The sequence below is a fragment of the Mus musculus genome, chromosome 13, assembly GCF_000001635.26.
Source record: "Mus musculus strain C57BL/6J chromosome 13, GRCm38.p6 C57BL/6J".
Classification (NCBI taxonomy): Eukaryota; Metazoa; Chordata; class Mammalia; order Rodentia; family Muridae; genus Mus; species Mus musculus.
In genome coordinates, this window is record NC_000079.6 from 111,735,415 (window position 1) to 111,879,593 (window position 144,179).

Below are 144,179 nucleotides of genomic sequence, written 5' to 3' on the forward strand. Positions count from 1 at the left end.
TCACCGAGAAAGGGAAACAGCACCGTCTGAGTTGGCTTAAAGGAAATAGGTGGGGTTGGCGAGTATACATTCCACTAAGAGATCCTGGGTTCATTTTCACGATCAGACTGACAGTGAGAGACCCGGCGGTGACACTCGTAGGGCCCAACAAGGTCCTTATAGAACAGAGCCCCCCAGTCGTACTGGCTCCCCCAAAGGTCCCGGCCGTACCAGCTCCACCAACTCCACAGCCCAACACGGTGGTACCCTTCCTAGGGACTAATACTCCCCTCATAAAGCCTACCTTGGCTTCCCCACCGCCCCTAGATACAGAGAGCCGTCTGGTCAGTCTAGTCCAGGGAGCTTTTTTAGCTTTAAATAGGACTAACCCTAATATGACTCAATCATGCTGGTTATGCTATGCCTCTAGCCCCCCTTATTATGAAGGAATAGCTCAGATCAGGACTTATAATATTACTTCAGATCATTCTCAATGCCTTTGGGGAGAAAACAGAAAGTTGACTCTAGCAGCAGTTTCAGGAAGAGGGCTTTGTTTGGGCTGGGTACCTCAGGATAAAGGGCACCTCTGTAATCAGACCCAGAACATCCAGTCTAGCAAAAGTGGTCAGTATCTAGTGCCCCCCCTAGACACAGTGTGGGCTTGCAATACCGGTCTCACTCCTTGTGTGTCTATGTCTGTTTTTAATAGTTCCAAAGATTTCTGCATTTTGGTTCAGCTTATTCCTAGACTCCTGTATCATGATGATAGCTCCTTTTTAGACAAATTTGAGCATCGGGTCCGCTGGAGAAGAGAACCCGTTACCTTAACTTTGGCAGTTCTATTAGGATTGGGAGTAGCGGCTGGAGTAGGTACAGGAACCGCTGCCTTAATTAAGACCCCCCAATACTATGAAGAACTACGTGCAGCTATGGATGTTGATCTTAGAACTATAGAACAGTCTATAACCAAATTAGAAGAATCTTTAACTTCCCTGTCCGAAGTGGTGCTACAGAATAGAAGGGGATTAGACTTATTATTCCTTAAAGAAGGAGGACTCTGTGCTGCCCTAAAAGAAGAATGTTGTTTTTATGTTGACCATTCAGGAGTAATCAAAGATTCTATGGCCAAACTTAGAGAACGCCTAGATATACGTAAAAGAGAAAGAGAAAGCCAACAAGGATGGTTCGAAAGCTGGTTTAATAAGTCCCCTTGGCTCACCACTCTCCTCTCCACCATAGCAGGACCTTTAATTACACTTATGCTTTTGCTTACTTTTGGCCCCTGCATCCTTAATAAGTTGGTAGCTTTTATTAGAGAAAGGATAAATGCAGTACAGGTTATGGTACTAAGGCAACAATATCGGGTCCTCCAAGAGGTTGAAAACTCGCTCTAAGATTAGAGCTATTTTCTAAAAGGAGTGGGGAATGAAGAATAAAGATAAAAAATTACTGAACTCTTCCTCACCCCAGAGCCCGACCCCTCCCATCTAGAGATTGTTCCCAGAACACTCCTGAACTCTTCACCCCAGAATGCATTCCTGAACTCCTCACCCTAGAGTTCGAACCCTCCCAACTAAAGACTGTTCCAAGAACATTTTTGAGATAAGGGCCTCCTGGAACAACCTCAGAATGAACCGGGTACATTGCCAAATAATAGGACATGACCCCTTAGTTACGTAGAATTCCCTTGGCAGAACCCCTTGTCCCTTGGCAGAACCCCTTAGTTATGCAAACTTGTACTTTCCCTGCCCCGCTCTCCCCCCTTGAGTTTTTCCTATATAAGCCTGTGAAAAATTTGGCTCGAGGTCGATTCTCCTCTACACCATACTAGGTGCATGAGTTTCGACCCCAGAGCTCTGGTCTATGTGCTTTCTTGCTGTTACTTTATTAAATCTTGCCCTCTACATTTTGAGTACGGTCTCAGTGTCTTCTTGGGTCCGCGGCCGTCCCGAGGCTTGAGTGAGGGTCTCCCTTCGGGGGTCTTTCAGATGGTGTCCTGTAAAAATGAAAGACTTAAGGCATCTTAAAGAGGTCATGGTTTCAGATGGTGTGCACTTCTGCCTTATGTGAAACAAATTCTAAATACCTGGGCTATTTAAAATACAATCAGTCCACAAGACTGGGAGGGATTGATGGCAGCTGTACTGGAGGCTGGTCCACAGTGCAATGATTAACATGGAGGAGGAAATAAGCAGTAAATACTGAGTGAGGGGAATGAGTAGAGTCAAAGTTCAGTTGCTAGGCAAAGGACTCTGATAGACAGGAGCAGATTCGGTTTGATGATGCTACAATAGAACAGTGTTGATTAATTGCTTTAAGAGCTTGGGGCAGCTGGGCAGTGGTGGGGCAAACCTTTAATCCTAGCACTTGGGAGGCAGAGGCAGGCGAATTTCTTAGTTGGAGGCCAGCCTGGTCTACAGAGTGAGTTCCAGGACAGCCAGGACTACACAGATAAACCCTGTCTCAAAAACAAACAAACAAACAAACAAACAAACAAAACCCAAAAACCAAAAAAGAACTTGGGACAGGACTAGAGAGATGGCTCAGTGGTTAAGAGCACTGACTGCTCTTCCGAAGGTCCTGAGTTCAAATCTCAGCAACCACATGGTGGCTCACAACCATCCTTAATGAGATCTGATGCCCTCTTCTCGTGTGTGTGAAGACAGCTACAGTGTACTTACGTATAATAATAAACCTTTGGGCTAGGCCAGCAGAGGTTCTGAGTTCAATTCCAAGCAACTACATGATGGCTCACAACCATCTGTACAGCTACAGTGTACTCATATACATAAAATAAATACATTTCTTTTTTTTTTTTTTTAAAAAAAAAGAGCTTGGGCCGGGCGTGGTGGCGCACACCTTTAATCCCAGCACTCAGGAGGCAAAGGCAGGCGGATTTCTGAGTTTGAGGCCAGCCTTGTCTACAGAGTGAGTTCCAGGACAGCCAGGGCTATACAGAGAAACCCTGTCTCGAAAAACCAAAAAAAAAAAAAAAAAAAAAAAAAAAAGAGCTTGGAACAAAGTTGAGGAGTCTGGGAGGGGGAAATCCACTTTTTTTTTTTTTTTTTTTAATACAAAGCTTATACAAGGCTCTGGAGAAGCCTTCACTGAAGTTTTACAAAGATTAGTCTTAGGTGTAAGCAAGCAGTATTAAACCCTGATGAAAGGCAGGTGCTGACAGACACCTTAGCGTTTGAAAACGTGAAGACCACAGCAAAACGTTACAAGGTCCGTAAAGACTTTAGCAGCAGGTATGAGCGAATGGGTAAGGGAGACAACCGATATTGGTTCTAACATATACCATGCTAATATAATATGTCCAACAATAGAGGTCTCTGATATCAAAATGCCTGGTGCTTCAATTGTGGGAAATATGGTTATCTGCAAGAGACTGTGATCAAACCAAAAGCCTCAAATCTCAAAACACCCAGTGCCTTAACTGTGAGAAATACGGTATTTTGTGCCCAGAAAAGTGAATGAGCCATTTCTAGGGGCAATGTTTCTTCTTTTCTTTTTTCTTTTCTTCTCTTTTTTTTTTTTCTTTTCTCTTCTTTTCTCTCCTCCTCTTTTTTCTCTCTTTCTTTCTTTAATTATTTTATTATTTTATGGATATGATTACACTGTAGCTGTCTTCAGACTCAGGGACAGTAGGAATGATCTTGGGAAGAAGCGGATTGAGTTCCCAGGCATTCACTGTGCATCTAGGAATTATAGATGAAGCAGTCTAAGGGGAAATTAAAATGATGGCCTATGTAAAAAAGAGATGCAATTTAATACAGGTGACAGGCTTGCTCAGCTGCTGCTGTTTCCCTACATCACAGGCAAAGCCACTCCAGTAGAAAGGACAGGAGGGTCTGGAAGTACTGGAAAACATGTGTTCTGGCTAATGTGATCATTAAAACTGCAAGTAAATGGTATTGAAATAGAAGGTTTGATAGATACAGGAGCTGATGTAACTATCATTTTACAAAAATCTTGGAATTTAGAATGACCACTTCAAAAAGTTTATGCCCCGTTCCTAGGAATTGGAAAGGTATCCTAAAAAAACAAAGTGTGTGATGAATTAAACGTGTGGGACTTGTGCTGGAGAGATGGCTCAGTGGTTACGAGCTCTTCCAGAGGTCCTGAGTTCAATTCCCAGCAACCACATAGGGGCTCACAACCATCTGTAATGGGAGCTGATGCCCTTTTCTGGTGTGTCTGAAGGCAACTACAGTGTACTTATATACATAAAATAAATAAATAAGTAAATAATAAATACTGTGTGGCACCTAAAGGCCAAAAATCAAAGTTAAGGCTTTATGTGACTGATATATCCATAAATTTATGGGGAAGGGACCTTTTACAACAGTGGGATACTCTGATTAATATTCCTGCAACCCCAGGTAAGAAGGGGTGAAATGGTACATCTACCATTCTGGGGGAAGGCATAGATACAGGTCATCAAAAACAATTCTAGGTCAGCCAGGCGTGGTGGCACACACCTTTAATCCCAGCACTCAGGAGGCAAAGGCAGGCGGGTTTCTGAGTTTGAGGCCAGCCTGGTCTACAGAGTGAGTTCCAGGACAGCCAGGGCTACACAGAGAAACCCTGTCTCGGAAAAAACAAAAACAAAACAAACAAACAAACAAAAAACAATTCTAGGCTGTGCCAATTGTCCAAATCCAGGACAAGTGGTTGTAGAAAGATTTAATTAGGACTGACAGGATGGCTCAGCAGGTAAGAGCACTGACTGCTCTTCCAAAGGTCCTGAGTTCAAATCCCACAACCACATGGTGGCTCACAACCACCCATAATGAGATCTGATGCCCCCTTCTGGTGCATCTGAAGTCAGATACAGTGTACTTATGTATAATAATAAATAAATCTTTAATTAAAAAAAGAAAGATTTAATTACACCTTAAAGGAAATGCTATAAAGCAGATAGGAAAAATAAAAACCTCAGAGATAGAATAGTGCTCTACTAACTTTAAGTTTTCTGGATGTTGAGCCGGGCAGTGGTGGTGCACGCTTGTAATCCCAGCACTTGGGAGGCAGAAGCAGGTCGATTTCTGAGTTCGAGGCCAGCCTGGTCTACAAAGTGAGTTCCAGGACAGCCAGGGCTACACAGAGAAACCCTGTCTCGAAAAACAAAACAAAACAAAACAAAACAAATCAAAACAAAACAAAACAAATGGATGTTAATGAGAAAAAGAGACTGGGTTATAGAAAACACCCTGGAATTAGATCGCCATACATACTATGAGGATGTGTTAACGTCAGAGTAGAAGCCAGCAAACATTCTGTGTTGGGGATGCAGATTTGTTTATATTTCCACAGGAAATAAAAGGTTTTAAATATTATAATTGAGCAGGAGATGTCTCCTGAAAACCTTGGCCACTGACTTGAAAAACACTTGGTTCTTTGAAAATGTCTCTTTATAATTTTTCACTACACACAGCACAATTAGTGACTTCTCTCTTAGTTAGGGTTTCCATTGCTGTGAAGAGACACCATGACCAAGGCAACATTTAATTGGGTCTGGCTTACAGATTCAGAAGTTCAGTCCATTATCATCAAGGCAGGAGCATGGCAGCATCCAGGCAGGCATGTGATGCAGGAGGAGATGGGGGCTCTACATCTTCATCTGAAGGCCACTAGGAGAAAACTGGCTCCCACGTGGTAAGGAGGAGGTTCACATCGCCCACCCCTTGCAGTGACACACTTTCTCCAACAAGGCCACATCTCCTAACAGTGCCACTGGGCATATTCAAACCACCACAGCTTAAAACAGAAGGAGGGAACTGTGATATTTCCGAGAACTGAGGAATTTCGGTTTCTTTAAAAGCAGAGAAATACAAGAACGTGCTTTTGTTTTAATCCCAGAGGTAGGGATGTGGGGCTGCCTGGACTATCCACAGCAGCTTCTATGATTTGCCTCATGCAGAAACCTGGCTTTGCCAGCTGCAGATTATTTCTGTAATTGTGTCAAGTGTGGAATTCTGGGAACTTTTCAGAGGCCCTGAGAGGCGTGGTGTATGGACATCAGTGGCTTAGGGAAGTTGGTTGTGGTTAGTAGCTGTGGTCAAAGAAGAAATAATAGGAAGACATTAAATTCAGGGGTCTCTCTGTCCTTCTGTCTCTTTTCCCTCTATCTTTGTTTCTCTCCGATCTAGTCTTAGGTGGTGAAACTGGGGTTTGAGGGAGGGGTAAAGAGTAGGAAAAAGGAGAACCCACAAAGAAGCCAAGACCAGCTACAAAAATGAGAAAAGTGGTTTCTTGCTAGTTTTCATGCAAATTAGCAAAAGCCACTTTGTCCTTCGGCGACATTACTGCCCTCTGCCAGGACAAAATTATAACAACCACACACATCTAGTAAAACTGTAGCATGCATGGTGCTCATAGAACTGTGTAGAACACAGGAGGTGTAGCAGCCTTAATTGTCCACTGAAGGGTGGCAGTAGTTCTTAGATACTCTGAGGGGGAACGAGGTGGAGAGTCACTGTCTTCAGCAAGGTGCAGGGGTGGGACTAGAGCACAGAGGGTTCACAGAGTGAGAGGAAGGGGAGAAAAGCAGACTTTTGTTTTTGGCAATAGTGGAGAATAAAGTTTTAGGTGGAGTGAGCCCATTGCACTAAAGCGGTGGGCAGACATCAGGGTTTGTAAGCAGAGCTGAGGTGAGGAGGAATCTCCAGAACTCAAAGGACAATGATTGGCGGCTGGCACGGATGGATGGATGGGTGGGTGATTGGCAGCCAGGAGTAAAGTGGGTTTGAGACCCGGTGCCCCTGCAGGAAGGCAGCAAGTGTCTGGACTTGGCTTTTCCTCGGCAGCAGGTTACCATGTAGGCATGTCATTTTAGGAAGAAGGTAAATACCAAATCTAGATTCTCGTTTGTAAAAATGGGACTATTGGTGATTTTGTTGTGTGTATTTTTTCCAGCTTTCTGAGGAAATCACCAGGGTTTATGCTGTAGTTTTGAGTGGAGAATAACAAACTAAGATTTCTCAGCAAAGTTAACACACCAAGAAACCCTTTAAATCAGTTTTACTCTGCTGCCCTCTGCTGGACATGGATTATGGTCAAAGGATTTTTTTTTTTTTTTTCTTTCTAAGTACAGGGGAATGCAGGCCCTCAGCAGCAAGGGAAGATAAAGATTTATTTATCTATTTAAAGTAAAAAAATGAAAGTACTTAAAAAAAAAGTCTAGTCAAACCAAAGACTCTTTAGACTTCAAAATATTTTTCTAATTTTTTTTTTTTTTACTTTGAAAATTTCTCATTGTATTCACACCCGCAGTATATAAAGTTTACTCCTCATCTGGCATCCTCCCCCACCCCTCCCCTTACCCCCTGCGTGTGTGTACAATTGTAGGGTTCAGAGGACAGCCTCGAGTATCAGTCCTCACCGTTAGTTTTGTTTGAGACAGCCTCTCACTATTTGCTGCTGTGTTCACCAGCGGTCCTGTAGCTCTGGGGCTGCTCTTCCTCCCATTCTCCGTAAGATTGCTGGATTTACAGACCTGTGCTGCTGTGTCTGGCTTTGAGTTCTAAGGATTAAAACTCGTATCCCCACGCCTTGTACAGCAAGTGCCTTACCCAGTGCATCATCGCCTACGTTTGCTCGCTTGCTTGCTTGCTTGCTTCCTTCCTTCCTTCCTTCCTTCCTTCCTTCCTTCCTTCCTTCCTTCCTTCTCTCTCTCTCTTTCTCTCCCTTCCTTCCTTTTAGTATAATTGTTTTATTAATACTTCGTTCCCCTCATTTCTCTTTATTCCTCTAACCCAGTTGTTTTCAATCTGTGGGTTACACCCCTTTGGTACGTGTCAAAAGACCCTTTCACAGGGGTTACCTGTGATCTTTGGAAAACAGATATTTACGCTATGATTTATAACAGTAGCAAAATTACAGTTATGAAGTAGCCACAAAAAATAATTCCATGGTTGGGGCTCACCACAACATGAGGAACTGGATTAAAGGGTCACAGCATTAGGGAGGTTGAGAACCGCTGCTCTATCCTTCCTGTGTGCTTCCTTCGTGTTCTCTCTCTCTCTCTCTCTCTCTCTCTCTCTCTCTCTCTCTCTCTCTCTCTCTCTCTCTCTCTCTCTCTCTGTGTGTGTGTTGGGTCAAGTGTGGGTGAAATATTCCATTGGATGTTCAGAATTGTCCAAATGCTTGATGTATCTACTGACCTCAGCGTCAAGGTGGTCAGATGGTGCAGCTGTCCTCAGGTGATGGGCTCCGCTCCTCAGAAGCTGAAGCCACAATCACTGTACCCTTCATGGCCTGAATTGAGCCTCATGACACTTTTTTTTTAATATATATATATTTTGGAGTTTAACTCTTTCTCTGTCCATGGTTGCTTCCCGTTGTCTGTCTTCCACCTTGGGCTGTATCAAGTTGTTCCCAGGTTCCTTGACTTATGGTAGTTCCTGGTTGTTGTTCCCTCAGTCCTAAACAATAGTTGTTCTCTCAAATAGTACCCTACACAGCCTTTGGAGACACTGATATGACAGTGCCCCTCTTCTCCACTGCTGACCAGTTCAACTGACTTGAGTCTGTTTTAGCCATAGAAACTAGGGTGATACTGTCTCTACAGTGACAACCCCACAGCCCTATAGAATAAGAGACTGGTGACTCATACATGGGATACTAAGACATTAACAGAAGAGGATTATTTGGCCTGGGTAGACATGATTTCCCAGGTAAATTAAGAGTCTATGGGTTGGGGGCTAGAGAGATGGCTGAGTGGTTAAGAGCACTGACTGCTCTTCCAGAGGTCCCGAGTTCAATTTCCAGCAACCACATGGTGGCTCACAACCATCTGTAATGGGATCTGATGCCTTCTTCTGGTGTGTCTGAAGACAGTGACAGTATACTCATATGTATAAAATAAATAAATCTTTTTTTTAAAAGTAGTTTATGGGCTGAAGAGGTGACTCAGCAGTTAAGAGTACTAGTTGTTCTTGCAGAAAACTGGGGTTCAGTTCCTAGTACCCACATGGAAGCTTACAACTTATCTACAACTGCAGTTATAGATATGCCTTCTTCTGGCCTCCACAGGCACACACATACACATAGGAAAGCAATCATAACATAGAAAGTGAGCAGCTTTAAACAGTAAGTAGGATGAGTCCAGAGTATGAGCGAGGCAGGATGTCCTGGTCCGTGTGTCTGATGGCAAGAGATCTTTCTGATGCTGCCAAACAGCAGTGCCTGGATGCACTCACTGGGAAGCACCCTTCCATGAGCGGCAAACCAGATGTAAGGAGGACCAGAGGAACAACTGTTGTTTGCTTGCTTGCCTTCACTTGTTGCTGGTGACCTGAGATGGTGCTATCAGAACCCAGGCTCTTCAGCTTTCCTACATAGTTAAAAGATACACATCTTCCCAGAAATCTTCCAGCCCTTCAGTGCCAGCCGGTGCTGCTGAGGTGTCCAGGCTCCTGGGCTGAGCAGTTTACCAGTGACTCAGCGTCTGGAATGCAGACAGCTCTTGTTGATCACCTAGTGTTGTAATGGTAAGCCAATCTACTAAACACCCTTGTAATACGTATTCACTCTATTGGCTGTTATACAGAACCTTTGCTAGAATGAGAGTCAGGACAGATGCTAAGCCTCAGAAACTGACCTTCCATCACGGATCTTCAGCAAATAAAGGACATTATATGATAAATAAATGGCTTGCCTGTCACAGCAAGCCACTGTTATTCTTTGAATATGTCATACATTTAGCTCCATCTTGTGTATCTGTCTTGCGTGATCCTTGGAGCAGCCATTTTTCCCAAAGAGCACGGATTCCTTTAATGGACTGTAGCATTTAAAGTTAAGTGTACGCATGTATCAAAAGTCACATGGTATCCCATTAATTTAACCTCCCTAATAGCAAAGTACCAGTTGACACATGCTAAGGAAAAAAAAATCATCATTTGGTAAGTATGAGGATAACGCAGAGCTAAGAGCACACAGCTAAACCGGATGACAGATGGGATTTATGTGGTCTGTTGCCTATCAGGGGCCCCTCGTCTCGGCAGCACAGGAACACACGGGTGGTGCACATCCCTTCTACCATCATGTGCCAAAAGCAGGGCACTGCCTGGAGCATTTGGCCCACCTGCATGTTCCCAGCCTGCCGAGGAAGCACCACTCTCAGACTGAGAGGCTCCCATAATCCACCTGTGGGTATGAAGGGTGTGAGCAGGCAGCCGAGGAGTCACCAGGGTGAAAGGCAGTGCTTTCAGAACCTTTATTTTATTTTATTTTATTTTTTTTATTAGGCATTTTCCTCATTTACATTTCCAATGCTATCCCAAAAGTCCCCCATACCCTCCTCCCCATTCCCCTACCCCCCCACCCCCCCTTTTTGGCCCTGGCGTTCCCCTGTACTGGGGCATATAAAGTTTGCAAGTCCAATGGGCTTCTCTTTCCAGTGATGGCCGACTAGGCCATCTTCTGATACATATGTAGCTAGAGTCAAGAGCTCCGGGGTACTGGTTAGTTCATAATGTTGTTCCACCTATAGGGTTGCAGATCCCTTTAGCTCCTTGGGTACTTTCTCTAGCTCCTCCATTGGGGGCCCTGTGATCCATCCAATAGCTGACTGTGAAAGTGGATACTTCTGTGTTTGCTAGGCCCCGGCATAGTCTCACAAGAGACAGCTATATCTGGGTCCTTTCAGCAAAATCTTGCTAGTATATGCAATGGTGTCAGCGTTTGGAAGCTGATTATGGGATGGATCCCCGGATATGGCAGTCTCTAGATGGTCCATCCTTTTGTCTCAGCTCCAAACTTTGTCTCTGTAACTCCTTCCATGGGCGTTTTGTTCCCAATTCTAAGAAGGGAACAATTCCCAATTCTAAGAAGGGAAAGTGTTCACACTTTGGTCTTCTTCTTGAGTTTCCTGCGGTTAGCAAATTGTATCTTATATCTTGGGTATCCCAAGTTTCTGGGCTAATATCCACTTATCAGTGAGTACATATTGTGTGAGTTCTTTTGTGATTGGAACCTTTCTATTAGTATGAGATTCCATTAAAAAAAAAAAAAAAGCCAAAATACCAGTTAACTTTTGTTCAAAAACTTTTATTTACTATAAAGACAAAACACCAAAATAGGTACAAATACTATAAAATTGGTTCAAAGGGGTAAAAATTTTAATTAAAATATCTTGATATATTTAAAATAACAAAGGATACATTTAAGCCAAATTTTTTTAACCCAGAGTTTTTTTTTTTTTTGTAGCATTTGCTTACATAGTAAGGTGCTAATAGGAGTTAGCCCTTAAGCCCTGGAAGTCTTAGGAGTCATAGTCACACAGCACGTAGAATTTCATTCTGAGAGTGAACTTTGGTAGAAGAAAAATCTATAGGACACCTGAGGTAGTAGAAACTGGAATAAACAGCAGTAGACGTTATTTACAATTCGAGTACCAAATAACATTAAAAACACAAAAATAATTACACAGTACAATTTTCAGTCCAGCTTTGATCCAAAGAAAATAAGAATATTACATCACATTTGCATCGAAAACAAAACACCACAATTACCAGCAAGCTGAGGGAACTGCAAACAAACTCAAACACAGTGGATCTTGACATCTGGGGACAGTCTGAGTTTGAAATGTGGCGGGCATGTTGATCTACATGGTAATACTGATTAGCTGAGGTCCCTCAGTTTCTACAGTTTATATCTCTGTCAGACACAGTGCTAATCTGACCGAATGATCTTCCAGTACGGTAAATGGCAAGAGTGCGTCCTTTAAAGCTTGCACATGAGAGACTTGGAAACAATCTTATTAGAATTGTGAAAATTCTAAGTAGTCAAAAAGTAAAAAGTAAAAAGAAAAAAGTCAAGTACAATACATTTAGCATTACCAAACTTCACATTTCTGTATTATTTTTAACTCTTCAAATATTGCCAATCTTTCAAAACAAAGGAATGTAAAATTTCACTAAGAAGCACATTCACATAAAACTGCCTTTGAAAATTATTTGCAATATATCCCTGTAAACTTATCTTGGAACTTATTTTACTTCCAATTTGTGTTGTACATTCCAAATGTACTTCATATATATATATATATATATATAGCTTATTTAGTTTATCCTGAGTCTTTGAGAATAACCAATTCTATTTCACACTGGCTTCTGAAGAGTTAAAACTTAACATCTCAAAGTTACATTTAATAGCTAACCAGTACTTGATTTAGAAGACACACATACAAAGGGCTACCGTTTTTTTCCTTCCTGATTCCATGCATCTGAATTCAACTTGAGGCCAGGACAAATAGCTGTGCAAATGCCAGGAATTCGTGTGTAAATGAAACTCAACCTCACTTTTCTTTCTGAGCAGTTTCTAAATGCAGAGCAAATTTAGTATTTGTTTAAAAACGCTACTGATCGATCGGTAGATGAGTGAGTTTATCAGCCCAGTCTCGTATAAAGATATCGTGCACGGCAGAAGGAAAACAGTAGTTATGTAATGATCAGCGGGGTGAGTGATGGGTCGTGACAGAGAGAAAGATTTCAATGGTGTGAACTGCCTATAGGCTAGCAAAATAATATGAAATAATTCACCCAACCTTCAGGCAATCTTGCCCTGCCTTGTAAGCTGCATCCGAGAACAGCAGACTCCTAAGTGAGTTTCTGCTTAACCCGCACAGTGAGGGCAGAGACTGAGTCGATGTAGCGAGTTCTTTACAGCATGCCGAGAGAAGAAAGCAGAGCTCTTGCGATAGACACAGACTTAATGAACTACTTCACACCTATTTCTATTTCTTTTTTTCTGGTTTGAAGAGATCACCTTTCCCTGAATATTCAACACGAATGAAGGTGAAGTGAAAATACAGAACCATATTTTCCAAAAAAAAAAAAACCGAAATGAACGGGCCGACAGTAAAATGCACAGTGAACCACAATAAACCAGGAGCTAAAAAAAGGGGGGGGGGGGTCAGCTGTGGGTTATAAAGAAGTTATTAACTTTAAAAACGCATGTATTTACTGCTTCTCATACACACTCTGACCAGGCAATGATTTTTTTTTTTTACAGCCAGTGACAAAAAAACCAAAAAAACCAAAAAAAAAAAAAAAAAAAAAAAAAAAAAAACCCAAAAACCTAACCCAAAGGGAATTGCAGAGCCCCTGCTGTGACCACTAGGTGAAATGGAAGAAGTGACACATCAAAATAGATCCTGAGCCCTCAGCTGCTAATATTGCTGAAAAAGTGCTCCAAAAATAAATTTATGCTTCTGTTCTTTAGTCATGCAAACTCCATCGCCTTCCTGGTCCCCCAGAGCCAGTCCTGTGAAAGGCACGGTGTGCAGTTCCTGCACGAGCTGTAGATGTCTGCATATCGAGCTTAGGTACAGGTCATGATTTGTCAATCACATGCTTAGGTACGGTTCCCCGCTGGCCCCGTTTCTGGCTGTTCAGTGGCGTGAGGGCCTGCGGGTTAGCGGCATGGTCGCCCACAAGTTCTCTTTTCTCTCTCCGCGTTGCATATCCTGTCTCCATTAGAGCTGATCTGAACAATTAACTACCACGTGGTACGGAAGACCGGATGTTTCAGCAGCTCTCTGGACGGAGGCCGGTCCTGAGGCTGAAGTTCTAAGCAGCGCAGCGCCACGTCGCGCAGACCCGGGGACAGGTGTGACGGGATGGACGGTGCAGTAGTTGCGCTAGCAATCTGCAGGAGAGCAAACCAGAGCCCTGAGTTTCCACAGTGGCTTCCCACGCGACACAGGTGTGAACCTCATAGCCTCCCAGTCACCTACATGGTGTGGTGTGCAGTGAGTTTTTCTCCAGTGTTGGACAGATCTTAATTCTCAGCAGCAAACAATATAAACTGCTAATTTTTACCTTTTCCCCCCTTTCTTTTGATAAAGACTTAGGACAGGCTGATGGCTTGGATCTATCTCTCTGCCTCCACTTCGGGAGTACTTCAATTACAGTTGTGTGCCACCAAGCCAGATAAGAGCTATTATCCCATAAACAGGTAAAGGATGAATCTAAATCATTTAAATCTACCTACTTTCTCATCATAGTAAAAGTCTCCCTTTCCCTCACCTTAGCAAATTCATGAATGATTATTAAAAAAATGCAAATTGATAGAAAAAAAAAGAAATCCTAAAAATCTCTGACACTGAGTGAATGCACACACCCATGATCCCTTTCTGTCTAGAGACAATGAGTGGACGCACTCACATCTTACAAAAGTGACACCCTTTTTCACCTTCTCAAGTGTAATCACTCACTGTTTTTGTTTTTCCTTTACAGGGAGAGGGGGAAAAAAAAAGCCAAACATTTCTGTTAAATACAGTTAGTTCAGGCTTTAAGTATTTTACCCACGGTGCAATGCCTGGTCCTGAGTTTGACCACACAGAATAAATTCCTTATAAGGAGCACAGAGAAGTCAAAAGGAGTGCACTTAAAAATGTGGGGAGTGGAGCAGGGCTTGGTGGGGCACGCCTGTGATTCCAGCACTCAGGAGGCAGACATAGGCAGATCTCTGTGTTTAAGGCCAGCCAGGACGATATAGAGACCCAGTCACCCCTCTCTCCCAAACGAAACAAATTAGGGAGTCAGCTCAGTGGCTGAGACCGCTTGCTGTGCAAGCCTGATGGTGGGCCTGAGCTGGGGTCCCAGACCCCGTGATCCCCACGTAGAAAGCCAGTAGTTCTACAGAGGGACCAGGTGCAGGAGAATGCCCTGGAGTAGAAGTCCTGGAGCAGTGTGGTGCAGTTCCACAAGATGAAGAGTGAGGACTGGCACCTCAGGCTGTCCTCTTATCTCCATGTGTCATGGCATGCACATACCCTCACATGCACACACACACACACACACACACACACACACACACACACACACACACACACACTTACTTGGTTCCAGGGAATCTGACCCCCTCTTCTGGCTTCTGCAGGCACCAGACATGCATGTGGTGCAGAGACAAACATGCAGGCTAAACATCCATGCACGTAACATGACATAAAAACAGACAAAGACTGGTAGGGACAACGCCTGAGAATCCAACTTCTGCCAATTTTACTACTAAACAGTAGTTGTCATATCATAATCACCTTAAATATCAAGGCGAGATGATTGGAGTGTTTTTCTGCATTCCAAGGTGGTTTTGCACAAGCCATTTCTATAATGGCGCAGCCAACACTCCATACATCACAGCTCCTACCATACTGCTGACCTCTTAGGACCTAAAAGAAAGCAGAGTTAATTTGGAAATGTGACTTACTGAAAAGAGGTCCATTTTTGATGTGTAAGTTCAGGGCAAACAGTGGTACAAACAACAATTACATGGATGGCTTGGCATCTCATTAACCAGCTTAATGTCCATGTGGCACTAAGATAAACATCCCAGGATTCAAAAGCAAACCCTCTTCTTAAACAATGGGGCGCGAGAGCAAATCCCCACTACACTGAACACGAAGAGCCACGAGCTCAGGCCGGGCCCTATTCAGAAGCGCATCCTGTGCTAAGATGTTGACAGACAGGGCCATCTCTGTGGCTTACCTCCCTTGGGAAGCAAGAGGTAACTTCTGTATATTTCTACCACAGGCACTAACAAGCTAACCCCACAATTCTGTGTTCAAGTAGCCTTTAAGCAATCTATAAAAACCTGTCTTTTATAATTTTGTTAAAAGACAGAAATGGGAGGGTTGGGAATAAGGGTCTGAAATGGGGGTGGGGTGGGGGGAGGTACTGTTAAAAACTAGTCTATAAGGTCATGAGCTTCCAATTACTAAGTGCACACTGGATCCTACTGTGAAATAGCCTGGCACAATGCTGCCATACGGACTCCACGACACTGTCCTTCTTTACACTCAAAGCCACTCCTCACCTCAGGCGCCATGAATGCAATTGTCCCCAGTAACTGTCCCTGGAACTCTCCTGCACCGGTTCCTTTTGATGCCAACCTGGCAGCAGCTCCAAAGTCTGCAATTCTCAGCCTCTGACCGGTGCTGTCAATGAGCAGGTTGGCACCTGTCAACAGAGACAGCAAATGACCCTGCGTGTTAGATCAATGAGGACATGCGAGAGTCCCAGTGAAGTGCTGCTAATGAACTAAGACAAAGTAGGTACAGCCATTGCCTCCCAGAAAGCTGCCCCCGCCTTCCTCTGCTCCATCTATGCAAGGGCACACTAGTCTCTCTAGTGTGGGTCTAACCTAAAGCCTCAGAAGGAAAGTCTGGAGATCAAAATCATCAGGCCATGGAGATAGAGGAATAAGCTTAAAGACCCCGGAAAGCCAGGATTCAAAACCCTTTAAGCAATGATTTCAGCTAAATCTAAGACTTCAAATTTTGGCTCAGTTTACATTTTAAGGCAAAGGCTTGTTGACTGATACTAACATAGGCCAATTCAAAAATATATGCTTATTTTATAATCACAGTTTAATTAAAGTTTGTATCACAACAGCACTTCAAAAACATTGTTAAATACTCAAGATATCCACAAAAGAAAATCCAGCCGGGCAGTGGTGGCGCACACCTTTAGTCCCAGCACTTAGGAGGCAGAGACAGGCGGATTTCTGAGTTCGAGGCTAGCCTGGTCTACAGAGTGAGTTCCAGGACAGTCAGGGCTACTCAGAGAGACCCTGTCTCCAACCCCCCCTCCCAAAAATCCAGGTTGCCTTTAATAAATAAAAATCAAAGCTGCAAGATCTGGCAGGATTTTCGTAAGTTTATGATACACAAATTATCTAAGAAAAAACCAAAAACAGGGGTCTTCTGTGGATACACTGTAAGCCAAGATGGGGGACGAGGAGGCCTCAGTCTTACACGTCCTGCCAAGTCACAGCCTTGTGGTACGGAACACGCTGTGCTAATGAGGACAGTAGAGCGACTCGTAAGGGTCCTTTTGGCTCTAATAATCATAGGGTTATTTAGTCCTAGACTTAGAAACCTGTGTTAGAAACCACCAAGGGTCAAGTTTTAAAATGACACTCGTTTTCTTGCCATCACTAGAAGACGGTTAGGATCCGTACCTTTGACGTCTCTGTGAATGATCTGGTTCTCGTGGAGATAGGAAAGGCCACGGAGTAACTGCTCAGTGTAGTTAATGACGACTGACTCCTTGAAAGCTCCGTATTTACTCAAGAGGTGAGCCACAGATCCTCCTGGAAGACAGGCAGAACCGTGAGCCCGGCTTCTTAACGCTCTAACTCCTCAGGCCTCGTATCAAATGGTACGCTCATAGCCCACGTCCGAAGTCCAACTGATTTCCTCTATCAAAACTGTACACTGTGGCCTCAGCATGGGACCGCTATCTTAGCCCAACTGATGAGCTTCGGGGTCAGAGAGAGACCGTATCCCAACAAAGGTGGAGAGTGACCGAGGTACACACTGTCTCAGACCTCTGACATCTGCACGCACACGGGCACACATTCATACTAGTAAGCACAAACATGATGCAAACATGAACTAGAGATGCACTCTCAAATCATACAAGCACTTAACAACTGGCTGGATAACCTAGGTGTCATAGCTGGAGTCACTGTTACATATATTAGTGAAGTGAATTCCATCTATGTTCAAGAAAATGAGGTTTAACTTTGTGTCCCAGTGCTGTTTTATCTTTAGTTACGTTTTCAAATTAAACATGAATGTATTTAGGTTTGCTTATTTATTTGAGACAGATTCTCACCTACTATGGCTCAGGCTGGGCTTGGACCAACCACCCTTCTGCCTCGGCCTCTCGAGTACACTGCCTGCAGGCCCAGGTCCTGCTTAGTAACTTTATTTTATATTGTTAGGAACATTTCTTACAGAAACATAATCTAGACAATTAGTGATGACTATTAAAGAGAAATATGGAACTTAAACAAGCCAGATTTTTTGGGGAAAAAAAATTCTACACGAAGCCCTAAAATCACTCTTTTTTTTTTTTTTTTAAAGACTTATTTATTATTATACATAAGTACACCGCAGCTGTCTTCAGATGTGCCAGAAGAGGGCATCAGATCTCATTATGGGTGGTTGTGAGCCACCATGTGGTTGCTGGGATTTGAACTCAGGACTTTCGGAAGAGCGGTCAAGTGCTCCTATCCACTGAGCCATCTCACCAGCCTCTAAAATCAGTCTTAAGAAGGGTTGCTGAGCTGGGGACCACAGCTCGGTGCCAGAGTACTTGCCTAGCATGGACAAGGTCTGGGCTCGATTCCAAGTACAACAAAACAAAACAGCAAGATGAAAAAATTTTAATATTTACTAGATTTAAAATACAGTATTTTTCGTGGGTAGCTTTATATTAGGAGTGGTTTGTTTTTAGAGACCTAAAGTATTCATAAGTGAAGCATCTAGTCACTTGTGTGTAAGCAGGAGAAAGTGGGCACGCAGCCCTCTTCAGAGAGTGCACATACCCGCCATCCACTCAATGAAGAGGTTGTAGTTGCTCTTCTCGCACGTGGCCCCCAGCATCCGGATGATGTTTGGATGGTTGAGGTGACCCATCATCCGGATCTCTTCCCTCAACGCTTCCACCACCTCCTCCTGCTCGGAGGATGTGTTTCTGACGTACGTCACCTGTTTCCACAGACACATTAACGGGGTTTGAGTTTTACCGCTCTAAGTTTTCAAACCGATCTGATGTAAAATGAACAAATCCAAACCATCTCCCACGTGGGCAGCAAATGGCATTTACCCTCCCGGATGCCGTGTGCTTTATAAAAACAGCAACTCAACATGGAAGACGAGTCAGATAACGCTACACAAGAAGAATATAGCTTAGTGAGCCGTAGATCAGAAAAATGACGTAAGGGGAGTGTGCTGTAGCCAAGACTCTGACTGTACAGAACAGCAAAGAACGAGAAAAGCCAACGACAGAGGGACAAGCAGCATGACTTTAAACTGGGAAGTCGTCATTTCTGCACCCTGGTGAGTATGCGAGATCCTTAGAGAGGGGAAAGCACAGACATTGTCACACAGGATCTTACAGTGACCAGCTTCAACTTTTAAAAAGAGTTCATGTTTGTGCCACTTCTGGCAACATCTACCTTGAGTCTGAAGCTTTTCCAAACTGTCAAGTGTGGTGGCAAAACCCTGTAATTCTACCACTAGGAAAGCAGAGGCAAGAGGGTCCCAAGCTCCAGGCCAGCCTGGGCTACATGATGCTTCCAAAACCAAACCAAACCAAACCAAACCAAACCAAACCCACACCTCTAACACCGAAGCCCTAGGATACCGGCATTTCACCCTTTGAGTTCACAGTTGTACACGCATCATTTCATAATTTGAACAATGTCACCCTGTGCTCCCAATACCAACCTGTTTCACAGCCATTAAAGTCCCAGTCCCCACATCCTGTGCTTGGTAACAGGAAGAAAATGCTCCGAGGCCTATCTGCTGGCCTTTCAGCCACTCAGCGTCTTCTCTGTAAGGCTGTTTCGCTTTGGTATGTCCTGGAAGAGTTTCTGGTGTCTGAACAGTAAACAAAGAATCATTTCACTGTTAAAAAGAACGAGACTGTATGCGAGAAGACTGAGAAAATACTGTTGTAATTCCCACGCCATGCATGAATTTGACCTCTGAACGGACATTGTTAACAACCAGTTATCCAGTGCGTAAGTGACAATCATTTCAGAACCGGCCAGAAGTATCTCAGTTAGGCTGAGTGCTGCTACTGCAGAGACTCAAAATCATTGCCACATACTTATGCAGAAAACCCGCTCACGTCCGTCTTCCCAGTAGACGTTAACGTGAGCTTTCCCAGGGCCGTGAAGGTTTTATACTCACGTCCTGCTGAATGATGATAATATCTTCTCCATTTTCCACCTGCAGCTGAGGGACGATGGGGAGGGCATCCTGAGACGCTGACATCGCCATGGCGATCGCTAAAGCCTCCTCCTCTTCAGCTTCCATCTTTTCTTTGCACTTTTGATTATGATTGACGTCGTCTTTGTAGGTGTCGTCATTTTCGGCCTTTTCCGGAGAGAGGACGGCGACTTCGGACTTGAAAGTGACTGTCGTGTCACTTGAAGGCATGGATGCTTCAAGAAGGTCCTCGATGCTGGAGTTGAGCTCGGTGTTCACATCTAACCTGCACTTGTCCTCCACCGGCGTGAACACTGTCTCTTCGCTGGGTATGACGGCGTTGCCACTGTTGCCGCCGCCGCCAAAGCTGTCGTCACACCTGGAAGCACTGCCCAGATCAAGTGTCATGCTACTTTTTGTGGCGTCCCCTAGTTTGCTTGTACTGCCCGGAACGGGTCGGGATGGCTTTGGCCTGTGTATGTTACTGGAGGGTGGGGGCCTTGACTGAGTGAAGACTGGGGAGAGCTGGTCTGAGTCTCGGTGTTCAGAGCAGTTCCTCTGGAATTGTAGAGAGAACTTGCGCTGTGTCTGAGGAGATGCGGAAGGTATTTTGCAGGGAACAAATGCCTGGGGTCTGTGCTTAGAAATATCTGGGACAGACGGGGCAGAGGAACAAGGGGCTGATGGTGCTGGGAACATTAATTGAGCATGAGACAAAGGGGAGGAGTTCAAACACTGACTGTGGGGTCTGCCTTTTGTTTGAACCGCTGGCTTTGGTTGTTCTGTTGTTGTTGAGCTGGGAAGTCCTACAGAGACGCCGGCCAGTCTGTCAGAAATGTCCTCCGAGCTGGCACTCAGTCTCGTAGCACTTAGTCCTTTTCCAGTTTTCTCTCTATGGACTGTGTGCTCAAGGGAGCTGTTTTCTAGACAGCTGGCGGGGGCCAGCACCTGTAAGCTGTCCTGATGCCCATCCACAGTGTCCTCCACACCCAGCTGGATGACCTCGGCAATTTCTACCTCATCCGCGATAGCCATCAGACGCCGGCGCATCCTGGTGAAGTGGGTGGAGCCAGAAGCATTAAGCATGGTTACCAGCTTGGAAAACACAGCGGGCACTGCGGTCACCATCCTGGCAGAGCTCAGATATATCCTCCGAGAGAGCTTGCCAACCATCGAGTGGGAATTGTCAATGGATTGCAAGGCAAAGGTTAAGAGGGAGAGCAGCTTCTTGTACCTGAAGGAAAAACGAGGCAGGACACCTTCAACGACTGGAAAAGCTCAAATGAACAGAAAAATAACGCAGTTTTAAAAAGGCAATGTATAGCCTGCCCTCGTACACAAAAACCACTTTGGTATGAAGGATTTGTAAATGTTTAGCCCAGTCTTCAGGCTTCTATGCTACTCAAATATGAAGGTATTAGTCTACCACTGCGGGATATGTGAGCAAGAAGGAAGAGACAGGTTCTGATTTCTACAAGAATTACCTGATTTCAACAGGCTCAGCTTGTGAGACATCAGTACTGACAATATGAGGATAGAATTCAGCAGGAAATTCCAACAGCAACCTGTCTATAAGACAGAGGCGACCCAGCAGTTCTTGCCAGTTGTTTGATTCAGCTTGGTTTCCAAGGATACAACTTAAGACGTAATCGACACCACCAACCCCGATGGACCCTACAGAAGGAGAAATAAATGGTGGAACAATAGTACTGTAAAACTCTAAGACGAAACACGAGCATGTAACGGGAAGGCTCATGTAAACCTTGCGGATTATATTAGTCTCAGGACTTCTCTTAGATTCATTCCGGATTATATTAATCTCAAGGACTTCTCTTAGATTCATTCCTACTTTTAACACAGCTGATTGAATCAATTTACTAAATTACTTCAACAACAGTCTTATGAGACACATTAGGTCAAGAAAACAATAAATTGTGCTCTTTATTTTAAAGTGGAAGTTATTACCAGCTTTAAGTATTTCTCTCCCAACCGCCAGCTCTCCTGCTTGGCCCTTGCAGAGTTCCAGCACTGTAGATATGGACAGCTGACTCGTGCGGCTACAAAGCAACGAAAGCAACCTTAGTCTCAGATCCTGGGTCAACAACTCCCTGGTGAGCTGCAAACGTCATGGAATCTCTCTACAGTGTTTCTTATGTTCTCAATTGTTCAAGCAACTACCTAGGGTAAGCAACCCAGAGTTCCAGAAAATGGGCTATGTAAGACACGCCATCTAAACCATCCTCAGATTGAAAACCACGATTTCCCCTGCGCATTTACAAACTCTCTACAAGATTAACTTATAACTCAGAAAGGCAGAATAGGCACGAGAAGGTGAACGGGGCGGCCGCAGAAGCAAGCAAGGGAGACTGAGCCGCTCTGCCGCTCGAACCGCGCTGATGGAGAGAAGCAATGGCTCGACCCTAGCTCCCAGGGCTTATTAAATGAAAGGGAGCTTTGCTGCCCATGGATGTAAGCGTCATGGCCATCGCTCACGCTCACTGCTACTGCTCTGCGTTTCTCTCAGCTTCGAAGACTACTATGTGAAGATGCGAAACTTGAAAACCAGTTAAAACCTCTCATTACAATAAACTTCCATTAAATTAAAAGTACTGGAAGAGGATCCTCTTCTGGCGGTCCCTATGAGGCGGAGGCAGGTATGATGGCATGAGTGTACTCCTGGTGGTTCTATGCCAGCTAGTGTTCTTGTCACTGGGCCTTTGCGTTAAGAATGCTTTAGTCACAGTACTTCTGATGAACAGGTCCACGCAGTTTGCTAGCCTGGCTGTTACTTGCCATTGGGGTTTCTTTCCTTAGCCCTTAGAAGCTTGAGGTCCTATGTTGTCATTTCAGAGTTCGTATTACAAAGCGGTGTTCAAAGACTTGCTAACGCGGATGTACCAAGGACTGAGTGTGAGGTATTTTGAAGTGGGGCCATACCTGTTGGCATCTGCACACTTGACAAGGATAGTGTCTACAACTGGCCGGAGGAGTCTCTGAAGTTTGATTCTTTCTGCCAGACTGTGGCAAGGAGTGTATACCAGCATGGCTCTCAATGTTTTCTGGGGAGAAAAAAACCCCGAAGGTCAGTTTAACCACATTCGAAATGCATCAAAGAAAATGGCCTAAGCTGAGCCAAGCTGGGAAAACAAGTAATAACAGGAATGGATAACTGGGGCTGTTCAAACCAAAGCAGCAGCGAGTGACTTAAACCAGAGTTGGAATCTCTGACATCTCCGCGGCCAGACTTCCTTGGCTCCTCCCAGTTCAACCGGCACAGTGAGTGTTCTAGATGTGAGGGCTTTTGAAGTCACTGAATTCTGACCTAAACTTATACTCGTGGCCATTCATGCGTCTTAAAAGGGAGAGTCACTAGATCTGACTGTTAAATTGTGAGTTAGAAAAAAAGATTGCAAGAGGTAGCTTAAACAGATTAGGTGAGAAATCATGCCAGTGAGACGGTGCAGCGACCATTGGCACTTGTCACTAAACGTGACAGACTTGGGTTTGACCTCCAGAACACACACAGACGGAACTACATGGCTTCTGCAAGTGGTCCTCTGATTTTCACATGGGCACCCCATCCCTCTTCCTCTTTTTCTTTCTTCCTCCCCATCTATCTGTCTGTCTGTATATCTATCTATCCATCTATCATTGTCTGTCTGTCTAATTTATAGGAATTACTCCTAAGGCAAGGATTCTAAGTGAGGATGGCTTTGAGCTCCGGGGGTCACTGGCAGTGCCTGAAGACATGCTTCGTGTTTCCCGTCTCATGACGGACGGGCAGCAATGAGGGTTTAACGCTGCTAGCCGTCTAGTGCTTAGAAGCTGAGCACGTGCTCAACATCGTACAGCGACAGCAGCTCTGGTGTCCCAGCCCCAGGTCTGCCCAACCACAACACTGCTGAGATGGAGAAACAAGGCTCCAAGATGGGGGTCTCCAAATGGCAAAGGTCAAACTAGCCTGCGAATCACCTTTCTATCATGCTACCCTGCTCCTGGAAGACAAGTCGTTGCGGTCAACTGAGAAAGTCTACATCTCCTGCATGTGCCACAGATAGCGCCAACTGTCAATTTGACAGACTCTGGGATTACACATGGCCTGGGCCTCTGCACCCATGTTGGGGACTGTCCTGATTTTCCTAACTTATGTGGTGAGCATCTGAACTGTGGCCAGGATTTGGTCATGTAAGTAGAAGACGCAGAGCTATGTATTAGTGTGGACACACTTGTCTTTCCCTGCTTCTTGACAGGATGCAATGTGGCCAGCTTCCAGAAATTTCTGAGACAGCGGACTATATTTTGGAATTGTGACCCAGAACAAACCTCTCTTTTCTCTGTAAGTTTCTTCTGCTGGGGTGTTTTATCAGTGACAGGGAGGAACTGAGGCATCATGGGGGCCATTTTCCATAAAAAGCCTCTGAATTTTCTCACAATATGAAGACCAACTTAACCCCCGATGCTCCCCTTTCTCCTTTCAAGGGCTGGATTCCTGGCTTAGCATTACCATACACGCCATCAAGAAGTCTTAACTTGGCCATATGTGATGCAGTCATATATTCAAGAAATTATATGAACAGCAAGACATTACCACCAGATGGTAGAAAAGCAAACAGTGCATAAGAAATCATGAGTACATCAAGATCAGTAAAGTTATATGAACAGACAAAATGAAATACTGCAATTTCTTAGGAGTATGGGATAAAAAAATTTGGATTTTTCTAAAGTTAAGGTAAAGAAGATTTGTTTTTTTATAACTGATATCTACAAAAGACCAAAGAAAGAAAACTCATAAATAAAATATGGTTATGGAATAAAATACTTACTAAAGCAGCAACGTACACTTTGTAGACAGGGTCAGCGCAGACTATAGACAGGACACTGCAGCACGCCTCCACCACATCCCCTGAGATGCTGGGCTGGGAGGACCCGCTGGCCGCTCCCGCGCTTAAGCTGCCCCCACTGCCGCCTCCAGAGTTTCCAGTGCTCTCCCCGTTTGCCAACAACAGGGCCCCACTAACGTCGTGGGAAAGACGCCTAAGGGCCATTTCCCTTACGTTCCAGTTTCTAGAGAATAAGCAGCCAACGAGTTCCATTCCAAACACCTGAATCAAGCAAACACAACGGGATGAGAAATAAGTGAACCCAATGCTATATTAACAAGTTTCTGATGATTAAAGAAAACATGGCCACCTCTCAAGTCTTTACTGTATCTGACAGATACTTGTAATTGTCAATGTTTTTCTAGTGAGGAATTACTATATACAAATTCTGTGTGCACACATGGATGCACATGTATATGTGTGGAGGGCAGGGGTCAGTTTCATGAGTTGTTCTCGGGAGGTGTCCACTTCTCTCTCTCTCTCTTTTTCTCTTTGGAGATGGGCTCTTCTATCAGGCTAACTAGGCCATGTTGGCTGGCCACTGAGCTGGGATTGCAAGTACATCAACACACCCAGCTTTCTATAGCATGCTGGACATTATACTCAGACTCCCGTTCTTAAATGGCAAACACTTAAGTGTAAACATCAGAACTTAGTGTGGACATCTGATCGGTAGAGCGCACTATAGCCTAGAACTCCTGTACTCAAGCAATCCTCCTGTCTCAGCCTCCCAAGTAGCAGACTCTGGAGGTCATTTCGTCCATACTCACAGCCGTCCAAACTCTGCTCTCTCTCTGCCTCTGCTCCCTTTTCTCCCTTCACGTCGATGGCCAATAGCATCCAGGGAGAAATGGGCGTCACACCCTAGTTCCCTGACCGTCAAATTCATGGGACTTAGAAACTTGCGGGAATAGCTGTTGAGACCTTTCCAGATTATGTTAATTGAGGCGGGGGACCTAGCGTAAATGTGCTAAGCACCAGCTCGTGGGCTGAGTGAGGAGAAATAAGCTCTTCTCTTCTGCTTCCTGTCTGTGGATGCAGTGAGACTCTAGCTCCTCCTGTCATGCCTCCCCCCAAGGTTAGCTGCTCCCTTCAGTTGTTGAAACACATTCTTCCCTCTAGGGTTACTTCTTCCAGGCAATTGGTCACAAAAACAATAGAAATCACTAAAGCACAGCAGCACTTAGTCTGAAACGCTCGTTACTCTAACACTTAGAGCACGGCATACCTTTACTCAAGTTTGATTGGTAACCATGGGAACTAACACTGGAGAGCTTCGAGTAAGTTCTAATAACTGGGTAGCTTCATTTTCATAGTTTGCTTTATGCTTAAAAATACTAAAACCTTGCCTGGAGAGATGACTCTGCGGTTAAGAGCACTGACCGCTCTTCCAGGGGTCCCGAGTTCAAATCCCAGCAACCACATGGTGGCTCACAACCATCTGTAATGGGACCCGATGCCCTCTTCTGGTGTGTCTGAGGATAGCTACAGTGTACTCACATATATAAAACAAATACATCTTAAAACAAAACACTAAAACTGAGAGAGAGAAAAAAAAGAAAAAACTATAAAGAACTCCATATTTATTCTTGATTAAAATACTTTATAGAGAAGGAAGCAAAGTTTTATTTAAAAAAGGCAGGAAAAGCAGGAATATCAGTGGTGTGGAGACTTCAAGTCAGAATATTTTTCTTAAGAGATAAAAGCCACAGAAATTTATGTTACTTTTGGCCTGTAGGAAAAGATGAAGCAGGTGGGACCAGAAGAGAAAGGTGAGACTAGAGAATGCTTTGTTTATACTAACGAAGGGCAATGATGTAACAGAGTTGATGTTTGTGTGGCTACAGCACCAGGCCCCAAACCTCCTCTACAGGAGGACCGTAAATGGTATTGACCTCATGACCAATTAGCAAAAAGTAAGCTTAATGTCTAAGACGACGTATATACGTGAAAGCTTCTAAATATGAGAGATAAGTTTAACCCAATTCTGGGGTGGGGAACAGGTTCTGATGTATTTACATGTGTTCTGTTACAAAGAAACTCTAAGGAGAATGAGCCAGCCAGAGCCTCGAGCTTTCTGCGCTGCTTCAGCTTTAATCAACCTTCCATGATGTCCTAAGGTAAAGCCGGTGACACAGCCGGTGACAGCCTCAAAACCGTGCCATCGCATAGCTGAGAATAAACAAGGAGATGTGCCTCCGCAGGACACTGCTCACAAACCAGATGGGAGAATTAAGCTGTGCCTATAAATTCTGTGGATTTTATCAGATTGGTAAGGAGCGGGTGGCTAACAGGAAGAGTACATTTCAAGACCGCAGAAGAAGGGGCCGCGAAGCCGAAAGGCAGCCCTTTTCTATCAGAGCCATTGGATGAGTTAAGGTGCCTCACAAACAGCCCAGCACCCAGAGCCTGCCAACTAGCCACACGGTGCTATCTGACCTCACTCCTATCTCACTATACTATCTACTGGAAGCACTGGCTATAGATCCTACGTTTGAAAATAGTACAGTAAGCATTCAAGTGACCACGAAAATAATTTATAAGTTGGCCAACCAAAACCCAAGTTCACGGAGGATGAAAAACCATTCCGAGGAGGAAAAGGCAACCAAAACACCCAAGCCTGAGAAACCCGAGTCCTCGTGCGTCCTCTCAGCAAGTGCCTGCTGTGTACCAGGGTGACACACAAGGGGGAAACTGGGTTTGCACAGCAGGAAACAGGTGCACAGCAGACACACTTGCCAGGAACGGGGACTACACGGGGGAAGTCAGCTCTGAAAGGCTGCAACTCCCCCCTTGCACGGCCTCTTACGTACGTTAGGTTAGGAAGAGACACAGGAGATAGGTGAAACTACAAAGGAACATTAAAATGTAGGCTGTGCAACGTGAATATAGAAAATAATAACCCAGGAGCCAGATTTAAGGTTTTAGCATGCTAGGAGTCACACAAGCCAAGTGCTTCCCTAAATCAGAAACAGCTGAGGGACGGGGACAAACACGGGACATGGCCAACAGGACTCTCTGGGAATTACATAAAGGGATACCTACCTGAATCCATGGCTCGGCCAAATCTTTGTAAGCGGAAGGAATCTGCTGGGTTCCAAAATGAGTAAGGTTAAAACTGCTCTCCTGATTCCTTCGCTGTGATCCGGCCACGGGCTGCTGTGGGGAGGATGGCTGCTGGACAGCTCGCAGGGAGGTGGGGGACTCCACGGGGCTTGATAACTCATGGCTAAAATGAAAAATAACAAAACTTAGCCACAAGATATTAACAGATATAAGTCCCCCCATTTATTTATTTATGTTTGTTTGTTTATTTATTTATTTATTGGGACCAGGTTTGCTGTAGCTCAGGCTAGCCTTGAACCCACCATCCTCCTGCCTGAGCTCCACCAAGAGCTGGGATTACAGGTGTGTACTACCATGAAGGCCTAGAGGACATCATTTTAATTTTTTGTTGAACATATACAAATCAGATATTCAAAATTACTACCTGTAGAAGTCATGGGATCTCCACTTAGATCTACAAAGGGGACATATTAAAGGCTCTCTATTTCTTCTACACTCTTCCGCCCCTGAAAAATATAAAGGAAAAATATCATGAAAATGTCAACGTTTAAGCATAAAGTCCTAAGCATTCATGATGGTTAGTGTAAGACGGATATAGAAGGAGCCTCATACACCGCAGTGGAGTCAATCCTGATGCTTGTACAAATGCTACCATCACTCGTGATAACACTGCTGTGCTGAGCATCCCTCACAGCATCTTCCCCACTCCATTCTGTGGCTAGCCTTGCAGACTCACCCTCTGGAAAGCCTGTCCAGGTCTTCCACCCTTTCTGTCCTCACAGCTTCTGGGCTGGGAGCTTTTCAGCCTATGTTCCTTCCATTTCTACCTGCAATCCTGGATATACACTCCTTTCCTCAATCTACACAGACCCTATAGCCCAGTCTGTAGAAACTCTACATGGAGCTTAAACAGGACTCCCTTCTGCTCCAGACAATGTCCCCACAACCCCGAGTAAAGCAGCCAAGCAGAGCCCAGCCAGGTTGAGTGTCGGGGAGGGGACACCTACAGATGGACATGCAATGGTGGTGCAGCTTGTTCCTGCAGCCATCTTCACACACAGTCAGGCTCTCCTCATCCAGCATGCCCAGCAAGCAGATGGGACACATCTGCTCCTCTTCATCCTTGATGCTGTGAGGGAAAGAAGCAAAACACTAAGCGCCCAACTCCGGAAGATGTCTCTGGAATAAGCACCCATTAGCCACAGATTCCCGTTGGACGACACCATGTGATCATGTAACAACTGCAGGGCAGTCAGTCCTTCCTTCCTTCAGAGATCCGTCTGCCTCTGCCTACCGAGTGGTGGGATTAAAGATGTACACCACCTCCTGCCTGTTAACACATAGGAATTCAGGAGCAGAACCACGGAACTGGATTCACAGATTGTATGTGAGTTAGACTGTCCCTACTGTGAATGGAGGAACTACAACCCACGAAAGGAGGTTCGTATCCCTGAAATGATCCCTCTGACCAGCCATGGACACATCATGGTGGTATAATGTTCACTGATTTGATAGATTCTAACTATATATGTATCTGTGTACCACTGACACTCTAAATGTATTCCTAGTTTTACAGTTTAAGAAATCATAATAAACATTTTTTAGTCTAGTTTTTGATGTTTTTGAAGTCACAGGAATACGTAACAATGAGTATCAAAGGGAAAGTTATCCAGTCAACGTGTGGCCTATTTTATAAATAAAGTTTTATGGACAATGACCACATCCACTTACTTTTTTTCGAGACAGGGTTTCTCTGTGTAGCCCTGGCTGTCCTGGAACTCACTTTGTAGACCAGGCTGGCCTCGAACTCAGATAGCTGCCTGCCTCTGCCTCCCAAGTGCTGGGATTAAAGGTGTGTGCCACCACGCCCGGCTTCCACTCACTTTCATATTATCAATGAAAACTACTTGAGCTTACTAGGGCATGACTGACATAAGCACTTAAAGAAAATGACATAACTGTAATAGTAAATAGTATATGTCATAGCTGTAATAACAGACACTATTAGTGACCATTATAACTCTGCCCTAATTTTTATACACCTATAATTTCATATTATATAATCAGTATAAGTAAGCAATAGAACTCAAATAAGGTTTCACTTATCAATATTTCCCATAGTACTCAGTAGTCTCCAGGGGTGTCATTTTAATGGCTACATGGCATATTCATAACATGGACATGTTTGGGGGGCAGTGCAGTGTACAGGGCCCTTCTGTGTACCCCAAGTTGGCCTGGAACTCCCTACTCAGCCCAAATGGCCTCAGACTCACTGTAGCTCTCTCTCAGCCTCCGGCACGCGTGGATCATATGCGCGTCACCACATCTGGCTATGGTGTGGGTATGCTTTAATCATTCATTCGTCGCTGGCTATTTAAACCTTTTTCTATATTTTCACTACACTATGCCACACATAACAAACAGGCCACATAAAACCTACTGAAGATGGTACATTTCTTCAATGCACCAGGTCTGGGTAGTGCCTGCTCTAGCGCAGGAGATGAAAATGTTTCAGGAAACCACCCTCCTTCTGCCCCCCCCTCCCCCCCCAGGTTGAACTACTTTCATACAGTGGAGTGCCTTTCAAGAACAGGCCTGCTGCATTACGAAAGTCCCCTTAATTACCTAAGTAAAATGTGCCATTTCCCCACATATATGTATATTCACTTATATGGAGAAATAAAAAATTTTATATAAATATTTGTTTTTAAATAAAAATTCATAAATGTTATTTTTATGATGTAGAAAGCACAATGTCCTGGACTCGCCATGCATCCCCACCCACAGACGCCTTCCTACTGTGCTCGGACTCACCCTTTCCTTCCTCCCTCGTCTCTCTGCTGTGCTTTTTATTAAGCATTTTTCAGAATGTTATTGGGCTCACTGACATGCTTACTAGCCTCTTCAAAATTTTCTTTTATGAGCCGGGTGGTGGTGGTGCACACCTTTAATCCCAGCGCTCAGGAGGCAGAGGCGGGCGGGTCTCTGAGTTTGAGGCCAGCCTGAGTTCCAGGACAGCCAGGGACTACACTGAGAAACTCTGTCTCGAAAAACAAAATAAAACAAAAACAACAAAAAAAATTTATTTCATGACTATGTTCTTTCTAGGGTCACCTTTGCGCTTTCAGTTTTTAGAAGGGTTTTGTATATTTTCAGTATGCTTTAATCTTGTTTATTTTGAATTTTTATTGCATGCATGTGAGTGTTTTGCCTGTATGTACGTATGTATATGTGCCACATGCATACCTGGTGCCTGTGGAGGCCAGAACAGGGTGTCAGATGCCCTGGAACTGGAGTTATTATGGACAGCTGTTAGCTACCATGCGGTGCTGGGAATTGAACCTGGGTCCTCTGGAATAGCAGTTGGTGCTCTTAACTGCTGGGCCACCTCTAGAGCCTCCTTCTCTATTTTCTACTTTTTTGAGATATCATTTGCAATTTTTATAAAATTAGACCCCAGATGACTCTCCCTTTAGGTGTCCTTTTTATTACTTATTTTTTCTATAAAAATATGTGATTATGTGGAACAAATTACACAACATGACAAACTCTGTGCCCACACTGCTGATATACCAATGCACCTGGACACTTCGGCTCCTGTCCCATATCAATGTGTCCTTGCTCACCTTAGGAACTTCTGATCTAAGCTTTAGCTATCTAGGTTTAAACATTATTTTCTTTCTTCAACAGAAAAGAGAAAATAAGTGTGGTTTCTGAAGCTTGATAAAGAAGAGACCTCCCTAAGTCTCCCCATTTGTTCAGAAACAGAAAGAAACCTGGGGTAGGAGTCAAGATACCCACACTCTGGCCATGCTATGACTTAAACGAGTTATGCCGCCTCTTCTGGCTTCATCCACACCTAAGGAAGCCAGGAGATCTTTCATTTCACAAATCTTTGTGTTTTCCACAGATGAACATCTGCTCAGTGGGCCTCAGCACCACTTCCCTCCGCTCAGTTAACTCCGAGGCAGTTATGAACTTGAGGGTCTGTGGTGGGATGCAGATGAGACCTCCCACAGCCAGTGCTTCTCAAACAGGGAGCCAAGGACACAGATGCCTGCTCTCCTTTCTGCAGTAACCGAATCATCTCATTTTTACACCAAGGAGGTGGTGCCACAGAACAGAAAGTTCTGTTACGGAGCAGATAACAGTCTCCACAGAATACCAGAGACTTAAAACACCCACATCTATTCGTTTAGGCTGCGTTTTGCATCCCTCGGAGCTTGTCTTGGTCATCTTTCCAGCCACCGTGCCTTGGAGCGTTTGTGAAGCACTGTAGACTGTATGCAGTAACCGTGAGTGATGGTGACCTCCTATCCTACGGCTGCCCTGCCTACTGACCGAGTACAAGCTCACCTTCTCCCAGGTACAGACTCTCCAGAAACAGATACGACCGGAGTACTGATGGTATAGATATAAAAATCCCATACTTAAAAGTGATTTTGGAAAACCGCTTTGCCTTGTAGACAGTTTATTTATAAAAGAGTTACCGATGTTTCCTTCTACCTTACAGTTGCCTCAGCTTCATTACCTGTGGAACAGTGACAAAATCTACCCAACATAAGAACGGGAGGGAACAGCGCTGTCGGGGGCTTGGCTACAGTAATGTCTGACAGAGCAGCCTCTCATTCGTTTACACCTGCCGCCTGCTTTCTCACAAGAGTGGACATTATGTTAATTTCTGATACGTCATTTCCAGTGCTGTAGTGTGGAGAGCAAAGCGTCTTCACGTGACCTTTAATAGCCTTTACCTATGATTTGAACATGAAAAGCCAAGACTCAATAACTACATCATTGTCTAGCAATTCAGTAAGTTAAAAAAATAAAAAAACCCTAGAATTATGGTGTGGCCAGTACATCAGTGCTCCACCCTGTGACCAGTACAAACCTGTTTTCTGAACTAGATGTGGATGTGCTAGACGATGACAGTGTGTGACAATTTGACATGCGTGACACAAACTTCTGGATGGTGTTCCGGGATGGAGCTTTGATTCTCGAGCTACGCCTACTGTGGTATTTCTGGAACAAACTCTCAACCTAACATTGGAAAAAGACAGCGTCAATGATATGGATGCCACAATTATGCACATGAAGAGGTGAATTATTCGTCCTTATTTGCATAAAGTTTGCATAGAGCTGATTTAAGAGCTTCCAACGTAAGAACGCGACTTTAACCGCAGCACAGTGCTTCCTGCCTTTTACAGTTTAGGAGAAGGAAAACCAAACCATCTGTCACTCAGGAAATCACCAAGGAACCTTTAAAGGCATCAGATAGTTCTTTTGTAGCTTCACATGCCCAACATGGTCACCGTCTATTTCATTCAGTGCTCTTGGTAAAATTCACGATGTACCATACAAGTCTGTTGCCAATTTTACCCCAGAGTTGTATGTTGAAAAATTACCTCGAAATTTTTTAAAGTTTTTCTCCATAACATGGGGTCAGAGGGTTCTAGCTGAAACACCCGGAGCATGACAAACAAGAGGTGAATACAGAATGCTCCACGCCCACAGCTGCAGTTCTGCAGAAGAGAAGGAAAACTGCCGTGAATACATTGGTGAGAATGGTTCTAGTTATCATGCTCTGAAGTTTCAAGTCGATTTTATTGACGTTTCTACTAACATTCTTCATCATTCTCACATAAAGACACAGATACATCCCCATGCATTAATCTGCCTTCAATGAATGTATTTGATAGATTAAATTTATTTTATTCAAGATACTAAGCTACAGTCAAAACATCATGCACAGCCTAGATGCATTTTAAACTCACTTTAACTTACTAAACAGAGCGCATCTCAGGTAAGGACCTTATAAAACTGAGAGCCAGGCAGAGACACGCCTGTAATTCTAGTGGCTGCAAAGCTGACACAGGAGGATCACTGTGAATTTAGGGCAAGCCTAGGCTACAAACCGAATCTGAAATAAGCTAGATGCACAGTTAAGACTCTGTTGCAAAATGAAAACAATAACAAAACAAACACCACCAACAGAACGAAGAATCCAAAGAAACCTCCGGGATGAAGTGACACTTGTACAGTTTCTAACCACACACACACACACACACACACACACACACACGCACGCACGCACGCACGCACGCACGCACGCACGCACACACACACATGCAAGAAGAAGAAAAACCATTTCCTAGTACGCAGGCTAAAAAACGGTACCACATACCAGTGAAATATAAAATAGTGTTGGACACTACCTGTGGCCCAATAAACACCCGGTATTTATTGTCTGGACTGTCTCCTCCAATCAGGAAAGAGTTGGGTCCTATCTGCTGCAGCAGGTACAGCCTGGCTCTCATCACTTTGTTCACGCGGCGGCTCGTCTCCTCTGGGCTGTACGGGGAGAAGCCATCCGGTGACGGGGCTCTTCGGGGTGGTGTGATTCTGCCACTCTGGAACTTCACAAAATTGTTTTTTATTAGGTAAATTTCTCACTTCTTGATAAGAAATTAACCGGTCATACCAGAAAGCCATGCAGCAGATTATATTCCCAGATTAAAAAAAAAAAACCAGCTTCCCGGAGGAAGAAAATGCTGAAACCTGACACAACTCATTTTAGAATCTCAGCCATTCCTAGAAGAGATGATAACTCTTTGCCTGGGAGACAACCATATGGTCATTTTATAAACTACTCCATAACCCTGGGTCTTTTAAAGTACCGTGCGAGCTCAAAGCATATGCTAAAGGCATAAAGTGACCGTTTCTTGCAGTGACTGTAAACACGCAATCTCTGGGCTTTTAGCTCCCCATGACTGCATTCACAACTGCTACCATGGGCCCCCTCCCCCACAGGCCCCCTCCCCCATGGACCCCCCTCCCCTGAACCCTGCAGGCGCTTTCTCCTTTACAACGCCCCCTCAAGGCTGACCAAGACCAAGACCGGAACTTGGTCTTGTCATCAACGCCCAGTAGAGATTATGGTCGGTGGAGATGCCTGGCCTGACCGTTGCAACAACGGCATAAATAGCATCAAACCGTAAAGCTTCCCAGAACCCTCTGGTGGTGGGACAGGGCCGGTGTAACGGTTTCTGAAAATGTCACATTTCCACCTAGGAATCCCACCCCTAGGTATGAACTGAGGAGAAGTGAAAACATGTCCACACAACAAACTTGTATGTGAATGTTCCCACCAGTATCCCTGGGGCTAACGCAAAGCCTGGGGCTAACAGAGAAACCGCAGGTCATGGATTACTTGAGCAAAGAAGCACCCCATGGATTGGGCAGACTCAAAACCTGGAGTCATCAGAGAGACGACTTAGCAATGTCCAGCCAGCCTGTGCAGGCCGAACACAAAGCAAGGTGAAGCAATTGCTGGACTGGCTGCAAGGAGCCTTGGCCGTGTGTGTGTGTGTGTGTGTGTGTGTGTGTGTGTGTGTGTGTGTGTGTGTGTGTGTGTGATAGGCACACCTCAGCTATGCAACAAATTGGCTGTCTGTCTGTCTGTCTGCAGTCCATGAAAGCTCAGTCTGATTTCCAAGTATAGAAACAACTTCAGGCTAATGGTGCCTAGCTCGTCCTTACTGTGGTTTGGGGCAAGGGGCACAGAGAGGCACGATTCTGTCTCTCCATAGCCAGGGTCCTCCTTCCCTTTGGTGCCTCATGGAATCAAGATGCACATGGATTTGAGAATGGATCCCGCACACAGCAGCTTCTGCTCTGGTCCCGCAGCCATTCCAGGAGGCAGCCACCAACAGCACCCCCCACCCCACCCACCCCCACCTTGGTGATCAGAGAAGTCCCCCTCAGCTTGAGCAGAGGCCATCAGGAGCAGAGAAGAAGCTCCTGTCCCCAGTTCTCAAATGTCTGAGCCGGTCCCAGTTACAGAGTCGTCACCGGTGTTAGTTAGTGATCAAAGTCTACTTTGGGCGGATCTATGTGCTTTAAATAGTCGGGGAAACGTAAGGTTTTCCTTGTGCACAGCGTCATTCGCTCACTCTTCAAACGCAGAAGTGCATTTCCACCACTAGGGTCTCTACTGCCCTGTGCTATCTTATCTCTCTGATGTCTGATTTAACTTGAAAAGCTCTCTGGTCTGCTGTGATATGTGTTGATTAAATCACACATACAAAAAAAAAAAAAAAAAAAAAAAGAATCTGACTTCCAAAGGAAGGGATATTTTGAGAGCCTTTTCAGAGAAAGCAAGCCTCTTCTCTATGACACTATAGCTGCCCATCACACCCACCCCAAGCTCCAACAGCAGTCTCTGATTTCTTTACATCCTTTTACTTTTATTTTTTGTGTACAGGAAGTTTACCCACATGCACGATGAACACTGTACTGTGTATGTGTAGTGCCCACAAAACCAGAAGAGGGCATGAGATTCCCCAACGGTGGATTACACGTAGCTGGAGCCACCTTGTGGGAGCAGGAAGAGTGGCAAGTGCCCTCAGCTACTGAGCCCTCTCTCCAGCAATGGAGGCAGCTGCGATGGGAATAGCAAAGAACTGTCTCTGCCTTTTCTTACTAGCGCGTTAACTCCACAGGGTACACTGTATGTCCTGAATGGGTCCTACGAATCATTTCCCTTCAGTATACACTTAGTTATCTGGGAAATGCCAGTTTACTAAGTAACAAAGACATACTTAATCATGCAGTATTAAAAAAAATTTTTTTTTTCATATCATCTGTCTCAGAAAGGTTTAAATACTGAGAAATGGTCAAACACGGTGGGAACTGTCTTGTAAAATTAAAATTTTTGCTTAGGAACCTCAAATCTTATCAGTGGTTAAAAATACTTTATTTTCTTTGAAGAGACAGTTTCATTTAGTTTGCTTTAGAGAAAAGCGTCTGCTAAATACACGTCCACGCCACCGTACTTCGTTGGCCGTTTTTTTTTCAATGAATGATTCTGTTCCGCGAGAACAGGACGATTACAGCTCCAGCAGCTGCATAAATGCTTCTCCTTGAGATGGTGACCACATTTTAGGGTACGGCAGAAGTGCTTTATGCAAGCATCCCATTTTATAAATATTTAATACACACTGAGATTCAAGAAACATAATTTCTATTTCATTCACAAAGGCATTCTTGAATCAAAGTAGCCCTTTCCGTTCATAGGCCATACATAGCAATGAAGAGCATGAATTCTGAGGGGTTAGTGTAAGGCAGGTGGACAGGAGATATGAAAACAGGTATCAAGGCCGATGACTCACACAATGCGTAGGTGCTAATAAAGGGGAAGCCCCGAATCTGATGTCGTAGTCTACTGTCACTGGGGCGGGGCACTAGCGACTTTATTAGTTACTCATGCACTGAAAAGGCAGACAAAGCACTGGTTTTTGTATAAAACTAGTTTTGACCTGACCAGTGTCCACAGAGCATCTCAGGGGCCTAGTTTTGACCTGACAGAAGAGCATCTTGGGACCTAGGGCCCGTGCTCCTTGTGAATCACTTCAGATCACACTTTGAAAGCTGCTGCTCTCTGGCACAGCTGGGCTACCCTCTGTGTGTCGTGAACGAGCCAAAGACGACAGCCATGAACAGACTGGGCTTGAATCTTAACTTACAGGCACCGGGGACACTCGTTTCCGTCTCACTCCTGGGGATTCCGGCTTCACCGAGCGCCCTGACGGAGAGCTGCCAGGAGATGGGCTTCGTCGGCCCTTGGGGGCTGGTGCAGCGGAACCTGCCTGGCCCTCTCCTTGGGGCTCAGCTGCCAAGTTATTCATTTCAGATCCATCTCCTTTAATAGGGATTGGCTTCACCACCTGAATTGAAAGTAGTTCATTATTTTACGTAACAATATACGAGAAGCACATCTGACCATCACAGGGTGGAAAATGAACTGAGTTTTTAATACAATATTAACACAGATATTCCAGGTAACAGGTCACACTTTATTTGGTATGACTTTATGTCACTGGTGTGGGACACTCTTTTACTTACACAGATGTCATGTGTAAACTAATTAAGGTTACCATACAAAATTACGGAAGAACTAACTGCTACTTACTGCATTCTCTAGCTCATTTGATAGTCACAATCAACTTAAATTAGGAATCAAATGCAGAAAAATTACACTTCAAGGATTATTCAGTGAAACTGAAGAACTATTCCTCTACATTTGGAAAAAGTGTAGGCAATACAAACAACAATGGGCATTAACTCGTTAAATACAGTTTGATCGTCTTATACTATCATAAAAATTGTTATTTTACAATATTTTTAAAGTGTAGCTCAAGAAGGCAGGAAAGGGCTGGCAGCACAGCCTGGTGGTACAGACGTTTCTCAGCATGCATGGAGCCTTAGGTTCAAATCTCAGGGCCAAAGGGAAAAAGAGAGATTAAGGGGCTAGAAAAAGCCAGGGCAGTTTCAAGCTTAAAGACCAATTTCTTAAATTGGAAACATGCAATTTACACAACCTGCTGCTGTTACTGCCATGTTTAAATATAGGCCTCTCCGACCAGATCTGGGCTGTGCAGCCTGAGGACAGTAGAAGTCTACACTGTGCACTCCCGCACCTCCCGCTATGTGCGGCACAATTCCATCTGAGGGCTGCTCACTCATCCCTCACGTTTCGTTCCAATCCTACCGTTCATTAACACAACCTACGTTCTGATAACACAACCTACGTTCTTTAAAGCTTTCTGTAGTTTTAAAAGGTTTATCTTCATTATTTTTATTTATGGGGGAGCATGCACATGGGTGCAGGGACCTGAGGATGACAGAGACAGGGACTCCCATGGAGCTACCGTTACAGGTGTGAGCCACCAGATGTGGGGTCAGGGGCCACTCAGTCCCTTAGCAAGAACAGCATCTTATAGTCTTTTATCGCTGAGCCATCTCTCCAGCCCGAAACTGCATTTCTTTCTTTACTTGTGTGTGAAGTCAGAGTGTAACTGGTATGAACTGGTTCTCTCCTCCCACTGTGTGGAGCAAACCCTGACTGTCTGGGCTGGCGAGCCCTTTAGCCATGGAGCCATCTTGCTGGCCCAAGCCTACATTCTTCATCTGTCCTAAGTCTTTACTGCCCGCCTGCCCACCTCATCCATCTGGTACCTGCTCGTCAGGGGATTTGTGTTATTTTACACATTGCTTTTACTTATGGGTGTAAGCCTCAATTTCCTGTTTGGAGATTTTTTTTTATTATTTAGTGTTTTAAGAAGGTTTTAAAGGCAACTGAATAAAAATAAATAAATAAACAAAAATAATTAGACCTTCCAAGTACAAAGTAAACTTCCTAAGGATAGTTTGAAATCTGTAAGCCACAGAATTCGAGATGGGCAATTATGCTCAAGGATTATAGGTTATGTCACTTACTCTACACATCTCTTCTCTCTTTCCTCCTGCCCCACATACAAGGTATTTAAGCATTTGCCAGAAAGTAGACAGTGAGAGAAAATTAGTTTTAAATAATATAGCATTAATGTGGTTGGATTTGCCATATAGCACTGTAGAATAACTCCAGCTCCTGGAGCTTAAAGAGAAGCACGCCCTAAGCTCTGATGGAGCACGCCCTAAGCTCTGATGGAGCACGCCCTAAGGTCTGATGGAGCACGCCCTAAGCTCTGATGGAGCACACCCTAAGGTCTGATGGAGCACGCCCTAAGCTCTGATGGAGCACGCCCTAAGCTCTGATGGAGCAGGCCCTAAGGTCTGATGGAGTACGCCCTAAGCTCTGATGGAGCAGGTCCTAAGCTCTGATGGAGCAGGCCCTAAGGTCTGATGGAGCACGCCCTAAGCTCTGATGGAGCACGCCCTAAGCTCTGAAGGAGCACACCCTAAGGTCTGATGGAGCACGCCCTAAGCTCTGATGGAGTACGCCCTAAGCTCTGATGGAGCAGGTCCTAAGCTCTGATGGAGCAGGCCCTAAGGTCTGATGGAGCACGCCCTAAGCTCTGATGGAGCAGGCCCTAAGCTCTGATGGAGCAGGCCCTAAGCTCTGATGGAGCACGCTCTAACCTTTAATGGTGTTCACTGCTTAGTTCTCTACTGCTTAGTTTTGACGGAGCAGAACTGAGCCCCTCTCCACTCTCTCTCACATCTAAAAGTGTTTCAGCAGATCTTTCTAAGCTTAGTCCTTTATTTCTCTCTCTCCTCTCCAAAGAACGAAATGATGAAGGATCCCATTACTTGTGGGCACCACATATGATACACAGACAACATGCAGGCAGGACACTAAGACATGGAGTACAATTTCAAAGCTGAGATTTTTATTTTGTGTTTAGTTGATTTAATGTTGAATATGCCTGTGGGATGAGGAAGGAGCAGAAGGCTATGTGGCAGGGTTTAGTCAGGGGCTGGCTGGAGTGTAATGCATTGCTGTTTCTGTTTCAAAAGAAAAATATAAGCCAAGCGTTTTCCAGAGACTGGCGGCCTCTCCCTCTCCCTCTGTCTGGACAGAGGTGCATTTTACCACAGCATCTTCAACTGTCTGAGCGGAAATCACAGCTCAGGATGCAGGGTCCTTTCCCTTCTTAACCTGGCTACTCTTGTGACTCCATAAATTTTATCTTTAGCCCCAAGTCTATTTAATCTGATTTTTTTTTCCCCCTGCTTTCCTGAAAGATTTCTGGAAGCACAATTCTTAGGCCTGATCAGACATAAAGCGTCTGAAATCAATTAGAATTTTTATTCAGAGAATCCAGTACAAAACCTACTCAGAGTACAGACCCTGCCGTCAGAGGGTTCCTTTATGCGCTCCACCAAACGCAGTCCTGTGACGGCTTAAGTGGCTTACTGGGCAGAGTTTTAGTTATGCCTTATTTCAAGGCGACAGGAAGTTGAGCTCCTCACTTCCTGCGCCGCCTTCCCCAGAGCCGGAGCCCACAGCACTCACCACAGGGCCTCTCCTGTTCCTCCTCTCCAACCACTCGTGCTTCCAGGCGGGCATACAGGTCGCCTTGAGCTTCTCCCGGATCATTCTCTCCTCCGGGCGATCCTCCATCTTGTGCAGTCCTTTGAGGGTTTCTTTATTCTCCATCTCTCGACTAAAGTTACGGGAGAAATAAGGACAAGAAAAGCGTCAGGTGCGAGACATGATTCCTAAGCACAAGTAAACAGCTGGTTGTTTTGCCCTGGTGACAGGTGCCTGAAAGGACAGAGTTACAAACCCCCAGAAAAACAGCGGTAAGGGACAAAACCACCACGCATCATGAATTCTGTGTTTAGCGTGCACACCGCTCAGCACTGTCTGCTACCACCAACTTTAACGGTATCTCTAACAAGAGGAGGTTCTACCTAGAAGTTGTAGGCTTCCTAATAATATACAAATGCAGCTCCTTTCTTAGTAGATGCCAGAACAAATCCAAAACATCAGCTATTGCTTTAGCAAAGCCCGCCCACCACACCGATATTACGATATACCAGAAACAGGTATTTGGAAAGCTCCCGACTACCCTTATTTTAGATTTTCTAAGGACTCATGCCGATATCCTGAGACAACACGATCAAGTCTGCGTGTTCCTGGAACAAGATCACTATGACGAAGCTCTTGGTGTATACTTCATAACTAGAGTGGAAAGGACCTGCTACGAACATTTTGACCTTCACTTTATAATAGTGAGTTACCAGAATGAAGATAATCTTTAAGCGAGGGACTTCAGGGAACTAATTACACAAAGTCTAGTAGTTAAAAGCACCATTCTCTGCAAGACCGCTAATTGCAAAGTGCACCCATCCCCACTGGTGTGCGTGCACAAATATGCGTGCGCGCGCAGGCTTCAAAGCCTGGCTCCCGGGGACGGCTAAGCACCTGTATTCTGGGAGAAGGACCCATTTTTTAGAATTCTAGGCTAACTTCAGTAGCTATTTTTGGAAAGCCCGGTAAGGCTAGAGAATAATGATTTTTGTACGCTGACAGGAAGGGGAAACGCTCGTAGAAACACCAGAAACGATGACCTTGAACTCACTCCTGAAGGCTAACTTCGAACTTGTCAGGGAATTTTCCAGTTAATCACAACTCAGAAGCAGCAGCTTGAGTGAAACAAACAAACAGAAACAAAACAAAACAAAAACAAAACAAAAGAAACCCAAGGTACACAGGAGCGGCGAGGGTGTGCTCACCAGACACCAATGAAACACCGAGACTGTGGCCCAAGCAGCACACAGCAAGGACACAGTCGGAAACGACTAGGTGCCCGTGGGAAGAAAAGGACACTCTACATCTGACCTGACACTCTACATCTGACCTGAATCCTGCAAAAGACAGGGCAGGCTACAAAGCAGACATCCTGCTACTCAAAAAAAAAAAAAGGTTCCTAAGCAAGAGGGAACGCCGGGTGGAAAGGCTGCTTAAATGACGGTTCATTTACTTAGCAGGATTTGTTTCCATTGCTGATTCCGTACTGTGATGTTGTTACCATGACGATGGTGATGACAGAGTAAAAGAGGATGTAAGAAAGTCAGACAGGAGGTAAAGGGAGAAGACAGGAGAAAGTGGGTACCTATTTCCTCCTGAAGGAAGCTTCCTTAAAACTCTAAGCAAGGCATGCTTATCAAGGCTCTGGAAGGAAACCAACGGAGGACCCTCGGGCAACCCCTCAGCCATGAAGAGTCACAAGGTTCCAGGCTGCAGTAACAACTGCTGGGGAGACGGGGCGCGCAGGTCTGGCAGGGTCTCTGGAGCTGGCTTATTCTCACTGCCACCCCAGTCTCCCAGGCTCACCCTCCTGCCTTTTCTCCAGCCCCAGGACACAAGGCTCTGGGGTGTCCTGGACAGGCTATGTCCCACCTGACTTCTCACTGAATTCACTTCTACACAGCCACTCAGAGACTGCGTCAGTTCACCCTTTCCCAGCTCAGCTCTTTCTCCTTCAAAGTGATCACTGCAACTTACAAACATGTCTCCTCCTCCCTCCAACTGCAAACTCTACTGGAGACAACTGTCTCCTCCTGGAGCCTTGATAAGTGAGGGTCCCTTGCTGGGCGTTTTCAGGGAGCCTCCTTCAGGCTGGGAGCAGCTCAGAGGAGATAGGTGCTCACACTCCTGCTTCTCTCCCGTCTCCTCACGCGGAGGCACACGCTTCATCGATCCACTGTGCATCAGAGCACAGGCAGTACCGAGTGACCGTTGCCTCAGATGAAACGAGTTATCTTTTACTAACAGCTTCAGCAGTCCTAAGGGCTTCCCTACCACTTCTAGCCCTGAATGACTTCCATGTTAGTATTTTTATCACTCTGCACTTGTGATTACGTCTGGAACTCTGATGTTATTTATTGAGAGAATTCATCATTCCTAAATCAATCTATAAACATAAACAAAGAGTTTTAGCCTTCTCATAAGTATTTTGTATAGTTAATTCTAAAATGCACATTTTTTACACTCTGTCATCTGAAATCTGAATGGCTCTGAGCAATGACATGTAAATTTTTAGGTGACCGTTTTTTCCTTCATAGATTGTAAAATGGTATAATTTGCAAACGCTGAGATCTCAGAAAAACAAAACAAAACATGCAGTACATCCCATTTTTCATGCCACAAAAAAACCAAAACAAACACCCCCCCCCCCCCCCCCACACACACACTGCTTCCGTTGTCCTTGAAGTGGAAAGCAGGAACCAAATCTTCCTCCCGTGCTTACACTGTGGTTTATTCATAGCCTCGCCTGTGCTCCATCCACAGACAGCAGGCTCCTAGCTTGTCGTCCATCCACGGACAGACAGACAGCAGGGTCTCCAGTGGTCAGGCATTTGTGTGTGCACATGTACACAGCAACGACTTGCCAGCCAAGGAACACTACAGCTACAGTAGAATGCGAGCTTCCTTTTTTAACCAAAGCTACTATAGTCAGGAAGCCTTGAAGCTACTAGGAACTTCTGATGGCTGGTTAACCACACTGTGTGGGGTGGGGGGTAGTGTACCATGGCTGTTATTACCTAGAAACATACGGGCTTTTAGCTAAAATAGTTTATACATGTCTGACCTTTTAAGTTAGCTGATTCTAGTAAAGCCAAAATACTTCTGGGGAGAACTACTGGAAGACTTAGAGCAAGAACAAGGCTGCAGTGACATGAGTTTGAAAGGCAAACACTAGCCGACAGGACTGTTCCTGTTGATCCGGGTGCATGGAGCCCAGGCCATTTTATGCTGGATCTAGAACTTTAAAACCCCTCAGCCTGATGTTAGGTTTCCCTAGCTTTTTCTACACGTATGGAGTACGGCTGTGAAACTCTAGGTGCTTCAAGAGTCCCCTTCTGTCTTGGAAGAGGTCGTTTTTATATTATTTATTATGATTATATTAATGTCTGGGTCTAAGCAGCTTACTATGGGTTCATCAGTTCCATAAGCCAGGCCCCTTTCCTGGAGTGCCTTACACGCCAGGCACGCCCCGTTCTTACAGCACTAAGAACACTGACAATTTATACATGTCTTTGCAGATAGTCTGCACACACACACACACACACACACACACACACACGCAATCTGCAAAGTTTCCTATCCTCACGTCTTTAATACAAAATTCCCTACAGTATTCTGTAGTCACTAGCTATTCTATCCTAGCAGGCTACATATCCATTGCAACGCGATCTAAATTCCTGGTTTCCTCACAGCACTGGGAGATCTTACAGGACGGACTGCATTTTCAGCACTTTCCTATGGGAGGAGCCAAGTGTGCTGGGACTGATATACTGTATCAGAGGTGTGTATGTGTGTAGGGGTGGGGGGCAGTCCCCAGGGGCTTTCTCCCTGTTGAGTTCATAGTTGGCTGGTCCAAGAGTGTGCCTTGGTTCAAAGACACTCTATACCGAGATGGTATTGGACATCTTGCAGTTTGAAAGTAGGATGCTTGAAAAGTGTCACTGCATAAAGAGTGGGATCAGAGTAACAAAGAAAAAACTAAGTAAAACAAAACTGTAGGCGCAGATAGAATAAAGAAGTCAGGACTCCGGGAGGACTTAGCTACCGAGGGAGGAACAATAAAAGTAGGCAGGAGGGTTGCACTGGGTCCCTCTGCAGCTACTAGACAATTAGTGCTAGCCTAATACTGCCCCAAGTGACAGGCTGTAACTCCCAAGGGCCACAGGCATGTCTCAGTGAGGGAAGCATTTTCACGATTCTTTAACCAGCTAAGCCAAGATCTCAATGGTATTTATTAAGAGGGTTTTTTCATTATTCCTAAATTAATCTACAAATATAAACCACCTAGTCTGGAATGAAACACCCTAATACACTCTAGTCTCTGGGAAAATCCCAAAAACGGGCTCAGATTTCAGCTTTGCACAACGAAGTCACATAGACATGGCGCTCAATGACGCTCAGAACCCTACCATTTTTTAAAAAGTTGATAGGCTACGTAGTAGTACAAAGGGTTAACTGTGTCCTAGAGGATGGCTCAGCAGGCAACCTGATTTTATAAACCAGGCTTGGGGCACAACTGCACCTGGGAGGCTGAAGCAGGAGGATTGCAAGCTTCACGCCCAGCCTGGGCTATATTAATAATATCTCTCTCTCTCTCCCTCTCTCTCTCTCTGTCTCTGTCTCTCTCTCTCTTAGTGGCATCCATTTTACTACCAGAATTTGAGAAGTACACAAATTCTACTTGTGATTAGGGTGCTCCTGTGTGGCAGGAGCAGCTACTACTAGTGTCCCAACACAATCTTACTGCTTAGCACAGGTCATTCATTAGCACAGATAGGAACTACTTTAATAGTGTAGACTCTGGGTGGCTGTACTAAGGAGACTCTTCATGCCTGTGGTGTCCAGAAGAGAAATTGTGGGAAAGACCCGGGTTCCGTGAGACACAGACTGCTCCCAGACGGGTCTAAGAGCTTACTCTAGCAGGAAATCACACACCAAGGAGCAAGGAGAACAAGGGAACAGCCTAGGACCCTCGGAAAGGGCCAAGAGAGAGCCAGGGAAGTATGCAGTGAGTGGTGGATATGTGAGGACGCCTCACTCAGTACAGGGCGCCGCACGAGCTGTGTTCCTATGATAAAATAAAACCAAACCAAACCTGCTTAGCCGCGACGTCAGTTATTTCTACCGGTGACAAAAAAGAAATGAGTACTGACAGGTCTACTAAACTAGAGGGGAACGTGTGCAGATAGAGACACAAAAACAAAACAAAATCCAAAAATCTGCATTTCAGTATTGGGACAGCTGTGTTTTAGCTAAGTGGACTGTTGCTGGCGACAGCCGGCCTCCTGAGCAGGAAGGTGAAGGGCAGCCCTTCCACCTCTGCCCACTGCAGCGCTCAAGTCTACACAGGCTGTTGGTATATGTAACGGCTAGCACTTCCAAAGCAAGGTCACAGGAGATTTTTTTTTTTTTTCTGAGACAGGGTTTCTCTGTGTAGCCCTGGCTGTCCTGGAACTCACTCTGTAAACCAGGCTGGTCTCGAACTCAGAAATCCGCCTGCCTCTGCCTCCCAAGTGCTGGGATTAAAGGCATGTGTCACCACTGCCCGGCAGACTCAGGTTTCTTCAAGTCCTTTTATTCCACAGCTGCAAAGTGGGAGAGAAACACCAGTGAGCGTGGGGATCATAAGTCATGGTGTTTACCCACAGTGCCGGCCTCCCTTTGATAATGTTAATTGTTTTCTCATCAGTGACTTCTCTTCTATGGCTCGCTTACTTAGAAACTATTGGCCAATTGTACTATTTTGACTTGCTCCAGAATGAAGAGTTCTAGCTCAGGGTGAAACAGACTCAAGGTTAATCATGGCTAAGAAGCAATAATGTCAGCACACAAAGAAAAGTCAGAAAGCCGTGGATTGTGTTTCTGTTTAACCTTCTGTTCTGTGTCTCGGGGCATGAAGGTTTTGGCCTTAACTAATTGACTTGCTCTTGCATTTCCCAAATGCATTTAAATTTTATCTCAAGAAAACAGGCTGGACCCCATGCCCCCATTTCCTGAGCCAGGGTTAGCGATGTCTTTCAAAAACACTCGTGGAGCCAGGTGTGGCAGCATATGCTTTTAGTCTCAGCACTTGGGAGGCAGAGGCAGGCAGAGCTCTGTGAGCTCAAGGCCAGTTTAGTCTACATAGCGAATGAATTCTAGGCCAGCTGGGGCTACATAGTAAGACTTGGTGACAAGACAAACATACAAATGAATAAAACAGAACACTCTTGGGGCTTAGGAGATGGTGGGTAAAGCATTTTCTACACATGCATGAGCACCAAGCACTTACAGTTAGAGAAGTTGGTCATAGAAGCCTCCATAGTAAGCCCAGGGCTGTGAGGCGGAGACAGGAGGATGCTGAAGGTAGCTGGCCCAACCAACCTAGCTAGGGGGCCATGTGAACAATTTCAAAGGGAACCAGAGGATACCCAAAGGTCTTCCTGCTTCTTAACGAGTACTCTTGGTAAGACTGGGTGAAAAGCCACCGTGCACAGTTAATAACAGGGATTATAAAATGTCAGAGAGCAGTTATTCAGCATAAACCACTTTTCAAATTAACCGTGTACAACTGCCAGCATGTACACGTGTGTGCATGCGTGCATGACTGCCAGCATGTACGTGTGTGTATATAAGCGCCAGAGGGTACATGTATGTATTTGTATTTGCATGTGCATGCGTGTACCAGTGGCAGCATGTGCGTACCCTGGTCCACATGTGGAAGCTGCAGTCAACTTCTCAGGAGTCAGGTTTTCCACCTCGGATGTGGGTTGTGAGGCAGGGCTCTCTTGCTCTGCCACTTTCCTCTCCTCCAGCTGGCTGGCCGGCCTACAGCCCCTCGCTGCTTCTCCTGTCCCCACCTCCCATCTTGCCACAGGACTTCTGGGATTAGAGATTCAGACAGCTTTATCTGGCTTTTCCGAGAAGGCCAGGAATTGAAGTCGGGTGGTCAAAGCTTCTATGGCAAGCATCTTAAAGTGCTGATCCATTTCTCTTATATTAGTTTTTAAAGAGTGAATAGTTCTATACGGGTTCCCCTCTCCCCTCCGTACTTGTCAATCACCTGTGACTTCTGAAGTCTATGACGTTTACGACATGCCCAAGTCTTTCTAGACTCTTTTTACACTCACATGTGCACAGAGGTGGGAGTTGGCTCTGTCCACGCGTGGGTCCAGGGACTGGACTGAGGTGGTCGCGGTTCTCACTGAGCTCTGCTCGCTGAGCTTTGGCTGGGCCCAAGCCTCTAGACAGACAACCGCATCCAATCACACATTTATTAAAGTCAAGTCCAATCCATTCTCATACGGTACTTCTAAACGATTTTCTGCAGGAATTCAGAAAGGCCGTTGGGTTTAACGCAGACACCTTCCCGAGTGCCCATTCTAAGAGAGCTCGGGCCAACAGTCCTGTGCCCCATTTGTTCCGTCCCCACAAACACCCACGAACGCTTGTATTCCTTTGATATTCACTGCTAGAAATTCCAGTGTTTATATTTCTCCTGGCTGTGTCCTTGATTCTTGATAAAGGACCGTCCGTTAGAAGCCTTGGGGAGGGGGGAGAGTGGGATGCTGTGCGCATCCTTTTCCTTAGTGAGCAGGGAAAAGGATGCTTTTTTTTTTTTTTTTTTTAAAGTGTTTGCCTGTCTATTTCCTCTCAAGAATTCCGCCCCTTTGTGCTACTTGACTCATCCAGGCCTGGGACCAGTCCACCAGACAATGGTGGCCAAGCCTAATGAGATCTCACACTTCAGTAGAGAAGCAGGCTGGGTCTCCACCACTTGTGTGGTGCAGATCTTAGCAAGGCAGCCTGCTACCTCCTGCCAGTGCTCCACCTGGGAGCACTGCCCAGAGCCCGTGTCACGAGGCAGGGAACTGGCAGGGATGGTGGCTGCTCTTTCGCTGCTCTGCTTTCCATCAAGACGACCCCAAGTCCGTGGATGTCCTTTGACACTTGGTCCAAACGTGTGTCGTCTTTCTAAGAGCTTCAACGAACAAGGCTAGTTCCGAGGGAAGCCATCTGTTAGTACAGATTTCCAGCTCAGATTTTAGGAAGAGTGGTTAAAAGTTAAATTACATGGCACTTTGAACAACTATTTTCTATATAAAACCCATTAGCGTGGTTTAAATGTTTGGAAATTTTAATACTGAAGTAGAATGCAAAACTCTTTTGCAGTCTCTGCTAAAAGAATTTCTTTGCACCCTGAGGGACAGCAAGGGCTACCGTCTTTCCTTCTGGTGGGTGGGAAGGCATGCTAGCTAGGATGCTTGAAATAGAAGACTAACGGTTTCCTGGAAAGCTAGCAGACCATTCTACTTGGGAGTGGCACACCTGCCCATGTGGGCAGTGGCTCAGGCAGGAGGATAAAAATAAATGCACAGAAGGTACACAGAACAGCACCTCTGCGGCCCCAGAAGTACGAAAGTACACAACGCTGCAGTAGAATCAACTCGATGCTAACTACCTATAGAAAGCTCTAGAAAGGTCTACTGAGGAGGTGGTGCCTGAACAACTATCAATAGCGGGATGGGCAGACATGGACCCTCTGAAGGATGATGGTGTAGACGTGTACAAACTACACAGGGGCCACACCATTTGAAGAGATAATGCTTTTATGATTCCCAGACACCACATCTGTGTGCAGACCAGGAGATACCAGCGCAACAGACAGCCGAGCCCGCTCGCTGCAGCCTGTCTCGGAGCCTTTAGTGAAAACCTAGGTGCACTGCAGGAAAGAAGGCCCACAAGGGCCATCTCGACTGCTCAGCGTGGCAACTCTTGCGAGAGGAACGTGCCCGACGGGGAGGTGCTGCTCTAACGGAACACACTGCATGAAGTGTGCTCTGGCTTTCGCTTACAGACCCCGTTTCAGCAGCCAATATTCCTAAGACGCGAATCCAGACAAGAACCCGACACCAACTGTCTTAGATGTTAACATAGGGCTTCAGTGATCATAAAGCTCTGCCTTCAGGAGCTCAAATAGGGAGGGAGATTTTTTAGTGTGTGTGTCAGCAAAGGCTCCAAATCCGAATCTCCCAGTGAAGGGAGTGGTCCTCGGACAATGGGAGCTGACTCCATCCAAAGGCTGGCAGAGCCCGAGTTCAGCTACACCTGTCTGGTCCGTTGATTCTCAGCCGAAGCGTGAGTTCTGGAGTAAGTTCAAAGAAGTTAAGAAGGTTTTTCTCTAAAAACCGCTTTACTGCCTCAAGAAAGCCCCACTATTCAGATCTTTGGAAGGGGCCTGTAGAGTGTTCTCTTTTCCTGGTAACAGACCCTGGGGGTCTGAAAGACAGCACCGGTGAGCCTTTAGCCTTCAGCATGGACAGCCTAGCGCAGGCAGGGGCTGACTTATAACCCAATCATGTCAGAGAACACTGGACATCAGGCCCTGGAGGAGGATGAAAGGCCATCACGGCCGATGGACGGGGCTGATCTGACAGCTAGAGGAGTCTCAATCTCCAGAAAAGACAGAAAGAAAGCAACAGACCACAGTCGCCCACTCAGCTGCGCTGAGGAGGAGAAGGAAGCCTCCCTTCTGGGGTGCAGGTGTGCATGTGCGCAGGGAAGAGAGGCACCAAAGCCCGGAGAAACACAGGGAGTTTCCATCCAAGAGACAACAACACTTAACAGGTTGGACTTGGCAGGAAAATGTATATACACGTTACTCATATATGCAACAGCAGAGATCGCATTTCTTGTAATGCGTGTTCCGAGGATGGGGGAGACAAGGTCAGATGCGAACTCACTGACCACGGGGTGTGAGCCCTGGAGCCAGGCCGCCTAGGGTCAAATCTTACTCGCCATGTAACTGAGGTCCAAGTTGTTCAACACGCCTCACCGTCAAGCGGGGTTACTGTTCCGTAAGGCGGTTCCAGAGCATGGTCTGTATACAGGGTACTTTGGAGGGAGCTAACTTTCACGCCTCCCCCTGCTGACCTCTTGTGTAAGTAAAATGGGGAGACAGGGACTACTAGAACTATGAACACTGCTGCTGTTACACTGTGCTGTGGAGACTGCCTCAGGTCCAGGTGCTGCTCCAGGTCTGAGCACAGCCAAGACTCACGGTCATGGCTGAGGATAGACTCTTACAAAAAGGTTAAGTAGTCTATGAGCTCTCAGTTACGAGAGAATTTGGGGGCTTTAAAACCAGGTCTTTCTGTCCTCAAAGCTTTCTCCCCTTCCACCTAAACCATGATGCTTCATATATATGTGAATGTATATGTATACATACATATATACTATTGCATACTATTTCATGTATGCAATACTTACTATTGCATACATGAAAGCACCAAATAGAACCATTACCCACCCCACTGCCGCCTTTTCCCATCGGGTTCGGAAGGTAATACTTGGCTAGAAACATGAAGAACATGAAGACTATGGTGGAGGCTCTTCTGGGCTCAGGAGTCAGGGATTGGGTCTGTTCAGTGTGGGTACTAGGATCATATAATTTCTGTCAAATGACAGGTGCAATTTCCCTACGGCACGAGGACACGGCATCAGAAACAAAGCTTCCTAGAGCAACCTTGGTGACCAGCATATTTAAACGTGGGACTCTTACATGATCTCCATCTGGTCAGAAGCTATGTGGATCACACACGCTCTGTGATAACACGGCCCGGGAAGACACTCAATGCTTGATGATTTTAAGAACAGTACTAACTTAGTTACTAGGCATGGGCATCGTTTCAAAGCTCTCTTAGAGACATCTAAAGCTGTTAAGAACATTCAAGCTGTTAAGTAGCGAGTGCAAAGCATGGGTTTCCAGGCTGTTTTACACGAAAACATTACTGTTGCGGTCTCATAGAAGATTAACTGCATCATCAATGTCATCCCTTAAAAGACACAGAGCCACTCTCCATATTGGCGTGCAGGGAACTGGAGAGCATCAGGGGCTGGAGGGGGGCTAGGAGCGCCTGCCCAGGCTTGGTGGCAGTGCAGCCACAGTGACATCCTACACTGAGGTCCAACTCTCTAGCACAGGCCTCTTTGTGGGCACCTGGCCTACTTTGCCAAGAACCGGGGATAACATTACCAGAAATGCTTAATTTGTATCAACTCATGAAATTATGGCTTATTTCTCACTTTTGGACAGGGTCGCATATATCAGTTAAAACCCACTGTGACCAAGGATGGCCTCGAGCTGCCTGCCTGCCCAGCTTTCCCTTCCAAGTGCTGGGATCATCGCTACCCCTGGCTCACATTAGCTTCTGAGGGCTAATCTGAAAGTATAACTTTTGCCATAACCGAGTATTTTATAATTTTAAAACCATCTTCTCATGACTATTAGCTATTCGGTCAGTTAATATTCATTATTTAGGCATCTGTCATTTCAAGATATATCTTAAGCTCAAACAACAACAAAACAAATGACTGGACTCCTGTGAATTACACTTGGTGCTTCTGACTTCACACACACACAACACACACACACACACACACACACACACATTCTATACCACGTTCTAACTCCTTAAAGTTGTGGGTTTAAAAGATTTATTTGTGTGTGTGTATGTGCGTGCGTGTGTGTGTGTGTGTGTGTGTGTGTCTGCATGTGTCTGAGTACTGCCCATGGAGGCCAGAAGAGAGTGTCAGATCTCTCAGAACCCAAGTTACAGATGGCTGTGAGCTGCCATCTTGGTGTTGGGACCCAAACCCAGGTCCTCTGCAAGAGCAAAAATGCTTGTCACAGCTGAGCCATCTCGCCAGCCCCTGTAGTTGTATTAATTAGTTCATGATCTTGATATAAATCCTTTTACAGGCTGTATAATACAGAGGAACATGTCGCAAGTACGGATCAATTCAGCCCGTAGGTTACATATCCCTTAAAAATTACCAGATGCTTGTATAGTTCAGCAAAGTGGAAAATCTAAGATACATGCCAAGTAATTAATTAAGCCATGTTACCAAAAGTGTATCAACCCTCTAAAAATCATGACTACAAAATTATGAAATAGCATTCCTTAGCTAAGACGCTGGCATGTTTGCTAAGCGTCCATGTCTCAGCTTCTCAGCAGAGAGCACACTATTTATTATTAAAACCCTGAGACTGAAAAGGCCCAGGTGGATCGCACTCCTCCGTAGGTCTGGATTTGCAGGTGGATCCCAGGAATCCCTGCAGTGACAGGATCATCTCAGTAACAGGATCATCTCAGTAGCAGCCCCACCCCTGAGAGTGCAGCTCCCAGTAGATCATGGCCCCAGCCACATGCCATATGTCACTCTCCCTAGTCACTCTTTAGAATAGTTCTCTTCTTCTCTGCCAATGTGTCCATCATGAGACGAGCCAGTTGGTTGGGACACTGAAACGTGCAAAGTGCTGTTTAGATGGTGTTAGGAGCATCCTGGCTGCCGGCTGCCCCTTTACTGCAAGATGAACCAACTAGAGCTGACTGCCTTGTCTGGAAAACCCGAAGGTCACAGGAAGGGAAGGGGATCAGGAAAAACGACGCTTTGCTCGGTAGGGGGCGCTCTTTCCTTAAAAATGTAATTTAGACGATTATTAATAGCAAAGGTAGCCTGCCCACAAATCACTTCGAACAGAAGCAGCACTCACTCTGACATCCTGCCCCAAATATAGCTGGAGTCAAGGTCTTCCTAAGTATGCCTTCCTCACCTCAGGGGCACCCTGAAGCCGTCCTAAGTGCCAGTGTCTTTTCACTTTTGATGACTCAGCAGGATCACACTTCTATGGCTTTACGCTGGCAGGGCTTGACTCATGACTGTCGGGTGCGTGCTTCTAAACCTCCCGTCGGAACCACTTTCCAGTTTTAACAACAACCGTGTACTGGGCGAGAGTGTGACAGAAACTATTATTCCCACTAAACCAACAGCGACTCCTTCGTGAGCACGCGGGTCAGCCAATGCTCTCTGTCAGGAACAGCAATCTCACTTAACTCTCAGTCAGGCTGATAACGGACGACACAGTTCTAAGCCTCAAGACTTTCAAACTGAAACATGAAAACCACTTGGCAGTGTTCTGATAGAACCTGAGTTTTCCTAGCACGAGGGAAGGGAGAACAAAAGCTAACCCTACCATGCTCTCCCGAGGTGTGTCCCCCCAGGACTGGTGCCCGTGCTCCCTTCATGCAGTGCTCCCTGGGGCACGGCGGACTTTTTTTTTTAATTGGAATTATTCCTTTGAAGGGAGAGTGTTTTGCCTGCATGTCCATAGGCGCATCCGGAGTGTGCTTAAGTACCGGAGGAGGTCAGAAGAGGGTACTGGAGTTACAGTTAACTGGGACCGGAGTGAATCAACAGTGCTCTTAACTGATGAGCGGCCCATCTAGACCCCCTCAGCCCCACCCCTTTTATCAGCCTATGGGCTCACATTTCCAAGGCCCTATGGTCAGTCACCCCATACTGCCCTAGACACTAACTGAGCTCCCCTCAGGCTACAGCCCCTGTAACAGTGCAGAGAACCTTCCTCCAGCCTCCTCAGCACACAGCTCCTCACTCGTCTGTCTGTCCCTACCACCAGACTGGGAATGAAGACAGAAGTGGGTTTCAAGTCTACTATCACTGTCTTACTAGAAAGGTTGGCACAAGGGATGGACTAGGCAAGTACATGCTGAGTAGGGTGGACTGTCCTCCTCGGACTGGGTCTACCTGAGGGCAAGATTTGTCTTACTCAGCTTTCAGTTTACAAGCAGTGCTAACGGATGCCCCTGGTATTTGCAGATGCTTGTGAAGGAAAAAAAAATGCCCTTCCTTCCTGTAGGAGCCTCCGAACCAAAAAGATCCTTCTCTGGTAGAAACATCTGCTGTGCCCTGAGGGGCGCTGCATGGAGAAGGGAGGTCAGATGCTAGGCAAGAGGTTTAAAGAGACAGAATTTGGCCCCAGGAAAACACCAAGGCAGGATTAGCAAGAAACCACCCTGAGTCCAGATCATTTGTCCTTAGTCAGGGGGCTTTCCCATTGCTTGAAACTTGCCCATGTGATCTAGTTAATTTGATTTTCCTGAAGTTAGTGACAAAACACAGCCCCGAGGAAGATCCAAGAGTCTGTGTCGGGGAGGCGGACAGCTGTGCCGTCTCAGCCAAGCAACCTGGGAGGCAGTGGAGAACTAAGGCAGTCAGGGGGGTGGTGTCCAGGGATGGCAAGTGCAGGAACTGCGAACCCAGACACAGGGTAAGATAGAGCTGGCAGGAAGCAAGCAATGCTGTCTGCACATAGTAACTGTATGGGTGGTGGGCTTTCTTATGACATTTCATACATGTGTGTAATATACTCTGATGTCCACCACTACCCTCCCGATACCTCATCCCACTGGCCCCCTTCCTATCAAATAGTCCTCTTTCTACTTTGGGGCCCGTGTGTGTATGTCACTCACACACACACACACACACACACACACACACACACACACACAATTCCACAGAAGAGAGAAAATATGCCGTATTTATCTGAGTCCTGCTTACTTTAACATCTGTGCATTTTCCTGCAGACAGCATGGCTCCGTTTTTCTGTGTCCGAATAGAATTGCCTTGCGTATGCTGACAGCACGCTTTCTTTACCTCGTCATCCACGGATGGGCGCCTAAACTGGCTGTCTACCTTGCAGAGAGTGTAGATAACTCTGCTGTATTCTGACTTAAGACTCTTTAGGAATCTGCTGGGGGTGGGACAGCTGGATCACACAGGAATTCTGCTTGTGTTTGTCTAAGGAACCTCCACGCTGGCTTCCACAGTGGTTAAACTAGTTAACATTCCTACCGGCAGGCCACAGCCCCCAACTCAGCTGCAGGTGCTGGTTTCCCAGAGGCAGGAATCTCAAAACAGCCTTTCCTTTTGGGTTTTTAAGACAGTGTCGTCTTACGTAGCTAAGGCTGGTCTTGAACTCACTATGTAAGTGAGGATGACCTAACCTTCCTCCTCCTATACTCCCCTCTGCTGGGGTCACACCCATACACTACCATACCCAGCTCCGTGGAGTTTTGGTTTGCACTTCTCCAATGGTTATGGATACTGACATTTTTCCATGTTCAGCATGTTCACCTGCTGGTCATTTGTATTTCTTTTGAGAGCCGCCTACTCATTTGTGTAACTATTGACCGGGTTATTTTTATGAGTCTTAGTTCTTTATATATACTAGGTATTCACTCTGTCAATGAGCAGCGGGGGAAACATGTTGTGGGAGCTTTTCTAATTCTTGTAGTTATCTTCTGAGCCACTGCAGACCATTCAGGAAGTCTTGTCTACGTTATATCTTAAAGCAATTAGGTCCACGTTAAGGCCTCTGATTCACTCTGGAGTGGTTTGGTACAAGGTGAAAGGCCTAGTTTCAGTCTGAGTGTGGATATACGGTTTTCCAGCACCATTCTGGAAAAGCCTCTGTAAATTAAGAGAAAACAAGGCAGACACTCAGGTGGCTGCACCAGCGGCTTTGTCTCCCAGTCCCGTCTTTTGTCCTTAAGCACACAGGCTTCTCTTTACTGCAGTAGCGGCGCTTTGAGTTCCGCAGCTTCCAAGTTTATCCCAAGACTTGCGGGACAGGCAAAGATACACAGCCAAGGTGTAGGTAAAAAAAAGCACGTGACTAAAAGACACAAATGAATTAAACCAAGCCACAAGACTTGGTCCGTTCTGTTCATTATTCCCGACTGCACTTTGGAGCTGGGGTATATAGCTCAGTGGTGTGATACTTGCTTACCCAGCACCACAAGAGAAACCAAGACAAAAGCCAAAGGAGTAAACTGGGTGATTGGGCAGGCTTGTACTGTAGGCCCAGGAGAGGGAGGGGACAAGCCGGGACTATTTACCGGTGTTCTGTCCCAAAACAGAACAATCAAATAAAACTCCCCTATCTTATAGATACGTTTTTACACTGTCCATCCGAGAAAGCTACCCATGGGCAAGAGAGAAAGCTACAGAAAGTGTTTCTGTATGTCTCATACTGTTTTGTCTAAACAATTACTGAGACTTTGGTATGCTCTACTCATTTCTGGAGTACTCAGAGATCACACACTAGGTGTTGCCACCCTCTGCTTCTCCAATAGCCCAGTTTAACTGTTACCAGGCACACGCATGCTGCGAAAGCCGCAAAAACGGATAGACGGTACCCGCACAAGCTCATTTGAAAGGACAGTTAGGATCACAGAACAACGGACTGAAGTGTTAAAGCAGGCATTTACAACATTCTAACACAAGTCCAAGAAAACAGGAAAAAACCCCAAACAGCACAGAGCCACGTGACTAGAGCCCAGTGATGGGTCAGGGCGCACGCAGAACCCAACGTTTTCATTAAGATGCGAGGCCTGAGAGGGCTGGGAGTTTGTGTTGTCACTGCTGTGTTCCTAGAGTCTGGCATAGCCCATTCTTAATGAATCTGCTGAGCCTGTGTCGTGTTACACCTCGAACCGAGACAGAAAAACTCCTATGCACATACTTCATGTCTTTATTATGGCAAACATTTCACCATAAACGGCTTCCTACTAACTCCCAATCAAGCCCCGCCTAAACTTCCTCCAGGAGAAATGTGTCAGAAAAGCACGCCCACTACTTAACAAACAAAACTCTACTTCAAAAACCTGTGAAAATCCGTCTTAAGACATAAGCCAACCTACCAGCCCCCAGATGCGTAGCCTTTGCAAGCCATCTGGCTTCATCTCTCTGCAGCCTCCCTCCTCCTCAGGCTTGCCTAGAGCTAGCCTGTGCTCACCTGCCTTCTGTCCCACACTGAAGTCCAGCAGTTACCACTCCATCACTCCATAAGCTGCCCTGTCTTGGGGACAGTCCCTGTCATCCCCTGTGACCCTCATTTGCTACCAACCATCTGCTCTCTGGGAAAGTCCTCTTCTCGGCCTCTCCTGTGTCCCTCACTTGGCAACGTCCCAGGTCCCCTCGGCTCTCGTCCAGGAGGTACTGGCTTTTAGGAAGCAGCCAGATGGGTTCCCTGCTGCCCTTTCAGAGATGCTGACCTGAGTCTGGTCTACCTATCAAGGAATCCCATTTGTCATTAGGGACCATCCATTCATCTCTCCACCCGGCAGCATGTCTGTCAGTCACGTTCTTAGGAAAGTGACATCAGAGGAAACAGTCCTGAAGGCAAATTACTATGAGTGTAGCGGGACGTGAGATCAACTTTACACAAGTTCTTTTTCTCCAAGGAGTATCGTATGCAGCACAGGCAGGAGACTGTCATCCCCGAGGGGACCACATGCCTCGGCTTTCTCCAAGAGTTCAATGTGAGACTAGCTCTGGGCGATCAAGAAGCAGCCGGAGAGCCAGGCATCGCACCGGGTGGACCTCCAGAGCTCCAGCTTGGACGTGGGGAATGTCTGAGTCTCTGGCACGGTGGCATCCACATAGCCAACCATGCCAGTCACGCACTGAGTTAAGGCAGCCAATGTATAAAATTTAGGGTGTGACAAACACATGATCCGCACCGAAGGAAATAAGACAACGCAACACGAGGAACACAGGCTGAAAACGTGCACCTTCCCTTAAGACTTGGTCTTGTCTGGGTACCCTCTCCATAGTTAGAAACTCAAAGATCATCTCCTTTGCAGGGATGGCAGAGGACTGAGTTCAGAGACACTAAGGGCTTTTAATGATCAAAGATGCCCCCTGAACACTCGGCAGACAGGCAGGCGCAGGCATAAACTTACTTCAGTAGTGGAACAAGTATCAATAAGAGAATAAATGACCTGAGCTCTATTTAGGCAGAACTTTACACGGGCTGCTGGTCTTAGATATTATCTTCAGGTCAACAAGTTAAGAGGCTTGACCAACAACTCAAACATACCAAAAGGGGAAATACTGGTCTGAAATGAATTTAAAATGAAAACTGCTGGAAGAGAAAACTAGCTCTCTTGGGGTAGCCTAAGCTATGCTGGGGCTAGTTCATTAAGTGACTTTCCAAACGCCTGAGGGAGCAGGACGCTCCTTGTGTGTGTGTGTGTGTGTGTGTGTGTGTGTGTGTGTGTGTATGTGTGTGTGTGTATGTATGTGTGTGTGTGTGTGTGTATGTGTGTGTGTATGCGTGTGTGTGTGTGTGTCTCTCTGTGTGTGTATGTATGTGTGTGTGTGTATGTATGTGTGTGTGTGTGTATGTATGTGTGTGTGTGTGTGTGTATGTGTGTGTATGTGTGTCTCTCTGTGTGTGTGTATGTGTGTGTGTGTATGTGTGTGTGTGTGTGTGTGTGCGCGCGCGCGCACAGGTCACTGGGTTATGGGCAGAGGGACGGTTCAGGCTCGGAGCTACCGCTCTTTCCTTTCCCACCCAGCCTCCTGAATTATTCCCATCTGTGACACCAGAGTGAGCCGCATGAGAGTCAGAGTTTGGACAAGCTCTCAGAGCAAGGTAAAGCGCTCCACAGGTGCTAACAATTACCTTTAATGACTGCATACACCCACACATCTCTCATTCTGCTGGCGAAAAACCCCAAAACCAACCAACCAACAAACCAACCAAAAAAAAAACCAAAACAATTCCACAAAACCTTGAGTGTGTAATAAGGAAATTTAACCACATTTGGAGTCTAGTTTCTTGCACATCACAGTAGACACATTTAAATCTAAAACTGTGTTTAGTTTTTACAGGTCTGAGCGAGTCGCCCACGTGTAGGTGTGGGAACATCTGTGGCCTGTGCACATTCGGAAGCTCGGGGGCCTCCTGGGTTGGTCCTCACCTTCTACCTCACTTGAGACTGGGTCTGATCTTTTTGTCACAAGCAGAAAACAGATTTGGAGGCCCAAGGGCTTCTGGGGAGAGTTCTTCCTCTCTTCTCTCAAGGTCTAATTCCCTGGAAAGAGGGTTCCGAGTTGAAGTTCACTGGCTCTGGGGACTGCTCTCCATCTCCCAGCTCTCTCTCCTGCTCCAGCCTGAAAGGAGTGCCTATGGCTGCTTCCACACCCAGGGCTGCGGCTGCTCAATGCCCTCCTGAGCATGGCTTGTTTATGGGGACCGTTGTGAGGGATCTGAACCCCCGGGCATGTGCTTCAGCCTGGGCTACGCAGGTACCACGCAACCTCACTTTCCCTATTTTGATCCCAGCACTTGGGAGGCAGAGGCAGGCGGATTTCTGAGTTCGAGGCCAGCCTGCTCTACAGGGTGAGTTCCAGGACAGCCAGGGCTATACAGAGAAATCCTGTCTCGAAAAACAAAAACAAAAACAAAAACGAAAAAAAAAAAGAGAGAGAGAAAACCTCCAAAATAGTCCTGTGTGTTTGGAGCCAATGAAAGCCACAGGGCTAGAAGGCCTATCCCTCAGGTCCAGGTAGAGATCCCAGGTGACAGAAGCCTGTGAGAGAGGCCAGCCTCTGCAGTGATCGCATTCTCTGAACTCAGTTCACAGTGAATCAAAGAAACTCAAGAAGAGACAAGAAGGCGAGACTCAAGAAGGCACAAATTAAGAGTGGCAAGTGATGAGATTTCTGAAACAATTTTAATTATTTAAAGAAAGAGCATTTTATATGTATAAAAAGATTTGGACTTAATGACTACCTAAGTATTGGTGAAAGAATGAATCAATATTTAAAGCAGATTCCTAAGCTGAGACCCTTTAAAAATCATGCAAATCTGAGCATCGATGCTTCTTATTAATACACTTAAACAAACAAAAAAACCAAACAGCAAACAAACAGAAGATTAGCATTACATTAGCATCAAAATCAGAAAAAAAATCAGCAGCCAACAGTGCAAAATTTTCTGGCTTTGGGCTAGTTTTGTGATTTAAAACATTTCTGATTATTATAAAATTAACTCATGTGCTCTAAATACACACAAAAAGAAATAGCTGGGGCAGAGGGAACCCAATGAACAAGGACAGAGAGTTTAAGGTAGGTAATCACAAGCATTAAAAGACAGAACCAACCAGCCGGGCAGGGGTGCTGCAGGCCTGTAACACAGCTCCTCAGGTTGTGGGACCCCAGCCATAAACTTGTATTTTGCTGTTACTTCACACCTGTAATCTTGCTACTGTTATGAACTGTAAATATCTGATATACAGATGGTATTAGTTGACCCCTGTAAAAGGATCTCTAGAGGGTTTCAGGCACCTCAGGGTGGCCTTGAACTTCTGGTCCTTAGGCCTCCACCTCCTGAACAGCCAGGGTGCAGGCTAGGCCCCTAGGTGTCCAGGTGTGGTGCTAGGGATGGAACCAGAGCTTCAGGAAGACTAGAACAGTACCAACTGAACTACATCCCCAGCCCTGGATACGAGGTTTCTGCTAACTCACTTGCATGGATTAAGATCTGGGACATCTAGCATTTTTGGGGGGACAGGGGGACCCATCAACATGTATACAGTATTATACTGTACAATAAAATGCCAGATGCATTTCTTACCAAGTTGCTGGATTCAGAGAGAAGCTGACTTCAGATGCTAATGACTTTGTATCAACAAAACTTGGCCCAGGAAGGAGGTAGAATAGAAAGTAACAAGTTCTTCAGCTTAGCCTTTTCTCTCCGACGCCAAATCTTTTGGGCCTATGCCCACGAGGGGAGGTTCTCTTCCCAGGTCTTTGGCGCTGTTGTCAGAGGTCTCCTAGCAAACCCTCTCGGGATGGAGGAGGAGTGGCTCACTCTCCACTTTGGAGACTGCAGGAGAGGCCCAAGTGTGCGCTGTGCAGATTGACAGTCCAGCTGCCTCATCCCCTAGCGACAGAACCTACAGCCAGTCATCACAGTCTGACACAAAGGTTCAGAATGGTGCCTCGGGAATCAATCTGTAACAAATGTTCTGCCCTTCACCCAGCCTGGTCTGGAAATCACGTGCTGGGAACGTACAGTGAGGCCCCAGCCACCTATCTCTATATCTGATGGCAACATTGCAACACTGAGGGGCGGGCTTGCAGAAGCAGGAAGTCTCAAGTGTTCTTCACCACCAATCTGAGACAAACAGCAATTCCTGCTAAGGTCCCACTGCTCAGCAGTGGGTTATGAGCAGCCTCAATGTCTCTGTGTGTGTGTGTGTGTGTGTGTGTGTGTGTACACAGGATCTCTCACTATGTCCCTCAGGCTAGCCTGGAACACTCTCTCCCCTTCAGCCTCCTGAGCACTGAGATTACAGGTGTATGTGGCCATGTGTTACCTTCCACTGCTTCTCTTTATAGTACTTTAAGCTTCTCTTCACGGGTGATAAACAGTTTGAAACCGCAAGAGTTTATTAAAAAACAAACAAACAAACAAACTTTCAATAAATTTAGCCACAAAAAATAACTTTCAAAATTAAATTTCAGAAAGGAACAAGAATTTGAAGGACGACCTGGGGTCAGGAAAACAAACACTAAACTTCACAGAGCTGAGAGCGCTGGTCAGCTACAGTGCCTGCAGCGCACCAGGAAGTGGGTCAGGACTCTCAGAGGAGGAGGAGTCTTGCCTGAGCTGGGCGGGGACAGTCTGAGTCTGAAAGCTGTGGCTCAGAGTGGCCTCAGGGGCTCCCTGCCACTCCTTCCTGGGTCTGTTGCACGTGAGCAGCACAGAGCAGGGGTTTCCAGGACCTCAGCCTGCCACCAGACTAACAGCTATTTCACCCCACATTGCAGAATCGAAAAGCTACACTTTTCCATTCCCCCCCCCCGCCCCGTGGAAAAAAAACTTACAAAATAGTAAGGAGAAATGAATTTCTAACAAGATGATCACTATGTGCACAGATGGCCTTTGCTAAAAACAAGAGCGGCTAAGTACAAGCCTTTGCAGTTATGGGCAGTGGCTGGCATCAAAGTTAATGAGAGACGTTTAAAAGGGATCTTGTCTCACGATCACCCACTCCATTTTGGAGCTCAGAGATATGAAGCGGAGACTCCAGAGTGGTATTCATTCCCAGGGGCCTGATGGCAATAGGTGGCTGGCAGGTCTGGCTCCCAGCTCAGAAACTCCTCCTTTGAGCCTGCTGACCCACTTCCTGGTGCAGCGTGGTTACCCGTCCAGCTACAAAGGCTTTTTATTTAGTTCTAAGCACTGAGACCTAAGGATCGGTCCGTGGAACAAAACCCAGGTGGAGATCTCTGTCTAGCTCTCCAGCTGGCCAGAGCCAGGGACCTTATCCTAGGTGTCTGAGCCTCATCTGCACCCTCTCTCCATTCAGGTGGGGCTGCCTGAGCTACCCAGGACAGATTTCTAATCACGCTGACATTGACTTCTGGGCCTCTGTACTTTCCACCCTCTTAGCCAATGGATTCTCTTGAGAGCCTCTTGTGAGTGTCCCACTCTTAAGAATGCTTCAGGGCTTAGTGGCATGTCCCCGAGCCAGGCAGATATTCGCAGCACACTCTCAGGGACACACTATAGGACAGCTGACACTCAAGGTTACTGAAGGGATGGTGTCCCGTACTCAAGAGTGGTGACTCACACGGGTCACTCATGCTATCACACTCACTACACTGCCCTTCCTTCTGTTCCTCTAAGACCGCTGCCCCAGGCTCATGGAGAGGGGCTGTGGGGGCCTGGCAGCTGACACAAGCCTGCCACAGACGTGCTCATGCCCAGCCAGGCTCTCTGCTTGAAGCATTTGAACCTCTTGGTCTGACCCGTGATGGCCTTGGATTAGTCTCAAGGGCAGTCTCGGCTTGGTACCAACATTTTCCCCTGCCAGCGCACGTCTGAAACGTTAACACCGGTGAGTTAGAACACTTGATTCATTTTACAGCGTGTGCTTCAGACACCGCTCTGTCTGTTGGTGCTGCTGCGCTGAAAGGCATGAGCACACACTCAGCGAGCACACACTCAGCGAGCACACACTCAGCGAGCGACAAAGAGAAGACGAAGACGCTTTAAGAGCAGTGACTATAGAGAACTTCTAAACCAAGGAGTTGGGCAGTGTTTACAGCTCAGGGCTGACTTCCACAAATAGACACATGTATTTTTAGTAGAATACCAATAATTCTTTATTTCAAAGAATAAAAACATACAAAAAATAGTTCACTGAGGAGTCAGAGTGAGCCCTTCAGACAGGAGCGTTAAACAGTGGCCATGGAAGGGTTCAGGTGTTCTGTTTCTGTGTCTATGGGGGAGGTGGCATTTGGGGATGACAGGAGGCTGCATCCCAGAGCATCTAAACTGCATTAGGGAGACTGCACTTCATGTTAAGGATGGAGAAAAGTCTGAGAGGGCAAGGACCCTTGGGGGAGAAGGGCAGGCCAGCTCAGGGTGAGTGAGGCTGACAGGGTGGAAGAGAGAGAGCAGAGCCCATAGGGAGATGGTGCCAGCATATATACCCAGGAAGGCATCCTGAAGGCCATGGAGGCTCTCCTGTGAGGGCAGAGCACAAGGAGTAATGACAGCCACCTTCTGCCCTGCCTGGGAGACCTCCTCAGGTGACAGCTGGATATAGAGAGCCATCACTGGAGGAGGGCACTCTCACGGCTGAGTCAGCAGAGACTCTTGTTTCTGGGCGCCCATTGGCTTTCTTTTTCTCCAGCACAGAGCTTGAAATGTGGTGAATTGGGGATGTAGGATTCTCACCCCCGCCTCAAGAACGAAAAGATCAAGCTAAAGACATGCAAGTTCAAGTGGGAAATTTTCTTTTACCCACCAGCTTGACAAAAATGGAAGATGAAACACAACTGTGGCAATATACCATGTTAGTAAGGCTGGCAAAATGGTCACTGTCCCCTACTATGGCATGGATGTAAACTGACACGAGGTTTCACAGGACAATCTGGCTGTGTTATTATATTTTAAAATACACATTCCCTTTCATACAACAATTTATGCCAGCATATTTATTTTACGAAGCCAAGAGCATAAGTGTATGTATATATATGTATATATGTGTATGTATGTATATACACATATAGGTGTCTATCTTTAGATATTTATATTGTTTTGAATTGTCAAATTAAGCTTTAGTGACATATATATGTATATATGTCATTTATTATTTTATTGATGAAGTTTACTTCATCACTGTAATATAAACGGCAGAGAGGTGTATACTTAGTATACTAAATAATAAAATGTATAATTTCAGAGTAAGCCAGGTGTGGTGGCACTTGTCCTGGCACTGGGAAGCAGACGCAGAGGGACACAGTTGGGCAGCCAGGCGGTTTACGGAGTTTAAAGCCAACCTATAAGATCTATGTTCATGCCTTCCCCCCAAGACACAACCCTCCCTTTCAAGAATACTAATACAGGCGGGGATCTGGCTCCTGGGAGAGCCCTTGCCTAGCATGTGGGACACTCTGGGTTGTCATCAGCACCGTAAAGAAGGAGATAGTACCCACACTTCCTGGCCCACCTTTTCTGTCTGTCTGTCTGTCTGTCTGCCTGCTTTTCTTTTTGCAGCCTCTGCAGAGGTGAAGCGTCCTTTATGACTGAGCTACCTCCCCAACTTGTCACATCTTTTTAAAAAAAAAAATCTAAGGTCCAATAAAAAAAGCACCAACTAAAATCCTGAAAATCAGTAACAAATAGAATCAATTAAAATGCTTCTCAGAGGAAAAGCAGTAGAAACGGCCATGCTGTGCTGTCCTAGAGCACACACACACACAATTAACGCTTTGCAAGCGACTCTCGTTAACCCCAAACCTTCAGTAATTTACAGTTTGGGCGATGCTGGGTGGGAAGCTAGAACTGAGTGCCCGACCCTCGGAAATCGAGGGAAAAAGCTGAGAATATACTGGGGGCAGCTTTATGCTTATTGTTATTTCAAAGAAACTGCAGACCAACAAATAAGCAGGTTTCCCACACAGAGGATTCACAAGATGTTTATATATCATTAGAAAAAAAATACTAGAAATAATCAGCAATATCCACTCTATGTAATTCAAAGAAAACTTCATTTATTCACTGTCTGGACTGCAGAGCTGTAGACACTTAGAAAGGCTCACCACCTTAAGCATTAAAATCTGAGAAAATTTCCTTAACACATGCTACAACCTCTAAGATGACCAAAAAATGACTTTAAATAAGAAACCATACTTGTTAGAAAGCAAAGTGATTTTATGTCTTGAATCCATTCATTCACTCTGCAGCTTAGGAAAAACTGACACCCAAACCATGATGCTCAAAGGGGTTATGCTCTAACAAGCAAGCCTGTCTACCCAGGCGGAGCTAACTGTCCCAACACCAGGTGACCCTGAATGTACATTCTAATTTTCCTCTTGCACTGCCTGGGGTCAGCCTGCTGATACCTCTTGCCAGAAAGCAACCTGCTTGCCTCCTGCAATGCCCACACTTTGTTCCTCTAACTTCTGTGGGGCAGGAACACCAAATGACCAAGACTGCAACTCCCTAAATAAGTGCCAGTCCTGCACAAATGCCCTGAGACGCTTGTAAAATCAAAGGACTTCACAGATCCACTCTCCCCTGCCCCGCCCCCTTTGGCTGCCTGCGGCCTTCTCTCTTAGTTACTAAACTGTGCTCTAGGTAAGGGACCTGCTGGCTTCAGTTACCTCCTGTCTGGTTCCTGTTACATGAGTCTGAGGCGCCTGAAATCTCATACAGTGCTTGCCTAGCAAATCTTTTCTTCAATGGGAATATGGACGTCTCCTCATCCCCAAGTGACTCGCCAAGACTATCGATCTCAGAAGCCAGTTTTCAAAGACAAAAATCCTAGAAGTATATTTTAACATTAAACACCATCCTGAGAACTTGGTAAAAGAGCTATGCATTAAGGCCCAACAGCCTTATGCACGTACTTATTCCTATGTGTGTGTTTTCAACCACCCAGTCAGTACAGAAAAGTCTTAGGCACTGAGCAAACTCCTTATACCTGAAGGCAACCGGGGAGTACAGCCACACATGCTCCAGACACACTGGCTGTCCTACTTACTGGAGGCACCGGGTACTGCTTACAAGTCCAGCGACTTTCCAGCCAGCCTATGGAGAACCTGTAGGTTGAGTCTATACTTTATGGCCTGAGCCCCTCTCAGCTAGGTCATCAACTACATCTGACCAGAGGGAAGAACACAGGATCTACTTGTCTGAACACGCATGGCGCTGTCCCTCATGTTCGGTTTCCGCAGACAGCTGTGAAACTGTTGAGCGAGCATCCACTGGTGTTAGGTTCCTACCCAGCCACAGCTCTGTCCCCTGAGGCCAGTCTTCTGGGGCCAGCAGTCAGTCAACAAAGGAGTTAACTTTAAAACCTCAACCACGTCAACAGGGGCACCACACCACAAAGTCAGACTGGGCAAGTGGAAAAGTTTCCCTACGGAAGGGACAAGGGACTAAGATTTCAACAGTGAGGCTGCCTTAAGTACTGAGGGACAGAGACTCAAGCAAGGCAGAGGAACATGGGAAGCACAGACTGCCAGCAGGAGGCAGGGTTTGGAGTTTGAGGAGATGAGGGGCGTGAGCCAGGGACTAGGGCGAGCCAGGATGGAGCCAAGAGGCAGAGGTAGAGGTAGCGAACCCACCCAGCCAGGGACTGCTGAGGGAACACTGCAGATTCAGTTGGTCTGTAATTCAATGAAAACCTTAGCAAGTTTTTGGACTTAATAGAATTCCTTCCTTTTTTTCTGGTGGTAGGAAGCTAAGGTGAGGTTTGCATTTAAGGTGAGGTTTGCATGGCTCTCAGGCATATAACATGTCTGGGAAGGCAAAAGTGAGGACACAAGGATGCAAAAGGCTGCTCTCCAGTCCACAGGGTGGCTGCCTGGACTAGGCAGGTGGCAAATGACGGGAGAGTGAACAAGGCTGAGGGAGAGGTGGGCAGGTGCCCAGGAGGAGTCCTAGGTCCTGTTTCTGCACTTAGTGAGCAGGAACAGGCTGGCACTGGTTTAGGGAAGAATAGCAGCTTGATTCTGGTGCAGTCTGCAGTCCTGGGGAGGTCATGACCAGGAAAACAAACTCCAGAGTTATTCTGAATGGCCAGCGCAAGGAGACAGAATAGGGAAAGCTTGGAGCCATTCTGAAGACTTAATTCTAATGTCCCAAAGGCTGGAGATAATCTCCAAGGAAGAACTGCTAATGTGTGCAGAAAGCTGTACCATCTTCCCAAGTCACCAGGCACGTTAGAGTCACCAGGCACGTTAGACGCCAGAGCTCACTTTCTCAGTACCTGACACTTTGCATATGGCTCCAGTTATAACTACCTGTAAGTTACTGAAATATGCTAATTATCATAGCTTTTAAATCCTATGTCAGAATTTTCAATGACTACTTACTAAATACCAACACACTTCTGCTCAATACCAAGCGATGTACAAAACACGAAGAGTCAACGCTGGGAATTACAATTCCCAATCTGGTACTAGTGTTCAGGATGTTGTGCGACCTGTTTAAAGGTGACATCATAACCTATCAGTTAATGATTTCTTGGGCCAACCAGGAAGCAAAGCGCCCACCTATACAGTCTAGCCTCTACCCCCTCCTACTCCACACATACCCGGGACAGATAGGCACGCAGGTGACAAACTGACTTCTTATCCTAACTACAGGACAGTATATTTGGTACCGTGTGGCTCCAGGGGTTTCCTCGAGCCTTCAAGAGGTCCAACGGCCACAGTAGGAACTCCCAGCTGACAGCCATGCACTTTAAACCGTGCACCCGGTTAAGACTTAAAAATTCTGCCAAGCAACGCATCACATCTAAGTTTATAATACCAAATGGCTATAGTATCAAGCCAACAACTCAAATGCTGCTGGAGCTGAGTACCCTTTCCACGGCACGCACCTGCATTAACTGGGGTGCAGAGAAAAACAGCCTAACCGGACCACTCCACGCCCTGGAACACGTCCTGCGCTCCCTCGAGTTGTTTTCCTATCAGGAGCTGCTTTGACAAATAATAAGGGCCCAGGTTTAAAACCAGTGTTGGCAGGTATTGAGTTTCCGGATCCCATACCCTTGTTTTAATTTTCTCTTAGAACAAGAGAATAAAAAAAGCCATGCCTGAACTTGCAGCTCTGTCTCCATCTCTCTTAATAAGAGCAGGCAGGCAGGCGGGCGGGCAGAGTGTGAACCAGATCTGTATCTGTTTACTATGGCTGAGGCTGCCCAAACCCAGCGTGCCTCTCTTCTCAGAGAAGGGCAAACAACCAGAGGAAAGGAGCAGGAATACCAAGCAGGGGGCAAAGCCAGCTTTCCTAGCTACTGACTTAAAACTGGCCTCAGGGGCTAGGAAGGTACGGATGTATTCACCTAAGGCTGTAGGTGAGGTTCAGAGGACTGATTTTGCGCGCGCTCTCTCTCTCTCTCTCCCCCCCCCCCCCATTTCTCTCACTATCTCTCTCGATCTCTCACTCTGCACTTAACATAGGATCACAAAACACGGTCACTCTACCATCCTCCAACTGAAACCCAGGCTCTGTACCAGTGACCTTTTTTGATCAGCCAGACCACTGTCTCGCAAAGTTCATCTACACTGAATGAATGAAATCTAAGACAGTGGGAACACTATTCGGGCTTCTTTGTCTCCTTTCACTTATGATTTAATATGGCACAAATCTAAGAAACTTTCAACACTAATCATTTATCCTCTTTGCCAGAGCAGGGGGTTTGGGGTGTGTGTGTGTGTGTGTGGCATACATAGTATTTACTTGTAAAATGCCTGTGCCCACGCAAGGCTGTTAGAGAATGTGTCAGATCTGTACAGGCAGGGCAGAGTCCGCGCCCGTCCTCTCACGACTCCTACAGAGCAACTTCCTTCTTAAAGTTCATAAATTAATTTAATAATTAACTTGAAAACAAAAATAGAAACAGCAAAAACTAATGAGAGGCGCTGGCAACAGAGGCAGGCTGACTTGGGTCGAGTCCTAACTCCTCTCTGTGGCTGAGTGTTCATGGGGGGCGGGGGGGGGGGGGGCTCTACATCCAAATAATTTTTACCTCCCCAAACAAGTTACCATGCCTGAGAGGGCGGCAGTGGCGATTAAACAAGGTGATCTATGTAATCTGTCAGCCGCACAGAAGGCAAGGAAGCTAACTGTATTAAAAGCATACACCCGCCAAGTGTGTTTTAAGCCATAGGTAAAATTCCTACGTTTAGTGGTCTAGAGGGTACCAGACTAACGCCCCCGCTTCTGGTGAGTCATTTGCCTGAATTCTGGTCCTGACTCTTTTTCATGACTAAAAATACTCTCAAGATATGCCTGAAAGACATTGTTATGTTTTGAATATTGCATATATGTTAGCAATCAAACCCAAGGCCTTGCTCATGCTAGGGTCTGTCTGTCTACCTCCTCCTGGCTTTACCAGTTCCCTTGACATTTTTCAGCAACTGTAACTTTTCACTAAAGATACAGAAAGGCCAGGGCCAAGGAAGACGGCCAGTCTAAAGGATGCATGTGACACCCGTGATACAAACAAATCATCCTACGTTGAAAAGTGCAGGCACGGGGTCAGCAGTGCCCGCCATGGACCAAGACCTTCCCATTCACGCTTTCCCACTTCCTTTAACACAGCTTTCCCCTCAGCTCAGGGAAGCGCCCCGAGTGCAGAATGCAGAGGCAATACTAACTGCATTTTGGAACATCCCTCAGATTTCCTCAGAATAATCCATTCTCCCTGACGACTTCTTCCTTTGGAATTGGCCAGCAGGGTCAAGGACAGGGTAGCAGACTCCTCCTAGGCAAACTGTAGCCTCTCTCTCTCTCTCTCTCTCTCTCTCTCTCTCTCTCCCCCTTCCTCTGCACATTTTGCAAGCTTCAGGCCCACACGTCAGTGACCATTTCCACAACATGCAACACTTGGAGAGGAACAGAAGCATCAATCAATGGGGCTCCTTCCTGTTTGCCTATCTCACAAAATGGAGTCATTATAGTGTATTGGAAATCACATATTAAGGAATGTTGGTTAACCAGTCACTCTTGCCAAGATCAGATATGAAGAGAAAACAAAAGCTGGCAACCACTCTAGCTCTGATATTTCTCTTCCAGAATCCTATTTAATAAGGTTAATCTTTTAAAAATACAGTAGTTTCCTTACCCAGTTTAAAACAAAACCTGGAGAGAAACCCTAAGTCCCAGAGCTCAGGAATTCACTCAGGGCTAACTTCCGGGGCTACATCTATGATGTTAGAGAATCACCAACTCACAGTTTGAAAGGACTTATTTTTAGGTTTATTATTAATGTTTTTATGCCTTCCCTCTAGCAAATGATCAGTGAGTGGTATTTTTAGCTTAACAGCTTCTAAAAGGAAGTGAAACTGAGGCCCGAGCAGCAGAGGTGGCTTATGAAATATCGCTAGTTTTAAACGAGGCTAACACTAACAGGCCCAGCATAGCTTGCTCTTTCACGGGGCAGCAAAGTGATTGATAGTTTGGTTGAAACTACAAAAATAGGACAGAGTAATTATATCTGCCAACCTCACAACAGCCTGTTCAATGCAGAGCAGCACTGTAATTTTTCTTCAAAGACAGTCACTAGGAAGGAAAAGCCCCCTATTCTGTGGCATAAGGGAAAAAAAAAAATCCCAAACCCTTGGGCGCCACTTACAGGACAAACTTTCACTGGCTTGAGTTATTTTACTGAAGGAGAGAGGGCAGACATACATGCAATCTTTGACTTTAATGAATTTCCCATAGCTTATCTTTTTATAAATGTGTATTTTCTAAACATTCAATTTCTACATCCAACGTTTAGAAACTGGATTAAAAAAAACAAAAAACAAACAAACAAAAAAAAAAAACAAAAGAAAAATACGTTAGGTCTTTAGACATGCAGAGGGGTCTTTGGCTCTCTACTACTACTGAAAACAAACCGAAAATATCAGCATTAGATCTTCCTCTTCAAAGCATGAACGTGCGCTACTTGAAAAGGGAACCACATTGTTCAACTGAGATTCTACATGCCGTATAATCATTTCCCCGAGATTTTAAATGAGAAAATAATAAAACATCACAACAGGAAACCCAAAACACAACAACATTTCTGGATAACCCCTTCTTCATGATATAAGTTTTAGACCCGCAGATTTGAAATGAATTTCAAACCAGTTACAAAAACTGGAGGCGGGGTGTGTGTGTGTGTGGGGGGGGGGGGTGTTAGTATTATTTCAAAAGGATTGACAATCGATATTTTACAGCAAATGAAACTATCACATATAACATTTGAGGTGCACCAACAGAATTCTAGCTAGCAGTATTTATTTTAAAGACAGCTTTTACAATTATAAGCCACTGCTTAAAGAGATAAAGAGAGAGAGAGAAGAATGCGCAAAAATCAAGCAGATTACTCAGGTATTCAATTCTACCTGCCCTCACCTTGGTCCTCTGATTTCTAGAGGCAACACTAAAGTTCTATATGTCATTTTTGCAGTTGCTGCTCATGGTATATTCATAGGTGGTTATATTGACTTTATAAATGCTTAAGTGTGGCCAACTGTATTATCATATAGAAAAAAAAATCAGGTCTCACAGGACTAGATAAAATTAATTCCTCAAAGTTTGAGTTACTGTTTTTTCTTTCATCTGTAGTTGATCTGTAGTAAGAGTTGCCACCTAAGAATTATTCTGGTTAGTTTTAATCTAATCTGCACAGAAACAGGAAACCCTAGAGGAAGATACGTGTACAAGTGCACACAGGGCACACACACAGAAAAGCTGCATCGGGGCTGCTTACTGCCTACCTTCCTCCCAATCCTGCCACAGCCAGGGGTCAACACACTTTTTACTACTGGGCTTGGGGGTTGGGAGGAGGGAAAACGACCTCCAAGTAATAAACGGACCGTGATTTTAAACAATCCAGAGCACAAAAGGGGGTCAAATTACTTAGATAACTAACCGAAACCAAGGATTCCTACTGTCAGATTCGACACACAATAAAACACTCTCCACCCACAGTAAACGTCAAGAAATTCTACGGGGGGCCACAGGGTGACGATGACGAAAACATATCCAGCAACTTCACACATCCATCAAGATTTTATGCTTTTGTGTATTTTCATCAGATTTTTTTTTTAAGTATCATATACTTAAAAGAATTTCCTCTAACAGAAAACTTTCCAGTAGCCAAAACAGGGCGAGGCCAAAGAGCCGTTGGTGTAAACTATCTTACGCACATCCTACTTCTGGTGCACCGGAAGACCCCTGCGAGCAAAGCGGCAGCCCCGCACCGTCCCTGTCCCCGCCACGCAGCGGGGCTGCGGGGCGCAGTCCCCACAGCTTTGAAGCTGAATGGCTGACACATCCGGTCCTGGATCCCACAGCATTCCGCCAAAAGCTAACTTCAAAGCCGGATTCAAACTCCCAGCACCGGGCGCTCTAGCCCCCGAGGTGCGGGAGGAATTCCCAAGGACACGCAGCGAGGGCAGCCACGGAGTCCCCGCAGACCCGGCCGCCCCGCGAGCCCGCAGCGTCCGCCTGCGTCGCTTTGACAGGCGCCCCCCCCCCCCGCAGTCCCCGGAATCCCCCGGCCGCCCGGGGCGCGCCGCCGGAGCCCGGCCCGGTACCTGCCCGCGGGCGCGCGTCCCCGTGGGGCCGAGGGGCTCTAGGCTGTCACAGCGCGCAGACCCACCGCCGTCACCTTCGCGCTCCGAGCCCCCCAAACTCACTTCGCGCCGCGGGGGCTCTCAGGACCCGGCCCGGGGAGCCCCGCACCTTCGCGGCTTCCACGCCTGTCACATGTCCGCAAACAATAACAAACTCTCCCGCACGTTCCCGTCCCGTCCCCACGCCGTCCCGGGCGCCGCCCGACCTTCAGGGCTCGGGGACGCGGGCTCCCCCCCCACCCCCAACGAGCGGAGCCCCGGGAGCAGCGCGCCCCGCTCGCTTCATTCATTGCCCGCCCGGCCCCGGCCCGCCGCTCACCCGGAGGGGGCCGCTGCAGAGGGCGGCTCGGCCCCCGCGGGGCTCCGGGCGCCGCTGTCCCGCGCGGCCGCCAGCTCGGCAGAGTGGGAGCCGCAGCGACTCGCCGCTCCCGGGGGTGGCGGTCCCGCCGCGGGCTGGAAGCGACTCGCTCCTGCAGCCGCGTCCGCGGGCTCCGGCGACGGGGAAGTAGATGGGCAGGGCGGCGAGGCGGCGGCGAGGAAGAGCGGCTGCTCCGGCAGCTGGTCCAGCTCCACACTCCGCACTTTGCGCAGCTGCCGCCGCCGCCAGTCCGCGCGCTCGCGGCCCGCGCTGCCAGGCTCCCGCAGCAGCCCCGCCGCGCCCGCTGCGGGCGCGCCGCTTCCCTGGAGAGCTCCTCCTCCTCCGCCGCCGCCGCCCGCCTCGGGACTCGCCGCCGCGGCGCCCGGGAATCCCGACGACGAGGCGCGATCGCCCGCCGCCGCCGCCATTTTCTCTCGCGGGCTACATTCGCTCGTGCCTGCGGGGGAGGGAGGGGGCGGGGAGAGCGCGGGGGGCGGGCGGAGCGGCGGGCGGGTGGGCGGGCGCGCGCTGCTGCCGAGGGCGCGGGCGCGGGCGCGAGCGGGGCCGCGCCTCCCGGCCGGGGCCCGGGAGCGCGGAGCGGCGGGCGGGCGCGCGGCGCAGGTGGGAGGGCAGGGGCAATGCGGGGAACCGGGCGCCGGGCGTTGTGCGCTGCAACCAGGCCGCCGCCAGGTAGTGCGAGACCGGGCGGGGCAGCGGCTCGGCGGGAGCTCGCCCACCCTTGAGCAAGCAGTAATCCGAGCGTGAGTCCCTGGTTCTGGAAGGGGACGCAAGCCGGAGGACTCACGGTCTGTCACTTCACGCGTTTAGTAGCGGTTGCTGGGGGGGCCCCCGCGCGCACCGGCCCGGCCCGCGCCCGAAGCGCAGGTGGCGCCCCGGGACTGTCGCCTGCCGCAGACGGGCGGACGCGAAGCCTTCTCTTAGGAAAGCAGACCTCTTGTCCCGCCCTCGTGTCACAAATAACACTACTTAAGATTTCTTGCGCTACCTTGTGCACCTCTGAAGCTGCTGGTTTGGGACACCCTCCCCCCCACTCCCCCGGCTACGCAGAGGGACCAACCCGGGTACTCTGCCAGAGGTTACTCCCCCGTCTTGGAAAGGCAGGCTCCAACCGAAAGCGGGAGAGCACGTCTGGGGAAGGAGCCAGCGCTATGCCAGGAAGCGCTGGATCATGCCATCTTCTACCAGGTCTCTCCCCACCCCCAACAGATGCTCCCAGCTGCACGTCCCTCTTCCTGGCAGTCAGGTGACAGGCCGGTTCCCGGGTCCCCCACCTCCCTCCCGCCGCCGCTCCCTGGTTGCCCTGTGCGGCGTCCCTCGCCTTTCTCCTGCCCCAGAGTCTAGAAAATGTGCTGGAGATAGAAAAGCAGTATACGTATATGGGATTTCCCCCCTTCGACCCTTTTTCAACGGGATAAAGCTGCCTTGTCGTCCCTATCTCACCCGCCTCTGCCACTTTTTTTTCCCCTAGCCACTTTGTCTAGAATAGACAATCTCTCAGAACCCAGGATTTCTAGATTTATTTTGTGAAACATTAAGACATGAGGCGTGGGGGGAGGGGTAAGAAGGGTTTTCATCTTACAGAGAAAGGAAAGATCTCTCCAGCATTTAGACAAAAGCCTGAACTAGCTCAAAATAATTCATTTAACCTCTCCAAAGTAGATCAAATGAAGCCCTCCTTAGGTGTGTAATGTCAGCCAGAGAGCAAGGTGAGGCAAAAGGGATTTTTAAAAAGGGATCCTGACTTCAGCTTGAGCTCGGTGTTATACTTACTGCTATAACATCTGGCACGCTACAGTTCTCAATGGTTACATTAAAAGGTACACGTTTTGAAAGTTTAGATTAGTCTGTTCAAGATTTAGGTCTACATTTAGGCTATAATTATATGCTCTTTTAATGGTAGACAAGCATAACATCCAAACCAAACAGTAGTTATTTCCCAGGTCTTCCTAGATTGCCACACCCACCAAATCCTAAATTGAAAAGGATTAGCTTTTCTGGTTTCTACTGAGATCTAAAATAAACTTTAAATTGGCGCACTCGTACTTAGGTACCTGTGAGAAAAGCCACTGCGGACCCTCAGCCTTTGTTTCCATCTTTGGACCAGGTTTGGAAGTTTGGCCTGAATAGCAAAGTAAAAAAGAAAAAGAAAAAGAAAAAGAAAAAAGAAAAAAGAAAAAAGGAACTCCGGCAAAAGGTGACTTTTGTCTCTTTATTTGTACAGTGTTTGAACTGTTTGAAGATGAGGGTGGGCATCAAATGAAGCACAAATTGACTAACTGCAGTTCTCTGGCCTCCATAGGCCACATCAGTCTATGAAGACTATGAAGACTAAGTGCTATCTCTCCCCAGTAGTTTCTCCTGATTTGAATCCCATTCCCTTTCATCTTTTATGGACATAGTCTGCTGTCATTATGCACCTATACCTGGACACACGTTTTTCTTTCAGAGATAAGTAATAAAAGGACCAGATTGGCTAAGGAAGTCTGCTCTCTATGTTAATATAACGTCTCCTTTGAATGCAGTTACCTGGGTAGGTCCCTCCCCAACTTTGTGAGCCATAAGTATGATTAAGTGTGGCCCTCCTCACCACACACCCAACCCAACCCCACGCCACCTTGATCTTTGGAGCTGTTTGAATACTGTGATGTATTTCTGCGGAAGCACGTGTCAGATGGCAGACTGCTATAGGCTCTCCATTGCCTTAATTTGATTCCGTTTCCCCTCTTTTCTCCACAGCTATGATTTTCATCTTCGCTCAGACTTAAACATAGCCGTGATTTCCAGTACACACTTGCAGTTTCAGGAGCTTTTTACCAGAAAGTACTTTTACCAGAGCTTTCCAGGTCACGGCTCCCACAGAGGGCTGCCGGGAATGGCCTAAGTCACACTTGAGCTGCTACACCAAGTTCATTTGGAGGATAAACACAGGGCATTTCCTCATTGGGCAAAAATATCACGATGTTAAAATGAAAAAGCCGTATGTGCTGGCAGGGTATTTCAGCTTATAAGGCATTCCGTTCGCAGCTACTGAGCAATTCCTTTGCACACACAAGATGTTTTATTCCTCTCAAATTGTTTAAATAATTTTAATATTTGTTATTAATTAATAACGGTTATTAATTATTAATATCAGTATATAATGAATATTCTTAATAATTATCTTAACCACATTGACTACTTTAACGGAATAGAATGCTTTCACCTGCAAATACTTTTACCAGTGGGTATTTTATTGGGCTGGCTGACATATTTTCAGACCCATGGGTATTAAATTTAATAAATTTCCCGCCTAACATGGTGGCGCATGCCTTTAGTCCCAGCGCTCCAGAGGCATAGGCAAGTGGATCTCTGGTTATTAGATTAATACAGTATGAGTATGAGTGAAAATTGGAAGTTTTTCCAACGAGAACTGAACTAAGGCTTCAAAGGATGAAAGAGGACAAGACATGGAAAGTGTTCTCTGTCAGATCAGGCATGGCTATGATCATTAAATAAGGTGAGGAAGAGGGTGTCCCTCTTTAGACAATTAGACAAATTTACTTTGAAAGTATCTATGTTTGCTAGCTTGGGTGACAATGCCACTTTCAGGCAGGGTCAGTGAGAAGGACACATGGAAGTATAAGTGGAAGTCCTACATGCAAAGAAACAAGGCCCTATCACCAAATCCCAACCCCAACCCTGCATTTTTGATTCCGGTTCTCCTCTTTTCTCCACAGCTACGATTTCCATCCTCAATTGGACTTAAACATAGCAGTGATTTCCTGTACACGCTTGCAGTTTCAGGAGCTTTTTACCAGAAAGTAACTTTTATCAGAGCTTTCCAGGTCATGGAAAGGAGGTTTTAAATTTAAGGGTAAAGTGGAAATTTATTAATTTTCCCCCCAAGGTCTAGGGTCTCATTGGGTAGGTAGTTCAGGCTATCCTGAAATTCACTATTCAGATCAGACTTGCCTCAAACTCAGAGATCTACCTGCCTCTGCCTCTGCCTCTGCCTCTGCCTTTGCCTCTGCCTCTGCCTCTGCCTCTGCCTCTGCAGCACTGGAACTAAAGGCATGGGCCACTGTGTTAGGCTGGAAATTTATTAAATTTAATCATTCCTCTTAGCAAAATTTTATTCTTTCTAACCTGCCTTGAATCTTCAAATCATTTGAATGAGCAACATTGGTGATTTGTTTGTTGGTTTTGTGAGACGGGGCCTTGATTGATAACCCAGGGTGGGTTCAAATTTCTCAACCTTCTATCCTCCTCCTTCTATGTGCTGGAATCACAGGCATGCGTCATCATGCCTTGTGGTTACCTTTTTTTTTTCTTGCACAACTTGAGGTCAAAAATATGAATAAGATATGCAATATTGGTATCCACTGGAAGAATAATATTTAGTAAAATATAATGTAAAACACATTCAAGCAACATAGACAATTTTAGTTTTCTATTACATTTAGGAGTAAGTAAAATGGTAAAATTAATAACAATGTATTTTATACTCTAAATATTTAAAAGCATACTTACATAATAAAATATTGCAAATGACATGTGTTATCTTCTTAATCAAACCTGGTGTGTTTTATATTTATAGAGCATCTCAAACATCTTAACTTGGACTCCAAGCGTTCAGCCCTCCAGATCAGTGATTCTCAACCTGAGGGGTTGAGACCCTCTTGTGGGTTACATATCAAATATTCTGCATACCAGATATCCGCATTCATAGCAGTAGAACAGAAGCAAAATTACTGTTATGGAGTACCAATAAAATAATTTTATGGCCGGGGGTCACCACAACATGAGGAACTAACTGTATTAAATGGTCGCAACACCTGGAAGTTTGAGAGGCACTGCAGATGTATGTGTAGCCTGTAGCTACTGTAAGTTCTAGAACGGTCATATCTAAGACATTTTATGGACGGTAGGATGTCTGGTTAGAGCATGTTGGTGTACGAGAAAAATACCTATCTGAATGTGTTCAGAAAACTGAAAAGAAACAACAGATATGTACCAGAATATCTTTCCTGAGTATGTTCTCTTTCCTCAAACGCTTTCATGGTTCCACTCATTACAGAATATAGAATCTGTTCTTTCATAATTGATAGAGGAATACACAGAGATCATAGATCATGGCGTCTACCCTTATGGAACTCTGAGCACCCACATCTCTCTACCTTCCCAACAACTGTTTAGTTCTCACCATGGCTCCTGTTGCACATCAGGTTCCCTGCTCTTCCATGGTTTCTCCTATGGAACTCTGTTCTCTGAAAATGCTTCCCAAAAACAAACCCTTTTCACCCCCAAACCTTCGCCTTCCTGATACTGTGAAGGACAGAGCAGCGGTAGGATAATACACCTTAAATTACCTTGGAGTTAATAGGTGAATCAGCAGTAAATGGATCCTAAACGAGCAGAATATTTCTATAACAAGTTGAAGTGTGTGTGCAACTTTAGGCTTTTATAGACCTGAGATGACAAAGTACCAGTTACGAATGTATTTAGCTGCATATGTCTGTGTGTTCCAATGAGGAATAAAGTCACACATAATTTTAAAACTTCTAAAATGAAAATTGTTAAGCTTTCCGAGGCAGAGTTTTGTCATATATCCCTGACTGGCCTCTAACTCACTACTATGTAGGCCAGCATATCCTCAAACTTGTGGCACTCTTTCCGGCACCCTAGTGCTCAGAGCCACTACAGGTGAATGCTGCCCTGCTCCACTCTATGAAATGATGTTAAAGCTTTTATTTTTTAAAGTTCTAATTACAGTTCACATAATTTATGTTAAATCTATTAAAACAATCCAATACGGTATTAGTTTTATTTTTCAATTTAAATTAACTTCATCTTTTTGTTTTGTTTTGTTTTTTTTTGTTTTTTGTTTTTTGTTTTTCAAGACAGGGTTTCTCTGTGTAGCCCTGGCTGTCCTGGAACTCACTTTGTAGACCAGGCTGGCCTCGAACTCAGAAATCCACCTGCTGCTGCCTCCTGAGTGCTGGGATTAAAGGCGTGCGCCACCACGCCCAGCTAACTTCATCTTTTATATTATATTTTATGCTATTATATATTACATTATGTGTAACATAATTTTATTATATAACATTATAATATATTATTCTAAAAGGCAAAAAATAAGTTCAAAATACAAAGTTTGTGACTAGTAAAAATTTGAATGCTAATTGTCTAAATGAGCTGGTACTAAAACTTCTTGAAAGTGAATGTTATTAAATATGTTATTAAAATGCAACTATAATTCCAGTAATTCACAGCCACATAGTTACCACTGCATACAATAGCAATGCACTTCATATGTTTTGTTTTGTTTGGTTTTATGAGACAGGGTTTCTCTGTGTAGCCCTGGCTGTCCTGGAACTTACTCTGTAGACTAGGCTGTCCTGGAACTTACTCTGTAGACTAGGCTGTCCTTGAACTCAGAGATCCGCCTGCCTCTGCCTCCCAAGTGCTGGGATTAAAGGCGCGTGCTACCATGCCCGGCCATATGTTTTGTTTTAATCTACAGAAATATACATATAAATATACATATATCTCAAAATTCTAAAATGATCCTTAGCACTTTTTAAATAAGATTTATTTGTATTTTATGTGTTTGGATTTTTTTTTTTTTTTTTTTGCCTGTGTGTATATGCCCCACATGCGTGCAGTGCTTGTGGAAGCCAGAAGAGGGCAGTAGATATGCTAGATTTGGAGTTTAAAGATGGTTGTGAGCTGCCTCATGCCTCGTGGGTACTGAGAATCAAACCCAGGTATTTTACAAGAGTATCAAGTGCTCCCAACTGCTGAGCCATCTCTCCAATCTCATTCCTTAGCATTCGTATACAGATGTGAATAGTTTTGGGAACTCACGTAATGGGCCACAAAGAAAAGAATTTGTAATGGGCCACAAAGAAAAGAATTTGGACCACTGAGTGACTGGAGGGTCCTGTCCTATTGTTCCAGAATCCACCAGCTTCTCTTATTTTAAGAGATGGATTTAGCAAGTTAAAAACTATTCATTTATTTTCATACTAAACACTTCAACCAGTGCCACCCCCGAGCTGATTACAAGCTGATACTCTCTAACACTGGCAGCAGCACCTCTGTGAACCTTAGTCCTTTCAGTTTATAGGCAAGCATATAAAATAACACTTCCCTGGGGGGTCGGGGGCATAGGCTTGAAGTGGCAGGTTACGCTGGCCACTACTGTGTGCCAACACCAGTGACCAGGTGACCTTTCATAAACACACTTTCCCAAATATGTGACAAATAGCACACTCTGAAGCGAAGGCCAAGCATAGAGTTTCCCTCTGCCCAGGTCTGAGGGAGGCACTGCTGGGCACAAGCTAAGGACCAGGCCCTGTGCTAGGCTCTTGGAATAGAGAAGGTGAGATAGTGCTTGTCACATAGGGCAACTTACAAAGTCTTTTTGTGTTAAGACCACTTGTTCACAGGTCCACATTTCCAAGTGCTGGCTGGGGAGGTATTTCCTCTTCACCATCTTTACTTGCCTCCCCAGAGTCGCTAGCTAGCAGATACTCAGTAAACAGGAGCTAATCTAGGGGGGTTACAAAACACCATCTACAAGTTCTTAGGGTCTGCCTTTCAATTACACCTCTCTTTGGACATCTCCCCCTCAAGAAACAGGAAATTTCCCTGTGATATTGCTTCATTTGCAAACGTGTGAATTCAGTTTATAAAAAAACGGGATTTATTTATGCACAATCTAACTGTCTCCTCTGTGTGTGTGATGCATACGGGTAGGTGTGTATGTGTGTAGGTGTGTAGGTGTGTACGTGTGTACGTGTGTATGTGTGTGTATTTGTGTAGGTGTGTATGTGTGTATGTGTGTGTATGTGTGTATGTGGGTGTGTGTGTAATGTGTGTATGTGTGTATGTGTGTGTATGTGTGTAGGTGTGTATGTGTGTAGGTGTGTATGTGTGTGTATGTGTGTAGGTGTGTATGTGTGTATGTGGGTGTGTGTGTATGTGGGTGTGTGGAGAGTATGCGTAGAGGTCAGAAGTGGGTGTCAGTTGTTTTCCTCTGTTGCTTGCCATCTTATTTATTGAGACAGGGTCACTGACCCTGGAGGTTATTGATCTGGCCTGGCCAGTGAGCTCCAGGGATACCCAGCCTCCACCCCCGCCCCCACCCTCCCACCCTGTGAGTTACACTCCTGCCTGGATTGTACTTGAGCCCTAGGGATCAAGTGAGGTCCTTCGGCTGGTGTGGCAGGCATTTTACTGACCAGAGCAACCTCCCCAGCCCTTCTAATTGCCTCTTTTGAGGATAATTGGTGTTGAGGTAGATGGAATCAACAGGAGAGGAACAGAAAGTGAGGAAAGCTTAAGGAAGATAAAGGGTGGAGAACTTGACCAGAAAGCTACACTTCAGGAGCCCCTGGGACTGTTGGTGCAGGGAGGTGAGAGGCAGATGCCACCAATACCCATGAAATTCATTCTGTACAAAGACGGGAGAGAGGCCTCTAAGGCCCAGAACTGGGAGGGGTGGCCGTGGGGGGAGGGGTGGTGGTGTCCCTGCCCAAGGAAAATGGGGATTGCTATAGGAAGGAGAACCTTGAAAAGTGGCTTGGGGTTCAGGTGATACTATAGTTCATAAAGACAAAAGGCACTGGACATTTAGAATAGAAACCTAGAAAAGAAAATAATCTCTATAAAACAAACATACTTTGAAGGATAAAGGACCAAGATTCTAGAAGTTTCTAGAGAGCAGGTGCTAAATATTATTAAATATAATTATGTTTATTGAGTACTTACTGTGTGCCAGAGCTAAGTGCATCATATTATTAACATTTAATCTCCATAATAGCCCTATGACATCGGCACTGTAATCACCTCCATTTTGCAGGCAGAGATGAAACAGAGAGAGTAGGCAACTGAGCCAAGGATATTCAGCTAGCAACTAGAAGATGTAAGATTTGAACTTAGATAGCCTGTTTCTACAACACATTTCTTTTAAGCTCAAAGCTGTTTTGATGTCTTTCTGAAGTTGACATAAGTTTTCTTAGTAGACATAAGCAGGTTCATGAGCCCTTTCCGAGGCCTTTGCTCAGTGTAGATATAATTTCTTAATGGCTCCTTAAACTTCTCAAATGAAAGTTATAGCAAGAGGCTCTTTATCAAATAAATAAATAAATAAACCCTTTGAATGGGGAATAGGATACTACACTTTATGTTTTTTATTTTTAACCTAAATTTAAAGTTGAATCAAACCTCTTATTGGAAACTTCAAAGATAAAACTTTCAAATTACTATGGATTTTAAAATTCACTTAAAAAGAAATAGAAAATAATATCTTAGCATGAATGGTCTGTGAAAAAGTATGGTAGAGACAGATGCTCATAAAAATTCCCTCTCTGTCCAGGACTTGGCACATGAAACTACGAACCATCTAATCGCCTTGCCAAGGACTGTGTATCCCAGAATGCCTTGCAGTGAAGTGTGTGAGCTGTGGTTTAGAGAAACTGCACGTCTAGATACAGATAAGTACAGTGGCCCAGAGGGTACAGAATCGCAGAACAAAGGGATCGCTGAACGGATAGATGGATGACAGCTCCCTCGACAACTTGAATTTATCCCCAGAAATATATAGATCTATTTGATATGGTAATCTTCCTGAAATAATTCGATATAGTTTTCTTTGTCCATTCTCATGTTATGAATGAGACTTACCTGTCTTCTGGCGGAAGGAGCATGACACAGTGACAAGTGCACTGTGGTACCCATTAGGCCTGTGTCTGCATCAGCTCTCCCATGGCTATCAGTGGGCCTTCGTATCAATGGGAAACATGATTCATCAGCCACTACGATGGGGCAATCACCCTGGGAGGACCATCTGCTTCCTCTCACCCGTACACCACTCTGGTGTACACGAAGCTGCTTCCACGACGGTGCCTGCGTCTCTCTGGCCTCTGAGGGTTGCACTTGGGACTGCGTGGCAGATCAGAGGTGGCCTCATACACTGCACAGTCCTCGGCTAGCGACGACAGGAACTGTGGTGGTTCCTGGAGGAGGCTGGTACCAAGTTATGAGATCCCAGAGTGCGTGCTTCTTCCTAATTCCACAATATGCATACAGCAGAGATGAGCAGATGCTGTGAATCAGAGCTCTCCACCCTCTCTCAGGCCTGGCTGTTAAATATTGACCATTGACCGGTGTGTGCTTGCTCTGTTATCCCGCTGGTGAGATAATTCAAGGGTGTGTTCTACAAGGCCTTCCAGCTCTCTCTCTCTCTCTCTCTCTCTCTCTCTCTCTCTCTCTCTCTCTCTCTCTGTCTCTCTCCACCCATGGGTGGTGGCCATCTTGGACAGCCAGCTTTTCTTGGCTCTTCTCTACCCCTGTTTCTCTACTTTGCTGTCACTTCCTGTCACTTTCCAAGTTGACAAGAATCTTGCATCCCAGTGTGCATTTGGGGGAGCTCACTGTAGGAGAGGAGACGGTAATCTGTAAAGTTACAGTCATATATGTATACATATACATATACATATACATATACATATACATATACATATACATATACATACACAAAGCCCTCTACAAATACAAGCTCTTCCGATGACCAGACAGGTACCTGACCAACACCACAGTATGATTGCTAATTAGCCCGATATTAGATTACTGCACTTAAAACTCAGTTGCTCTCAATATGTGAATTGCCTTCAACGGCTTTTAATCTTTATTATTTTGAATAGTTCCATGATACATTAAAATGGAAGTCTCTAGTCTCTGCCCCCATCCAAACAGATAACGCACACTCTGGCAAGGTGCCAACTTCCATGTGTCATTTGGCTGGAAGATGGGGGCCTCTAAAGGCCTTGAGGTCTCTGGTGTGCTCAGCTCATTGGTCCTGGCCTGTGTTAGCAACTCTGTTTGTTATTTATTTTAAATACAGTGTTGATCTTGTATTTTTGTCATGTGTATAAAGTGACATGCTCCAGGATCTCCCTGAGGCTGTAATAAGACAGGTTCCTTAGAAAGGGTTGCCACAAACCCAACACTGCAAAAATACAAAGAGTGTGGTGGGATTTTCCCTATTAAAAAAAAAGGTTCTTTATGATACCTTTATGGTGAAATTATAATAATTTTGCTTTCTTGTATTAAATAGTAAATGACCTATACTATCATTTGGATCTTCACAGTCTCATATGTTAAAGGCTTGGTTCCCTAGCCTGTTTGAAGTGCTGCTGAGAGAGGGAGGACCCTTTAAGAGGTGGGTCCACCAGAAGGAAGTTAGGTCATTGTGAGATGCTGCGGACATTGCCTTTGTAGGGGACATTGGGATCCTTGTGCTTTCTCTGCGATGGCTTCCTGTCACTCTCAGGTGAGAAGGTCTCTCCTACCATATGCTCCTCATGCCATGAGGTACCACAGTTGTTTGTGCTAAAGGCCCAAAACAACAGGGTGGCAGCCATGAGTAGAACCTTCTGAAAGTGCAAGTCAAAACAGATCCTATCCAGTATTAATTAACCTGAATCTGTGGAGTGTTTTGTCATAGCAGTGGAGAGGCGACTGATACAAAGTTTTATCAGGTGCCAGCAGTGGAGATGTTGAGGAAAAACAGAACATCGGTTGCAGAAAAAGGGCAACAGGATTTAGCGAGGAGAGCATCAAGCAAGACCCAGTCTCAGCAGCTGGGGCCCCAGGGCGGTGATGCATGAAGCATTCAGGCCTCCGTGTTCTCGCTACACCTTCCAAAGTGTGGGCACTGAGCTAGACAAACGCTCACTTAATGCTGTCATTTTAGGGAAGTCTGTTGATGTGGACAAAGGCCCACATTTGAACTACAAACCAATTTGCTCATCTTGTCTGAATCTTTTAGGGGCTGGAAGACGACGCCTGGTCCCCCTGTTTCCCCTGCTAGCTTAACTCTGAGTGAAACCTAGAAAAGAAAAGAAGCCTTTCATTTGGGAACCAAAAGGGGTGACAAGGTGTTCGCAAGTTTTCATTATCAGAGAAATTCCTAATCTGATTGGATTTGGGGACAGTCTCATGTAACCCAGGCTGGCCTCAAACTTGGAACATAGCCCAAAGCCAACCTTGAATTTCTAATCCTCTTGGCTTGACAGGAGTGACCCAGTACACTTTTTTTTCTTACAATTACATTTAACTAGTGTGTGTATGTACATGCTCGTGTGTGTTTGAGTGCCTATGTGACACAGTGCATGTGTGGAGCTGAGAAGACAGCATGTAGGATTCAGGTTTCGCTTACTAAGTGTTTCCAAGGCCTGAGCCGAAGTGCTTAGGCTAGCTGACTAGCTCCACCGGGCCATATAGCTAGTCCCACACCCAGCTTTTCAAAAAACAATTATTTATTTTGTTTGTGTGTATGTATGTGTGGTCTATGCGTATGGGACTTAGGTGTATGTGTGTGTGTGTGTGTGTGTGTGTGTGTTAATGTGTACCACTGCACTCAGGAGCCCATGGAAGCCAGAGATGGTGTCAGATACACTGGGAATGTAGATACAGATGGTTGTGAGTAGCCGTGTGGATGCTGGGAACCAGACCTGGGTCTTCTGCAAGAGCACTAAGAGCCTTACCAGCTGAGCCATCTCTCCAGCCCCATTTCAGATAGTATTTTTTTTAACTATCATCTTCTTCTAAAGTGACTTTCATCTGTGGTAGACTATCAATTATGAGGTCCTTGGGCTCATTCTGCATGATGACAGAGGAGCCCCAGGACATCTACAAGTTTGACGACCCAACTTCTTTGCAGCCCCTTGAACAGATGAGAGCTCTTTGGTGTGGTTTTAGGCATAGCCCCAGTCACCCTGGCAGGACAGAGGGGCTGCCTTCAAATGGTCTGCTAGTCCAATCTGGAGCGGATAGACTCCTGCAGCTGAGCACCTGCTTAGAGCGAGCATTTCAGCTTGCCTTCAGGCCTCTTCTCTCTTCCTTGGGTGCTGTCTCCATTTGACTTGAAGAGGCTCAGTCTTGGTCATAACTTTTCATAGCTCTCTAAAGAGGAGGAGGGAGACAAGGAGGAGTATGGGGATGCTAGCGTTGGGAGGTAGCTGTCAAGGCTGTTCTTTGTGAGAGAACGGGGCAACCCACAGTCCACTGGGTCCTCAGTGAGAGCCCAGCACGGCCCTTCCCTGGGAGTCTCTGTTGGATTTGCTCCCTGCATTTCCGGATAGAAGCCTGAGCTACTCTGTATGGCAGCACTGATATCCCAAAGAAGATTTTAACCCTTTTTTGTGATTGCTGCGATTTTTAATGTCCTCTTCATTTTTTTGTCTTGCTTCTATAATTTGTCAAAAATAGATCGCTTCAAAGAGAGAACTACTCAAAAATTGAGAGAACAAGACACACATACGGTAATTATTCATGGAAAGACTAAGGGGCACCCTCTCCTGACAATGAGGAAGTGTTTATTGAGCAGATGCTGTGGGGTGGCTGTTTTGCATAGCATTTCTTTTAATTTCCCACAACTTCTCTCTGAGATAGACCTAGATCTTCCTGTTTTATAGTCTTGAAAATGGAACCTTAGAGAAATTAACAACAACAACAACAACAACAACAGGCTCTTAAGTCTAATTTCAGCATTCTCCCCAGTACCCATCCTTTTGGGAAGGATAGATATAGTCTTTGCATGGCGATCAGGTGTATCTTAGTCAACAAAAACTTATCAAGTGCCTGCACAGTACCACGCAGCTTTTGTGCAGTCACGGTGTAGTAATCTCTCAGGCCTTACCAGACCTATTTTGAGCAGCCACGTAAAATTTGCCAGCAGTTTGCTGGGTTAGTAATTCAGTCAGTGCCCAAAGCAGCAGATTGTCTTTGAATGATACTGACTAACCCTGTCCATCTTCTCTGCCCTGAGCATCATGCCCTCACATGGAGGTCAACAGAGGCTTGCACTCAATGCACTGGCTTTCTCCAGTCCACAAGGGCAGACGTTACAGCCCTGGTGTTCTGGTGTGATACTTGCATTCATATATTTTCCTTTCTTTGCAAACTGAATAATCCACATTCATCTTTTTAGCAAATCAGTTTCAGAAATTTAACCCTTCCTTCCTCTAAAGAGGTTCACATGTTTAAGGAAGAAAGGAATGGAGCAAAGATGCCAAGAAACTCTTTGCTTTCTAAAGCCCTCGATACCCAGTTTTAGGCTAACGAACATGAACAGCTTCAACTGCAAAGGATGTAATCCTGGAGGTTGTCCACTCCTGAGAATAGAGGGCACCTTACTTATTCTTCATGTTCAGTGCTACACTCTGCTGTTAGCATCCAGTAGGACTCATGCAAGTCTATTGGAGAGGGAAGAACGGAAGCATTCAAAACTCAACGGTGAAGGAACAAAGTGAATTCAAAACAGTGTTTCTTTTCCTGGGTGACCTGTCACACGTGCGAAGGCCATGGGTAAAAGCCATTACCAATTCATTTCTTCTTATTAATTAAAATGTAACTTAAGTCAAAATGGGAACATAGCCCCCGGCATTGGGCTCCAAGTAGAGACAGGCTCCAGTCCATATGGTGGAGTAAAGAGACTTTACACTACAGCTCTGGACATTGGCTTTTAATCCCTCCCTTATATGCATGTCACTGAGACAGAAATAATATCATAAAATAGTCACTTAACCAAATGACCTGAAGGACCAACTAGTCCAACCCAAGTCTGGTTTTACTCGAAACAGTGATAAGCCAACTTCACTGTGCTTGAAAATCTGCCCTAAGTATCCATGTCCCACTTTTGTCTTCTGCCAACCACGAGCAGATTACTCAACTGGTCTGTACACTGACTTCCTTGTGTATGAAATATACAGCTGAAAGGTTCTGATAGCACCTGCCTATAGGGTTAATGAGAGGAGTGAATGCTTGAAATACACAGAGATTTAATGAGACATGAAAGACACTACAAGGTCTGAGCCATTACACTCCTCAATGAAGTCGTATCTACAGGCTCTTGCGATATCACTTTAGAAACAAAAGATTGGTATTTCTTTTTACTCTTTGGCTATCAGTATTAAAGTCTGCATTGTCTACAAAGGCATCCATTTGCCCTAGACTATTTACAGAGTATCTGCTATTATCCCCAGATAGATGGGACTAGAGGCTCTTCATCCAGTAGAGTTAAAATAACAATAGGGACTCAGTAGGTCATAGAAATGACAGCCCCATCATTTGTCATTTGCAAAGCAGAGTCTGTGGCAGAGGTTCTCTCCTTCCTGATGCTGCTGTCCCTTTAACACAGATCCTCAGGTTGTGGGGACCCCCAACAAGAAAATTATTTTTCTTGCTACTTCAAAGCTGTGGATTTGCTACTGTTAGGAACTGTAATGTAAATATCTGTGTTTTCTGATGGTTTTAGGTGACTCTGTCAAAGGGTTGTTTGACGACAAAAGGATGGAGACCCACAGGTTGAGAACCACTAATCTATAGGTATCCATTCACTGTATGCGGTGGGTAATAGGATCTCATTTATTTTCTTGAGGAGATTCTATTTACCCTGTGGACTGGATTGAGATTTGAGCCCTCTCGGGATCTCTTCTGCCGATGCAGGCACTGAGTTTTCGTTCTCAGTTGCCTTCCCTTGTCCATAGTTGAAGCCCATGAGTGCTCTGTAGTTGGGGCTTATCGATGAACCTGCCATCAGGAACCCTTGGAACCTGCTCATGTTGGTCCCTAAATCCACTTCTGCTTGCTAACAAACAAGTTTCTTTGGTCAGCTTTCCATTGGCTGTTTAAAACAATACATGTCCTAATTAGCTTTTAAAGAGGAAAGGTTTGCTGTGGGGACACATTGCTTTCGCACTTGGGGAAGTGTGCCTGATGGCAGCCAGAGGTAGGGGAAGAAAGCTGGGCAGAGGAAACTGCAGGCCTCGTGACCAGGAAGCAAAAGAGGAGGGAGGGACCAGGATGTGTGGGCCTTTGAGGATATTCAGCATCCAAGCTCTGACCTACTACCTTCCCGGAGTTGCCTTCTCACAGCCTCACAGTGTTGAGAAGCGATTTAAAACCAGGCTTGCTGCCCACATAAACAGTATACTGCCTATTTTTTTAAATCATTTTTTCTTGTTTACTGTTAACTTATGGGAAAGCCCTTCTTTTTTGTTTGTTTGTTTTGGTTTGGTTCGGTTTTTTTTGTTTTGTTTTGTTTTTTAAGAACCATTTCTTCTTTCTTTCTCTTTCTCTTCCCTTTCCTCTCTCTCTCTCTCTCTCTCTCTCTCTCTCTCTCTCTCTCTCTCTCTCTCTCTCTCTCTCTCTCTTTCTTCCTTTTTTCGAGACAGGGTTTCTCTGTATAGCCCTGGCTGTCCTGGAACTCACTCTGTAGACCAGGCTGGCCTCGAACTCAGAAACCCACCTTCCTCTGCCTCCCGAGTGCTGGGATTAAAGGCGTGCGCCACATATGGGATGGCTTACACGTTTGGAAAAATAACAAGTTTCTCATGCCAGGATGCCTTCCTCGCTACCTGTGAAGACTTGATAGAATTTTAACTAAATGTTGCTAGTCTCAGAGTTCCTTAAATGCCAGTGTGATGGTACTGAGGGACTTGTGTCCTTTGGGACACAAAAAACTGACATAGATACTACCTTAATGCCTGAGGAGGGACAGGTTCTTCTGTTTGTTTGTTTTTTGTTTTTGTATTAAAATTTTACTCTATGGGGGGGACTGAAACTGACTTTACATTTAATCAATTAGAGAAGAAGTTACATATAGAAGTTTACAAGTAAAAATATATATCTATGTATGTATGGGCTCCATAGGCCCCATAACTGTCTAAAACTGTATGTATATGCCTATATCACTATAAATTATGCTTGTCTCATTACGTATACTTTGTATACACACATGGAAAATATTCCAAAGAGGCTGTTACTAAGGAATGCACTCAGTTCAAGCTTGAACAATCAACTGGAATAATCATAGATAGAATAATTATCTTAAAGGTCTCAAGAGTTTAAAACAACAATACTACGAAGAGAAACCTGGCCCAGGAACATATTTGAGGAAGAAGGAACAATCCACAACCATTACAGAGAGCCTTTTGTTCACCAGGTTGACTCAGACAGTTCCAGAAAGGGGCACCTTGCTGATTAAGGCAGTTCCAGCAGGATGCAGCCAGGGCATCTCCAAAAGGAAGAAAAGACACCGCTCATGGAGAACCAAAATGAAGGGCTTTGCTTGTGGAGTCAACTGTAAAAAGGATACCTATAAAATGAAATAGGTTAGAAAGAACACACACACATACACACACACACACACATACACACACACATACATACACACACATACATACACACACACACACAGACACACATAAACATACATACATATACACACATACACACAGACACAGACATACACACAGACACACACACAGACACACACACAGACACACACACAGACACATACACACACACACACACACATACATACACACACAGACACACACACACAGACACACACACATACACACACATACATACACACACACAGACACACACATACATACACACACAGACACACACATATGCATCAAACAGTCATGAAAAAGAAAGTTGGAAGACTCACACTTCTTGATATCAAATCCAACTCCTGAGTGACAGTAATCAAGACAGTGTGGTATATAAATACAGCAAATAGATCTGTGGAAGGGACAGAGACTCTAGAAACCAAGCTTCACATTAGAATTAAGTCACTTTTAACAAGGATCCTTTAGAAAATTAAATGGAGAGAGACATTATTTTTTTATAAACGATTCTAGAATAACTGGATAGTAACATGCAAAAAAAAAAAAAAAAAAAAAATGAAGCCAGACCTCTGGCTGCAGCGACAGAAATTGACTCCAGTGGATCAAAGACCTAAGCATAAGAGAAAAAACAAACAACCCCCAGAAGAAGACACAGCAGGGCTACAACTTGATTAGATGTGGTGATGATTTCTTAGATATGACACCAAAAAACACCGGCAATAAAGGAAAAAAATAGTAAGCTGGACTGCACTATAAATCTAAAAGCCTGTGTTTCCAAGGATGCCATCTGGAAAGAAAAGAAACCCCAATAAAGAACTTGTATGTAGAGCACAGAGCGTTCGTATAGTCTAATAATAGAGAAACAGAAGCTCAACTTAAAAATGAGCAAAGGATTAAAATGGACATTTCTCCAAAGACGATATACCTGTGGCCGATGATCGCACGAAAAGGTGACTCACATCATCACTAACCATTAACGTGGTGGTTCTCAGCCTTCCTAACACTGCTACCCTTTAATATAGTTCCTCACATTGTGGTGATCCCCCAACCACAAAAGTGTCATTGCTACTTCATAACTGCAATCTTGCTGCTGTTATGAATCATAATGTAAATATGTGTGTTTTCCGATGGTCTTGGGTGACCCCTGTGAAAGCATCATTTGACCCACGAAAAGGTCACAGCCCACAGCTTAAGAAATACGTCACTAAGGAAATGTAAGTGAGCAGAACTCTATACCTACTATAATACATATATAGTGAACAAAAAACAGCAGAGGGATGTATATGGAATATGTGCCATAGTCATGCAATCTGGTTTTATTCATCCATAAAAAGGAAAGAAATCATATGTTTTTGCAGACAAACACCATTTCAAGTGAATTAAGTCAAACTAAGAAAGAGCAATATTGTTTTTTCTCATTTTTGGATCTTAGATTGTATACAGATAAATACAACCATAAAACACACAGAATAAGTGAAGCTGCTTAGAGAAACAAGGCACTGGCAAGCAAGGGAGGCAACAGAAAAGGGAGAGTAGAGTATTGTGGCAAAGGGGCTTACTTCATGTTATACACTTGTATAAAAATGGCTTTATGGAGCCTAAAATGGTCACAACAAATATACACCAATAAAACAGGTAATAAGAAATGTTTGTGATAGACAAAAAATTGCTGGTCATAAATGTAAAAGCATGGTCTGGGGAGAGGGCTCAGAGGGTAAAGTGCTTGGCACGTCTGTGTGAGGACATGAGTTTGAGTTCCCAGAACCTGTGGAAAGCTGAACATACCCTGATCATGGTCCATCTCTGAGGGCTGAAACTCGAGCTGGAGCACCGGAAGGAACTGAGTAGAGACCAGACAGGAGCCCTCCTTACTGGCTTGCTCTCAGGACTTGCTAGTCTGCTTTTTTTACACTCTCCAGGAGTGCCTGCCTAGGAGCAGCACCGCCCACAGTGGACTGAGTCCTTCCACATCAATTATTAACCAGACTTTTATGGAAGCATTGCCTCAATTGAGATTCCCTCTTCCCAGATGACCCTAGCTTGTGTCAAGTTGATAAAACAAAAAAGAAAAGAAAAGAAAGGGAAGGGAAGGGAAGGGAAGGGAAGGGAAGGGAAGGGAAGGGAAGGGAAGGGAAGGGAAGGGAAGGGAAGGGAAGAGAAGAGAAGAGAAGAGAAGAGAAGAGAAGAGAAGAGAAGAGAAGAGAAGAGAAGAGAAGAGAAGAGAAGAGAAGAGAAGAGAAGAGAAGAGAAGAGAAACAAAACCAATCACAGAAAACCATCACAATGTTCATCCTACTTTCTGAGCAACTAAAAGTTTAGTTTGTGTAATTTTTAAGTGCCTTCAGTTTCCTTACAATTTTATAGATTTTTATTTTTGAGGTAGGGTCTTATGTAGCTGAAGCTGGCCTTCAACTCCTGATCCTTTGTCCCCTTTGACATAAGCCACCATACCTGGCAAACTTTATAGGTATATCATAATGACAGCCAAGACAGGTTTTTAAAAAAATATTTTTTCCTAGTTTTTAAAGAACAATCCCCTCATATTTACTTAATGAGATATACATTTAGCTGGTGACTTTACTTAAACATAATTTTTCTTGTTTTTTCCTTTCCTTTTGTGGGGGCGGCAGAGTCTTCTATGTAACCTACCCAGGCTGTCCTTAGTAACCCAAGTTGCTCTCACAGCTGCAATCGTTATGCTTCAGCCTTCTGAGTTCTATCAAATTGCCTCTGTCTCTTTGTGTCCGTGTCTCTGTCTGTCTGCCTCAGCCTCTGTGTGTGTGTGTGTGTATTTGTGTATGTTTGTATATGTGTGTATGTGAATAGATGTATGTGTGTGTTTATGTGTGTATGTGTGTGTCCATAGATGTATGTGTGTGTGTGTATTTGTGTATGTTTGTGTATGTGTGTATGTGAATAGATGTATGTGTGTGTTTATGTGTGTATGTGTGTGTCCATAGATGTATGTGTGTGTGTGTATTTGTGTATGTTTGTGTATGTGTGTATGTGAATAGATGTGTGTGTGTGTGTGTGTGTGTGTGTGTATCTGCATTTTTATCAGTTGATGGATAACAATCAGAGTTCTTTCGCCTCTGGGTTATTACATTTAACACTGCTGTGAGCATCTATGGTAAGTTTTCCTGTGAAGAGGCGTTGCAACTTCTTGCAGGTGTGTACTTAGAGGAGAAATTGCTGGGTCACACACCGACTCTGTGGTTAATGTTTCTAAACTCTGCCAATAGAATTTCCAAAATGGCCCCAGCATTTTACATCCACAAAGGCAATGTGTGAGAGTTTCAAATGCTGCCCAACATGACTGTTAGTCATTTTGATTACTCTCTTCATGAGTGTGAGATTTTTTTAAATTGTGATATGAGGTTTTTGTTGTTGTTGTTGTTGTTTTGTTTTTTTGAGACAGGGTTTCTCTGTGTAGCTCTGGCTGTCCTGGAACTCACTTTGTAGACCAGGCTGGCCTCAAACTCAGAAATCCACCTGCCTCTGCCTCCTGAGTACTGGGATTAAAGGCATGTGCCACCATGCCCGGCTGAGTTTCTATTTTTCTAATGACTAATGATACCGAGTACTTTTCCATATACCAATGCCATCCGCGTATCTTCTTTGAAGAAGTAGCTCTTGCCACCCCCACCCCCCACCACCCCCGTTCAATGTAGTTCTGCACATTGGTACAGTGAAGCTGTAAAAACGTTCTTCCAGGGTACAATATCCGTGGGCTTCCATCCGTCCTCCAGTGTCATGCTTGAAGTTTTCTTTTGGCTCCAGTATTATGCAGAAATTTGGCCCCCCTTCTTTCTAGCTCCCTGGTGCAATGGACTGCAGCCTTGGTTGTGCAAACATCCCCACATGGCAGTGTCTTGCTGGCCTCTGCTGTGCCCAGGGGCTTCAGGATTTCTTGCCCCTCCTCCCACCCCCTGAGGTGAACCTGATTGCACATTCCTGTGGGGCTCAGCTAGTGGCTTGCATTTAGCTCCTTGGCTGAGAAAAGAGCAGCTCCCCAGAGACTCCCTAGCTCTTCTCTTTCTTTGGGCCCTAGATTTACAGACCAGGCTAACTTGAGTTCACACCTCATTTGCACAGACCACACCTCTTGGTCCCCATGAGAGGATTAAGCTCCACCCCTGGGATTTACACCCTGGTGTCCACCCTGCTCACTCTAATTGTTTTTCCCGTGGCATTCTGAATTTGAAATTCCTTCTTATTTTTTGAAACTAGGTTTTCTTCTCCCTCTTCCTTTCTTTTTTCCTTCCTTCCTCCCTCCCTCCCTCCCTCCCTCCCTCCCTCCCTCCCTCCCTCCCTCCCTCCCTCCCTCCCTCCCTCCCTTCCTTCCTTCCTTCCTTCTCTTTCCTTCCACTCTCCCTCCCTTCCTGTCTTCTTTGCTTTTTCACTTTCTTTTTGAGACAGGGTCTCACTCTGTAGCTCAGACTGGCCCAGGACTTGGGGTTATCCTCCTGCCTCAACTTTCTGTGTGCTGAGATTACAGTTGTGCATCATCATGGCTGGGTTAGCATTGTTTTATCCTATTAAAAAAAATTCCGAGGCTGGGGAGATGGCTCAGCCAGCAAAGTCACTATCACACAAGGATGAGGACCTCAGTCTGCACCCCTCCCCCCCCCCCACAAGCTTCTGAAACCCAGGCATGGTAGCACACACCTGTGGGGTCTGGGGGGCAGGGGACAAAGGCAAGAGAAACTCTGGGACTTGCTGTTCAACCAGCCTGGAGTGTCGATGAGGTCCAGGTTCAGTGAGAGCATTTGTCTTTTAAAATAAGGTGAAGAAACAATTGAGGGAGACATCAGATGCCAACTTGGGTCTCCACACAGGTGCACAGATGCACCTACATACATACTCGCCCCTCCTTTGCACCCCTGTACACACAGAGATGCAAATTCTTGCAACCTTCACCCGAAAAGCCCCTTAATTTTTGAGGGAAAATGATCTGATGATTCTAGAGACTTATAGAGAAGGCAGTAGTTTTCTCATTTTAGCATATATCAGAGTCAACTGAGGACTTCTTGAAAAACAGACTTGTTGGCTCTTCTTAAAGCTTTTGATCTCTAGATGATACAGGGTGAGATCTGAGAACATGTTTCTTTGAGACATTCCAGGGGTGGTACTGTTTATCCCGAGACCATACTTTGAGAACATTTATATAGAACACCACTTCTCAACCCGAGTCACAACCCCTTTGACAAACCTCTATCGCCAAAAATATTTACATTGTGATTCATAACGTTAGCAAAAGTACAGTTATGAAGTAGCAACAAAAAATAATTTTATGGTTGGGGGTCACTATAACATGAGGAACTGTGTTAAAGGGTCACAGCATTAGGGAGGTTGAGGACCACTGATACAGAGAAACCAGTAGATTTTTGGGGTGTTAGGTCCCCCTATTTAGCTAACAAGTCTTTGTTTGCTTTTAACCTTTTTAGCTAGCACATCAAATGGTAGGCTTCATTTCGGCATTTAATATAAAATATGTTGATCTTCATCTTCCTTCCTGGCGTCTACACCCTTCAGGAGTCCCCTGTCTGCTTTGAAGTCACTCATGGAATCCATCCAATATGGTAGCACCTTTTGTAACCTGTCCTCTCAAGAAATTTATTTTGTGCTTAAATCGTTGGCGAGGAAGCTGATGAGGCTATCACTTTGTTCATTGCTAAGGCTTGTGGAGAGCTCTGAAATCTCGTTGGTTTTGGTAACATTTAACTGATACTCGATCATAACGCTGGCAAGCCCTATTGTTCTACTTAGGAGTTACATTTTTTACTTTATCCCTCCAAAAAATAACCATCTCAAAAATAACCATCTCAAATGGTAGTTGGCTGGTCTTTGTGGTATCAATTATAGAATGTGATAGCTCGATAGAAGGGTCAAATGCCAGCATTATCAGAAAACTAGTGGAAGTACTACCTGTATTCAACAAGGAGTTATAACCAACAGAGATGCAGCATGGGCTAGTTAAGTCAAATATTCAGCCATAGATGGGTTATTGCTGGTGATAAGCTAAGCAAATCCTTGTACTCCCAGGACTGACTTTTCCTGGTAAATTCCTTTCCTGAAGGCAGAAGACCATGGAGGCCTGGATTCATTACTGGCTGCTCTCTTGTTCCAGACTGTCCTGAGGAATAAGTATTTAGAAGAGTGTGAGGAACTGCAGAGTCTTAGCCCCACTGTGTCAGAATCGGCTTTTTAACTTACTTGGGTCAATCATGCGAGAGCCCCAGAGTGGCAGGATTCTGTATTTGAAGTTGGGTGAGACAGGTGACCATTTGAGGGGGTCACTCAGCAGCGCTCTTCTGTCTTTCTTCTCTGCTCCTTAGGATGAGTGTCTTAGAGCTGGAGAGATGGTTTAGAGCCGTGGCTCTCACGCTTCCTAATGCTGTGACCCTTTAACACAGTCCCTCCCGTTGTGGTGGCCCCAACCATAAAATGAATTTCCTAACTACTTCAGAACTGTACCTTTGCTGCCATTAAGAATAGATCATAACTTAAATACAATATTTCTGGTGGTTTTAGGTGACCCCTGTGAAAGGGTTGTTTGATCCCCAATGGGGTTGCAACCCACAGGTTGAGAAACACTGACTTAGAGGTCAAGAGCACTGAAGGCTCTTCCAAGGGACCTAGGCTTGATTCCCTTGTGGCAGGTTACAACTGTAACTCCAGTCCTAAGGGTTCCAGGGTTCTCCCCTAGCCTTCATGAACACTGCATGAATATGATACACAGACACACATGCAGACAAGACACCAGTACACGTAAATCAAAAATAAGTGAAAAAGAGAGATGAATATTGGAACACATTTTTCAAGGTTTGGATATCATATCTCAGTACCAAACGACGCCATTCAAAAGGATGGAAACGCCCTGACTCTACTGGTTTGGGCTAAATGTTAAATCATCGTGCAGCCTGGGTAGCTTGACAAACCATAGCAATCATGGAGGAGAAACCCTACACCCTGTGTAAACACCATATTAACCCAGGTCTATGCAAAGGAAACCCTCATTTGGTTTATTCACCCATATTTCTTACTTTTTTGTTGTCAATTATTTTTTTTTTTTTTTTGCAGTGAAATACAGTTGTCTCCAGAGTGTGAATACAGGTTCTCCTTGTGTTTTACTCTTTCATGAGAGGAAACACGGACGGGGGCCCACACGCCATGCCTTTTCTCTCTCTTCTTTCATCTCCTCCTTTGTTCTCTAACTTTAAGGGTCTGGAGAACCTGAATGAGCAGAATCGTCACCCGGAGCCTGACGCTGTTCACGGCCATTCTCCCCTGTGCTGGCTTTAACAGCGGACCGATTTCTTAGGAGTAAAAGGGATCTGAGTAACCTTGTTGACAGCAGAGATGTCCAGTCCTAGTTCAAGCACATTCAAATGTCACTGTGTATTTAATGATTTTGGTTACGTTCTTCCATGTACCCAGTTTTTTAAGTATCTTTTTTCTGGGGTTTAGAGAGCAGATTCAGTGGTTAAAAATGTTTGCAGCTCTTATAGAGGACTAGAGTCCAGTTTTTCAGGACCAATAGGGCAACTCAACTGCTTGTAACTCTAGCTCAGGGTCTCTGATACCTTCTTCTGCCCAGACCTCCTCTCTATCTCTTTGTCTCTTTGTCTCTCCCCCAACCCCTCTCATACACACACACACACACACACACACACAATTTTAAAAAAATCTTTTTCTTTCACCTAACAGCCATTTAACAATACCTACGAAGAGCACTTATATAGGTGTTCAATATAAACCCGGTCTCTGTTCCAAAGGCCTTTTCAGACTAGCATGGAGACACACATCTGAAACAACAAATATAGCATGGAAAGAGACTTGTCTTCATCCAGACACTGCAGGAGCCGATGAACGTGAACCCTTTCACTTACTGCTTAGCACGGGCATCACTTCCCAGGACTCCCAGGTTCAGCTTACAGTTGGATACTGGCTCTAGGCTACGTGGACGGATAACCTCTCTTTACTCCTTTGTAATTGTGTGGCTGTGGATGAATCAAGAGACCATCTGGCCTCCGGTTTCATCACCTGAGGAAAGAACACAGTAATAAGGCCATTACCAGGATCAAACGAGTTAATATGCTGGGAGCACCAGAATTAGTAATATCTAGCTGTATTTGCATATACTACATGACTGTTAATTATGGCTATTCTATTCCTTTGGTTTTCTGTTTTAGAATGTATATGTGATCCTTATAGTTTTCTTATTATATGACTTATTTTTATTTAAAAATTTCTTAAATTTTATGTCTATATCTATATATTAGCGTGTGTGTGTGTGTGTGTGTGTTAGTGTGTGTGTGTGTGTGTGTTACATATGAACGGCAGAGAACAACTTTGTGAATCCAGCTCTCTCCTTCTATCTTTAAACAGTTCTAGTTCTGGGCACTGAACCCAAGGCATAAGACTCTCCCTGCAAGCATCTTAACAAGTTAGCCCATCTTGCCAGTCCTGGTTTCTTAATGGCTGAACATGTGTACAGTTATTTTTCATTGGCAAAGTATTCAAGGAAACTCAAAGATGATTGTGTTACGGGTATACACGACACCCGACCCATGGAAGGAACATGAGGTTTGCAATTTACCAAGCAGTCACCATGGATAGAGCAAACCTATGAAGTGTCTGCATTTGCCTCTGGTCCTCGGAACATCCACATGGACAGAATGCCTCGATGAGGACCTATGCCGGCCAGCACCAGCCTTACACAACCCCTCCAGACCTTTGGCGGGCTTTGTGGGCTCTCAGAGGAGTTGGCTCCAGTTCCCTTATGTTCTCATACCACACTCTCAGCTGTGGCGTGGTGTGAGACACAGATATAATCCACGGCAATTTGAGGAGTCCATAGCATTTCTCCAGAGAGATTGCTAACGAATGATCTTTTTTGATGCTGACTTTTCTGGCAAACAAGCAAGCCCTCTGAGAAGCATGTGAAAACATTTACCATACAGAGCAATCTGCCTTCTCTGCCTGATTCATCTTCAGATTTTCTCATGTAAAAGACGCTAACGAAACAACAGCTGCTTAGCCACGAGTTAGTAAAACAAGCTATCATATGGCGTGGCGACTGACGGCTCTCACTTAAGGCAATTTACAAATTCATGAAGGATTTCCCTCCACCCGTTCACACTTGGTGCGGCTTTTGAAGCCTTGCTGAGAATTTGAAGATTAATTTATGTAAACAAGGAGACCCAGGTTTGCTGGAAATTCCATACGCTCACTACATATCTAATTGGAGTTCCGTAAAAAAAAAAAAAAAAAAAAAAAAAAAAATCTGCTCATTAAAAAAAGCAGAGATGGCAAACCCCATGGAGAGGTTATCACTGCTTTCTCACTGGACAGAAAAATAACAGGGGGCTGGTGGTAATTAGTAGACTGCTCGGGACACACAAATTATTCGCTTTCAAAATTAGTTTCCTGCCTTTAGCTTCAGAAAGTACCCATTCCTTCACAGAAGCTCATTTCTTTTTCTAAATTGAGCTTGTTTCAATATTATTACTGCTGTTGTTATTGTTATTATTGTTGTTGTTATTATTATTATTGACAAAGTCTCACGAAGTGAGGCTGGCCACAAATTTTCTGTATAGCAGAAGATGACCGTAAACTTCTGATCCTCCTGTCTCTACCCCTGTATCGAGATTACAGATGTATTCTATCATGCTTGGTTTGTGTGGTGCTGGAGACTGAATTCCGGGCTTCTGTATGCTAGGCAAGCACTACACCAACTGAGCCACACCCCTAACCTTGTATGTCATGATTTATAAATTTATTTTATTTTAGAAACCGGAGCCTTCCCCTCCCCCACCCCCAACATAATCTTTTTATTAACCATTTGGGAATTTCGTACAATGTACCCTGATCATACTCACTCCTTAGTCCTCCCAGGTCAACCCTCCCAGCCTACCGCAGAAAAGGAGAGAAAAAAAAAAAAAAAAAAAAAAAAAAACACCAAGTCCAACATGTGCTGCCCATGGACTCAATGGAGCATTGGTCAAGCTCCCAGTGGCCAGCCCCTTAAAGATAACTGCGTCCTTTCCCACCCCACCCCCAACTCCCACCAGATGCCATCAAGTGTGAAGAGCTACGTGTCAGCATCTTTATCACAACATTTAAGAACTCTCTTCATTGGCTTCCTGTCTGGACTGTTTCTTTGGGGGTTGGGGGAAGGGAGGAGGTGGTGGTGTTTGCCTGCGCTTGCTATGAAGCCTTGGCTGTCCTGCCACTAGCCGCACGGATCTGTCTAGCCTTGACCTCACGGCGCTCTACCTGCCTCTGCCTCCTGAACGCTGGGATGAAAGGCATGAAGCATGACACCCCACCATATCTCATGATTTTTAAAGGAAAAAAAGAAATCCAGAGAAACTGTCCTAGTATAAAATTCCTCCTTGGGAACCAACTGAACCCTATGGGCTTAGTCTTTACCTGTCTTTTCCCAGCCACAAAACAAACATCTTCGCGCTGACCTCACAAGCCTTCTGTGTTGCCGTGTGAGCCCACAAGCTGATGCTGAGGAAGACTTTTTTATTGGATATTTTATTTATTTACATTTCAAATGTTACTTCCTTTTCCAGTTTCCCCTCCAGAAACCCCCATCCCCAGCCCCCTCCCCCTGCTTCTATGAGGGTGCTCCCCCACCCACCTACCCACCCACTCTCCCCTCCCCTCCCTGGCATTCTCCTACACTAGAGCATTGAGCCTTCACAGAACCAAGGGCCTCTCCTCCCATTGATGCCCGACAAGGCCATCCTCTGCTACATATGCTGCTGGAGCCATGGGTCCCTCCATGTGTACTCTTTGGTTGGTGGTTTAGTCCTTGGGAGCTCTGGGGGGTCTGGTTGGTTGATATTGTTGTTCTTCCTATGTGAGGAAGCATTTTTAAAGATGCTTCTGATTTTTAATTGTGCTATACTTATTTACATAATTTGAGACAGTTTTTTATTAATTCCAGTAAATCTTCCTCAAGGTTTTTTTTTTTTTTGACTGTGCGTATGTCAATATGATTTAGATTTTTAATAAAAGCAAGTATTATGACAGGCAGATTAACTAGTGAATGAAGCACGTCTTACCTTGTACGCTTAATTGACAAGTTCATTCCACACTTGTGTGTAATGCGCTCATAACACTCACTGTGTCTTTACCGGAAGAGGATTGTGCTGGCATCTCTTCTTTTTGTCATTTTTGTACCATTTTGGAGCTTCACATTTTTCCTCTCCTTGCACACAATTAAGAAAATGTGGGCGCTTAATTTGATACTCCCAGATTTGGTGAGTTTTACCCTTTTAATGTGAATGGATTTCTGTAAGAATTCCAGAGTTCTGCAACACCCGGGCACCGCTTACTTATTTCTAGTGAGTGAATGAACACGGACCTTGGGCATTTCCTATGTGCACATTGCAGTAGATTCAATGTATATCAGTGCTTCTCAAAGTTTAGTCTCAGGACCGGAGGCTTCAGCATCATCCGGGAACTTTCTAGAAAGGTAACGTCTCAGACTCCGTCAACTGATGAACAGCTCAGGCAAGGGGCCCAGCCACCTCTGTTTTAACAAACACTGACGACGGAGACTATTCTGTTGTCTAAAGTTTAAGAGCCGTGCTCTGGAGGATTCAGGGTTGGGATAGCGTGCAGGTGGTTTACTCCGTCCTCATTGTAGCCTTTGGATTGACGCATTCTGCCAGTGCACACGTTCCATAGTCGTGCGTCTGACTACTATATCATTGTGCTTTCCAAGTTTAGTCTGAGAAGCACTCTGTGTGATCACCTTCAGCCTCTACTGCATAAGCAGGTCTTGAAGCTGTGCTGGGAATGGCAGATTCTCCCACCGGAATCCACTTTGTCTTGGATGCCCTATAAGGCTCAAGCTGTCTGGGTGAAGCTAAAGCCCACACCCAGGTAGGTGAATATCAAAGGCAGAAGAAGGGGCTGTGAGCTTTGAAGAACGGCCTGACCGGGGGGGGGGGGGGGGGGGGGTTGCTGTGGAAACCCTTGGCTTAGCTGTGGTCTTTTTGTTCTGGTTCTTTGATGCGTGGATTTTAGCTGGGTGCAGCCATTGGAATGCCCACTTGTGGTCTGCCTTCTTGAGTAAACAAGATGAACTTCCAGACAACACGGTTTCACCATCACATCTAAAAGTAAGCGACTACAGTTTTTGTTCTCCACCAGGGAGGCGATAATCCAGCAGCCATCTGGTGGCATTTTGTGGGCCTCGTAAGGAAACACAGACATTTGGATTTCTTGGGGGCAGAGCATGAAGTTACTGAGCGAGGATACTCCGCTGGTCCTCAGGTGTGTCTCCTGGTTTCAGCTTCATGGATCCCAGAAGTAGGTGGGGGGGGTTAGGGAATAAGAGGGGGGTGAGTAAGCTTTCACATCTGTGATAGCAACTTCCTGAAGCATCCCTCTGTTCCTGAAGGCAACCAATTCCTACATAGTTCCTGGCTTCTGCACTCTGAAGCAGCTCCAACCTTGGGTACTTCTGTAATACAGCTCTGGGCCTGGGTGCCAATTTCTCCTTATGCCTCTGAGTTCATTCTAGAGTCCAAGGACCCTCAAAAAGGGCCACAAAGAGTCCTTCCCTTTATGTGCAGATCCCTGTGTTGATGTTCTCAGACACTGGTTATCACTGAGGGACTGGACCACTGGGTATCCAGCTGTCTGAGTGATCTGAGATGGATTGTCTCCGGGGGCCAGGTTTAATGCTCATCACTGAGGACACTCAGGGGAAGCAGAGCTTGAAGAAATGTTTTCCCACTGTGTTGGGCTAAAACGATACTGTTTAAATGGGACTCTGTTTTGGATTCTCTGTACCATAGGTTTGGGGCTGACTAGAGTCTGATCTAACCTTGGAATGACACGTCCCTTTAGTCCAGCATTCCTGGCCTCTGGACTGAGTGAAAATTCTGTAGAAGTATTGTGTCACAGGCTAGCCATGAGTGCAGGGCACTAAGGCCCTTGCTGCGTTTAGACTAGTGTGTGGGTGTCTCTTGTCTCATGGGAGGGTTAGGTCTCACGGTTTAAAAGACACTTCCTTCAGATGACTTTAACTTAATGGAAATTTGCTTTTTTATTACCTTCAATAAAATGCTATGCTATTATTTGAGAGTCTCTTATTTTGGATTCTCTACCTCCTTTCTTTGAATCAGCGAGATGAGTGAGTATATGTTAGGCTTCAAGTCTTTTTTTTTTTAATTTATTTTTTATTAGGTATTTTCCTCATTTACATTTTCAATGCTATCCCAAAAGTCCCCCATACCCCCCCAATCCCCTACCCACCCACTCCCCCTTTTTGACCCTGGGGTTCCCCTGTACTGGGGCATATAAAGTTTGCAAGTCGAATGGGCCTCTCTTTGCAGTGATGGCCGACTAGGCCATCTTTTGATACATATGCAGCTAGAGACAAGAGCTCCGGGGTACTGGTTAGTTCATATTGTTGTTCCACATATAGGGTTGCAGATCCCTTTAGCTCCTTGGGTACTTTCTCTAGCTCCTCCATTGGGGGCCGTGTGACCCATCCAATAGCTGACTGTGAGCATCCACTTATGTGTTTGCTAGGCCCAGGCTTCAAGTCTTAATTGTCAAGAACCATGAAAAAGAGGGTGGTACATGTACATTTTTGCCCATTCAAGCATCCAATTGGCTATATATATATATATATACACACACACACACATATAATATATATATTACTATTGTTCTCTGCTCTATTCCTCTACCTCTCTTCCAATGTTTATTCCACCCTAGTTCCTTCGAACCCCCCAACATTAGGTAGGAGAGAAAGAAGGGGAAAGGGGAAAGGGGACATAGGTCTCTATAGGCTACTTCCTGCTGATTAGGGTTGTTGGGTTCCTTGGGGCAAGTCTAACCTTTCAGTCAGGATGTCTCCACTTCTTGTCTCTTTGCTCTCTTTGCTTATGATGACTTGACAAACCCAACAACAGCAGCCAGGACCAGCAGTGGAAGCAGCAGCCACCTTTTCCTCTTCGGAGCACCTCCCACCTGTCTCTGGGCTCTGCCATTTATATGTTCTCCAGAGTTTCCAGAATTAAACTATCTGTAGCTGGCAAAGATCATGCCTCTCCTAGAGCGAGAGAGAGTCACAGTTAGTGGCTGTGGACAAACTGAAGCAGCCCCATATCCCACACCTGGGATTAAAACAAAAACATACTCACATAATATAAGTGTGTTCTAAAAGACATGAAAACAATAACATACTCACATAATATAAGTGTGTTTTAAAAGAAACGAAAACTTTCACTACATCCACTCAAATGACTTCTGGAATGGCAAAAAAACCAACCAACCAAACAAACAAACAAAAAAACAAAACAAACAAACAAACAAAAAAAAAGCCCAAAACAACGACATAGAGAAGGATTCAGTGTGGTCTTCATGCCAAAAGTACTCTTCAGTTTGGGTGTAGAAGAGAGACACTTTGTACCTTCCAACATTATGTGTTCTTTGTCCCCTCATCAGTAGGGGAAGAGCACACACTTGGGGCATTAGAAATCTCAGAATTGCCTTGCGACACTGTCTTAGTGGATGGTTATACCTCTGTATGTGTGTGGGATGGTGGTGGAGTGAGGGCTGGTTTTATAGAAGACCTTTGGGTGGTGGCCCCATCTTTGCTTTGCTTGGGCTCTGTCTTGGCAGAAGCTGGAGTTTCTAAAGTAGACGGTGATGCTCAAACTCCTGTCAGTCCTAAGTGATTTTTTTGGTAGTGATTTCAAAGGGGGAGGGGAAGGGAGAGAGGGGGAAGAGGAGGCACATGTGTGGAGTTCTGAAGACCACTGTGGGAACCAGTGTTCTAGCATGTGGGTTATAAGGACTAGCATCAGGTTGTCAGGCAAGTGTCTTCACCTTCTGTGGGCCCTGTTCAATACGCTTCTACAATCTAAGTTCTGACAGACTTGAGGGTAGTCATTTGGTTTAGGTTTCAATGGCATCTACAGCATGAGCAATGTGAAAAGCCTACTGTTGAGCTGCATGCAACTCTCTCTCTGGAGACAGATTGGGATAGTGTTAGGTCTGACGTGCCTGTGACACAGCTCTCTGGCCTGTAGCTCTTTAACAAGGGGTCAATGGGGACACTTCAAAATTCTAACACTCAAATTTCTATAGTGATAGCATTTGGCTATGCTGGTGTTAGATTTAAAGACTTCAATGACACATGTGATTGATTTCTTTATTGGTAGGCACTCAGATAGGCATTTATAGTCCTAGGCTATTAAATGTTTGAATTCATCATCTCTTCAGGTAGAAGGAATTCTAAGGCAGACATGGTAGACATAGAGCGGTTAGACTTGTGAGCTGGCCCGGCCACATGACTGAGCTTCCCTCTTAAGACTGCCACGTTATATTCCCCCTTAAGGGAGAGTCCCCATTTTCTCTACAGAGGAGCTTATTCTGATGAGGAAAACACCATTGTGTTGTTTCAAGTTGTATCTGTTGGTATTCTGTCTGGACACCATCCCCACAGTCATCTGGTAACAGCCAGGTATGCTCCTCCCCATGTTACTGGCAACAGGCCAGGTAGGCCTGGCACTATAAAAGGGTCTGCTTGCCCCCTCCTCTCTCTCTTACTCCTGCTTCTCTCTCCCTTGCCTCTTGCCCCCTTGCTCCCCATCTCTCCCCATTCCCTTCCCCCTCTCTCCACATGGTCATGGCCGGCCTCTACTTCTCTACTCTCTCTCTCTCTCTGCCTTTCTCTGTCTCTGCTACTTTCTTAACTCCATTCCCCATGCTCCAAATAAACTCTATTCTATACTATACCGGTGTGTATGTGGTCCCTCAGGGGGAAGAGATGCCTTGACATGGGCCCGCTGAGACACCCCCTTCTCCTACACTGTGCCAGAACATATTCTTATAACTCTTTCTCTTTTTATGATCACAACAGTATCTTTTTAAAATGAGAATTGGAATATTTCTGTTTGTCTGTTTGTTTTTGTTTTTGCAAGACAGGGTCTCTGTGTAGTCTTGGCTGATCTGGAACTCACTCTCTAGACCAGACTGGCCTTGAGCTCAGAGACTCTCTGCTTCTGCCTTCCAAGTGCTAGGATCAAAGGCATGTGCCATCACTGCCTGTCAAGAATTTGAATATTTCTTGTCTTTAATTTTGAATCTCCTCTTTTGGTTTATTAAACTCTTAATGAGACAAAATGTGGTACATTATGTTTGTAGGGCATTTTCTTGATTGTTAATTGATATAGGAAGGCCAGCCCACCATGGGTGACACTATCCCTTATGCAGGTGCTCCTGGACTGCAAAAAAGGGCAGCAAGCAAGTAAGCAAAATCTTCCATCGTTTCTGCCTTGAGTTTCCGCCTCAACTATTCTTAAAGATGGACCTGGAAGTGTATCATAGTTTTTTCTCAGATTGATACATACCTGAGAATAGAGAATTTTCAATGGAGGAATTGCCTCCATCAGATTGGCCAGTGGGTGTGTTTGTGGAGCTCTGCTTTAGTCTCTGCCTCACAGGTTCCTGTCTTCAGCCTGGATAGTGGCTTTTTTGATGATGGATTGTAATCTGTAAGCCAAATAAGCTCCTTTTCTCTTTGGGTTGGTTTTGGTCAGTATTCTATCTCAAAAATAAAGAGCAAACTAGGACAAAGAGTAAGATAAAGCATCTCTTCGCCAGATTGCCTTTGGACAGGATGTTGTCACAGCAACAGAAAGCAAACTAGCACAGACTCAGCCTCATGTGTGAAGAGTCATGCTTTCATGCTTTGGGATCCCTTCTCAAAGGAGCTGAGGTCAGAGTGACAAGCAGCCATCAATCCAAGCAGAAAAGAAGCCTGAAGTGAATGCCATAGTACTCACAAATCAATCAATCAATCAATCAATCAATCAATCAAGCTAGTGCTATTAGGAGAATTGTGACTGTTGGCCAGGGATGGGGTGGTAGGCTGGTGGAAGGGTGAGAGTAGTGTTTTGGCCAATGCAGGCAAGTGTGAGTTTGAGGTGGAGGGCGATGACTGCAGGTAAACCATGGGAAGAGAACTCTTCTGGGTGGAGCCAACAATGCCATGTTTGTTCAAATAGTTCATTATTTTTCTTCACTACAGATAATGACTCTTTGTAGTGATTGATCTAAAAGGCCCTGAGGTTATCCACTATGCTGAACACACATATACCCCAAGGCCTTGTAATGGCATCAGAAGGTAAACTGACACTATCCAAACTGAAAGACTCCTAAGTGAAAAACAATACAAATACCTATTATCAATAGGTGTGTATTTAATAATAATAATTAATAATACGTACTATTAACGGGGATGGGATGAGAATAAATATGTGGAAGAGAATCCCACAGACATGATTCAGGGAAAGAAGGCAGACATAGGAAGAAGGTATCTGTATGACCTGAAGGTCACACAGATTTGTCTAGAGAGAAAATGGCAAGATCAGGAAGTGTGCTTTTATCCCATTTAGGGGGGCAACTAGAATGGTCAGCTGCAGAGTAGCCTCAAGGTTGCCCGGGGTCCCAGCAGGATAAATAGGGAGATTCTAGTTATCGTATGTAGTATGGTTTTGCAAAACGAAGAGGGTTGGGGATGGGTGGTGGTGATCATCGCATAGCTATGGGATTGTACTTAATGTACAAACCTGTGCGTTTAGAAAGGTTAAGGCAGGGCTGGGGAGAGGGCTCAGCAGTGAAGGACTCTTACAAAGGATTGCCATCAGCTGATGGCTCGCAACTCCTCATTAGAGAATGTGATGCCTCTGGCCTCCACAGGTACCTACAGTCACTGACACAAACCCCAACACAGACACACAGTAAAAAATAAATAAAAATAGGTCTTTAAAAATATATTTTAAAGCCGGGCGTGGTGGCGCACGCCTTTAATCCCAGCACTCGGGAGGCAGAGGCAGGCGGATTTCTGAGTTCGAGGCCAGCCTGGTCTACAAAGTGAGTTCCAGGACAGCCAGGACTACACAGAGAAACCCTGTTTCAAAAACACCAAAAAAAAATATATATATATATTTTAAAAGGGTTGGTCATGGTTCTACATGAGTTCTTAGACCAGCCCGGTCTATATAGTGAGTTCCATATACGTAGTGAGATCTGTATGTGGAGGTAGTAAATTACACATATGTTTCTCACACTTCAAGTATCTAGTTTAAAGTGAGCAAAGCATTACTGGGATAATAGCCACGCCTAGCTGGGGTGGAGCTAGAGTGGCTGGAAGAGAGAAGCAGGGAAAGGTGTAGAATGTTCTGGATACTTAAACAGAGGCCCTGTAGATATGTGCAAACTCAAGATGTGTATTTATGCTTACTTCTGCACGTATATTATCCTTTAGTAGGAAGTTACCTTGAGAGGAAGAGCAATGGAAAGCTTTAGAAGTGAACTACCTTGCAACAGATGCACTACTAAGCCCTGGGGGAAAGGCAAGCTTCTAGAAACTCAGTTGGTCTTCTATTGACCCAAGGAGGAGATGATTTGTGAAAGAGCAGACTGAGGACTCACCAGGGGCCCGAGGAGGCATCTGCCCACAGGCACAGCAGCAGATTCTGGAACACGTCAACAACACACGGTTATGGGAGAATATGCCTTTATCTACTTAGTTGTAGGTTAATCACCGTGAAACAGAAGCATTTAAAAATATTTTTATTAATTCACTGAGTTTTATATATTGTAATTTGATCCTATTCACCCTGTTCCCAAGCTCCTTTCAGATCCATTTCCCCATTCCATAGCCAACTATGCGTACTGTTTGACACTCTGAGTTCGATTAGTGCTGCCTATATGCTCTTGGGGGTGTGGCCATCTACCTGCCAGGGGCCACACCCTTAAAGAAAACTAACTTACCCTTTTCCAATTACCAGGCTTTGGCTAGCTATCAGTTAGTTAACAGGTCTGGCTATAAACTTTTTGTCTCTCAGGTGGAAAGAAAAAATTCTTTTTTTTTTCTTCCCTTTTAATTTAATTTATTTTTGGAATTTTGTTTATTCAATCTATTCTGATTTTTTTCTTTCTCTGTTTGTTTTTGAGACAGTGCTTCTCTGAATAGCCCTGCCTATCCTGGGCCTAGCTTGTAGACCAGGCTGGCCTGGCCTGGAAGTCACAAAAATCTACCTGCCTCTGTCTGCCGAGTGCTGGGATTAAAGGCGTTCAGCATTACCACCAAGCTTGGAAAAGAATTTTCTAGTTAAAAGTCTTAGTACATTTCTCACTTCTGGTAATTTAAGAGTGATCTGAGCGTATGCATGTTGGCTCTGGAGGTTTATTATTATTATTTGAGATAGGGTTTCTCTGTATAGTCCTGGTTGTCCTGGTACTCACTCTGTAGACCAGGTTGACCTCGTACTCAGAAATCTGCCTGCCTCACCTCCCAAGTGCTGGGATAAAAGGCATGTGCCACCACTGCCCAGTCATTATTATTTTTCATCTTAAAAGTGAGTTTAAAAAAAATCGATGATGGTGGGCGTGTCTGATGGGGAGAGTCTGAGGAGGAGTGCTGTGATCGGAATGTAAAGTGAAAAAATAAGTCAATTAATGAAAAAAGACAAAATATTGGTGACGGTCTTAATGTTTTTAATGGGTGAAGAATCAAACAAAGGAGGCGTTTGAAAAACTTCAGGACCTCAAATTGTCTTTCCTATAGCTACATCAGAAAGAGCTACGTTAAAATGCACAAGATGGGCCTTCCAATTAAGAAGTTGCTTTCTTGTTTATGTATTTTTCTGGGCAAGGGGCAGGACTGTCTTTTCTGAAGCTCTCTGCATCCTGTCTCTTTTGTTTCTGTATTTGGTCTCGGAGGGCACACTTGTCCTGCTTTGCTGGGTCACAACGGCTTTGCGAGAAGGCTTCCACCCACCTTCAGTCTCAGCCACATGCATGCAGTTCTTTCTGGTTGCCTCGGGCTTGGGCTGTGTGGGTGGGATGTGCTGGAGTTAGGACAGTCACGTGTCCATGGCTGGCTGCTCTGGGCCCTGTTCTCTGTCACACCTGATCGGATTCTTGAGGCATCTTGCCCGAGGGACTGGGTCTGGTTAAAATTAACTGTCTAGAACACTAGCAATTACCCATGAGAAAAGTTGTGAAAGAAACATGAGGGTGGGGAGACGGGGGTGAGGGGTGGGATGGGGGAAAGAAGGCCGTTCTAGGAAAGATGAAGGGAAACAGAACAGGAAATGGGTGAGAGCTGAGACAAAGGCACAGCTTTTATCACAGCCAAATTGGGGCCCATCAAGCTGTATCCTCGAACACTGCTCGTGACCACTCACGACAGCACTTCACAAGCTACCCACTGGTACCTGCCGATTATTTCACAATCACGAATGTTATGGATGCCCAGGAAGGAAGAATACAGCATCTCTTGAGAGACTCCCACATGAGACCTATAGTGCTGTTCCCATCATTTTAGCCTGAACCCAGGCACGTTGACGTATTTTACGTATTGAGTGCTGGGCGCATCCTCATTTATTGCGGCCTGCCAACAAGACGACAAGCCGTTCTCCCGCTATGTGGACATCTCTCATTTCCCTTCCCTACTGTGCCTTGGGTCAACACTTGTAAACTCCTCTCAGACAGCTGGCTGTGTATTAAAGTCTATTTATAACAGCGATGGACAAGTGATTGTTTGTGGAGAATTGTCATTTCTGCTTTGGAGGACAATGGGTGCATTTCTTCTCTGCCCCTTGGGCTCAGCTGCTGAGTGCAACAAACACTGCTTTACCAGGCCCTCAATATTCTGTGAACTGCTGTTCTCAGAGGCCGTGAGGGTCCTCAGAGGCCGCGACGGTCATTTCAAATTCAGCATAGGCCACAGACACTTCAGGACAGAATCTCTGGGGTTGTACCACGGAGCAGGAAAGTGTGAACATTTTGTGTGGAATGAAAAGTACAGGCATGTTCATAGCGTTCATTCTTACAGTCCACGTGAAAAAATATCTCCATGAAAACAGATTATTTTTGTCTTATAGATCCAGTTAAAGTATAACCATATGCTTTAAAAAAGTTCTATTCTAGGCCTTCAGGTATTTTTTTTTTTAAAGTTCGGAACTTTTTTCTTCAATTAGAAAATATAACAACTTTTGACAAGACTAAAATGTGTGGGTCATGCATGGACAGTAAAATAAAAATGCAAATGGAAAAAATCTGTTTGGATTAGTTAGTCTAGATGTCTTACATAGTATTTTTCTTTTTCAGAAGAATATTTACTTGATGGTATGGAAAATATTCATTTTATAATCAGTATGAAAAAACCCCACAAGTTTTATGGTATGTAAAAAAAAAAAAGAAAGAAAAGAATCACAATTGTCCATACCTATCTGTTCATAGAGAAAGAATAAATATAGAGAAAACTCTGGCTATTGAGCTTTTGGCAGATTTTCAGTCAGATCAAACATTTCTAAATTGAATTATTACACAGTTTTTTCTTCTATTAAAAATAGATATTTTTCATAACTATATTCTGATTACAGTTTCCCCTCCCCCAACTCCTCCCAGTTCCTCCCCACCTCTCCTCTCTTTCAGCTCCATGCCCTTTGAGTCTCTATAAGTTTTGAGTCTAAAACAAGCAGGCATTTAAGAAATAATAAATAAAACAAAACCAGATGAATCAGAAAAGAACAAAACAAATAGAAGTAGAGGGGCCAAAGAAAAAGCATAGGAAACAGACACAGAGACAAACAAGTTCCTATACACAGGAATCCCATAAAACCTCAAAACTGGAAACCATATATACAAAGGACCCATGAAGTTAAAACAAAACAACCAAAACAACCAAAAAAGAAAAAAAAAAAAAAACAAAAACAAAAAAACAAAACAAAAAAACACCAAAAAATCCTGACATACATCATGAGACAAAGAGGCTACTTCCAAAATGTCGAGTTTCCTCTTGGCCATCTTCTTTAAGAATGGTTTGTTTCCCCAGTGAGACTCCCTTGGAGAAAACTAATTTTTCATTTGCATGTTGTTATCGGTTGGAGCTAGCTTCTGGGTTAGAGATAATCATGAGTGTCCACTCTCAGTTCTAGGACCCTGTCTGGTGCAGACCCGTGCAGGCCCTGTGCTTGCGGCCAGCCTCGGTCTCTGAGTTCACAGGAGTGTCACAGTGGTGCTGCTGAGAGGGCCTTGTTTCCTCCATCCCCTCTGGCTCCTACCATTTTTTCTTCAGTAGTATTCAGTAAGCCCTGAGGGGAGAGATTTGATGGAAACATTCCTTTAAGAACTGACTGTTTCAAAGTAGGGTTTTGTTGTTGTTGTTGTTTTTAAATCAGCTCTAATTTAAGTGTGATGTCTTCGTCCCTTTTCTAGCTTTTTTTGCAAAACAGAATGAAAAGACATTTCATTCTAAAATAATGCATTCTGGTTTTTAGCACAATAAAAAGCATGGAGAACAATTAAAATAATCTGTATCCTCCTCTTCAGATATTTGTTATTTTAACAAGAGACTCATTCGCCTATGGTTAGCAAACTCAACTGAAGAGCTTTTAGCTGAACTTTCAATGAAAATGACTAGAGCTCTCTTTTATAGTTATCAGTCTAAGAAGAAATAACTGCATGCATGAACACAGATAGGGAGACTCCAGGTCCAAGGAGTGTAGCATACAAAGAAATGGGTGTTAGGGAAGCTTGTTCAACTTGGAGGAATTCTGCACCAGTCTTCTTCAGATGCGGACTGATCTATCTGTGTCCCTTTCATCTGGTGACTGTTAGTGCTATTCCATCTCCATTGCCGTCTTCGCATCCTCATGGTACAATCAATATGATCCTATGTGACTTTCAGGAGTAAGAGATAAGTTTTGTAGCTTAATGATCCAGAGTCTCAGTCCCTGGCTTTCTTTAAGCCACTTCATTGGAAAGAACTCACAAATGAATATCACACATCTAGATTAAGGTAGCCACTGCTCATTTTTCAAAAAAAAAATTTTTTTTAAAAAAAAATGTTTGCATTTGCATTTATTTATTTTTGTACCTGTGCTTGTGAGAATGTCTGGAGGAGCAGGTGTGGAGGCAGAAGATAAGTCGTGGGAGTCAGTTCTCTTCCATCATTTGGGTTCCTGGCCTGGAACTCAGGTTGTCATACTTGGCAATGGGCAACTCTTCCGGCTGAGCTATTTCTCTGGCCTTTGCTGTGGTTTTAAAATCAATACGTTATCAATAAGTGACTGTCTCCTTTTGTGTGTGTTTAGTATGTGTGCTTAGTAAGAAGTTTTTTGTTTTTTGTTTTTTGTTTTTTTCTTTTTGGTTTGGTCCACATTTCCTTGCTTTGGAGAGAATATTAGAGCCAAAGCAACCTTTGGGTTGCAAATTAGAATCGAAGCAACCTTGTGTGCTGATGTGGGACTGAGTTCCAGATGTAGCAATGCGAGCCCCAGCCTCAGCGTGGGCTTGGCGGCCTCCTCACGGAGGCTGTGTCCGTGGGTACTTCTGGGTCTAGTGCATCCTCCTAAAGGACATTAAAGACGAGGTCTGAGGCAGAGCCAGAGCCTTCTCAGAGGACTCCGCACAGCAGCCCAGTGGTTCTGTTTTCATCCAGGGCAAAGTCCTGGATTCTTCTGGAATAAGAGCGTTAAGAAAGGCTCGGCGGAATCTGGATTCCACTTCAGGTTTCTCAGAGAGATCCTCTGCTTGACCCAGGTTCCCATCCAGAGGCAGAGAGGAAGCCGTTTGAAGCTTTCCGTTGGGCTATGCAATGCTAAGCTATCACAGAACGGTTAATTCATCCCGTGGGTTTATCAGGAAAAAAGAAGTGAGCATTCTACAGTAGCTGATGCCTCTGCGAGATCGACAACCGAAACAGGAAGGTGAGTATCAAAGAGGCCAAATGAAGGTACCGGGTTTGTTTCCATTCCAAAGAGGTTTCATTTATTTATTTTTTTAAAGCTGTATTTTGAAGTTGGCAAACAAAGGAATGAATGTTAGGGAAAGCTTGCTCAGTCAGTAACCCTTTATTACCCCTCTGAGACGGTAGTATGTTGGCAATTGTAGTTCATTCACAGACAAAGAACACCCAAAAGGATTTAGTCAATGGAAACAACAATGAATTTAGATCAATAAATTAATTAATTTAATCACCTTGGTGCTTTATTACTTACCTGTGTGTTTTCTGCACGCACGCATGCACGCACGCACGCGCGCACACACAAACACACACACACACACACACACACACACACACACACACAGTGTATATGTGTATTTATGTGTGCATGTGCATCAGCGTGTGTGCACATGGAGGACAAAGATTAACATCTGTAGTCTCCCCGAATTGCCCTTCACTTTACTTTTTGCAACAGGGTCTCTCCCTGATCACGGATTGAATTGATTCAGTTACGCTAGCTGACCAGCAAGCTGCGGGGGACAGACTGCTTCCGTGCCTCCCATCTCTGGGGTTACAGACAAATGCCATCATTCCTGATCCAAGTCCTCAAGAATGTGGAGCCCTTTCACCACTGAGCTGTGTCCCCAGACCCTAGAACCCTATGTGTAATACAGTCTCACTGGTGAACAAGCCAAGTTTTCCCTGCTAGAGACTGCAGTGCTTGGCACGTCTAAGATCTGAGTTCTTGGGCAAACATGATGTCAGCCAGGCAGATCTTGGAAAAGGAGATCAGGCAGGATTTTATTCTTGGGATTCACAGGTAGCGTGGGTTTTTAGGAATCAGGGATGGCTGGTGTCCACCTCAGGGAGATTTCCCACGCTCCCCGAAGCGATCAACTGGACACTGCTTCCATCGAAGCCTTCTAGGAAACTTTGAAAGGCAAGCAGGATGGGACATTTCAGGAAAGAGACTTAAAGTCCTCCATGAGGGGAGAGGGTGCAGGAGAGAGAAGACAGAAGAGCCAAACTGGGATGGGAGTTGGGTGGACAGAGTGAACTGCCTGGAGGGAGGGGTGGCAAAGTCATCGCTTCTTCACCGAGTCATCATGGAGGTCACTGCCACGTCATGCTGCCTCATTAGACCCAGCAAGGACTTGGTCCACCATACCCAGAACACCTGCTCCTTCATGGAGAGGATTCAGCCATTTTCCATTCTGGAAAATAAAAATATATGGAGTATGATTATTCCAGAATGATCTTTAAAATTCCACTATGGAGACCCTTACAGGAATTAACTCTGGACCATGCTGAAGGTGACAGAGATGCCATGCAGCCATTGGGAAGGTGACAGAGAAACCGTGCACCCAATTCTTAAAATCAAACACTGGATTCAAATCCTGCTTAAGCCATTCGTTTACCACAGTGTGCCCATAGGTAAATTAATTTCTGTAAGTCCTAGCTTCTTCATTTACTGTTAGACATTATTATTTGCAGTGCTAGAGATCAAAGGCAGGGTCTTGCAGTGATTGAGTGGTAGCTGTCTTCTTCATTTATAGTAGAGAACTAAGAATACTGAGATAGCTCATTCTATAGCTGCCCCATCATGTGCAGCACTTGATAAAGTAAAATATGAAACAATAAGAGGTTTCTTTATTTTCCTTCTTCCTCTTGTTATGTCTTCTGGGGAAAGATAAGGACTTAAATATCAATCTTTTTATAGCTATCTCCAGCCTCTTTGTTAATCATGTCATGAGCAGACTGTGGATCCTTGTTTAATTTTCTTATATGCAATACACCTTGCCTGTGGCCCATTGGCTGACTTTCCCTTTTTCTAAATGAAGGATTGAATGCTGGTTTGTCTCAGTCAATTTTGGGCTCTATCAGATGCAACAGCCTTTTCTATAAAGGAAGAATAACTACATCATTACCATTTAGATATTAATTAAACCTGCCAAACAGTTCCACGACCTCTCCATTCAACTTTCATAGTGTTCTTTTGGGGGTGTTAAGAATGGCTTGTTTTGGAGAAGGGAAATGGTAACTCTGAGAACTGAAGTTATTTGCCAATGTCTGAGAGCCAGGAGGGAGAGAGGAAGGACTTTTGTTCTAGGTGGGCTGGTGGTCATAGTCTGCATGTCCTGTTTTTTGTTTTGTTTTGTTTTGTTTTGTTTTGTTTTGTTTTGTTTTGTTTTTGTCAACTTGACACAAGCAAGGTCATTTGACAAGATGAAACCTCATCTGAACAACGCCCCCAACAGATTGGCCTGTAGGGCATTTTCTCCATTGATCCTTGATGTGTGGGGGTCCAGTCCACTGTGGGCAGTGCCCTCCTAGGCAGGTGGTCCTGGCTTACGTAAAGAAGGCAAACAGAGTATGCCAGGAGGAGCCTTGGAGTTCTGGGCTTGGCTTCCCTAGTGACTCTCTGGTGGCTCAGCTGTAGGGTGAGTGCATTGAGATTAATGTTTTTCTTGGGACTCAGAAGGGGTGGGGCATTTGCCATGGCTTCTTCATGTGCAGGAACTCTTTCCATGGTGCTCAGGACTCTCTCGGAGGCAGAAAGTAGAAGCTGACAACCCTTTTAACGATGAGGGTTCAGATCTGACCCAGTGCCCCTTCCACCATATTCTACAGTCAATGGTAGTCTCAAGCCAGCCTTGATTCAAAAATGAGAAGGAATAGACCCTGCTTCCCCAAGGAAGAGCGGCTGAGCAGTTAGAGAAGGCAGCAGAGATTGGCAGCCATCTTTGGAGTCCAGATCATTTTTGAGAATATATTGAACTATCATTTGATAAGATATGTACAGATTTTTGACCCATTCTCTTACCTAAAAACATTCCATAGAAGGTAATCTTGTGACTGTCCCTTGAAGGAAGAGCAGAAGTAGCCTGTTTGGGTTGGCCCTCCTCAATAGATCCACGGTGCCAGAAGTGCCAACAGCTGGGATGGACAGCTCCCAGGTAAGAGTTCCTGATTGCTGAATGACTACTTACGCCTCAGGCAAACACTGGAACCTCCCATTCCCTGAAGTTCAGCTCAGGCTGTCCCTGTTCAATTCAGACCTCCTGGGCCAAACCGCACTGTGAGTAGAAAAGCCAGGAGGGAGGGTGCTGGGTTAGCTTTGAAGAGAACAAGGCTGGAGATACCACTTCTGGGAACTGACCAGAGATATGGCTGAGGGGAAGGAAGAAGGAGGAGTTGGATACGGTGACCAACTGGAGAACTCCAACCCCACCTTAAAGATACAAGGTATCTGTGGTGTTTAGCAGCACCAGGCACACACCCGCTATGGCGTGTTCACCTGGGAAGAATGATCAGAAATTGCAGTCACTTCCAAAGAAACTAACACAGGTGTTGTTGCAAGGCTCTGGATTATTTAAAGGGCCAGGAAAAAGAGTTGCAGTTTGTTCTTCATACACCTCTGATGCTCCAGTGCCCTTCTCATAAAATGCTTGAGAGTCCCAGCCATTGTCAGCCCCTCCCCTCACTGGCAGGAAGCCCTTCCTGAACCTTGAAGGAGGAGGCATACATAATGATTAGATGTGTGCTGCTCGGGTCAGATCCAATGCAAGCTTCTTAGTAACCAACGATGGCTTCAGTAAGCTATGGACTGTCTCTGCCCCGTAGTTCCCTTGCCTATAAACATAGGTGAGATTTAAACATACTCTCACCTCCTTTAGTGATGGAAGATGAGAGAGCTAATTCACATAAGATTCTGTGTGGCCTACAGCATATACTCAGAAAGCATGTGCTATTTCAACTTCTATCAATTTTTCCGAAGCTTACTCTTCTTGAGATTAAAGGAGACTTGTGTTTTCTAGAGTAGTTTTAGGTTTATAGCAAAGTTGAACAAGAAGTAGAGTTTTACACGGTATGACCCTTGTCAGTTAGGGTTAGGGTTAGGGTTAGGGTTAGGGTTAGGGTTAGGGTTAGGATCTTGCTGTAACTACCCTGCTCTGGCTGTACATATCATTGATGACACATTGTCATATCAATCGTCAGAGTCCATATTTGCACTAAGACTCATGTTTAGGATTGTCCAGTCTGTTTGTTAGAGCGATATATAATGGCATTTACCATGACAGGGTCAGGAAGAACAGTTTCCCTGGCTTCAAATCCCTCTGTTCCACAAGTATCATTTTAAATTACAACTTGCCTCCAGTTACAAACGACAAGACACTTCTTAAACGTGTGTTTAGCTCCTGCTTCTAAATTAAGGAGAACGAGCTATTCTACAGTTCTATGCATAGCACTTGGCAAATATATACTGAATTGGTAGAGGAGTTGAATAGCTAACAAATGAGACATATGGATAAACTTGAACTTAGGTTAGCTTCTTTCTTTTTTCACTGTATTTTTAATGTTATTTATACTTCCTCCAATTAGTATATTGTTTATATTTGTATTATTTTTATATATTATATTTCAGAAGGAAATGCTAAGGGGCAATTTTGTGGAGACTTTGCTGTCTCTTCCTTGACTAGGTTCCTATTCACTGATACCCAGCACTGGCCCCTGTGGTGCCTCTGTTGGCAGTAAGTAACACACTGTCTACGCTAGGTAGTGTCTCATTTCCCTGCCAGTGCTTGTGTTATGTAGCAGTGAAGGTCACAGTCCGTGCTCCTCCAACCCTGCAAACTCAGGCACCAGACACTGGTCTCAGAGTCTGTTTTGTCTTAGATACAGAATGGTGTGACGACAGTGGCACACACCATGGAGATTTTTGAGCAGCTTTCTCCATAAACATGTGTAAAATGGTGATTGACACATCATGAGACGTTATGGGTGCTGGCTCTTATTTCTATCATACATGGAAGTCTGTCAGTCCAAAGGTGATTCTGTGCCAATGGACAGTTGGGAACCTCATTATTTCCTGCCTTTTTAATGGCCACACCTAAACGCTGAAGAAATACAATTCTGGAGAGAGAGAGAGAGAGAGAGAGAGAGAGAGAGAGAGAGAGAGAGAGAGAGAGAAAGAAGGAGGAGGAGGAGGAGGAAGAGGAGGAAGAGGAGGAGGAGGAGGAGGAGGAAGAGAGGAAATTTTCTTTCTTCTTGCTTGTTTCCCTTTGCCTCCTAACAGTATAATGGTTTGAACGTGAGATGCCCTCCATAGGTTTATGGCTTTATGGCTTTACTCTTTGTTCCTAGTCTCTGAAGTTGTTTTGCAGCCTCTAGAACCTTTAGGAGGTGGACCCTGGTTGCTGAAAGTGGATATCTTAGGGTGGGCTCATGATGGTCTACCTGTTTTTGGTTCCCGTCATACTCTCTCTGCTTCCTAGCCTCTTATGGAATGAACAGGCCTCCACATTCTCCCACCGCTGAGTCTTCCTACGGTGACTCCACAGATTCGGTGAAACTGTGAGGCCAAATAACCTTCCTTGCCTTCCTCTTGATGGGCACATGGTCACGGCGACTAGGAAGTAACTCATACAAATAGCAGCAGAAGAAATGTCACAGTCAAGCTAGGAAGGAGAGCTGCTGCCCAGCAGAGCACCTTCGGATTGGGTACCCATGTCCCAGAGCATCCAGTAAGAGCTATGAGGTCCTGTGGGTGGGAAGATGCTACTTTCCCAGTCAAGGCATCAACGACTTGTGCACTTTTATCACTACAGACATATTCAATGTTGTTGTCTTCTAAGCATAGGTCAGACCTAAGGCTCAGCTCCAGTCCAGGTCTCCTTGGCTGTTATGTTGTCTGTGTGAGCCTAAGATTTTCCTCAGAGCTTCTACACCAAGCAAAGTTTGATTTGGTCAGTATTTAAAAATCCCAAAACAAAACAGTCCTATCTTAAAAAAAAAAGTTGTTATCAGGGCTGTATGGATGGCTGAGAGATTAAGAACACTGGCTGCTCTTCAGAGGACCCTAGTTCAAATCCTAGCATGCACACGGAGGCTCACGACAATCTGTAATTCTAAGTCTAGGGGATCTGAGATCCTTGCTTGGCCTCTAATGGCACCAGGCATGAATGTGGTACATAGACATACACGCATATACCACCCCATTTTCATCACCCCCATCTCATTCCTATTGTCCCCATACCCATCACCATCATCATCATCCCCACAATCTAATAAGTTTTAAAAGACAATATGACTGACTGATGCATTCTTATGTAGAGTGGCCTTCATTTGTTCAGCAGATGTTCTTGGACAGGTGTGGCGTTCTAGGCACTGAGGCAGTTGCTGCTACGGATACAGTGGTGAATAGCCCAGGCCAGCCTGTTCTCCCATGGAGCTTCTTGTATGAACCATAAGGAAAGGCAGACTTGTGAATCAATAATGTTCAGTGTCTCAACATCAAGAGAGACAACAGGAGCCATCACTTCTAGAACGTTCCCAGATTGTTCAGTATATAATTCCAGGTCGAAGCTCAACCATGAGTAAACAATCCGCTCTTTCCACTTCTCATTTCCAACCCCTATTTCTGACTCCCTTGATACTCCAACTTCCCATTGAAAAATCTAAGGATGGTGCTTCTGGTTGGTTGGATACATTGGGATTCCTCAGAGAAAAGTGCACGGAACCTAAAGAGAGAGGCTGTGTAAATAAGGAAATGACTCGTACGGTTATAGAGACCAAGAATCATCAAGACCTGTCATTGTTGATCTGGAGGGAGACTCAGGAGACCTGGCGACACGGTCCCTGTTTAAACCTGAGGGCTTGGGAGTCAGGATTGCCAGTGGTGCATGTTGCAGATTAAACTGGAAGTCAGGATATGATGAAAATGGTGGCTCAAAAATAGGCAGAGGAAACAAAAATCTCTTTCTCGTTTATTCTATTCAGTCTTCGCTGGGTTGGATGGGACCGCCTATGTCCAGGGGAGGACTCTACTTTACTTTTTTATTGATTCAAATGCTAGCCTCACCCAGAAACAGCATCACCGGCACAGAATAATGTTTAACCAAATATCTGGGTACCAAGTACCGAGGTCAGATTGCCACATACCATTATCCACCACGGTGAAACTTAGGTCAGGGGCCCAAACTAGTTGCAAGAGAGGTTGCACACGTATGTAGCTGGCCTTCCAAATTTATACAACAGTGAGAAATGGGATCCTTGTCTTAAGAGGAGGGCTTCCAAAAAAAATCTCCAAAAAACTAATAAATTAATTTTAAAGGTCAGTAGTGCCTAGTTTAAGAGTAGCAATGTTTTCTACAGACTAAACCCTGATTGTGAATCTAGTACATTCCTGGCAACACAATGGTTGCTACATTGTTGCCTTTTTTTACTTTTAGAAAGCAAGCTGATCGGGTGAAAGAGCGCTGAGAGTTCCATTCTTCAGCACGTGTTTAATTATTTCTACACTGGAGCAAATGCCACGGACTGAAGTTGTTTCATGAGAATTCCGGCCCCACTCTCTTTGGCAGGGAGTCCTAACTATTTTTGGAAGTTGGATAAAAATGCAGAGAATCTGGTTTTACTGTTGGTCATGTACAGTAATGTTATTTTGGTGTATCTAGGACAATGACATGGTCCGTGCTTGTTTTTAATTGCCTTTCTGGGGATGTGAGGGTGGGTGAAGGGGTCAGGAATAAGGGCAGAAGCAACACAGTTGGATCATCTCCTGTCCTGTTGCTCGGCTCACCCGCAGGAGTCCCTCACCCCTGAGTGTCTGGAATGGCTTCCCTGCAGAGCCTACCAGGCTGCTTTCTGGGTTTATTTCCATTTGACTATAGCTAGCTTGTTCTCTAGAAGTTGCTGGGAAATGTTCAACCTAAGAATCAGGACACTGGCAACTGAGCTGTAAGTAATCTATGTGTCACCTAATCACTGTGCTGTTGTGCAAGTTGTTTGGCCATTTGGAGTCTATTTCTTTTTTTGTTTTGTTTTTTCTTTTGGGAGGGCAGGGTCTTGTGAATCTCAGTTACTTTATTTATGAAACAAAATAATGGATGAAATGACTCCTAATCAGGATGCTTTGGGCTGTAAAATAGAATGCCCACATAAAAATGTCTTTTAAAATAAGAAATGTGCCACACATAAATCAAAACCCTGGACTCTGAGTTATTTCAGGGGCCAGATCAGTGGTTAAAGGATGCAGAACATGGGCTCTTTTGTTTTATGGTACTGTCATCCGCAGCACACTGGTGGTGTCTCGCCATAGTGATAGACATCAAGAATAGTAAGAACATAGCACGGAAGGAAAAGGAACTGCTTCCTTATTCACGATTTTATCAGGGACGGTTTTGGGATAGACTGGCTTCTAGATCCCACGCCACTGTCTCAAAGGAAGGCAAGAAAAAAAATGTTGATTGTGATTTGGGGCCTTGTTATCAGCAAAACAGGAGTACAGTACTGCAGGATCCTTCTAGCTTCCAACATCCTTTGATCTGTGGTCTCCATATCGGCATCAGTGAAATCAAGAGCCAGGCTTAGGCCCAATACACTGGTGTTGGGGCTTGCAAGACTCTCGAAAGATAAGCAACTGTAACCTTCTCCTGTGAAGGGTGATACGTACAGGGATGTGAATAATACTGTCTGCAGTCTTCTCCATGGGTGGGGTGGTATGGATGGAAAAATATTTTAAAAGAAAATCTTGGATTTCAAGTAAAAAATACAACTTTAATACACTCTATTTGCCACCATTAGGTGAAGTTTACTAAATAATGCCTAAAGGCTTTTCTGAGCTCAATGTTCTAATAATATGTTAATAATATCTACAAAATTATTAATACATATCAAGTATAACTTCTTATTTTATAAATTAATGATTCAAGCTTGGAAGATATTCCAGCACTGGCCATGATTTCCCTCCCACTGAGTCGGCCTTTAGTCCAACTAAATATCTATTGGTTACCGCCAAGACAAGTGTGCCACTATTACACTTTTAGATCATGAACCATTGTTGTGGTTCAGAGATGTCACAACTGGAAAGGGTGATTGATCTCCTTCCCTCAGCAGTCTGCACGTCACCTTCAGGAACTACGAGAGCCAGACCTCAGGACGGAGAAGGCTTTTTATCATTTATAATCTTTAAAAAGTAAGTTTAAAAGTAAATATTTTTTTTCTGTTTCAACTTCTAAATACAGTAGCCATTGGTAACTGTAGCCTGTTTTATAAAAATAAAAATAGAAATAGAAATAAAAATAAAAAACAAAAAAACAAAACCCAAATAAACCAACCTCTTTAGGGTCTTCAGTAATTTATATGTATGTGAAAAGGTCCCAGAACCAAAAATTTGACAAGAATCAGTCTACTACATAGAACCATGTACTGGAAGGATAAGCATAAAGTCTGGATACCCTGCCAAGTTATAGATAGTGACTGACTTGAATAGGTGTCCTTGGGACTGTTCCCCTCTATTGAAACACAGTCCAGTGTGCAGACCTGTAATGAACACTGTCATAGATACAACATTCTTAGCAAGCCCTGAATGTATATCTGTAATGCGAGGCCTCAGACGATCTCAGATTATTGCTAACAAACACAGGCCTTCCACATAGCACACCCCACCCCCAAAGTGACCAAGGAGTCCCAATTATTTTTATTTAAAAAATGTATTTATGTTTTCTATTCAATGGCCATACTGTAATTCTGACTCCACACATAAGGCAGGCTGTAGCCTGGCCGTTTTCTCACTAGATGTCTGAGGGTAAAACGTGCAATTAAGAGAAATATGCTTAAGGTTTGTAGCGTTAACCACAGTGATTAACAACACGATTGCTTTTCAGTGGGATTGTTGAAAGTATGTTCTCTGTGACTGTTCATTTTGAAAGGACCGCAGCTCATTTGCTGTGCCCCTTTATCTCAGTATATCATTAGTGCCTTCGGGGCCTGATAAAAAAAACGCTGCCAAGCCTGAAAGAACAAGGTAGCAGTTTGGTAAGGAAGTTGTCACAGAATTACATTTTATTGAGAAATGTCTTTTTGAAGTGAAGTTGTAATTTTAGTTACTTTTATATGGCTGTGATAAAATACCATGACCAAGGCAACCTATAAAAGAAAGCTTACATTTTCAGAGGGTTAAACAAAAAAGTAGTCATGTTTGCTGGAGTAGCTGAGACCTCACATTTTTATGTATAAGTAAGAGGCAGGAATAGAGGGGGGAGGCTGAGAGGGACGAAAGACAGAGACAGACAGAGAGAGAGAGAGAGAGAGAGAGAGAGAGAGAGAGAGAGAGAGAGATTGATTTTCTAACAAGGCCACACCTCCTAATTCTTCCCAAACAGTTCCACCAACTGGGGACCAAACTTTAAGACATGTGACTCTGCAGGTCATTCTCATTTAAACTACTACATATGTTGTCAGCTTAAATTGGAATTTAAGGTTGTAAATGCATTGAGATTGGCTTGATTTTCTGTTTTGGTCCTCCAACATGTCAGCATGTCAGCTTTTCTCTCCTTTGCCCACCCTGGGCACAATCTCACCATGTCCCACTGTACCTGCAGGAATAATTCCTGAGTCACTAAGAATATGACTCCTGGTTTCTGAGCCCTGTGCCATAAAGTCTTTTGCTGGGTGGTAAAATATCAGATCCAGGAAGGGAAGAGGTTTCTTTTCTGTTGAGGAAAGTAAGTAGTTTAAAAGAATATTGAACTCCTTTTAGACATGACAACATGCTGATATTTGGCAATCACCCTTTTTATATTAGGCCCTCATTACAATGATGCATGGCTCAGAAAGAAACCTTAGAAGCCATGAGATGCCTCAGTGGATAAAGTGCTTGTGGTGAAATATTGATGCCCAGGGTTGGATCCCTAGAACCCAAAGAAGAGAACTGATTCCTGGAACTTCTCTGCTGAGCTCCCTCTGCTCATACCCACCCCTGTCTGTCTGTCTGTCTGTTTCTGTCATGCACACATTAGTAAGTAAAAGAAAAAGGGATTTCAGCAATTCCTAGATTTTATTTACCTTGCTATAAACTGCTAAGTGGCCATTATGAAAGGAACAGAAGCACCAGAGATCTTCTGGTTAAACAGTGCAGGTTCTCTGCCACACATAAAGACTTTTCCCCGTGACAGTAATTGCTTAGCAGACCAGTATGTGTCTAATAAATGCTCTGAGGGAGAGTGACCAGAAGCATATTAGGGAAGAGGCTGTTTGCTAAGAAATTATCTTCCAACTTCTCTTCCTTCTGTGAGGCAGTTTAGGGGGGGGCCCATTTGACATCATTTATACAGCAGGTAGCAATTGCAATTACCAGCAGAAAGCTGTGGCAGCTCCCGCTTCCAATCCTAGCACTTAAGAGACAGAGCAAGGAGGATTATGTCAAGTTGTAGGCCCGCCTGGGCTCTGTAGTGTTGCCTTGTCTTAGAACAAGAGGTATAGCAAAGAAAAAATAGAATGAAATTAGTATCGTTGAATATAACAGGGCTCTGTGGCTTTGGATGTGAATTTCCTGAGATTCCTTGAAATTAGGGGGTGAGGATGAGAATCTCAGCTTTCAAGGGCTATGGGAGAGCTTACGAGAAATGCCTACATAGGGCTTGTCACAGTGTTGGGGCACCATCACATTTAGCTGTTGTCTTATTATTAGTAAAACTAGTGTTCTGTTTGGAAAGGCTGGGTGTGGATTCTGAAAAGCAACTCAGTTGACCTAGAACATGAGTCAGGCATTCAGTTTGGATTAAAGTCAGTTTGACCTCTGGAATCACAGGCATTGGGAGGTCAATAAAGGCGCAGAACCTCCTTGTGGGCAACAAGAAGCCTAGTAGTAGTCTGATTACAGCTGAGATACGTTTCCTCTGGACCACTTGGGGGTGGGGTGGGGGCTGCCATTTGAATCTGGGAGGGCCTGGGGCCAAGGCCAGAATGGGGATACAGAGGGCTTGTCCTGTGTGCCAGTCAAGTGGGTGACATTTAGGTTAATTCTGGACAACAGAACATCTGAAAACTTTATTAGATTGGCACCTGGGGCCTATGAGACGGCATAAATTCTAAACAATTCAGGCAGGAAGTCTTCTCCTAAGGGCATTTTCGATTTAGGAATTAACCAGTCATTTTATAGCAGGTAAAAATCATAGGTCCCAGCCTGAAATTATCCTACAATCTAAAAAATGCCAGAGAAGATGTTCAAGGCCTATATAATTAGGTAAAGTGACTTGTCATCAATTGAAATTTGTGCCATAACAATTCCTGTTTCAAAAATCATTTGTGGGAAAAGAAATTAATATAGCCCAACCTATGCATTTATTTTAGATTTTGGCTGCAGATCCAAAAGATTTCAGGCAGTATTATAAAGAAGATGAAATTTGTAAAATGTTCAATACGATTAGGGTCTAATTATAATTTGGCCTTATACTTGTCTATCAAACAGATGAACAGACATTAAATGACATTTTACATGCAAGAGTCCTTGTGGCTTATTTCAGCCCTTCATTAACTAATGGTATGTAAGTGACTTAAGGTTTCTATTGCTGTGATAAAAAATACCATGACCCAAAGCAACTTGGGGAGGAACGGGTTTATTTCATTGTAAAATTCTCAAGTCACACGCCATCACTGAGGGAAGCCAGGGAAGGAACCAAAGCACACCACGGAGGAACAGTGCTTACACACGGCTTGTGCACATTGCTCTCTTACACTCTTCAGGACCGCCTGGTGCTGCCCACCCTGGGCTAGGCCTTTTACGACAATCATCAGTTAAGAAGATGCCCCACAGGCCAATCTGATGGGGGCTTTTTCTCAGCTGAGGCGTCTTCTTGTCAGATGACCTTAGGTTGTGTCAGGTTGACAAACCTCTAACCAGGACAATGATTAAGAATATTTCCTGAGTTCGGGGTATCCTAGGCTACATAGTGAGTTCCAGGTTAGCCTAACTATCTCACAAGGCATTATTTCAGAAAGCAATCAAAACCCAAACCAAGCAAACAGAAGAAAACTTGTGGTGCAAGCTAATCTATGTAGATTGTAATCATTCTTTTGGATTCTTGCTGCTCGGACTTAACACCGGGTTCACCTGGGAATTAGAAACAGAGACTCCCGGGCCCCTTCTGAGCGACTAGATCAACATTTCCACACTATCACTAGGTCATTTGTTTGCACAGTGAATGTGAGCTTAGGCAGCTTTGCTTGAGGTCACAGAAAGCGAATCATGTGGTCAGAGGGTTCACTAGGCAAGCGGAGCTCGATTCTTCAGAGCCAGCCTATGGGACACGTTCAAGATTTCTAACAGTTCACAAAGAAGATGAGACATTTCACAGGGAATGCAGAAACTCATAGAATAGAGTCCTGGGATTAATTTTAAAACAGCTTGTCATATTTTACTTATCTCTCTTGATTAAAAATGCTTTTATTGAGAATATTTATTCTTACGCATATATATTCTGATATATATACACATATACATATACATATATATACATATATATATATATACATATATGTATATGACAAAATATATAACAAGATGTGCTTTTAAAACCCAAGTAGCGTACAGTTCAGTCAAATTAAAAGTGTTCACACTTGAGGCAATGTCACCTCTATCTTCTCTCAGCGTCTCTGAGTTAAACTCTGGCCCACTAAGCAGTAGCAAAAGTTTCCCCCCTGGTCTGTGGCCACCACTATTCTACATTGGGAATCTATTTCATGTTAAGTCCTCTAAATGCAACTAGTGACATATATTCTTTTGGGTGTAGCTTTTCCCACTTACCATAATGCTTTCAAAGTTCATTCATGTGGCATGCCGCAGAAAATGTCCTGTTTTCAAAAGGCAGAGGCATACATGTTTGTATTGTATCTTACGTGTCTACGTATTCACTGTTTGGCGAACATTTGGGTGGTTTCCAGTATGGCTTTGTGAATAATGTTGCTGTGAGTACTGTTTAAGTCTCTGTTATCAATTCATTTTTTAAATTCACCGAGAAACGGAACGCACAGATCGTATAGCAGTTCCGTGCTTGAGTTTTACCTCTGGAATGCTTTTCAAAGTGGCTGTGACATTTTGCATTCTTCCATTTCTCCACACTATCATCAACTCCTGCTTTCTCTTTGCTCTGCCCCATCTTGAGCGTGTGAGTGGCATCCAGCTAGTTTACATTCTAGAGTGAACAGGGGCCCTGAACACCTTTTTCTGGCTATTTATCTTCTTTGAAGGGATGTCTATTCAAGAACTTTGATCGGGTTTTGTTTTGATTAATTGATTGATTGATTGGTTGATTGGTTGGTTGGTTGACTGGTACAGGGTCTCACCATGTAGCTCTGGTCCTGGAACTTGCTATGTAGATCAGGCTGGCCCTGAGTTCATAGAAATCTACTTGCCTCTGCCTTCTGAATGCTGGGATTAAAGGTATGTGTCACCATGTCCAGCCCTTTGGCTATTTTTAAATTATGGCTTTTATCTTTCCCTTTAAAGTCTGGATATCAACCCTTTGCCAGAGCGATAATCTGTGAATAGCCTCCAGCACTGGGGGTGGGGTGTGTGTGGCATTTCTGTGTTTTTGACTGTATTCTTTAATGCATGAAAAATGTCCACATTAATGAATTCTAATCGATCTGTATTATTGCTGGAGCATTTGGTATCGTAACCAATAAATCATTGTTGAACCCTGAGCCATGATACTTTCTTTCCTGATTTCTTCCAGAGAAGCTATGTTTAACTTTCTCATCCACTTTGACTTTATTCACTAATGTGGTATAAATTATTGTGTAACCTTATTCTTTTACATGTTGATGTCCAGTTTTCTCATTGCTATTTACCACAGACTGTTTCCCAGTTTGGTATTGCTTCTCCTCTTAAAAACCACTTAACCACTCTGTGAGGACTCTCTGGAGTCCTTATTTTATTCTACTAGGAGATCTGCCTACTTTCATGCAAATACTGTACTGGTCTAAATAATATAAAAGCCAAAATTATCTACAGAGTTTTAAAGACTGTTGATAGGTAGTTTAAAAAACTATTGAAGCCAGGCAGTGGTGGCACACAACTTTTGATCCCAGCACTTGGGAGGCAGAGGCAGGCAGATTTCTGAGTTTGAGGCCAGCTTGGTCTACAGAGTGAGTTCCAGGACAGCCAGGGCTATACAGAGAAACCCTGTCTCGAAAAAAGGAAAACAAAACAAAACAAACAAACCAAAAAACAAAGCTACTTAAGCTTCTATCCTTCCTCACAGAGTACCTATGAAATCGGTGTGCAAAATTCCTGAGGGCATTTCCATACATTTATCACATTTTGTTTGTTTTTCTAATTCTGCAATATATATTGTAAACATTCTGAAATGCGTGTATCTAATCAATTAATTTTATTTGCTGTATAAAATTCCTTTCTCTACCCAAATTGATTTATAGTTTTAAATTTATTTCTCCAACAAAAGGCAGCTAGGTTGTTTCAAACGCTCGCTGTCTTAGTCAATGTTCTATCGCTGTGAAGAGACACCATAACCACAGCAACTCTTATAAAAGAGAGCACTTAACTGGGGCTGGCTTACATTCAGAGGCTTAAGTCCTGGTGGGAAGAATGGTAGCATGCAGGCAGACATGGTAGCTAACACTTCTACCTCTGGATCTTCAGGCAGCAGGAAGAGAGCAACACTTGGCCTGGCTTAAGCACATGAAACCTCTAAGCCTACCCCAGTAATACACTTCCCCCAGCAAGGCCACACCTTCCTTCAACATGGACACACCTCCTAAGAGTGCCACTCCCCAATGGCTAGCCATTCAAATATATGAGACTATGGGGGCCATTCCTCTGTAACCCACCACAAATGCGTTAACATTTCTGAACTATTGTATTTGCTAGGTGTTCATGTGTTCATGTGCACATGGGCCAGAGGACAATTCATGGGAGTCAATTGCCTCCGTACATTGTATAGGTCCTGGAGATGGATGGGAGCTCAGAATGGCAGACTTGGTGGCAAGCTCCCTTACCCAGTGAGCCATCTCACTCACCCCACGTGTACTTTGCAAGACCTACTTTCAATGTCATTGTGTTAGTTAGCTTTTCAGTACTGTAACAAAAATCTAAGACAACGCATTTATAAAGGAGAAAGCCTGACTTTAGCTCACAGTTTTGAAGATGTCAGTCCAGTGTCAGTTGGTCCTGATGCTTTTGGGTATCTGGCGAGGCAGATCTCATAGTATGATATAGTGTGTGTGGAGAAGCAAAGCCTTTTAGCCTATAATGGGAACTTAGAGAAGATAGGAAGGGCCTTGATTTCCTATTATCCTCTGTATGGGCAGACCCTAGTGACTTAAGACTTCATACCAGGTCCTACCCACTCCATGTTCCACCATCACTCGATAGCAGCAAGCTAGTGAATAAACTTTTGTTTGTTTGTTTGTTTGTTTGTTTTGTAGCCCATGGGGTTTAGGGATACAGTCCAGATCCAGACTACAGCATCTGTCAAATGCTATCAGGTTCAACACACCCATCACACTTAAGTTTACCAAGCCAGTTCGAGACAAAAATAAAACCCCAGGAAACCTGTCCCGTTTGAAGTCTGATCTTATTTAATATTGCTTCTGGCTTTATGGCTCCATTAATATAACAGCAGATCTTTTAAGTTGGTTGTTACCCTCTTGAGTCAGCGGCAGCAGACAATTCGCTGTTCTGGGCTCGAGTTTTCTGGAAGGAAGGCATTCAGAAGCCGAGGCAGGAGGTGGTCAGTGTTTGTCAATGCTCACCCTTTACCTGTCAGGCTGAGAGCTTGTCATCTGGGGGTCCATGATGCACAGGGCTATGGGAAATGTCTCAGAGGAGCCAAAAAGCTGATGCATAGGCAGTCACTGCTTTGAGCAGAAGGCCAGAACAGGGTCCGACTTCCGTCAGTGGTCATGGATGAGATGCTCAGCTTGTCCCCATTTTCTTCATCTGCTGAGAGGCAGTGATGAGATGATGCTTCATTGAAAGGGCTCTTCTGAGCTCTTACTGAGACGCTGTCAGTAAAGTTGCCGAGGAACTATAGGATCTGTCATATAAAAAGTAGTGGCTCCCTCTTAGTCATGAAATGAAGGCCCAAGCAAGAGATTGGTTTGGTTCTGTGAAAAGAAGCTGCAGCCACAGTAAAGAGAAATTAGGTTAGAACAGAATAAAACAACTACAGTAATATATCCTCCTGCCTCCAAACCCACACTTCAGATAGGGCACTTAGTGGGGGTTCCTAGGCCACTCGAGAACTTTCTGTGGAAAGCACAACAGAAACCGCTTGTAACTAATGCTTTGTCGTCTTTGGTTTTGGCTTCAGGAGGTTTTGACCTCAAAAGTCTAATATTTGCAAGCCAAAACTTTATGTGTGTATGTATATACTTATTTATTTTGCATCAAGTAGTTTCCTTAAGTTGAAAAGAAAACCCCAGAAACCACCATATTTATTACCTCCTGCTTCACAGATGACACTGAGAGTCCCTGGAAAAATATAGACAGGAGATCTGTTCCCTACTTTAAACTGAAGCGTAACCAGTTGTTTGACTAGAGCGTTTTTTAAATTTTGAGATGAATACAGATAAGCGTTCTGTGTGAGAGGTGACTCAGGGGTTAAGGGCACTTGATGCTCTTGTAGAGCATCAGAATTAGATTCCCAGCACCCAAGCTGAGGAAGTGACAACTGCCTGTAACCAGCTCCAGGGGAGCCGGTGCCCTCTTCTGGCCTTAGAGAGAACCTGCACACGTGCACATTGTACACACACACACACACACACACACACACACACGTGCACATTGTACACACACACACACACACACACACATACACACACACACACACACATACACACATACACATACACAGGCACATACACACACATACACACACATACACACACACATACACACATACACACACATACACATACACATACACACACATACACACACATACACAGGCACATATACACTAAGAAGACTTCTAAAAAAAAAAAAGAATTTCCAATGTCGTCACTTAAAGCACGAATGATGTTGTGTCTCCATTGAGGGTGGAGCTCAGCAGATAACTGGAGCTGTTTGTATCTAAACATAGATCTGGGTCCTGTCAAGCAAATAGAAAAAGCATATGATTTCTGGAAGTTGTTCACTGGCTGTGACTAAAACCCAAACTCCCTTACAACCAACACTTCCCACACAAGATGAAAACATGAAAAATTTGGTTTTGCTAACTGTTCTCCATTAAACCCCAACCATACCTGGGATTTTGATATGCTACTGAAGGATCTGTTATATATATACACACACACACACACACACACACACACACACACACACATATATATATTCCAGTAGTTGTCTAGTATCATATAAGTATATATATATTCCAGTAGTTGTCTAGTATCATATAAGGCCCCGGAGACAGCACAGACTTCACCAGTTTGGTGGTATTAATTTAGATTTTTCATAAGACCAGAACGACTAAAAGATGAAAGCTAGGCTGGGTTGCGATGTAAAACTAGAAGGCAAACAGGAAATGAGTATTTTCTCGGCCAGCTGTTTCCGACTGAGGGTTCTCTGTGTAGCGCAGTCTCTGAAGCGTTCACTGTTCAGCTTTAAACAGATTGAAATGATCCACCAGGGAAGCGAGAACAAACCCCAGGGCTGTGTGCAGGCAGCATTCAGAGCTGGCCCTGAGCTGCTGTGGAAGGGCGAGCTGCGCCGGCCAACATGTCCGAGCTGAAGGCGAGCCTTTCAAAGCTATCTTTTTTAACAGGATGAATGTGAAGAGCTCCGGGGGAGGGGGAGGGGGAGAAGGCAACACAAACCCTCCACTTGAGCAGAGCTTCCGGTCCGTGTGGCTCTCTCTTTGCTGACAGTTATTCTTAGGCCTGCTTTAGCTTCAAAGGTTTCCTCTTTTCTATTTTTGGGAGCAGAATATGGATCTGGGTCTGCCTAACCCCTCTCCACTACTAGTCGGTGCCCCGAGAAGCGTAGCGCCGATGCTTTCTATAGCGATCACGTCTTTCTTTCAGCACCTCCAAATGATCTTTAATATTATGGACCCAGATTTGCCAGATTTACGGGCCGAAGTCAGTGAGTTTTCACATTGATTTGTAGTGTCTTGATTTACACATTCCTTTCTCCAGCAGGGGCATCTCAGAGATCAACTCCACCGTGGGGGTTGACATGTGTGCTGGGTGAATGAACCCTTGTTGATAAAATAGGTGGCCGCGGGATGGATGGGAAGTAAGCAAGCGTGGTTTGCGTTAGAAGGGCCATGAAACTGATGAGAGCCAGTCACGTTTGGCGAAGAAATAATGGGTACCTGTCTAATTGGAGATCAGCTTGTTGGATGTAACAGTGTAACACCAGCCACAAGGCATAGGGACCAGAATGCTGAAGAATGCAAAGGAACACCTTACCTTAAGCGTGGTGGTGGTGGTGGTGGTGGGGGGGGTGGTGGTGGTGGCGAAGGGCGGAAGGTTGATCTATTTCTCTTTCTGCCCCCACTCCGGTTCTTCCTGATCCACCACCACCTGGCTTTACCGATTAAATTAACAATAAGCTTGCACGTGTCAGTTTTAATCCACACGTCTCAACATTTTACAAAAGAAAATTTAAGGCTCCTATCTTGCCCGTAAAATATAGGGAGGGCTGCCTTCTCAAATGCAGAGCTGGGACTCTGGAAATGTCCTCAGCTTGGCCCAGCTGCCCCTGCCACATGGTCTTAATCAAGATCTGCCTGTCTGGCTTTAAAAGGGTGACAATCTTCTTCTCGAGCAGGATTACGGGGGGAATGTGTCAAGGGAGGCATCAAGGGTTCTCCCTGTCTTCCCAAGGTTACTCAGCAAGTTTGCCTGCCAAAGCATCTCATCTGACCATCATCACTCCCAAGAAGGGCAACCCCTTCCATTCTGTGAATGGTCTATATGCTATTGATCATATTTCATTATGCAAAGAACAAAAAGAAAATGAATGAGGATGTAATAGGAGTGTAACTTTGAGAAACACTTCTAGGCACTTTACAAGTGGATACTTGGTCAGGGAGGGGGGAGCCCTCAGATTAGGTCATGTGATACTATTGTAATATTAGGAGAGTGTCCTGAAGTGCATTTTACAAAATGCTTTTAAGTAGCAGACAACATCTTAGGTTTGATGTTGACCGTGAGATTAAAAACCATGTTAGAATTTAAGATGTTCCTGGCCTTAGTGTCTTCTCCAGAGCATTTTGGTCCTGCTGATTTCTTCAGAGTTATTTTAAATGTGTCCTATTCTGACTAACTCAGAAAGATGGTATTGTATTCTCTCACGAGAACAATAATTTACTCTTTCTTATTTCTCTCTCTCTCTCTCTTTAAAGTAGAGCAAAAACACTTTTCATAGAATATCTGGTTTTTCCTGTGCAGAAAAAGCCATCCCTCAGATTTCCTATGCAAACATTTGTCCTCTCAGGTTGGGAAAAGATTAAAACGGCACTTGGCGGGGCGGGGGAGCCTATAGTGTCTCTTTCCGAGATGTACTCCAACACTTGGCAGGGTGAGGTGTTCCTAGCAGGTGCTGGCTTTGCTATAAATGGACAATTTATAAACAGGGCTGACAACTGGGAAAACAGAGCCATGGAGAAGGCCGGCATTCCAGGGGCCAGCGGTGATTTCCTATCAGACGGTCCTCAGCATGGAATTATTGATAGCTGTGATGCCGAAAGGGAGCCAGTTGGCTAATGCCTGGAAGGGCTGAACCCCCGCTCACGGATGATCTGCTGCAAGATATCTTAACTAGGTCAGTGCAAATTAGCTTCTTCAGCTTCGTGGTTCCTTAATGAGCAGTTTAATCACGAAGTCTTTTCTTCCCTCCTCAGCCTTGCCTGAATTTAACTCTCTTCCCGCTCTGACACAGGAATGGAGCAAGTGGGAAAGTCTGTCTGAATAGATAAGGCGGCCCAGTGGGTGGGAGAGGAGGGGACTCAGCAAAGCTTCTAGCACACAAGGCCAACGCACAATCTGCTCACGGCAGAGTCAGGCATGTAACCCAGGGTAGTGGTTTTGAGCCTGTATCCAAGGGAAATGGCAGGCATACGGGGTGTTCTGTGCACTGAGGCCTGGGGCAGAAGCAGAGATGGATAGCCGAGGTTTCTAATTTCTCTTTTGCTGGTCGTCCAGAGCTACCAGCTACCAAGCCACTTTCAAGCACCCTCCCTCCCCCGCCCCCCAGCAAGACTGCTCTCAAAGTATTCTTCTGGGTGCATCCGTACAATGTCTGCTCTTCCTCTTATTAGTATTGCTGTTCCTCCCACTGTTCCTATTTGAGCCTGTTCCTCCCTGTGGCGGTGCTTCACAGGCCTGTACAGAGTGTTGGGTGGCTTGCTGTATACCCATCACAGCCTTGTATGGGTGTACAAGGAGCAGAGTGGCCATACCTGTTTGCTCTGTGTGAGTGGTTTTTCCAGGAGACATCCATTTGGCTGGGACTTGACTTTTCTCCCAACCACACCCTCTTGTTTTCTTCTTCAGACTGAAGCCCTGACTCCGCAAGGAACTCAGACTGCCTTAGGAGGAGAGAAAACTTCATGAGCCCGAGGCAGAGCTATGGAAACATATGCATACCCCAGCCCAGAGGTTGGACTAGATGGCCTGGCTGTCGGAACACAAGGCATGAGACTTTGAGGGAATCCGGAGTGGGACTGTGAGGGGCCACACAAGCAAAACACTTTCAAATCAGGAGGAGCTGATAGCAAATCACCACTGGCCCCTGGGATACTGGCGTTCCCCACTTTCAAACACTAAAGGAGACAAAGACATTTGCTCTTGGTTAGAAGGCCAGGAGTACAGATTCCCAGGGATCTGCCACGCCTCCGGAAATCTCAGGTTCGGAAACAGTGGTGAACACTGGAGAACTCTCACCAAGCGTCTACTATTTGCAAAGGACCCTACTAGGCAAGGAGAGAAAGGAAGGATATGGATGCCAAGCAGAAGTTTATGATGGGGATAGGGATACACCATAGATGAGGGCAATAGAGTATGGTGAAGCCACAGACAACAAGAGAATGTTCTAGATGTGCCCCAGAAAGTCAGGGCTGGCACTGGTTTGGAATGACTAGAGAGGAACACATGAGCAAAATAGGGCCTTACAGGGTGGACATTTTGAGTACAGTAATTGGAAATGTGTGAGAGAGATCGTTGCATGAAGGAGATTCTATGCTGGGAGCCATGGCGGGGGGTGGTCTTTGAGCTTTGCAGGTAACGGTAGAAGGAACGCACACATCTGATGGCTCGGAGGGGTGTGCAGTTCACCTAACTAGACGCTTCCTTTCAGGAAACGGGGACTAAGAAGGCAGTGGTCAGGAGCCTAAGACAGCAAGAAGAGCCATCACTGTGGGAGGTGTTCATAAAGTCTAACTTTTGTATGGCTGAGGCTGGTTGGCAGAGGTTCTTTGTTAGCGGTATGCTCTGTAGCACGCTAGTCGAGTCCTCTATCCTTCGCGTCCTCCTTCCTCGTTCGCAGTCCTGTTTGCCAACTGTCTGAACCAGGGCTGCACAAATTTCTGCGTGTGGACTTTCCCCACAAACAGAGCCAAAGTAAAACAAAAGAAGATACGTTTTTCCAAAGTTCACCGCTTGACTCTCACCCCCCCCCCGACCGCCCCCGCAGCTCATAACTAACTCAGACGGTCATTTCTGAGCCCTGGGACATCTGTTCAATTTAACAGTCTGCCGAAGCAGAGCCATAGATTGGGGTGGGTAGGGTGGCTGCTGACTAGGGAGCCATCATGCACCAAGAGCCCTGGGTGGAACTTCCTTTCCTGTCACAGAGTGCCATTCTCTCCCACCTCAGTGTATGGCCCGCGAACAAACAGTTCGGGCATGAACTGGGAGGTAGTTAAAAGCACAAGGCCTTGTCTATGTGTTTTGCAATATCGCACGCGAGTCGCATGCACTTGGAGTTTGCAAAGCACCCCTCTCAGTCCAGCTGTGTGGAAGTCTCACCTGTGGTGCTTTTAAAACATTCCCAGACAGACTGCTTTCCCCGGCAGAGAAAGTCACAGTCTCTACGGGTAGAGACAGGCAACTGTCGCTTATAAAGAAAACTTTCAAAATGATTCTAGGGGCAGCCTGAACTGAGAGCCTGGGTAGCCTCTGCGCTTCCAAGGTATTGACTTTCGCTCCCGCCGAAAGACAAGTGATGTCCACAGCTGTGGTAATGGGTGCTTATTCTGCATTCTGGCCAAGAAGTGCCTGGCAAAGAGCAGATGTTCAACTATTGTTGTAGGATTCTCCCCAAAGTGGCCAGATGACAGTTTGCTTAAAAGCTTCCTGGTTGAGTTCTTTGTGGCTTTGGAGGGAGCCTTCTTCCGAGAGGCATCTCTTGGTTTTTCGAGATAGGGTTTCTCTGTGTAGCCCTGGCTCTCCTGGAACTCACTCTGTAGACCAGGCTGCCTTCGATCTCAGAAATTTGCCTGCCTCTGTCTCCCAAGGGCTGGGGTTAAAGGCATGCGCCACCACTGCCCGGCCGAAGCATATCTTTTAAGATGGTTATCTTTGCTCCTAACCTTCTTCTTATTAAAGGAGGTAACACATGTCCCTAGGGTAGGGGGTAGGCTTGCTCCCTATCTATAGCAGAGGCATGCTAAAGAATTCAGAGTATTGATTTTGTACATAAATGCTCACTTTGTGGAGATACAAAAGAGTTGTCAAGCAGGTTTCCGTTAACCCTTAGTCTGGGGTGGATATAGATGCTAAGACTTGGTTTTGCATGGTTGTTTCAATACATTTTCTTTCCTTCTGTGGCTTGTCTGTTACTTGGTACCCAGGAGCTAAATCTTGAGGCCAACTATGAATTCCCTCAGTACCATGAGCTTTGCTACAGCATTAAGGCCCACAGAGCCAGCCTCCGAGCTGGTTCTGCTAAAGGGCTATTAGCACCTCACTTTCTTCTTGCTTTATACCTGGATGGCTATCTATGGATTTGTGGATGCAGAGGTGCCTAACTATGGTTGTATACACAGCCACTTTCTCCTGTTCCTTACGACTTTTTATTCTTTTAGAATTGAGTTTCAATCACAGCCTGCTTGTCTGGACCCATTAAGCCTTTCTAGAGACTTCTTGTGTAGGTTAGGGTCTTCAGGAACCTCCAGGAATTGCTGTGCTGAGGTTTGCCTGTTCCAGGTGCTGTGAGCAATGAATTCAGATCAACACTGAACTTGGTGTTATCTGAACCCTCTGCACCTTGAAGAGACAGCTGGCGACTCCATTGGAGGCCCCCATTTTACATGGTCCCCTTGGCATCTCACTCGCTTGAGTTTCTCTTCTCTGCCTTTGGTTTGTCATCAATGTCTCAGGGTAACTCACTGCTCCCCCTCCCAGCCAAAGTTCTGCAGCACCAGCCCTTGGTCATATGAACCACTGGGCCAAGGCCATCATAACCATCATTCTCTTTTATTTTTATTTTTAACTTTTTTTGAACATTTAAAAAAATTGGATATTTTATTTATTTACATTTCAAATGTTATCTCCTTTCCCGGTTTCCCCTCTGCAAACCCTCTATCCCCCTCCTCCTGCTTCTATGAGGTTGCTCCCCCATCCACCCACCCACTCTGCTCACTGCCCTAGCATTCCTCTACACTGGGACATCAAGCCTTCACAGGACCAAGGGCCTCCCCTCCCACTGAGGCAAGATAAGGGCCCCCTTCAGCTCCTTCAGTCCTTCCCCTAACTCCTCCATGTGCTCAGTCCAGTGGTTGGCTGTGAGCATCTGCATCTGTATTAGGACAATCATTCTTAAAAGCAATCATATATCATCATCATCATCAATTATTTTGTCAAGAAGCAAACAGACTTGGAGATGAACCAGAGTGTGGTGGTAGAAAGGTCTCACCTTTTCATTTTTGAATTAGGGTACCTTCCTTAACCCTTCACCATGCCTTGGCAGTGAGGCCATCACAAGGGAAAACTGAACAAGGTCCGCCCAAGTAGGATTTATGCTTGGCATGGTTGTTGTGAGCTTGTGCATACGTGCACACATGCACATACAGACAGACTGGGGTACTTGTGCAACAAGGACTTATTCTGCAAATAAACACTGTTGCTCTCATTCAGGGCACGTAACATCTTCCTAATTGTGCTCTCCCCCTTCCCCCCAGGTTTGTGACAGCTGCCCTCCGTGGCTCCCTCAGGGATAACAGAACAGTACTTTCTGGAAGCAGATTCATGAGGCAGATCAGAGGAGTTCAGCTGTTGCTGTCTGTAAAAGAATTTATAATTTGTACCTTGCTGCACCCAACTTGCTTTTGGGCATCCTCACTTGGGTGCTTGAAGTTGGTATGCCCTCTGTCCAGACAAGCATCTTCTTGGGCTATTAATTATGTAATTAAAGGTCTGAACCTTCTCATTTAAGATGATAATAAAATGTTTAAAGCTATGCTGCTTATAAACTTTTTTTTTTTTTTTTGTCTTCCCATTTACTGCCATTCATTGCCTTTTATCATGGGCTGGCTGGCTGACCAAGCCAAGTTAATTACTGCCCTATTGTTTTTGGAAGACAAGGTGACACCAAGACCATTGATGGGTCTATAAATCGAATCTGCTTTCCTCTTGCCCCCTTTCTCACTAGGCCTGTGGTTCTACTTTGGCCAAGTCTGAGGACATAGGCAGGAAGATGATGACTGTCAGTATAGCTGAGAAAATTGACACAGAAAATAGCAATCAGAAGGCAGAGACCCCTGGGTCAGAGGAAGGTGAGGTTTAGGGAGGTCACTACCATGGAAAAAGGGCAAAACTCCAACTGCGGACTTCCATCTTGTGTTCGTGGGAAGAGTGTTTACCACCTGACTGAGACCCACTGCAGACCTTCGAATTGGGTCAGTGTTACACGAATACCCTTGATGGAGGTTGGATGAAACCCAGAAGTGACAGTTTGCTTTGTGTATAGAAAAGGAACTGAAGGTCAGATGGCAACAGTAGGGCAGCATATGTCTTCTGTATATCAGTAGGACTAGTCCATTCTCTACAAGCAATAACATTTGACAAAACCTTTCTGTCTTCCACCCCAGCTGTCTTAAGCTTTATAAAACAACTTATCGTCTTCATGGAGGAGCTCGAAATGCATATCACCTAATGGCACTCAATAAATTATAGAGCAGATGATTGCTGTTCTAATAAAACTTTATTATCCCCAAAAGCTACATCAGATGCATTTGTTTTACTCTTTTAAATGTTTAAAAAACAGCGGGTTTTCCATTATAAAAATAAAATAATAAACACAGAAGGGTAACCATGCTGTTTCGAGGGAGCCCTGCTGTTAATGCTTGCCTGTGTTTTCTTAGAGAATGTCCTAGTTTTTTTATTAGACATTTTCTTTATTTACATTTTATTTATTTATTTATTTATTTATTATTAGTTTTTCGAAACAGGGTTTCTCTGTATTTCTCTGGCTGTCCTGGAACTCACTCTGTAGACCAGGCTGGCCTCAAACTCAGAAATCCACCTGCCTCTGCCTCCCAAGTGCTGGGATTAAAGGTGTGCTTTATTTACATTTCAAATGTTATCCCCTCTCCTGGTTTCCCCTCTGAAAACCCCTCATCTCCACCCCACCACCCCCTCTTGCTCACCAACCCACCCACTCCTGCTTCCTGGCCCTGGCATACTGGGGCATAGAACCTTCACAGAACCAAGGGCCTCTCCTCCCATTGATGACTGAGAATGTCCTATTTTTGTTGTTGATGTTGTTAATTTGGTTTAGCAGGGTAGGAATGGAATCTTAGCTATAACACATGCAGTTATTTTACAATTTCAACTTCATCAGCATTAGTTTGGCTTCAGAGACTTCTGCTACGCTTTGGAGTCCTGTCATTAATATTGGCCCCAGGATGAAGAATGATTAGGGTCAAACAGAATATATGTGGTGATAAATTTGCAGAGACGTACAAAGAAAGGTGAGATAACTCAGCCTCAGATGCCTTGTTGGATGGGTTTAGAACCTCATCTGAGGACTCTGATCCAAGTGTCCTTCTGTGGTGTTCAAGTCAACAGACTAACAACATAGTCCTCACAACAAAGAGAAACTAGAGAAAGGCCAGGGTAGCCTGGAATTCCTGCAAAGTATTTTGGTGTGAAATCAGATGAATCCTTGGAAAAGAGTAGGGATTACTCATCTTAGTAAATGTGAGGGGTTGCTCATTTGCAAGCCCCCCCCCTCCACTTGTATGTTGAGATCCCAGTCCCCAAGGTGATGGACAGTGCAGCCTTAGACCTTGAGAGCTGAGGCCTCTCAGGTGGTGTTCTCTGTTTCATACACGTAGCCTAAGAAGCTAAGACGCTCCTTGTCCCATGTGAGGACAGACTAAGAAGACATCACCTATGAACCAGGAAGTAGACTCTCATTTCAGATGCCATTTTCTTTTTTAAAAATCACCTGGCTCACAAACTTCTCAAACTTTCAGAATCACGAGAAATACATTTCTAGTTTGTGTTCCTTTGTGTTGGAAGCCGTAACACATGAAGACACTAAGTGACTTCAAATGACAGCAACGTGGATAAAAGTGAATGCTTGAGAGTTTTAGTCTTAGGAGCAAATACTGAGTTCACCAACTACTAGCTCTGCAGCCTGAGACAGCTTTTGTTAATTTTTTTTTTATTCTGCAAATATTTATTGAGTATTAACTCCATGCCAGGTATTTTGTGTGCTGGGAAAACAGCAGCAAACAATGCCAGTTCTGTTCTCCTGTGCACTTGACATGTGAAAAGGGTCAGATAAAAAGTAAATAAAACCTAGGAGGAGTTAGGTGGATGGGGAGCGAGCATGATTAAAAATAACATTTTATATGTGTATGAAACCCTTAAAGAATTAATAAAAATGTCAGATATGTATAAAAAGCAAATCTATGTTGTAGCAAAAAGAAATGAGAGTCTTGGGGAAGAAGCAAGATGAGAGAGTGGGGAGGCTCTCTCTCTGTCTCTCTCTTTCTGTCTTTCTCTTTCTCTGTGTGTGTGTCTGTCTGTCTCTCTCTGTCTCTCTCTCTCTCTGCCTTTCTCTTTCTCTCTCTGTCTTTCTCTTTCTCTGTATGTCTGTCTGTCTGTCTCTCTCTGTCTCTCTCTCTCTCTGCCTTTCTCTTTCTCTCTGTGTCTCCCTCTCTCTGCCTTTCTTTTTCTCTGTCTCTCCCTCTCTCTGTCTTTCTCTTTCTCTCTGTGTCTCCCTCTCTCTGTCTTTCTCTTTCTCTCTGTGTCTCTCTCTCTCTTTCTGTCTCTGCCTCCCTGTTTCTGTTTCTCTTTGTGTCTGTTTCTCTGTCTTCTATGTCTTTCTCTTTCTATGTCTCTCTCTTTTGATCTGTCTCCCTCTGTCTCTCTTTGTGTGTCTCTGTCTGTCTGTCTGTCTGTCTTTCTTGCCTGTCAGTCTCTGTCTTCAGTACCAGGGGTTGAATGCAGGGCCCTACAAGCATGCTGAGAAAGTGCTTTAACTTGGGCTGTACCCGTAGTCCTTTATTTTTAAATGTAGAATTACTGTTGTCATTATTGCAATGCTGGACATTGAACTTGGGCCTCGTGCATGTGAAGCCATTGCTTTACCAATGAGCTACATCCTCAGATCCTCTTTTCTGTCTTATATTCTGAGACAGAATCTCACTATGTTGCCAGGACTGGTCTTGAACTCACACAATAGCCCAGGAAGGCCTTGAACTAATGATCTTCCTGTCTCAGCCTCCAGAGTAGCTGGAATTACAGGCATATACAGGCCACTAGGCTGGCTCAGTCTTCTCTCTGAACAGGATAATGATAGCAATTCCCTCAAAAGGTAAATAGATTTACATGAGGAAATGGTACAACGTAAACAGCTGAAGCAAAATATTACCTTAATAGTATAGATAGTCTCTTGATTCTTCCATCTGATAGACAGAAGCAGGCCAATAAGAAAGTAGTTGATTATCCCCGAACTTTCATGCCGGTATGGTACCATTAGGTACACTGTGCTAGCTAGTTTTATGTCAACCTGACACAAGCTAGAGCTATCAGAGAAGAGGATCATTGATTTAGAAAATGCTTCCAATAAAATCTGGCTGTAGCAAGCCTATAGAACATTTTCATAATTAGTGATGTACCCATTGTGGTTGGAGCCATCCTTGGTTCTATAAAAAAGCAGCCTGAGCAAGCCATGAGGAGCAAGTAAGCAGCACCCTTCTACAGCTTCTGCATCAGCTCCTGTATCCTGGTTCCTGCCCTGCTTGAGTTCCTGTCTTGACTTCCATCAGTGGTGGACTATGATGTGGAAGTGTAAGATGAATAAACCCTTTGCTCTGCAAGTTTATTTCAGTCGTGGTGCTTCATCACAGCAATTACAACCCTAACTAGGGCACAAAAACCCCTTCCATGGGAGGTTGGTATTGTAGCATATGTGCAGTGTCCAGTACAAGGTGAGATTATTGATCGTTTTCTCTTCTGGTGGACTGCATAATACCTTCTTACTATGAAAGTTAGACATCAAGGAGGAAGTTTCCTACTCAGTTTAAGACTGATTTCTCAGTGTCCTGCAACTAAAATGTGTGATGTTTTCAACAATAGGCTCTTAACTATCTAATTGTGGTGGACAAGTAATAGCAATAGAATAGCAACAGCAGTAGCAGTAGCAGTAGCAGTAGCAGTAGCAGTAGCAGTAGCAGTAGCAGTAGCAGTAGCAATAGCAGTAGCAGTAGCAGTAGCAGTAGCAGTAGCAATAGCCAGTGTTGTTTTGGAGGCTTGTGGGGCATCCCTGACCAATAACTGATAGGAAGAAGTTGTCTCATGCCTGGAGCTGAGATTTTCATTTAACAATTCAGAAGACATGAATTATTAAATTAAAATGTCTTCTGCAGACATCTGTGTCTACTCATGCAAAGTATATCCACCTAAATGTCTTATAACAACAACAACAACAAGCTTACGCAGTAGTAGGCTTATCTAAGGTTTTCCCGTATATTTCTAGATTTATTCACCTCTCCCATCACCTCCTGTCCCCTATTCCTCTCCTCCTATCCCCCACTTAAATCTTCATTCCCCAGTATTGTCCCCTTTGTTCATGAATGCGTCCCCATGACCTTTCTGGTTTTCTGACCTCTGTTGATACTTCAAGTTAAATATACAAAGCTAAATATTCAAGACCAAGGACTAGATGAGAAAGAGAATGTGTAGTATGTATCTTTCTGGGCCTGAGTTGTCTCACTTGAAATATATTCCCTAGTTTTATCCATTTCCCTGCAAATTTCATTATTTCACTTTCTTTACAGCTAATCAATA

The 144,179-nt window shown here is 44.9% G+C and overlaps 1 protein-coding gene and 4 long non-coding RNA genes across 9 annotated transcripts; 3 read left to right on the forward strand and 2 right to left on the reverse strand.

Moving 5' to 3' along the window:
- Positions 1-11,013: 11,013 nt before the first annotated feature.
- Map3k1 (mitogen-activated protein kinase kinase kinase 1) lies at positions 11,014-82,855 on the reverse strand. 3 transcript variants are annotated; one of them, NM_011945.3, is made up of 20 exons: positions 73,089-73,579; positions 40,454-40,604; positions 37,182-37,382; positions 33,873-34,073; positions 33,063-33,179; positions 32,549-32,697; positions 28,668-28,789; positions 28,085-28,166; positions 27,640-27,823; positions 24,538-24,816; positions 22,652-22,773; positions 21,680-21,771; positions 21,199-21,388; positions 19,697-20,948; positions 19,229-19,381; positions 18,325-18,487; positions 16,951-17,082; positions 15,805-15,947; positions 15,029-15,160; positions 11,014-13,635 (listed from the first exon to the last, which is right to left on the reverse strand). In NM_011945.3, exons 1-20 carry the CDS (start codon positions 73,553-73,555, stop codon positions 13,486-13,488), a joined length of 4,482 nt encoding a protein of 1,493 aa, NP_036075.2. In that variant the 5' UTR covers positions 73,556-73,579; the 3' UTR covers positions 11,014-13,485. The 3 variants fall into 3 exon arrangements, with proteins under 3 accessions (NP_036075.2, XP_017171005.1, XP_017171006.1); XM_017315516.2 differs by lacking the exon at positions 73,089-73,579 and adding an exon at positions 82,818-82,855 and having other exon boundaries at positions 11,176-13,635; XM_017315517.2 differs by lacking the exon at positions 73,089-73,579 and adding an exon at positions 60,744-72,651 and having other exon boundaries at positions 11,176-13,635.
- On the forward strand, positions 73,724-75,629 carry Gm15327. Of its 3 annotated transcripts, none has more exons than XR_382911.2 (3): positions 73,724-74,333; positions 75,196-75,342; positions 75,448-75,629. It is a non-coding gene; the product is annotated as a predicted gene 15327 (long non-coding RNA). The 3 variants fall into 3 exon arrangements; XR_382912.2 differs by having other exon boundaries at positions 75,253-75,342; XR_382910.2 differs by lacking the exon at positions 75,196-75,342 and having other exon boundaries at positions 75,370-75,629.
- A 1,542-nt stretch (positions 82,856-84,397) lies between the features above and the next one.
- Gm41060 lies at positions 84,398-102,632 on the forward strand. Its single transcript, XR_873960.1, has 3 exons — positions 84,398-84,465; positions 102,089-102,244; positions 102,389-102,632. It is a non-coding gene; the product is annotated as a predicted gene, 41060 (long non-coding RNA).
- Positions 102,633-114,901: 12,269 nt separating this feature from the next.
- On the reverse strand, positions 114,902-117,509 carry Gm15325. The gene is made up of 2 exons (XR_382916.2): positions 116,950-117,509; positions 114,902-115,339 (listed from the first exon to the last, which is right to left on the reverse strand). It is a non-coding gene; the product is annotated as a predicted gene 15325 (long non-coding RNA).
- Positions 117,510-132,521: 15,012 nt separating this feature from the next.
- Positions 132,522-136,523, forward strand: Gm15326 (predicted gene 15326). Its single transcript, NR_130345.1, has 3 exons — positions 132,522-132,663; positions 134,513-134,700; positions 135,432-136,523. It is a non-coding gene; the product is annotated as a predicted gene 15326 (long non-coding RNA).
- Positions 136,524-144,179: the final 7,656 nt, after the last annotated feature.

What these genes read in the sequence shown, in the direction of transcription:
- Map3k1 (NM_011945.3), bottom strand. Translation starts at nt 73,555, where the DNA reads ATGGCGGCGGCGGCGGGCGATCGCGCCTCGTCGTCGGGATTCCCGGGC. An exon ending in GGAACAGGAGAGGCCCTGTG is followed by an intron (nt 37,383 to 40,453) that starts GTGAGTGCTGTG and finishes CTTTCAATTCAG; the next exon opens with GTGGTGAAGCCAATCCCTAT. An exon ending in TTATCATCATTCAGCAGGAC is followed by an intron (nt 19,382 to 19,696) that starts GTGAGTATAAAA and finishes TTTACTGTTCAG; the next exon opens with ACACCAGAAACTCTTCCAGG.